Source organism: Spermophilus citellus (genome assembly GCF_964194105.1).
Source record: "Spermophilus citellus genome assembly, chromosome: 4".
Classification (NCBI taxonomy): Eukaryota; Metazoa; Chordata; class Mammalia; order Rodentia; family Sciuridae; genus Spermophilus; species Spermophilus citellus.
The window spans coordinates 72,932,075-73,074,522 of NC_138185.1; positions in this window are offsets into that span (position 1 = coordinate 72,932,075).

Here is a 142,448-nt window from a genome sequence, read left to right on the forward strand (position 1 = left end):
CGCAGGGTCTCCTCACTAGAGTGGGGGGTCCCCTCGACCCTGGGTGCAGTTGGAGCTCCCCCCACCACACAGTTTGAGGAGTCTCCCCATAGAGGGGTGTCCCCTCGACTTGGGTGAGGTGGGAGTTCTCCCTGACACCTTGGTTCGAGGGTCTCCCCCCTAGAGGGGGGATACCCTCGACACTGGGTGTGGTGGGAGCTCCCCCCACATTCCTGTTCGAGGTGTCTCCCACCTAGAGGGGGGATCTCAACACTGGGTGCGGTAAAAGCTTCCCCAGACACCCTGGTTCCAGGGGTCGTGATGGTATAGGAGCTCCCCCCAACACCCCAATTTGAGGGGTCTCCACCCTTAGAGAGGGTGTCCCCTCGACCCTGGGTGCAGTGGGAGCTCCCCCCAACACCCTGGTTTGCGTTGTCTCTGCCCTAGAGTTGTGTACTCTCAACACTGGGTGAGGAGTCTCCACACTATACCGGGGGTCCCCTCAATTCTGGGTGCAATGGGAGCTCTCACCGAAACCCCGGTTCGAGGGGTCTTTGCCCTAGAGGGGGTGTACCCTGTACTTGTGGTGCGGTGGGAGTTCTCCCAGACACTGTGGTTGGAGGGGGGTGTGATGGTGTATGAATTCTCCCCGACACCCGGGTTTGAGGGGTTTCCCACTAGAGGGGTGTGTCCACTCAACCCTGGTGCAATGGTATATGAGCTCTTCCCAATACCCCGGTTTGAAGGGCTCCCTCCTTAGAGCAGGGAGTCTTCTCAATCCTGGGTGTGATGAGAGGTCCCCCCACACCCTGGTTCAAAGGGACTCCCCCCCTAGGTTCAGAGGGAGGTTCCCCGGACACCCCTGTTTGGATGTTCTTTCCTCTAGAGGGGGGAGTCCCCTTGACCCTGGGTGCGATGGGATGTCGCCCGGACACCACGGTTCAAATGGTCTTCCCCTAAAGGGGGGAGTGACGTCAACACTCTGTGCGATGGTATATGAGCTCCCCCAGATACTCCGGTTTGAGGGGTCTCCCTCCTAAATGGGAAGTCCCCCTGACCCTGGGAGTAGTGGGTGTTCCCCCTGAACCCCAGTTTTAGGGGTCTCCACTCTTGACCCTGGGTGCGGTGGAGGGGGGTCCCCTGACACCCTGGTTCACAGTGTCACTGCCCAAGAGGGGTGTCTCCTCAACACTGGGTGGGGTGGGAGCTCCCCCAGACACCTCGGTTGGAGGAGTCTCCACCATATACTGGGGTCCCCTCGACGCTGGGTGGGATGGGAGCTCCCCTTGACACCTTGGTTTGAGGGTTTTACCCATTAGAGGGTGCGTCACCTCAACCCTGGGTGTGGTGAAACTACCCCCAACACCCCCATTTGAAGGGGGTGTAATGGTATAGCAGGGGTAGTCCCCTAGAACCTGGGTTCGGTAGGAGGTCCTCCAGACACCTCGGTTTGAGGGGTTTCCCCCTAGAGTGGTGAGACCCCTCAACCCTGAGTGCAATAGTATAGAGCTCCCCCCAACACCATGGTTCCAATGGTCTCCCCCCTAGAAGGCCATGTCCCCTTGACACTGGGTGCAGTGGGAACTCCCCAAGACACCCTGGTTTGGTAGGTCTCCCCTCTATCGGCCGGAGTATCTTCAAACCTGGGTGTGGTGGGAGTTCCCCCCAACATCCTGATTCGAGGGGTTCCCCCAAGGGGGGTGAGTCCCCTCAAACCTGGGTGCGATCGTATAAGAGCTCTCCCCAACACCCTGGTTCCAAGGGTCCCCTCGACCCTGGTGTGGTGGGAACTCCCCAGGAGACCCTGGTTCAGGAAGTCTCCCCACAACAGGCAGGAGTTCCCTCACTCTGGGAGCAGTGGGAGCTCCCCCTGACACCCCAGTTTGAGGGGTCTCTGCCCTAGATTGGAAGGTCTCCTTGACCCTGGGTGTGGTGAGAGCTCTCCGGGAGTACCCAGATCAAGGGATCTCTGCCTCAGAGTGGGTGTCCCCTCAAACGTGGGTGCGGTGAAAGCTCCCCCGACACCCTGGTTTGAGGGGTCTCTGCCCTAGAGGATGGTGTCCCATCAACTCTGGGTGCGGTGGGATCTTTCCCTGAAACCTGGTTTCAAGGGGTCTCCCCCCTAGAGGGGAGGGTCCCCTTGTCCCTGGTGTGGTGGAAGCTGTCCCCGCCACCCAGGTTCGAGGGTTCTCTGCCCTAGAGCAGGGTCTTCTCGATCCTTGGTGTGGTGGGAGCTCCCCCCGACAACCCAGTTTGAGGGGTCTCTGCCTAGAGAAGGGCCCCCTCCGCCCTGGTTGTAGTGGGACCTCCTCTTGACACCCAGGTTTGAGGGTTCTTAGCCCTAAATGTGGAGAAACCCTCGATGCTGGGTGCAGAGGGAGCTCCCCCCAACACCCCGGTTGGAGATGTCTCCGCCACAGAGGCATGGGTCCCCTCGACCCTGGTTGTGGTGAGAGCTCTACCCGATACCTTGGTTCGAGGGGTCTCTGCCCTAAAGTGTGGGGTCCCCTCAGCACTGGGTGTCGTAGGAGCTTCTCTGAACACGCCAAATCCAGGGGTCTCTGCCCTAGAGGTGGGTAACTTAGAACTTGGGGATGGTGGAAGCTCCCCCCAACACCCCAGTTCAAAGGGTCTCTGCCCTAGAGAAGGGGTTCATTTGACCCTGGGTTTGGTTGGAACTCCCCCTGACACCTTGGTTCGTGGGATCTCTTCCCTAGAGGGGGAGGACCCCTCGACCCTGGGTGTGGTGGGAGATCCCCCTGAGACCCTGGTTCACAAGGTCACCCCTCAGAGTGGGGGATACCCTCGACCCTGGGTGCGGTGGGAGCTCCCCCTCCCCGCCACACCAGTTGGAAGGGTTTCTCCCCTAGAAGTGGGTCCCTCGACCTTGGGTGTGGTGGGAGCTCTCCCTGACACTCCGGTTCAAGGGGTCTCCACCCTAGAGGAAAGTGTCCCCTTGACCCTGGGTGCGGGTGGGGGGATTCCCCCTGACACCCCGGTTCCAGGAATCTCCTTCCTAGAGGTGGGAGTCCCCTCCATCCTCGGTGTGGTGTTGGATCCCCCTGACATCTTGGTTCAAGGGGTCTGCATCCTACGGAGGGAGAGTCCCATTGACCCTGGGTGTGAAGGGTGGTCCACCTGACACCCTGATTTGAGGGGTCTCCCCCCTACAAAGAGCAGTCGACCCTGGGTGCAGTGGAGGGTCTCCCCAACATGCCTTTTTGAGGGGTTTTGCTCCTACGGGGGGAGTCCCCTGAAACATGGGTAGGGTGGGGGTCCCCCCAACACCCTGGTTTGAGGATTCTCTTCCCAAGAGGGGGGAGTACCTCCAACACGCGACCAGCACGCTGGTTTCATTTAAGAGGTTCGTAGCATAGAAGTTAACTAGTGAGATCAAAATAAACACACAGAGTCAATTACCTTTTTCTATGACCAGGTCCCAGACGACGGCTCTCCCCTCTGGCTCCTGCCTCAAGCCACCTGGTGGAGCAGCGAGGTTTACTCAGGTCTAGCAGGAGAGAGAGAGAGAGAGAGAGAGAGAGAGAGAGAGAGAGAGAGAGAGAGAGAGAGAGAGAGAGAGAGAGAGGAGAAGAAGAAGAAGAAGGAGAAGGCGAAGGCGAAGGCGAAGGCGAAGGCGAAGGAGAAGGAGAAGAGGAGGGGAGGGGAGGGGAGGGGAGGGGCGGAGAGGAGAGGAGAGGAGAGGAGAGGAGAGAGAACGCCAGAGAGTGGGCTTTTATTGGGGAACAAGAAATTCTGGGGAAAATTCCATTCAATGAAGGTCGAGGGGGGCAGCATTCCAAGGTCAGGATCAGTGATTGGCCTCAGGGTCAATGGTCAGTCACACCCCACACGGACAGGCTCTCGCACCTGGAGAGGGTGGGGATTATCTCTGACACAGTTTGGCCAGAACGCCTCACACCCAATCAGGGAGGTGCCCAATCACGTGCGAGAATGGCTTGCCACAAGTACCCCTGACCCTGTGTGCAGTGGTGGGGGCCCCCTTGACACCCTGTTTCAAGGGGTCTCCCCCCAAGGGATGGTCCCCTTGACCCTGGACGCAGAGGGGGCTCCTGCCGACACCCCAGTTCAAGGGTTCTTCCCCCTTGTGGGGGATGTCCCATAGACACTGGTTGCAGTGGGAGTTCCCCCGACACATCGGTTTGAGGGTTTTACCCCCTAGAGGGGGCATCCCCTCAACCCTGGGTGCAGCGGGAGCTCCCCTTGACACCCAAATTCGAGGGGTCTTTGCCCTAGAGTGGGTGTCCCCTCGAACCTGCGTGCGGTAGGAACTCCCCCCAACACCTTGGTTGGAGTTTTCCCCCTCTAGAGGGGGGGTCCCATCAACACTGCGTGCGGTGGGTGTTCCTCATTATACCCCTGTTCGAGGTGTCTCCCCCCTAGAGCAGAGGTCCCCTCAACCCTGGATGCAGTGATTGCTTCCCCCAACACCCCGGTTCCAGGTGGTGCGATGGTGTAGAGCTCTCCTGACACACCGATTCGAGGGTTGTCCCATCTAGAGAAGAAAGTCTCCTTGATCCTGGGTGCAGTGGGAACTCCCTGTGACACCCGGTTCGAGGGATTTCTGTCTTAGAGAGGGGTCCCCTTGACCCTGGGTGCAGTGGTAGCTCCTTCCGACAAACCGGTTTGAGGAGTCTCCGCCCTAGAGTGGGGTTTACCGCTACCCTGTGTGAGGTGTGAGCTCCCCTCAACACCTCGGTTCAAAGTGTCTCTGCCCTCGAGAGGGGGTCCCCTCAAACTGGGGGGTGCAGCTCCCCCTGACACCCTGGTTTGAGGAGTCTCCCTCCCATACTGGGATCCACTTGACCCTGGGTATGGTGGCATATCTCACGATACCCCAGTTTGATGGATCTTTGCCCTAGAGGGGAGGTCCCCTCTACCCAGGGTGCGATGGAGCTCTCCCTGACACCCCGGTTCGAGGGGTTGTGATGGTGTATGAACTACCCCCAAAAACCAGTTTGAGGGGTTTCCCACTAGAGGGGTGCATCCCCTCAACCTTGGGTGCAATGGTATATGAGCTCCTGCCTACACCCTGGTTCTAAGGGCCCCCCCAGAGGGGGGAGTCCCCTCGACCCTGGGAGTGTTGAGAGGTTCCCCTGACACCCTGGTTTGAAGGGGCTCCCCACTAGAGGAAGGAGTCCCATTGACCCTGGGTGTGGTGGGAGGTGCCCTTGACACCCTAGTTTGAAGTGGCTCCCCACCAAAGAGGGGAGTAACGTCGACACTGTATTTGATGGTATAAGAGTTCCCCCAGACAACCCAGTTGCAGGGGTATCCGGCCTAAAGGGGAAATCCCCCTGAACCTTGGTGCGGTGGGGTGTTCCCTCCAAAGCCTAGTTCGAGGGGTCTCCCCCTAGAGGGGGGGTCTTCTCGACCCTGTGGGTGATGGTATACGAGCTCCCTAAAGAACCCATTTTGAAGGGTCTCCCCCCTAGAGGGGATCCGCTGGACCCTGGATGCAATGGTATGACCACCCCCAACACCCCAGTTTAAGGGGTCTCCCTTCTAGAGGTGGGATCCCCTCAACTCTGTGAGCGATAGTATATGAGATCACCCTGACACCCCAGTTCGAGGGGTCTCTCCCATAGAGGGCTGGTCCCCTCGACTCTGGGTAAGGATGTATATGAACTTCCCTCAAACCACGGTTTGAAGGGTCTCCCCCATAGAGGGGATGTCCCCTCGACCTGGGTATTGTTGGAGCTACCCCCCGCATCCCAGTTTGAAGTGTCTCCCCTGAGAGCGGGGAGTCCCCTGGACCATGGGTACAGTGGAAGCGGGTCACCCTGACATTCCAGTTCCAGGCATCTCCCCCCAAGATGGGGGAGTTCCCTCCACACTGGGTGTGGTGGAGGGGATCCCCCAACACTCTGGTTCGAGGGGTTTCCTTCCTAGAGGGGGGAGTCCCCTTGAACTTGGGTGCAATGGGTTGGTCCCACCGACACCCTGGTTCGAGGGGTCTTTCCCCTAGATGGGGGAGTACCCTCGACCCTGGGTGCGGTGGGGGGGTCCTCCCAACACCTTGTCTCAAGGGGTCTCTTCCCTATATGGAGGAGACCCCTCAATCCTGGGTGCTGTGTGGGAGTCCCCTGAAACCCCGGTTTGAGAGGTCTTTCCCCTAGAGTGGGGAGTCCGTTCGACCCTGGGTGCAGAGGGGGATCCCCTGACACCCTGGTTCAAGAGATCTCTTCCCTAGATGGTGAGTCCCCTCGATCCTGGGTGCAGTATGGGGGTCCCCCCGACACCACAGTTCGAGGGGTCTTTCCCCTAGAGGGGGGAGTCACTTCGACCCTGGGTGCAGTGGTGGGTCCCCCTGACATTCTGGTTCGAGGGGTCTCTTCCCTAGAGGGGGGAGTCCCCTTGACCCTGGGTGCAGAGGGGGCGTCCCCTGACCCTCTGGTTCGAGGGGTGTCACCCCATAGAGGGGGCTTCCCCTCGAACTTAAGTGCAGTGGGAGCTCCCCCAACTCCCCCCTGTGCGAGGGGTCTCCCCCTTCAGAAGGGGGTCCCCTTGACCCTGGGTACGGTAGGTGCTCACCCCAACACCCCGGTTCCAGGCATCTCCCCCATAGAAGAAGAGGTCCCCTCGACCTTGGGTGTAGTGGGAGCTCCCCCCGACACCCCAGTTTGAGGAGTCTCTGCCATAGAGGTTTGGGTCCCCAACCCTCTATGGGATGCTGTGGGAGCTCCCCCGACACCTTATTTCGAGGGGTCTCTGCCCTACAGCGGGGAACACCTACGGCCCTGGGTGTGGTTTGGTGTCCTCCAACACCCCGGTTCAAGGGGTCTCCCCCCTACAGGGTGGAGTGCCCCAGACCCTGTTTATGGTAGGGGGTCCCCGACATCCTGGTTCATGGTGTCCCACACTACAGGGGGGAGTCCCCTCCACCCTGCGAGCAATGGTATAGGAGCTACCCCTAACACCCTGGTTTGAGGGGTCTCTCTCCTAGTGAGAGGGTGTTCTCAACTCTGGGTCGTGGTATACGAGCTCCCCCTGATACCCCGGTTTGAGGGGTACTCTACCTGGGGGGGGTGTCCCCTTGATCCTGGGTGTGATGGTATATGAGCTCCCCCGACACCCCGGTTTGAGGGGTTTCCCCCTAGAGGTGTTTGTACTCTCATCCCTGGGTGGGATGGTATACGTGCTTCTTGAGGGGTGTTGCCTTCGACCTTGGGTGCAGAGGGGTCTCCCCCCAGCACCCAATACAAGGGTTTCCCCCTTAGTATGGGGTATCCCCTCGACCCTGGGTGCAGAGGGAGATCCCCTCAAAACCCCAGTTCGAGGGTTCTTCCCCCTACTGGGGAGTATTCTCTCGACTTTGGGTACAGTAGGAGCTCCCCATTACACCGTGTTTGAGGGTTCTTCCCCCTAGAGAGTGTGTTCCCTCAACCCTGGCTGCAGTGGGAGTTCCCCACGAGACCTGGTTCGATGGGTCTCCACTCTAGAGAGGGGGATCCCCTCAACCTGGGTGCAGTGGGAGCTCACTCCAACACCCCAGTTCAATGGTTCTATCCTCTAGAGGGGGCATCCCCCTTGACCCTGAGTGTAGCGGGAGCTCCTTCCGACACCCCAATTAGAGGGGTCTTTTCCCTAGAGGGGGGGAGTGTGGTGGGAGCTCCCCCCAATACCCTGGTTCAAGCGGTCTCTGCCCTAGATGGGGGGGTCCCCTCGACCCTGGGTGTGGTGGGATTCCATGGTTCTAGGGGCCTCCACCCTAGAAGGGGGGGTCACCTCGACCCTGGATGCTATGGGAGCTCCCCACGACACCCTGGTTCGAGGGGACTTTGCCCTAGAGTGGGGTTCCCCTCAACCCTGCATGTTGTGGGAGCTCCCCAAGACACCTCGGTTGGAGGGGTCTCCACCCTAGGGGGGTCCCCTTGACCCTGGGTGCGGTGGGACCTCCCCCCATCACCCCCATTCGCGAGGTCTTGGCCCTATTGGGGGAGGTCCACATGATCATGAGTGCAGTGGGAAATCCCCCCACCACCGCAGATCAAGGTGTCTTCCCCCAGAGGAGTGGTCCTCTCGACCTTGGGTGTAGTGGGAGCTCCCCTAACACCCTGGTTTGAGGGGTATCTACCTAGAAGGGGGGGTACGCTTGACCTTAGATGTGGTGTGAACTCCTCCCAACACCCTGGCTCACAGTGTCTCTGCCCTAGACGGGGGTCCCCTTGACACTGTGTTTAGGAGCTCCCCCCAAAACCCCAGTTCGAGGAGTCTTCCCCCTATACTGGGGGTCCCCTTGACCCTGGGTGTGGTGGGAACTCTCACCAACACCCCAGTTTGAGGCGCCTTTGCCCTAGAGGGGGGTTCCTTCTACCCGGAGTGCAATGGGAGCTCTCCCCGACACACTGTTGGGGGGGTGCGATGGTGAACAAGCTCCCCCAGAAAACCCTGGTTCGAGGTGTTTCCCACTAGAGGGATGCATCCCCTCAACCTTGGGTGTGATGGTATAGGAGCTCCCCCGACATTCCGGTTCGAAGGGGCTCCCCCTAGAGGGGGGATTACCCTCCACCCTGGGTGTGGATAGAGCTCCCCCTGACACCCCAGTTCGAGGGTTCTCTTCCCTAGAGTTTGTTACCCTTGTCTCTAGTTGCAGAGGGGGCTTACCCCGACACCCCAATTTGAGGGTTATTTCCCCTAGTGGGAAGTGTACCATTGAACCTTATACAGTGGGAGCGCCCCATGACAACCCATTGGAGGGTTCTGCCCCCTAGAGGTTGCATGCCCTCAAACCTGGGTGCGGTGGGAGGTTCCCCCGACAACCATTTAGAGGGTTCTCCACTGTAGAGGGGGGATCCTCTTCACCCTGGATGCAGTGGGGCTTCCCCCCGACACTCCAGTTCAAGAGATCCCCCCTAGAAGGTGGGGGTCCCCTTGACACTGGGTGAGGTGGGAGCTCTCCCCGACACCCCCATTCCAGGGGTCTTCCTCCTAGAAGAGGGATCCCTTGGACCCTGGGTGTGGTGAAAGCTTCCCCTGACACCCTGATTCGAGGGGGGTGCGATGGTATATAAGTTTTCCCCAACAGCCTGGTTAGACGGTTTCCCCCTAGAGGTGTGAGTCCTCTCAACCCTGGCTGCAATGGTATACCAGCTACCCTCAAAACCCCGGTTCGAAGGCTCTCCCCACTAGAGTGGTGAGTCCCCTGGACCATGGGTGTGGTGGAAACTCCCCAGGACACAAATTTCAGGAGGTCTCCTTCCTACAGGCGGGAGTCCCCTCGAATCTGGGTGCAGTGGGAGTTCCCCCCAACACCCCGGTTCTAATGGTTTCCCCTAGAGAGGTGAGTCCCCTCAACCCTAGGTGCGATGGTATACAAGCTCCTGGCACCCCGTTTAGAAGGGTCTCCCCCTCGACCCTGGGTGCTGTGGGAACTCTCCAGGACACCCTGGTTTGGGAAGTCTGCCCCCTACAGGCCGGAGTCCCCTGGACCCTAGGTGTGGTGGGAGCTCCCTAAGAAACGTCGGTTGGAGGGGTCTCAGCCCTGGGGGGGTCCCCTCGACCCTGGGTGTGGTGGGAGCTACCGGTTAGAGGGAACTCCGCCCTAGTGGGGAGGTCCTCTTGACCCTGGGTGTGATGGGAGCTCCCCTAGACACCCCAGTTCGAAGGGTCTCCGCCTTAGAGTGAGGGGGGTCCCCTCGAACCTGGGTGCAGTGAAATCTCCCCCCGACATCCTGGTTTGAGGGGTCTCTGCCATAGAGGGGCTGGCCCATTGACCCTGGGTGCGCTGGGAGCTTCCCCTGACACCCTGGTTCAAGGGGTCTCCACCCTAGTGGGTCGGGTCCCGTCGTCTCTTGGTGCCATGGTAACTCTCCCCCGACATCGCTGTTGGAGGGGTGTTCACCCTAGGGGGGTCCCCTCAACCCTGGGTGTGGTAGGAGCTCCCACTGCACCCCATTTTGAGGTGTCTGCCCCCAGAGTGGGGAGTCCCCAGGACCCTGGGTGCGGTGTAGGGGGGTCACCCCGACAACCCGCTTTGAAGTGTCTCCCCCCAGAGAGGGCAGTCCCCTCGAACCAGGGTGCAGTGGGGGGTCCCCCCAACACCCCGAGGGGTCTACCCCCTAGAAGGTGTGTTTCCTCACCTGGGTATATGGTGGAAGTTCCCCCCGGCACCCAATTTGAGGGGTCTATCCCCTAGAGGAAGGGGTACCCTCTATACTGGGTGTGTTGGGAGCTCCCCCCACACCCCTATTTCGGGGGTCTCCCCCATAGAGGGGGGTTCCCATCAACTCTGGATCTGGTGAAAGCTTCCCCAACACCCCGGTTGGAAGAGGTTGCGATGGTATACGATTTCCCCCCCGACACCCTGGTTCGAGGGGTCTCCCCCTTTCCGACACTCCGACACTCAGGTTTGAGGGGGTTCCCCCTAGATGTGTGAGTCCCCTCAACCCTGAGTGCGATGATATACGAGCTACCCCCGACACACCGGTTCCAAGGGTCTTTGCCCTAGAGAAGAGAGTCACCTCGACCCTATTTGAGGTGGGAACTCCCCAGGACACACTGGTTCGGGAGGTCTCCTCCCTACAGGCGGGAGTCACCTTGATCCTGGGTGCGGTGGGAGGTCCCCCGATATCCTGGCTCAAAGGGTTTCCCCCTAGAGGGGTGAGTCCCCTCAACCCTAGGTACCATGGTATAGAGCTTCCCCCGACACCCTGGTTTGAAGGGTCTCCCCCTTAAAAGCGGGTGTTGCCTCGAATCTGTATTCAGTGGGAATTCCAAGGACATACCAGTTTGGGAGGTCTCCCCCTACAGGCAGGTGACTCCCTCCACCCTGGGTGTGGTGGGAGCTCCCCTCGGACACCCTGGTTCGAGGGGTCTTTGTCATAGAGAGGGGATCTCCTCAACCATGGGTGTGGTGGGAGCTCCCCCCAATACCCCAGTTTGTGGGGTCTCTGCCCTAAAGGGATGTCTGCTCGACCTTGGGTGCAGTGGGAACTCCCCCAGATATCCCTGATCGTGGGTCTCCACACTAGATTGTGGGGTCCCCTCAACCCTGGGTGCGATGGGAGCTCCCCCTGACACATTGGTCAAGTGGTCTCCACCCAAGACAGCAGGGTCCCCTGGAACCTGGGTGCAGTGGGAGCTCCACCTACACACCAGTTCAAGGGGTCTTGCCATAGAGTGGGGATCCCCTCAACCATGGGTGCAGTGGGAGCTCCCCCAACACCCCAGTTTGCAGGGTCTCCGCCCTAGACGGGGGGGGGGGTCCCCTTATCCCTGGGTGCAGTGGGAGCTCCCTCGGACACATGGGTTCTTGGGGTCTCTGCCCTAGAGGGCTGGTCCCCTTGACCCTGGGTGGGGTGCAAGTTCCTTCCAACACCCCAGTTAGCAGGGTCTCTGCTGTAGAGGTGCGGTGGGAGCTCCCCCCAACACCCCCATTCCTGGTGTCTCCCCCCTCAATGGGGAGATTCCCCGAACCTGGGTGTGTTTGTAGGTTGCCCCGACACCCCGGTTTGAGGGGGTACCCCTAGAGGGGTGAGTCTCATCAACCCTGGGTGCAATAGTATATGAGCTCCCCTTGACACCCTGGTTTGAAGGGTCTCTCCCCTAGTGGGGGTAGTCCCCTTGACCCTGGGTGCATTGGAAACTCCCCATGACACCTTGGATCGGGAGGTCTCCCCCCACAGACATTAGTTCCCTCTATCCTGGATGTGGTGGGAGCTCCCTGGGACACCCTGGTTTGAGAGGTCTCAGTCCTAGAGGGAGGATCCCCTCCACCCTAAGTGTGGTGGGATCTTGCCCCCCCCCACCTTGGTTCGAGGAGTCTTTGCCATAGAGGAGGGGTCCCCTCAATCATGGGTGCGGTGGGAGCTCCCAATGACACCCCGTTCAAGGAGTCTCCACCCTAGATTGGGGGTTCCTCGACCCTGGGTGAGGTGGGAGCTCCCCCCAATACCCCAGTTCACGGTGTCTCTTCCTTAGAGGGGTGTCCCCTCAACACTGGATGGGGTGGGAGCTTCCCTCGACACTCTGTTTCAAGGGTTTTACCCCCTAGAGGGGGCATCCCCTCAACCCTGGGTAAGGAGGGAGCTCCCCCAGACACCCCATACAGGGGGTGGTCCCCTAGACCCTGGATGCGGAAGGAGCTCCCCCACACATCCCAATTTGAGTTTTCGCCCTAGAGGGGGGTCCACTTGACCCTGCGTGTGGTGGGAGCTCCCCCTGACACCTTGGTTCGAGGGTCTCCCCCCAGAGGGGAGGTCCCCTGGACACTGGGTGCAGTGGAAGCTCATTCCTACACCCCTGTTCTAGGTGTCTTCCCCCTAGAGGGGGGTCCCCTCGATCCTAGGTAAGGTGGTAGTCTACCCCAACACTCTGGTTCCAGGGGGTTCGATGGTATAGAGTTCCTCTGACACCCTGATTCAAGGGTTGTGCCACCTAGAGAAGGGAGTCCCCTTGACCCTGGGTGCAGTGGGAGCTCCCCCGACACCCTGGTTTGAGGGTTCTACCCAAATATGGGAGGAGTTCCCTCAACCCTGGGTGTGGTGGGAGTTCCCGGCGACACCCTGTTCAAGGGTTCTCTCCCCTAGGGGGGGGTCTACTCGACCATGTGTGTGGTGGGAGCTCCCCCTGACACCCTGGGTTGAGGGGTTTCCCCCCTAGAGGAGGAGTCCCTTTGACTCTGGATGTGGTGGGAGCTCCCCCTTACTCCTTGGTTCAAGGGATCTTCCCCCTAGAGGGGGAGGTCTCCTCAACCCTGTGTGTGGTGGGAGCTCCCCTCTTTTCCCCGGTTGGAGGGTTCTCCTCTCTAGAGGGGACAGGCAATTACCCTGGGTGCAATGGGAGCTCCCCTCCATACCTTGGTTAGAGGGTTTTCTTCCCTAGAGTGGGGGTCAACTCAACCCTGGGTGTGGAGGCCGCTCCCCCTGACACCCTGGTTTGAGATTTCTCTCCCCTAGTGCGGAGTGTTCCCTTGACTATGGGTGCAGTGGAAGCTCCCCACGACACCCCATTCGAGGGATCTCCCTCCTAGAGTGTGTGCATCTCCTCAACCATAGGTGCGGTGGGAAATCACTCCGACAAATGGTTTGAGGGGTCTTTGCCCTAGGCAGGGGGTCCCCTCAAACATGGGTGTTGTGAAAGCTCTCCCCGACACCTCGGTTCAAGAGGTCTACGCCCTAGAGTGGGGGTCCCATCCACCCTAGGTGTGGTTTGAGCTTCCCCCAACATCCTGGTTCAAGGTGTCTCTGCCCTAGAGGGAGGGACCCCTTATCCCTGTGTGTGGTGGTAGCTCTCCCCGACATCCCCGTTCCTGAGGTCTTGGCCCTAGAGAGGGAAGGCTCTCAAACATTGGTGCAGTGGGAGCTTCCCCCGAAACCCCAATCAAGGGGTATTCCACCTAGAGGGGGGTACCCTTGACCCTCGGTGGCATTGGAGCTCCCCCTGAAACCCCAGTTTGAGGGGTCTCTGCCCTAAAGCAGGGGTCCCCTCGACCCTGGGTGTGGTGGGCGTTCCTCCGACACCCCGGTTCAAGGGGTCTCTACCCTAGAGAGGGGTGTCCCCTCAACCCTGGGTGCGATGGGAGTTCCCCCCAATATCCTGGTTTGAGGGGTCTCTGTCCTAGAGGGGTGTCCCCTCAACCCTGGTTGTGGTGAGATCTCCCCTGACACCCCAGTTTTCAGGGTCTCCGCACTAGAGTGGAGGGTCCTCTTGACAATGGGTGCAGTGGAAGCTTCCCCCACCACACGGTTCAAGGGTTCTCCCCATAGAGGGGTGGTCCCCTCAACCCTAGGTGCGGTAGGAGCTCCCCCTGACACCATGGTTTGAGGGGTCTGTGCCCTAGGGAGGGGTCCCCTCAACCCTTGGTGTGATGGGAGCTTCCCCCGACACCCTGGTTCACAGGGCCTCTGCACTAGAGGGGGGGTCCCCTCAACCCTGGGTGCAGTGGGATCTCCCCCCAACTCCCCAGTTCGCAGGGTTTCCTCACTAGAGTGGGGGTCCCCTCGACAATGGGTGCAGTGGGAGCTCCCCCCACAACACGTTTCGAGGGTTCTCCCCCTAGAGAGGGGGTCCTCTTGACCCTGGGTGCAGTGGGAGCTCCCTCTGACACCTTGGTTCGAGGGTCTCCCTCCTAGAGGGAGGGTCCCTTCGACACTGGGTGTGATGGGAGCTCCCCCTGACACCCCCTTCAAGGTGTCTCCCACCTAGAGAGAGGGGCTCTTGTCGCTGGGTGTGGTGAAAGCTTCCCCCAACACCCCAGATCCAGGGGCATGTGATGGTATACGAGCTCCCCCCGACATCCCGATTTGAGGGGTCTCCTCCCTTAGAGGGGGTGTCCCAATGACCCTGGATGCAGTGGGAGGTCTCCCAGACACCCTGGTACACCCTAGAGGGCTGAGTCCCCTCAACCCTGGGTACAATGGTATACGATCTCCCTACGACACTTTGGTTCAAAGAGTCTCCCCACTAGAGGGGGGATTCTCCTCGACCCTGTGTGCAGTGGGAGATCCCCAGGACACCCTGGTTCAGAAGGTCTCCCCCCTAGAGGCAGGAGTCCCTTGAACCTGAGTGTGTTGGGAGATCCCCTGATACTCCGGTTCGATGGCTCTCTGCCCTAGAGGGGGTGTCCCCCCAGCCCTGGGTGTGGTGGGAGCTCCCCCTGACACCCAGGTTTGAGGGGTCCCTGCCCATGAATGGGGGGTCCCCTCAACGCTGAGTGAAGTGGGACCTCCAACGATACCACGTTTTGAGGGGTCTCTGGATTAGAGTGGAAGGTACCCCCGACCTGGGGTGTGGTTGGAGCTCCCCCAACACCCCGGTTCGAGGGTTCTCTGCCCTAGAGAGGGGTTCCCCTAAAATGTAGGTGTGGTGGTAGCTGCCCCCGACACCTGGCTTGAGGGATCTTTGCCCTAGAGGGGCAGGTCTGCTAAAAACTGGGTGCAGTGGGTGTTTCTTCCAATACCCTGGGTGAAGAGGTCTCCACGGAAGGAGGGGTCCCCTCGACTTTGGGTGCAGTGGGAGCTCCCCCTTACAACTTGGTTTGAGGGGTCTTCACCCTAGATAGGGCAGCCCCTCGAACCTGGGTGCAGTGGGAGCTCCCCCTGACACCCTGGTTGGAGGGGTCTTTGTCATAAAGGAGTGGTCCCCTCAACCATGGGTACAGTGGGAGCTCTCCCAACACCCATATTTGAAGGGTCTCCACCCTAGAGAAGGGATCCCCTCAACTCTGGGTGCAGATGGAGCTCCTCAAGACACCCCGATTGAGGGGGTCTCTGCCCTAGTTGTGGGAGTCCTCTCGACCCTGGGAGCAGTGGGAGCTACCCTCGACACCCTGGTTCTGAGAGGTCTTCGCCCTAGAGGATTGGGTCCCCTCCACCCTGGGTGCAGTGGGAGCTCCCCAGGACACCCCGGTTTGAGGGGTCTCTGCCCTAGAGGTTGGGTCCCCTCGACACTGGGTGCAGTGGGAGCTCCCCCAACACCCTGTGTAGCGGGGTCTCTGCCTTAGAGGTGGGGTCACCTCAACCCTGTGTGCGGTGGGAGCTCCCCCCAACACCCTGTGGTCTCTGCCCTAGTGGGGGGATGCCCTTCTAGGTGCGGTGGAAGATCCACCCACCACCCCGCATTGTGCAGTCTCCACACTATTGGGGAAGGTCCCCTTGATTTTGGGTGCAGTGGGAGCTCCCCCAAACACCCGGGTTCACGGTGTCTACACCCTAGAGGGGTGTCCCCTCGACACTGGGTGGAATAGGAGCTCGCCCAGACACCCCTGTTTGAGGAGTCTCCACCCTCTACTAGGAGTCCCCTCGACCTTGGGTGCAGTGGGAGCTCCGCCTGACACTCTGGTTCAAGGGTTTTACCCCCTAGAGGGGGCGTTTCCTCAACCCTGGGTGCGGAGGGAGCTCCCCCAGACACCCCAGTTTGAGGGCTCACCTAGTAGAGGGGGTTGTCTCCTCAACCCAGGGTGCTGCAGGAGCTCCTCCCAACACCCCTGTTTGAGGTGTCTCCCCCATAGAGGGGGGGTCCCCTCGACCCTGGGTGCCGTGATAGCTTCCCAGACACATCGGTTCCAAGGGAGTGCATGGTATACAGCTCCCTTGACACCCCTATTTGAGGGTTGTCCCACCTAGAGAAGGGAGTCCCCTCGTCTCTGGGTGCGGTGGGACCTCCTCCCAACACCTCGGTTCACAGTGTCTCTGCCCTAGAGTGGTGTTCCCTTGACACTGGGTGGGTGGGAGCTCCCCAGACACCCCAGTTTGAGGAGTCTCCACCCTATACTGGGGATCCCCTTGACCCTGGGTGCAGTGGGAACTCTCATCGAAACCCCGGTTCAAGGGGTCTTTGTCCTAGACGGGGGTACGCTCTACTTGGGGGGCAGTGGGAGCTCTCCCTGACACCATGGTAGGAGGAGGGTGCGATGGTGTACAAGCTCCCCTGGACACCCCAATTCGAGGAGTTTTCCACTCAAGGGGTGCGTCCCCTCAACCCTGGTGCAATGGTATAAGAGCTCCCCCAAAATCCCGGTTTAAAGGGCTCCCTCTTGAGGTGGGGAGTCCCCTTGTACCTGGGAGTGGTGAGAGGACCCCAGACACCCCGGTTTGAAGGAGCTCACCCTTAGAATTGGGAGTCCCCTCCACCCTGGGTGTGGTGAGAGGTCCCCCCATCACCCGGTTTGAAGGGGTTCCCTAGACGGGGGAGTCTTCTTGACCCTGGGTTCAGAGGGAGATTCCCCTGACATCCCAGTTCAGATGTTCTCCCCTATAGAGAGGGAAGTCCCTTTGGCTTGGGTGCAGTGGGAGGACCCCCTGAAACCCGGTTCAAATGGTCTCCTCCTAAAGGGGGAAGTGACATTGACACTGTGTGCGATGGTATACAAGCTCCCCTGACACCCCATTTCGAGGGGTCTCCCTCCTAGAGGGGGGTTCCCCTCGACCCTGGGTGCGTTGGTATAGGAGCTCACATTGACACATCTGTTCTAGGGGTCTCCCCCCTAGAGGGGGGCGTCCCCTCGACTCTAGTGGGAATGTATACGAACTTCCCCAACATCCTGGTTCAAGTGGTCTCCTCTGTAGAGGAGGGACTCCCCTGAATTGGGTGCGCTGGGAGCTCCCCCCGCACCCCAGTTCAAGGTGTCTCCCCCAAGAGGGGGCATTCCCCTGGACCCTGGGTATGGTGGAGGGGGATCACCCTGACAACCGGTTCAAGGCATCTCCCCCCTAGAGGGGGGTGTCCCCTCCACACTGGGTGCGGTGAGGGGGGTCCATTGAAACTACGGTTTCCCCCATAGAGGGGGGAGTCCCCAGGCCCTGGGTGTGTTGGGGCTTCCCCCGACACCCCGGTTTGAGGGGTCTCTTCCCTAGAGGGGGCAGTCCCCTTAACCCTGAGTGCAGTGGAGAGGTCCCCTGACTCTCCAGTTCTAGGGGTCTCCTCCCTAGAGGAGGGAGGCCCCTCGGCCCTGGGTGTGGTGGGGGTGGTCTCATCACCTGTGGTTAGAGGGGTCTCCCTCCGTAGAGGGGGGTTCTCCTTGAACTTGGGTGCCGTGGGAACTCCCCCATACACCCCAGTGCCAGGGGTCTCCCACCTAAAGGGGAATTCCCCCTGAACATGAGTGCAGTGGTGGGTTCCCCCAAACCCTGGTTTGAGGGGTTTCCTCCCTAGAGTGGGGACTACCCCCTGACCCTGGGTTAGGTGGAGGAGGTCTCCCCGATACCACGGTAAGAGGGGACTCTTCCCTAAAGGGTGGAGTCCCCCCTACCCTGGGTGCGGTGGTGGGCCCCCTGATATCCAGTTCAAGAGATCTCCCCAGAAGATGGGGGAGTCCCCCCAACCTTGGGTGCCATTGAAGGGTCCCCCCAAAACCCCATTTTGAGGCATCCTCACTCTAGAAGTCCCCTTGACCCTGGGTGCGATTTTATGCGAACTCCTCCCGACACCCCAGTTGGAGAGGTCTGCCGCTTCGGGGGTCCCCTTGACCCTGGGTGTGATTGTATTTGAGCTCCCCCCGACACCCAGATTTGAGGGGTCTCCCGCCTAGGGTGGGTCCCTTCGAGCCTGGGTATGATTGTATACGAGCTCCCACCGATACCCTGTTTTGAGGGGTCTCTCCCCTAGATGGGGGGACCCCTTGACCTTGGGTGCAGTGATACCCTGGTTCCAGGGTGTGCAATGGTATAGAGCCCCCCTGACACCCCAATTCGAGAGTTGGCCCACTTAGAGAAGGGAGCCCCCTCGACCCTGGGTGCAGTGGGAGCTCCCCTCGACACCCGGTTTCGAGGGTTCTATCTGCTACGTTGGTGTTCCCTCAGTCCTGGGTGTGGTGGGAGCTGCCCCCAACACCCTGGATCGAGGGTTGTCCCCCCTAGAGGAGGTGGTCCTTCGACTCTGGATGCGGTGGGAGCTCCCCATGAAATCCCAGTTTGAGGGATCTTCCCCCTAGAGGGGGGGGTCCCCTTGACCCTGTGTGTGGTGGGAGCTCCCCCCATCATCCAGGTTCGAGGGTTCTCCTCTCTAGAGGGGATGGCCAATTACCGTGTGTGCAGTGGGAGCTCCCCCCATTACCCCGCTTCAAGGGTTCTCCTTTCTAAAAGGGACGGCCAATTACCCTAGGTGCAGTTGGAGCTCCCCGCGACACCTCGGTTAGAGGGTTCTCTTCCCTAGAGGGGGGGTCCTCTCAACACTGAGTGCGGTGCGGCTCCCCCCAACACCCCCGTTCGAGAATTCCCCCCCCCCGTGGGGAGTGATCCCTTGACTATGGGTGCAGTGGGGAGTTCCCCAAAACACCCTGTTCGAGGGATCTCCCTCCTAGAGGATGCGTCCCATTAACCCTGGGTGCCTTGGGAACTCCCCCCGACACCCGGTTTGAAGGATCTCTGCCCCAGAGAGGGGTCCCTTCAATCCTGGGTGTGGTGGGAGTTCACCCAACACTTGGTTTGAGGGGTGTCCGCCCTAGAGCGGGGGCTCCCTTCGAACCTGGGTGCAGTGGGAGCTCCACCTGACACTCTTGTTCCAGGGGTCTCCCCCCTAAATGAGGGATCTCCTGGAACCTGGGTGTGGTGGAAGGTTCCCCCAACACCCCGGTTCAAGGGGTTTCCCCCTAGAGGGGTGAGTCCCTTCAACCCTGGGTGTGATGGTATAAGAGCTTCCCCCAACACCTGGTTGGAAAAGTCTCCCTTCTAGAGGCAGGAGTCCCCTCAACACTAGGCACAGTGGGACAACCAGGACACCCCATTTGGGGAGGACTCCCCCCTACACATGGGAGTCTTCTTGACCCTGGGTGCCATGGGAGCTCCCCCGGACACCCTGGTTTGAGGGGTCTCCACCCTAGAGGGGGGTTCCCCTTGAACCTTGGCATAGTGGGAGTTCCAACAGAAACTCCGGTTCTCGGGGTCTCTGCCCAATAGGGGGTGTTCCCTCAAACCTGGGTGCGATGGGACCCCCCTACACCCCAGCTTGCAGGGTCTCTGCACTAGAGTGGGGGGTCCCTTCGACCCTGGGTACAGTGGGAGCTCCCCCCAACACCCCAGTTCACGGTGTCTCTGCCCTAGAGGGGTGTCCCCTTGACACTGGGTGGGGTGGGAGCTCCCCCAATCACCCCATTTTGAGGAGTCTCCACCATATGATGGGGCTCCTCTCAATCCTGGGTCTGGTGGGAGCTCTCACCAAAACCCCGGTTCGAGGGGTCTTTGCCCTGAGAGGGGTACTCTGTACTTGGGATGCGATGGGAGCTCTACCGGAGACCATGGTTGGAGGGGGATGTGATGATGTACGAGTCCCCCCCAACCCGATTCTAGGAGTTTTCCACTAAAGGGCTGCATCCCCTCAACCCTGGTGCAATGGTATGCGAGTTGCCCCTGACACCCCGGTTGGAAGGGCTCCCCCCTTGAAGGGGTTGTCCCCTTGACTCTGGGAGTGGCGACAGGTCCCCCAGACACCCGGGTTTGAAGGAGCTTCCCATGAGATTGGGGAGTCCCCTCGACCATGGGTGTGGTGAGAGGTCCCCCCAACACCCTGGTTCAAAGGGGCTCCCCCCTAGAGGGGGGAGTCCTCTCGACCCTGGGTTCGGAGGGAGGTTCCCCCCGACACCCCGGTTTGGATGTTCTCCCCTCTAGAGTGGGAGTCCCCTTGACCCTGGGTGCCATGGTAGGTCCCTCTGATACCACGGTTAAAATGGTCTCCCCCTAAAGGGGGGAGTGATGTTGACACTGTGTGCAATGGTATACGAGCTCCCCCAGACACCCTGGTTAGAGGGGTCTCCCACCTAAAGGGGAAGTCCCCCTGACCCTGGTGCAGTGGGAGTTACCCCCAAACTCCAGTTCGAGGGGTCTCCCCCCTGACCCTGGGTGCAGTGGGATAACCAGGACACCTCCATTATCAGAGCTGCCCCTGACACCCCAGTGGAAGGTATTGCCCTGACACTCCAGTTAGCGGTGTCTCTGCCCTAGAGGGGTTTCCCCTAGACACTGGGTGGGGTGGGAGCTCCCCCCATACCCTGGTTCGAGAGTTTTGTCCCCTAGAGAGGGCATCACCTCAATCCTGGGTGCAGTGAAACTTCCCCCAACACCCCGGTTTGAGTGGGATGTGATGGTACACGAGTTCCCCCTGACACCCCTGTTCGAAGGGTCTACCCCCTAGACAAGGGAGTCCCTTAGAACCTGGGTGTGGTAGGAGGTCCTCCTGACACCTCGGTTCAAGAGTTTTTTCCCTAGGTGGGTGAGTCCCCTCAACACTTGGTGCGATGGTATAGAGCTTCCCCGACGCCATGGTTTGAAGGGTCTCCCCCCTAGAGGGGGAAGTCCCCTCCACCCTAAGTGCAGTGGGAATTCCCCAAGACAACCTGATTCAGTAGGTCTCCCCTCTAACAGTGGGAGTCCCCTCAAACCTGGATGCGGTGGGAGGTCTCCCCGGCACCCTGGTTTGAGGGGTTCCCCCTAGAGGGATGAGTCCCCTCAACCCTGGTTGAGATGGTATACGAGCTCCCCCCAACACCCTGGTTCGAGGTGTCTCTCCCCTAGAGAAGCGGTTCCCTCGACCTTGGGTATAATGGTATACAAGCTGCCAGCGACAGCCCTGTTCCGAGGGGTCTCCCGCCTAAAGGAGAAGTTTCCATGACCCTGGGTGCGGTGGGGGGTTCTCCCCAAACTTTGGTTTGAGGGGTCTCCCCCCTAGAGTGGGGATGCCCCTCGACCCTCGGTGCAGTGGGAAGGACCCCAGGCATCCCTGTTCAAGGGGTCTCCCCCCTACAGCGGGAGTCCCATTGACCTTGGGTGCGATGTTATACGCGTTCCCCCTGACACCCTGGTTCGAGGGGTCTCCCGCCTAGGGGGGATCGTCTTGACCCGATGGTATACAAGCTCCCCACAACAACCAGGTTTGAGAGGTCTCCCCCCTAGAGGGGGTTCTCCTCGACCCTGTGGGTGATGATATATGAGCTCCCCTGACACCCCATTTGAGGGGTCTCCCCCCTAGAGGGGGGGGTCCCCTCGACTCTGAGTGCATTGGTATACGAGCTCACACTGACACACCTGTTCGAGGTGTCTCCCCCCTAGAGGGTGGGTCACAAGAATCTGGTAACGAACATATACTAATTCTCCTGACATCCTGGTTTGAGTGGTCTCCCCCGTAGAGGGGGGTCCCCCAACCATCGCACACAGTGTTGGAGGATCTCCCCTGCATCCCGGTTTGAGGTGTCTCTCCCCTGCACCCCGGTTTGAGGTGTCTCTCCCGAGAGGGGGTTGTCCCCTGGATCCTGGGTATGGTGGAGGGGGTTCACCCCGACAATCGGTTGGAGGCATCTCCCCATTAGACGGGGGAGACCCCTCGACACGGTTCGGTGGGAGCTCCATCCTGACACCCCCATTAGAGGTGTCTCACCTCTAGAGGAGGGGTTCCCTCTACCCTGGGTGCAGTGATAGCTTCCCCCAACACCCCATTTCCAGGGGGGTGCGATGGTATAGAGCTCCTCAACACCTGGATTCGAGGGTTGTCCCACCTAGAGACAGGAGTCTCCTTGACCCAGGGTCTAGTGGGAGCTCCCTCCGACACCCAGGTTCTAGGGTTCTACCCGCTGTGGGCATGTTCCCTCGACCCTGGGTGTGGTAGGATCTCCCCCCAACACCCCAGTTCGAGGGTTCTCCCCCCTAGAGTAGGGGCCCACTCAACCCTGGGTTCGGTGGGAGCTCCCCCTGACACCCTGGATTGACGGGTTTCCCCCCTAGAGGAGGTGTCCCTTTGATTCTGAATGCGGTGGGAGCTCCCTCCGAAACCCCGGTTCAAAGGATCTTCCCGCTAAAGGAGGGGGTCCCCTTGACCCTGTGTGTGGTGGGAGCTCCCCCCAACACCCCAGTTTGAGGGTTCTCCTCTCTAGAAGGGACAACCAATTACCCTGGGTGCGGTGGGAGCTCCCCCCAACCTCGGTTAGAGGGTTCTGTTCTGTTCCCTAGAGGGGGGTCCTCTCAACTTTGGGTGTGGAGGCAGCTCCCCGAACACCCGGGTTTGAGAGTTCTCCCTCCTAGTGGGAAGTGTTCCCTTGACTATGGGTGCGGTTGAAGCTCCCCCCTGACACCCCATTCAAGAGATCTCCCTCATAGAGGCTGCGTCCCCTAAACCCTGGGTGTGGTGGGAACTCCCTCCAACACCCAGTTCGAGGGGTTTCCACTCTAGACAGGGGTCCCTTCGAACCTGGGTGTGGTGAAAGCTCCCCCCGACACCCCGGTTCGAGGGGCCTCCACCCAAGAGGGGGATTCCATCAACTCTGGGTGTGGTGTGAGCTTTTCCCAACATCCTGGTTTCAGGTGTCTCTGCACTAGGGGGGATCCCCTTGACCCTGGGTGCAGTGGAAGCTCCCCCCAACATCCCCGTCCTGGGGTCTGAGCCCTAGATGGGGGAGTCTCCTCAAAATTCCGTGTGGTGAGAGCTCCTTCCGACACCCCGGTTAGAGGGATTTCCCCCTAGAGGGGTGAGTCCCGTCAACCGTGGGTGTGATTTAATATGAGCTCCCCCAACACCCCAGTTCCAAAGGTGTCCCCTTTAGTAGGGGGAGTCCCCTCGACCCTGGGTGCAATGGGAACTCCCCATGACACCCTGGTTCGGGAGATCTCCCCCCTACAAACGGGAGTCCCCTGGATCCTGGGTGCGGTGAGAGCTCCCCCAGACACCCTGGTTCGAGGGGTCTCCACCCTAGAAGGGAGGTCTCATTGACCATGGGTTCCATGGGAGCTCCCATTGACACCCTGGTTTGAGGGGTCTCCTACCTAAAGCAGGGGTTCCCTTGATCCTGGGTGTGGTGGGCATTCCCACCAATACCCCCATTCAAGGGGTCTCTGGCCTAGAGAGAGGTGTCCCCTCGACCCTGTGTGCGATTGGAGCTCCTTCTGACATCCTGTTTCGAGGGTTCTCTGTCCCCTTGACCCTAGGTGCAGTTGGCGCTCCCCCCACCACATAATTCTAGTGGTCTCCCTATAGAGGGAGGGTCCCCTGGACCCTTGGTGCTGTGGGAGCTCCCCTTGACACCTTGGTTCGAGGGTCTCCCTCCTAGAGGGGGATCCCATCGACCCTTGGTGTGGTGGGAGCTCCCCTGGACACCTCGGTTTGAGGGATGTCCACCCTAGAAGTGGGGGTCCCCTCGACCCTTGGTGCGGTGGGAGATCCCAATGACACCCTGGTTCGAGGGGGAGGTCACCACAAAACTGGGTTTGGTGGGAGCTCTCTCAAACACCTGGATTCATGGTGTCTCTGCCCTAGAGGGGTGTCCCCTTGACAGTGGGTGGGGTGGGAGCTCAACTGACACCCCGGTTTGAGGATCTCCACCCAATACTGGGAGTCCCCTCGACCTTGGGTGCAGTTGGAGCTCCCCCGACACCCCAATTTGAGGGTTTTACCTCCTAGAGAGGGTTCCCTTGACCCTAGGTACGATTGTATACGAACTCCCCCCAACACCCTGGTTTGAGGGCTCTTCTGCCTACGGGGTCTCCATTCGACCCTGGATGCGATGGTATACGAGCTCCCTCCGAAAGGTTCGAGGGGTCTCGCGCCTAGAGGGGGTCCCTGCAACACTGGGTGCGATGGAATATGAACTCCCTCCGGCCACCTCAGTTCAAGAGGTCTCCCCCCTAGATGGGGGGTCCCCTCGACCCTGGGTTCGATGGTATACAAGCTCCCACCAACACCCCAGTTTGAGGAGTCTCCCCCATAGAGGGGGTCCCCTGGACCCTGGGTGCAATGGTGTATGAGCTCACAGTGACACCCTTGTTTGAGAGGTCTCCCCCTTAGAGGTGGGGTCCCCTTGAATCTGGGGGCAATTGTATACAAACTCCTCCTGACACCTCGGTTTGAGGGGTCTCCCCCATAGATGGGGTTCTCCTCAACTTTGGGTGCAGTTGGAGCTCTCACGGCACCCTGGTTCGAGGTGTCTGCCCCCGAGAAGGGGGAGTCCCCTTGACCCTGGGTTCAGTGAGGGGGTTACCCCAACAACCCTGTTTGAGGTGTCTCCCAATTAGAGGGGGGGGTTCCCTCGACTTTGGGTGTGGTGGGGGTCCTCCTGACACCTCCTTTCAGTGGTCTCCCCTCTAGAGTGGGGATTCTCCTCATCCCTGGGTGTGGTGGGGATCCCTCGACACCCCGGTTCGAATGGTCTCCCCCTATAGGGGGGTAGTCCCATCGACACTGGGTGCAATTATATACCAGCTCCCCAAGGCACCCCAGTTTGAGGAGTATCCTCCCTAGAGGGGAAAGCACCCCGACCATGCTTGCGGTGGGGGGTCCCCCCGACTAGCCGGTTCAAGGGTTCTGCCCCTAGAGGGGGGAGTTCCCTGTCTCTGGGTGCAGTGAGGGAGGCGTTCCCCCAACACCCTGGTTCGAGATGTCTCCTTCCTAGAGCGGGGCATCCACTCGACACTGCTGCGGAGGGGGTCCCCATGACACCCCGGTTCTTGTAGTTTGCCCCCTAAATGGGGGAGACCCCTCAACCTGGGTGTGGGGGGGATTTCCTTGACTTCCCGGTTCAAGGGATCTCCCCTCTATGGGGGAAGAGTCCCATCGACCATGGTGCAGATGGGGGTTCCACGACACTCTGGTTTGTGAAGTCTCCCCCCTACCGAGGGGGGATTTGCCTCGACCCTGGGTGTGGTACGGGGTTCCCCCAACACCCCCATTCCAGTGGTCTCCCCCTAGTGGGGGGAGTCCTCTGGACCCTGGGTGCAGTGGGGGGTCCCCAGACACCCGGTTTGAGGGGTCTCTCCCCTAAGGGTGGGGAGTCCCCTCTACGCTGGGTGGGGTGGGTGCTGTTCCCCCGAAACCCCAGTTCGAGAAGACTCCCTCCTAAAGGGGAGTCCCCTAGACCCCTGAGTGTGGTGGAAACTCCACCCACCACCCCAGTTCTAGGGGTTGCCACTCTAGAGTGGGGGTAACCTCGATCCTGGGTGCAGTGGGAGCTCCCCCTGACAACACAGTTAGTGTGGTCTCCACCTTCGAGTGGGGGTTCCCCCTAACCAGGGTGTGATGAAAGCTCCCCTGACACCCCCTTCCATGGATCTTGGCCCTAGAGGGCAGGGTACCGTCGATTCTGGGTGCAGTGGGAGCTTCCCCCAACACCCTGGTTCTAGGGGACACCCCTCTAGAGGGGTGGGTCTCCTTGTCCCTGGGTGCGGTGGTAGCTCTCCCCAACACCACAGTGTGAGGTGTCTCCACCCTAGAGTGGGTGTCTTCTCTACTCTTGGTATGGTGGGAGCTCCCCTTAACACCCCAGCCCTATATGGGGGGTCCCCTCAACTCTGGGTGCATCGAGAGCTCCCCATGATACCCGGTTTGAGAGGTCTCTGTGCTAAAGGGGGGTCCCCACAACCATCAGTGCTGTGGGAGTTCCCCCTGGCACCCTGGTTTGAGGGGGCTCTGCCCTAGAGAGGAGGTTCCCCTTGACCCTGGGTGCGATGGTAGCTCCCCCCGACACCCCGGTTTGAGGGATCTCTGCCGTGGAGTGGTGGATCCCCTCCGCCCTGAGTGCTGTGGCAGCTCCTCTCTACACCCCCGTTCGAGTTGTCTCCCCCCTAGGGAAAATTCCTATCAACTCTGGGTGCCGTGATAGCTTCCCCCGACACCACGGTTCCGGGGGGGGGGGGTTGCAATGGTATAGAGCTCCCCCAACACCCCGATTCGAAGGTTGTCCCACCTAGAGAAGGGAGTCTCCTCAACCCTGGGTGCAGTGGGAGCTCCCCCTGACATCCCGGTTTGAGGGTTCTACCCGCTGCAGGGGGTTCCCTCGACCCTATGTTTGGTGAGAGCTCCCCCAGATACTCCAGTTCGAGGGGTCTCCCCTCAAGAGGGGGGTCCACTCGACACTGGGTGCGGTGGGAGCTCCCCCAACACCCCGGTTCGAGGCTTCTTCCCCCTAGAGGGGTGTTCCCTCGACCCTGGGTGTGGTGGGAGCTCCCCATATCAGCCTGGTTCGAGGGTTTTCCTCTCTAGTGGGGCGGCTAATTACCCTGGGTGTGGTGGGAGCTCCCCCTCAGATAGAGGGTTCTCTTGCCTAGTGGGGAGTGTTCCCTCGACTATGGGTCTGGTATGAGCTCCTCACGACACCCTGGTTGAAGGATCTTCCTCCTAGAGGGTGTGTCCCCTCAACCTTGGGTGCAGTGGGAACTCTCCCCGACACCCAGTTCGAGTGGTCTCTGCTCTATAAAGGGGGGTCCCCTTGATCATGGGTGTGGTGGGAGCTCTCCCTGACACCCAGTTCAAGGGGTCTCTGCCCTAGAGGAAGGGTCCCCTTGATCTGGGTGCAGTGGGAGTTCCCCCAGACACCCTTGTTCCAGGGATCTCCCCCTCTAGATGGGGGAGTCTCCTTGAACCTGGGTGCAGTGGGGAAAGTCCCCCTGACACCCCAGCTCAAGGGGTTTCCTCCTACAGGGGTGAGTCCCCTCAATGCTGGGTATGATGGTATATGAGCTCCCCCCAAACACCCCAGTTTGAAGGGTCTCCCCCCTAGAGGGGGGGAGTCCCTTCGATCTTGGATGTGGTTGGAACTCCCCAGGACACCCCGGTTTGGGAGATCTTTCCCCTACAGATGGGAGTCCCCTCTATCCTTGGTGCAGTGGGATCTCTAGGGGGAAAAAGCCTCCAACCGGGGTATCAGGGGGGAGCTCCCACCGCACCCAGAGTCAAAGGGACAACTTCTCTAGGGGGGAGACCCCTCAACCACGGGTGTCAGGGGGAGCTCCCACCACACCCAGGGTCGAAAGGACCTCCCCCCCTCTAGAGGGGAGAACCCTCAAACTGCGGTGCGAGGGGAGCTTTCACCACACATAGGGTCAAGAGGACCCCCGTAGTGGGTACAACCCTCGAACTGTGGTGTCAGGGGGAGCTCCCACTGCATCCAGGGTCGAGGGAACTCCCTTCTGTAGGTGGGACAACCCTAGAATCGGGGTATTGGAGGAGGTCTATACCATCGCACCCCTGGTGTGGGGGGAGCTATCACTGCACCCAGGGTTGAGAGGACCACCCCTCTAGGGGGGAGATAACTGGAACGGGGGTGTTGAGAGGAGCTCCCACCACACCCAGGTTTGAGGGGACCTCCCCTCTAGGAAGAGACCCTTGAACCAAGGTGTCAAGGGGAGCTCCCACATACCCAGGGTTGAGCGGACACTCTCTCTAGGGCAAAGACCCCTCAAATTGGGGTGTCATGGGAAACTCCCACCGCACCCAGGGTCGAGGGGACCACCCCCTCTATGGGGTGAACCCTCAAAATGGGGTGTTGGAGGAAGTCCTAATGCACCCAGTGTTGAGGGGGACACCCCCCACAAGGGGGAAAAACCCTTGAACGGGGGTATTGGGGGTAGCCCCCTCTGTACCCAGGGTCAAAGTGACCACCCCTCTGGGGGGAGACCACTCGAACCGGAGTGTCAAGGGGGCCACCACCACCAAACACAGGGTCAGGTGGACTCCCCCCTCTAGGGAAGAGACTCCTCAAACTGGCGTGTTGGGGGGACCCCCTCACTGCACCCAGGGTCGAGGCAACTCACCTTCATTGGAGGAGACCCTTCAAATTGGGGAGTCAGGGGGACCCCCTTCACACCCAGGGTCGATGGTACTCTCCCCCTGTAGGAAGAAGAGCCCTCAAACCAGGCTGTCAGGGGGACCCAACACCACACCCAAGTCGAGGGGTCTCCCCCACCAAGAACCGGTGTGTCGGAGGGACCTTCCCACCACACCCAGGGTCGAGGGGACTCCCACCTCTAGGAAGGGGATGACCAATTACCCTGGGAGCTGTGGGAGTGTCCCCCGACAACTCGTATAGAGGGTTTTCTTCCCTAGAGGGAGGGTCCACTCAATCCTGGGTGCGGAGGTGGCTCCCCCCGACACCCCAGTTTGAGAGTTCTCCCCCATAGTGGGGAGTGTTCCCTCGACTATAGGGGTGGTGGGAGCTCTCCATGACACTCCATTTGAGAGATCTCCCTCCTAGAGTGTGCGTCCCCTCAACCATAGGTGCGGAGGGAATTGCCCAGGACACTAGGTTCTAGAGGTCTCTGCCCTAGAGTGAGAATCCCCTCGACCTTGGGTGTGGTGGGAGCTCCCCCTGACACCCGGTTCAAGGGGTGTTTGCCATAGAGGGGTGTCCCCTCAACACAGGGTGCAGTGGGATCTCCCACCAACACCTCCGTTCCAGGGGTCTCCCCCCTAGATGGGGGAGTCTTCCCGGACCTGGGTGTGGTGGGAGGTCCCCCAGACACCCTGGTTCGAGTGGTTTCCCCCTAGAGGGGTGAGTCCCCTCAAACCTGGGTACGGTGGGGACTACCCAGGACACCCCAGTTTGGGACGTCTCCCCCTTAAAGACAGAAGTCCCCTCGACCCTGGGTGCGGTGGCAGCTCCCCCCCAATACCTTGGTTCAAGGGCCTCTGCCTACAGTGGAGGATCCCCTCGACAATGGGTGCAGTGGAAGTTCCCCCCTACAACCCAGTTTTAGGTGTCTTCACCTCAGAGTGGGGGGTTCCCTCAAACATGGGTGCAGTGAAAGCTCCCTCCAACACCCTGGATCGAGGGGTCTCGTATCTAGATGGGGGGGTCCCATTGGCCCTGGATGTGGTGTGAGCTTCCCCCAACACCTTGGGTCAAGGGGTCTCCGCCCTAGACAGGGGGGTCCCCTCATTCCTGGGTGCAGTGGTAGCTCTCCCCATCACCCCAGTTCGAGGGTCTCCACCCTAGAGCGGGGGTCTTCTCTACCTTTGGTGTGGTAGGAGCTCCCCACGACAGCCCAATTCGAGGAGTATCCACCCTAGAGGGGTTGTCTCCTTGACCCTGGATGCCATAGGAGCTCCCCTTGACACCCCAGTTTGAGGGGTATCCGCTCTAAAGTGGGAGTCCCCTCGACCCTGGAAGTGGTCGGTGTTCCCCCCAACACCCCAGTTCGAGGGTTCTCTGCCATAGAGAGGGGAGTCCCCTTGACCCTGGGTTCGATGGGAGCTCCCTGACACACCGGTTCGAGGGGTCTCCGCCCAATAGGGGGGTCTTCTCCATCCTGGGTGCAGGGAAGCTTCGCCCGACACCCCCGTTCAAGGGGTCTCTGCCCTAGAGTGGGCGATCCCCTCGGCCCTGGGTGCGGTGGGATCTCCTGCCGACACCCCAGATCGAGGTATCTCCACCCTAGAAATGGGGTCCCCTCTACCTTGGGTGCGGTGGGAGCTACCCCTGACACCTGGGTTTGAAGGGTCTCCGCCTTAGAGGGGGGTTCCCTCAACCCTTGGTGTGGTGGGAGCTCCCTCAAACACCCCAGTTTGCAGGGTGTCTGCCCTACACTGGGGGTCACCTTGACCCTGGGTGCGATGGGATCTCCCCCCGACACCCCAGTTCAGTGTATCTGCAATAGAGTGGGCGGTCCCCTCAACCCTGGGTGCAGTTGGAGCTCTCCCACCACACAGTTCAAGGGGTCTCCCCCTAGAGGGGGGTATCTTTGACACTGGGTGTGGTGGGAGCTTCCCCTGACACCTTGGTTCGAGGGTCTCCCTTCTAGAGGGAGATACCCCTCGACAGTGGGTGTAGTGGGATTTCCCCCGACACCCCAGTTTGCAGGGTCTCTGCACTAGAGTGGGGGGTCCCCCCGAACCTGGGTGCAGTTGGAGCTTCCCCTACCACATGGTTGGAGGTGTCTCCCCTTATAGGGGGGGTCCCTTGGACACTGGGTGTGTTGGGAGCTACCCGACAGCCCGGTTGGATGTGTTTCCCACCTAGATGGGGGCCCTCTACAATGTGTTCTCTGAAAGCTTCCCCTGACACCTCGGTTCCAGGGGGGTGCAATGGTACATAAGCTCCCCACAACACCCCAATTTGAGGGATTTCCTCTCTTAAAGGGGTTGTCCCCTCGACACTGGGTGCAGTGGGAGGTCTCCCCAACACCCCAGTTCGAGGAGTTTCCCCTTAGATGTGTGAGTCCCCTCAACCCTCGGTACAATGGTATAGGAGCTCCCCCCACACTCCAGTTTGAAGGGTCTCCCCCCTAGAGGGGGGAGTCTCCTCAACCCTGGGTGTGGTGGGAGCTCCCCAGGATACCCTGGTTCTGGAGGTTTCCCCTCTACAGGCAGGAGTGCCCTCCAAGCTAGGTGTGGTGGGAGATCCCCCAATACACTGCCTGGTTCGATGGGTCTCTGCCCTAGAGGGAGTATCCCCTCCACCCTGGGTGTGGTGGGAGCTCCCCTGGACACCACAGTTTGAGAGATCTCCACCCTAGAGTGGGGGTCCCCTCGAACCTAGGTGCAGTGGTAGATCCCCCCGACCCCCAGTTTGAGGGGTCTTTGCCCTAGAGCGGCAGGTCTGCTTGACCCTGTGTGCAGTGGGTGTTTCTTCCACAAACCCAGGTCGAGGGGTCTCCAACAAAAGGCAGGTCCCTTTGACCCTGGGTGCAGTGGTAGCTCCCTCTTACACCTTGGTTTGAGGGGTCTTCACCCTAGATGGATAGGACCTTTTGAACCGAAATGCAATGGAAGTTCCCCCCAACACCCCAGTTTGAGGGGTCTTTGCCATAGAGGAGGGGTCCCCTCAACCATGGGTGCACTGTGTTATACTCACAACACCCCTATTTGAGAGGTCTCTGCCCTAGAAGGGGGGTTCCCCTCGGCCCTTGGTGCAGTGGCAGCTCCCCGGACACCTCGGTTTGAGGTGTCTACACCCTAAATGTGGGGTCTCCTCGACCCTGCAAGCAGTGGGAGGCCCCCTGACTCTCTGGTTCAAGGGGTATCCTTCCTAGAGGGGGAGTCCCCTCAATCCTGGGTGTGGTGAGAGCTCCACCTGACACCCAGGTTCAAGGGGTCTCCACCAGAGAGGGGTAGGTCCCCTCGACTGGGGGGTGCTATGGGAGCTCCAACACCTCGGATGGAGGGGCCTGCGATGGTATACGAGCTCCCCCCAACACCCTGGTTCAACTGGTCTCCCCTCTAGAGGGGAGAGTTCCTTAAACCTTGGGTGCTGTGGGAGGTCCCACCAACACCTGGGTTCAAGGGGTTTCCCACTAGAAGGGTGAGTCCCTTCAACCCTGGGTGTGATGGTATACAAGCTCCCACTGACACCCCGGATCGAAGGAGCTCCCCCCTAGAGGGGCGAGTGCCCTCAACCCTGGGTTCAGTGGGAGATTTGCCAGACACCCTGGTTCAAGGGTTCTCCCCCCTAGAGACGGGAGTCCCCTTGACACTGGATTCAGAGGGAGGTCCCCCAGACACCCCGGTTCTGATGGTCTTCTCCTACAGGGGGGAGTCTTGTCGACACTGAGGGCGATGGTATAAGAGCTACCCCCGACACCCAAGTTCGAGGTGTCTCCCTGAGAGCGGGGAGTCCCCTGGACCCTGGGTACAGTGGAGGGGGATCATCCTGACATCCTGGTTCGAGGCGTCATCCCTTAGAAAATGGAGTCCCCTCGACCCTGGGTGTGGTGGAGGGGGATCTGTGACAGTACGGTTCGAGGGGTTTCCTTCCTAGGGGGGGAGTCCCCTCGACTCTGGGTGCATTGGGTGGTCCCCCCAACACCCCATTTCGAGGGGTCTTTCCCCTAGAGGGGTAGTCCCTTTAACCCTTGGTGAAGTGAGGGGGTCCTCCTGACACCCTCTTGGAGGGGTCTCTTCCCTAGTAGGGGGAGAACCCTCCACACTGTGTGCCGTGGGGGGGGTGTCCTTCTGACACCCATGTTTGAGAGGTCTTTCCCCTAGAGAGGGGAGTCCTTTCGACTCTGGGAGCAGTGGGGGGTCCCTGCGATACCCTGGTTCGAGTGGTCTCTTCCCTAGAGGGGGGAGTCCCCTTGACCCTGGGTGTGGTGGGGGTCCCCCAACACCCCAGTTTGAGGGGTCTTTTCCCTAGAGGGGGAGTCTCCTAGACTCTGGGTGCAGTGGGAGCTCACCCTGACGCTCCAGTTCGAGGGTCTCTGCCATAGAGGGATGGGTCCCCTCAACCCATGGTACTGTGGGAGCTCCCCCTGACACCTCGGATTGAGGGGCCTGCAATGGTATAGAGCTCCCCCAAACACCCAGGTTCGAGTGGTCACCTCCCAAAGGGGGAATCCCCTCAACCCTGGGTGCTGTGGGAGGTCCCACTGACACCCAGGTTCAAGTGGTTTCCCAGTAGAGGGGTGAGTCCCTTCCACCCTGAATGCGATGGTATACAAGCTCTCCCCAACACTTCAGTTCAAAGGGGTTCCCCCTAGAGGGGTGAGTGCCCTCTACTCTGGGTTTGGTGAGAGGCTATTCTGAAACCCTGGTTCAAGGAGTTTCCCCCCTATAGGCGGGAGTCCCCTTGACCCTGGATTCGGAGGGAGGTCCCCCCGACACCCCGGTTCAGATGGTCTCCCACTACTGCGGGGAGTCCCGTCGACACTGCGTGTGATGGTATAGGAGCTATCTTTGACACCCTGGTTTGAGGAGTCTCCCCCCTAGAGGGAAAATTCCCCCCAACCCTGGATGTGGTGGGGGGTTCCCCCCGACACCCTGGTCAAAGGGTCTCCACGCTAGATGGGGGGTCCCCTCGAATCTAAGTGCAGCGGGAGTTCCCCCCAATCCTAGGTGCGGTGGGACCTCCTCCCAAATTTCTGGTTTGCGGGGTCTACACCCTTTTTGGGGAGGTCCCCTCCATCCTGGGTGCCATGGGAACTCCCCCCACATCCCTGGTTCGAGGGGTCTCCCCACTTGCAGGGGGGGTAACCTCGATCCTGGCTGCAGTGGGAGTTCCTAAAGACCCCCTGGTTCGAGGGGTGTCAGCACTAGAGGGGATTCCCCTCGACCGTGCATGTGTTGGGTGCTCCCCTGGCATCCTGGTTTGATGGGTCTCTGCCTTAGAGGGGGGTTCACCATGAACCTGGGTGTGGTGGGAGCTCCCCCCATCGCTTGGTTCACAGTGTCTCTTTCCTAGAGGGAGGGTCCCCTCGACACTGGGTGGGGTGGGAGCTTCCCCCGACATCCGGGTTCGAGGAGTCTACCCCCTAGACTGGGGATTCCCTCGAGCCTGGTTGTGGTGGGAGCTCCGCCCGACACCCAGTTTGAGGGGTCTCCACCCTAGAAGAGAGGTCCACTTGACCCTAGGTGCAGTAGGTGCTTCCCCCACAACCCCAGGTCAAGGAATTTTCTCCCTGGGGGGTCCCCTCTACCCGGGATGCTGTGGGAGCTCTCCCTGACACCCCAGTTCGAGGGGGATGTGATGGTTTATAAGCTCCCCCGACACGCCAGTTTAAGGAGTTTCACACTAGAAAGGTGCATCCCCTTCACCCTGGGTACAATGGTATATGAGCTCTCTCCGACGCCCCAGTTCAAAGGGGCTCCCCCCTAGAGGGGGGAGTACCTTTGACCCTGGGTTAAGAGGGATGTTCCCCCACCACCCCGGTTTGTATGTTCTCCCCTCTAGAGGGGGGCATCCTCTTGACCCTGGGTGCAGTGCGAGGTTCCCCCAAGACCATGGTTCAAATGGTCTCCCCCTAAAGAGGGGAGCCACGTAGACACTATTTTTGAAGGTATATGAGCTCTCCGAGACACCCGGGTTCAAGGGGTCTCCACCCCAGAGTCGGGAGACCCACCGACACTGGCTGTGGAGGAGGGTCCCCCGACATCATAGTTAGAGGGGACTTTTTCCTAGAAGGGTGAGTCCGCCCAATCCTGGGTTAGGTTTGGGGGGCCTCCAACACCCCTCTTCAAGGGATGTTTCCACTAGAGGGGGGAGTCCCCCCAACCCTGGGTGTGGTGGTTAGCCCCCCCCCAACACCCAGTTTCGAGGCATCTCCCCTCTAGAGTAGGGAGGGCCCTCAACCCTGGGTGAAGTGGGAGCTCCCCCTGACACCCTGGTTAGAGGGTTCTACCCACTAGATTGGGGGGTCCCCTCAAACCTGGGTGTGGTGGGAGCTCCCCCTGACACCCCAGTTTGAGGGTTCTCCCCACTAGAGGTTGTGTCCCCTCACCTGGGTGCAGTGAGAGTTTCCCTCGACACCCAGTTCAAGGGGTCTCTGCCCTAGAGTCAGTGTCCCCTTGACCCTAGTTGTTGAGGGAGCTCCCCCGACACATCAGTTCGAGGATTCTCCCCCCAGAGGGTGCATCCCCTCAATCCTGTACATATTAGGAACTCCCCCCAACATTCGGTTCGAGGGGTCTCTCCCCTAGAGGGAGGGGTCCCATTAAAACGGGATCGGGGGGAGCTTCCCCGTCATCCCTGTTCCAGGCTTCTCCCCGCTAGAGGAAGGGGTCCCTTCGTCCCTGTGTGTGGTGGGAGCTCCCTCCGACACACCAGTTTGAGGGGTCTCCCGCCTTGAGGGAGGGGTACCCTGAAACTGGATTCGGAGGGAGCTCCCCTGACACCTCCATTCCAGGGGTCTTCCCTGTAGAGTGGGGGTCCCCTCTACACTGGGTTTGGTGAAAGCTTCCCCTGATACCCTGGTTCGAGGGGGGAGTGCGATGGTATATGTGTTCCCTCTGATACCCCTGTTCCAGGGGACTCTTCCCCCTAGAGGTGGGAGTCCCCTTGAACCTGGGTGCGGTGGGAGGTCCCCCTGACACACTGGTTCTAGGGGCTTCCCCCTAGAGGTTAGAGTCCCCTCAACTCTGGGTGCGATGATATACAAGCTACCCCTGACACCCCAGTTCGAAGGATCTCTCCCCTAGAGGGGGGAGTTCCCTCGACCCGGGTGCAGAGGGAACTTTCGATGACTCGCTGGTTCAAGAGGTCCTCCCCCCTACAGGCGGGAGTCCCCTCAAACATGGGTGAGTTGGGAAGTTCTCCCGACACAACGGTTCAAGGGGTTTCCCTCTGGAGGGGTGAGTCCCCTCAACCCTTGGTGCAATGATACACGAGCTCCATCCGACATCCTGGTTCAAAGGCTCTCCCCCCTAGAAGGGGGTGTCCCCTCGACCCTGGGTGTGGTGGGAATTCCCCAGGACATCCCATTTCAGGAGGTCCCCCCTACAGTCGGGAGTTCTCTCAACCCTGGGTGCTGTAGGACCTCCCCAAGAAACCCAGTTTGAGGGGTCTCAGCCCTAGAGGGGGGTCCTCTGACCCTGGGTGCGGTGAAAGCTCCCCCTGACACACTGGTTTGAGGGGAATCCACTCTAGTGGGGGTGTCCCATTGACCTTGGGTGTGGTGGGAGCTCCCCCATACCTCGGTTCGAGGGGTCTCCACCCTAGAGTGGGGGGACCCCTTGACCCTGGATCCGCTGAAAGTTCCCTCCAACACCCTGATTCGAGGGTTCTCAGCCTTAGAGTGGGGCATCCCTTCGAACCTGGGTGTTATGAAATCTCCCCCCAACACCCTGGTTCGAGGGGTCTCCACCGTAGAGGGGGACCCATCAACCCTGGGTGAACAGAGAGCTCCCCCAACACCTCGGTTGGAGGTGTCTCTGCCTGAGTGAGGGCGTCTCCTCGTCCCTGGGTGTGGTGGTAGCTTTCTCTGACACCCCGGTTGGAGGGGTCTCTGCTCTAATGTGGGGATCTTCTAGACCCTTGGTGCTGTAGGTGTTCCCCCAACACCTCAGTTCCAGGGGCCTCAGCCCGAGAGGGGTTTCCCCTTGACCCTGGGTGCAGTGTGAGCTCTCCCTGACACTCCCGTTTGAGGGGTCTCCATCCTAGTGGGGGGATAGCCACGACCCTTGGTGTGGTGGGAGCTGTACTCGACACCATGGTTCAATGGGTCTCCGCCTTAATGGGGTGGTCCCCAATACCCTGGGTGCGGTGGAAGCTCCCCCCGTCTTACAGGTTTGAGGGGTCTCTGTCCTAGTTTGTAGTGTTCCCTCAACTATGGGTGCGGTGGGAGCTCCCCATGACACTCTGTTCGAGGGATCTCCCTCCTAAAGTGTGTGTCTCCTCAACTCTGGGTGCAGTGGGAACTCCTCCTGACACCGGGTTTGAGAGGTCTCCACCCTAGAGTGGGAGTCCCTTCGACCCTGGGTGTGGTGAAAGCTCCCCAGGATACCCGGTTCGAGGGGTCTCACCCTAGAGGAGGGGTCCCCTTCACCCTGGGTGCAGTGGGAGCTCCCCCCAACACCCTCATTTCAGGGTCTCCTCCCTAGATAGGGAGTCTCCTCGAACCTGGGTACAGTGGGAGGTCCCTCCAGCTCCCCGGTTTGAGGGGTTTCCCCCTAGAGGGGTGAGTTCCCTCAACCCTGGGTGTGATGGTATATGAGCTCCCCCGACACATTTCGAAAATTCTCACCCCGGAGAAGGGGCAAGATGGCGGCTTGAATGCAGCGGGAAGCAGCGGAAAGCTTAGATCAGCCTTTCCACAGCTCCTGTAGCAGCATCTGCCCCAATTTCAGCTGAAGACTGAGGGTCCCCAGGGACTGGAAGAAATCACAGTGCCTGCTTGGAAAGAAGAAGAGGAGCCGCAGCCGCCGCCGCCGGCCATGCCGCCGCGCTGCCCTGTGCGCCACCGGTCCCTCCCCGCCGCCTGGTGACAGGCCGCCCCGCGCCTCCACGCTCCCACCACCGCCGACACAGGCCCGCCGGAGCCGGAGCCGGAGGCGGAGGGAGCGGAGCGGCCCCGCGTCCCGAACGCTGCCGCCGGCGCCTCGGACTGGTCCGCGCCAAAGCTGCGACCCGCCGTGCGCGAGGAGGAGGGCGCCTCGCTGGCGTGGGACCTGGACCTGCCGGGACGCGCCGCCGCCCACCCGTCCGCGCCACCCTCGTCGGGAGCCCAGTCCGCAGCGCCGGCGCTGAGCGGGCCCCACCGCTCGAGCGCCCCCGAGGTCCCTGGGTGGCCGAGTGCGCTTTCGCCGCTGCCAGGCCCGCACCGCCGGAGCCCCGCGGAGCTGCCGCCGGGGACGGAGCCCAGGCCTGTGATTCAAAACATCAAGTCATGAACCAAGGTGGAGGGAGTCCATCACAACTTCAGTGCGAGCAGTAAGGCTGCAGCCCCAGCTGCACGGCTCTATCGGCCCCATCTCCTTCTCCTCTCCACCTCTCCGCCTTGCTTCTCCCCAGCTGTCTCTCCTCCCAAGCTCAGTCTCTAAATCTAGATCTCAATTTCTTTCCCCCACCCTGCCCGCTCTCCCATGTCCGGTACCCGGCCCCCATGGCCCCAGGCGCCGGCTCCCCTCCCCCAACCCGCACCCCCTCCCCGGGGGTCCCGAAGGCCGCCGCCGCTGCCACTGCCGCCGCCGCCTCCCGCGGAGCACCATAGAGCAGACTCTTCACCGCGCGAATGAGCTGTCGAATTAAATGAAACAGCTGATAAGATGAGTGACAATTTAAAATCCAAGTGATCCGAGAACACGCACTGAGCCCTGATCCGCTGAATTCAAACTCCCGGTCACCTGCTTTCCGCAGACAAACAGGTATGACTCGGCATTAATCCATCCGGCTGAAACAACTGGTCAGCCCTTCTCATCATACGAAGGTAAGTGCCTACCGAGTCTTCATAAGTAGTGGCCGCAGGTTTGAAACGGGGCTTGGGAGAGAAGGACCCACCCGTTGCATTGGTCGCCCGGCAAAGGGAAACAACGTCATCAGACTGCTGCAGAGGAGATAACTTCATTGAAACCTGCAGCTACAGGTGTGTGATCCCACAGCCTTCCCTCTCCACACATCGGGAAAACCTTAAGGGCCCCTCCCAGCTCTCCCGTAAGGGCCCCTCCCAGCTCTCCCGTGAGTGCTACAGACAGCCCGAGGGAATCAGAGGTGGTGCGGAACCTGCGGCGCTGAACTACCGCTCCCACCAGGGCTGACTGCTGAGGTCTCTTGCACCAGCTACGGGGAAGTGGATACCGGAGGGCAAGTAAAATCCGCTGAGGATTCTCAGCCCCAAGCTCTACAAACTTAGGTTCTGAGGGAATGGCAAACTGGAAGAGTGTGCCCAGTCGTTCATGAAAACAGGGCTCCCGGGAGCAGCAGACCTGGCATGTAGCCAGTATTGTGGTGAGAGGGGCCTGGCTAGAGAAAAAGTGGGAAGTGACTAGACACAAGAGGAGGCCCTAGACACTCAGGATTGGAGACTCGCCCAGTCTGGGAGGAGCTGCTGCACACTGATTGGTTCCCGCGTATTGACAGGAGAAACTTGACCTGGTGGGCACAGCGCCATCTACTGGAAGAGAAGTTAATCAAACTCTAAGACGGCATTTATTAGTTTTTTTTTCTCTTTTTCTTTTCTCTTTTTTTTTGATTTGGGTTTTTCTTTCATTTTCATTTTTTTCTTTCTTGTTGTTTAATTAATTTTTTTTACAAAATATTTTTTATATTTTTTTCTACTAATTTTAATTTAAATTTTTTCTAATTATTAGTATTATTATTTTAATTTTTTTCTTTTTTAGTTCCTATTTTTTTCTTCTTTAGTCTTTTCATTTATCTTATCCCCCCTTTCCTTGAATTCTACCAGCCTACTCTCATTCTCTTTAGTGACTTCATCCCTTCCCTTCAAATACCTTTCCTCCCAAGCATCAAATTAATTTATAGGAGTAAACAGTAACCCAGCAGTCAAACAGAACAAGAAGCAACATGAACAGCTTCAAAAAACAAGGAAGGAAAGGAGTACAAACAATGCAGGACAGCCTAAATATTCAGGAGGACCTAGAGTCATCAGAAAAATGGTCATATAAAGAACTCAAGGAGCACCTTAGACAGATGGAATGAAACCTCAAAGAGGATACAAGACAGCAAATTCAAGCAGCTAAAGAACACATTGAGAATGAATTTCATAAACAGATAAAAGAAGAAGTTAAGCATCTCTATCAGGAGATAGAGATTATAAAAAATAATCAAACAATAATTCTAGAAATGAAGGAAACGATAAACCAAATTACAAACTCAATTGAGAGTATCACTAACAGAGTGGAGCAAGTAGAAACCAGAACGTCAGATAATGAAAACAAAATATACCATCTTGAAAGGGTCTAGCCAACTCAGAAAGGCTGGTAAAAAATCACGAGAAAAATATCCAAGAGTTATGGGATAACATGAAGAAACCAAACTTACGAGTCATCGGGATAGAAGAAGGTACAGAGATTCAAACCAAGGGAATGAGAAACCTGCTGAATGAAATAATTACAGAAAACTTTCCAGAAATAAAAAAGGAAACAGATATACAAATTGAAGATGCATACAGGACACCGAGCACACAAAATCACAGTAGACAAATGCCAAGACACATTGTTATGAAGATATCCAATATACAGAACAAAGAGAAAATATTAAAAGCTACAAGAGAAAGGAGACAGATTACATTTAGGGGTAAACCAATACAGTTAACAACGGATTTTTCATCACAGACACTGAAAGCAAGAAGGTCATGGAACAATGTATTTCAAACACTGAAAGACAATGGATGCCAACCAAGAATTTTGTATCCAGCAAAATTAAGCTTCAGGTATGACAACGAAATAAAAATCTTTCATGATAAGCAAAAGTTAAAAGAATTTGCAGCCAGAAAACCAGCATTGCAAAGCATTTTGAGCAAAACACTACACGAAGAAGAAATGAAAAACAATAACCAAAACCATCAGTGGGAAGTGCCTCAGTAAAGACAGAGGGCGAGGGGAAAGACAATCATGGAGAAACAAACTAAAATTTTTTTAAAAAAAGGATAAACAATCAAACTTGGATGGAAGTTCAAACCATATATCAATAGTAACTCTGAATGTTAATGGCTTAAACTCTCCAATAAAGCGACATAGGCTGGTATCATGGATTAAAAAAACAAATCCAACAATATGCTGCCTCCAGGAGACACATCTGATTGGAAAAGACATACACAGGCTCAAGGTGAAAGGATGGGAAAAAATATACCACGCACACAGTCCTCACAAGCAAGCAGGGGTGGCCATCCTCATATCGAATAAAATCGACTTCAAGACTAAGTTAATCCAAAGGGATAAAGAAGGTCATTATATAGTGTTAAAAGGAACCATTCACCAACAAGACATAACAATTATCAATATTTACGCACCAAATAATGGTGCTGCGACATTCATAAAACAAATTCTCCTCAAATTCAAGAATCAAATAGACCACAACACAATAATTATGGGAGACTTCAACACACCTCTCTCACCATTGGACAGATCCTCCAAACAAAAGTTGAATAAAGAAACAATGGAACTCAATACCACAATCAATAACATAGACTTAACTGACTTATATAGAATATATCAAACATCATCAAATGGCTATACTTTTTTCTCAGCAGCACATGGATCCTTCTCAAAAATAGACCATATATTATGCCATAGGGCAACCCTCAGTAAATATAAAGGGGTGGAGATAATACCATGCATTTTATCTCATCATAATGGAATGAAACTTGAAATCAATGATAAAAGAAGGAAGGAAAAATCCTACATCACATGGAAAATGAACAATATATTACTGAATGATCAATGGGTTACAGAAGACATAAAGGAGGAAATCAAAAAATTCTTAGAGATAAACGAAAATACAGACACAACATATCAGAATCTATGGGACACAATGAAAGCAGTTTTAAGAGGAAAATTCATCGCCTGGTGGTCATTCCTCAAAAAAAGAAGAAACCAACAAATAAATGAGCTCACACTCCAACTCAAAGCCATAGAAAAGGAAGAGCAAAACAACAGCAAATGTAGCAGAAGGCAAGAAATAATTAAAATCAGAGCAGAAATCAATGAAATTGAAACAAAAGAAACTATTGAAAAAATTAACAAAACTAAAAGTTGGTTCTTCGAAAAAATAAATAAGATCGACAGACCTTTAGCCATGCTAACGAAGAGAAGAAGAGAGAGAACTCAAATTACTAACATACGGGATGAAAAAGGCAATATCACAACAGATACTACAGAAATACAGAAGACAATTAGAAATTATTTTGAAAACCTATATTCCAATAAAATAGAGGATAGTGAAGACATCGATAAATTTCTTAAGTCATATGATTTGCCCAGACTGAGTCAGGAGGATACACACAATCTGAACAGACCAATATCAATGGATGAAATTGAAGAAGCCATCAAAAGACTACCAACCAAGAAAAGCCCAGGACCGGATGGGTATACAGCAGAGTTTTACAAAACCTTTAAAGAAGAATTAATACCAACACTTTTCAAGTTATTTCAGGAAATAGAAAAAGAGGGAGCTCTTCCAAATTCGTTCTATGAGGCCAACATCACCCTGATTCCGAAACCAGACAAAGACACCTCAAAGAAAGAAAACTACAGACCAATATCTCTAATGAACCTAGATGCAAAAATCCTCAATAAAATTCTGGCGAATCGAATACAAAAACACATCAAAAAAATAGTGCACCATGATCAAGTAGGATTCATCCCTGGGATGCAAGGATGGTTCAACATACGGAAATCAATAAATGTTATTCACCACATCAATAGGCTTAAAGATAAGAACCATATGATCATCTTGATAGATGCAGAGAAAGCATTCAACAAAGTACAGCATCCCTTTATGTTCAAAACATTAGAAAAACTAGGGATAACAGGAACTTACCTTGACATTGTAAAAGCTATCTATGCTAAGCCTCAGGCTAGCATCATTCTCAATGGACAAAAGTTGAAGGCCTTCCCTCTAAAATCCGGAACAAGACAGGGATGCCCTCTATCTCCACTTCTATTCAATATAATTCTCGAAACACTGGCCAGAGCAATTAGACAGACGAAAGAAATTAAAGGCATAAAAATTGGAAAAGAAGAACTTAAATTATCACTATTTGCAGATGACATGATTCTATACCTAGAAGACCCAAAAGGGTCTACAAAGAAACTACTAGAACTAATAAATGAATTCAGCAAAGTGGCAGGATATAAAATCAACACGCATAAATCAAAGGCATTTCTGTATATCAGCGACAAAACTTCTCAAATGGAAATGAGGAAAAACACTCCATTCACAATATTCTCAAAAAAAAATAAAATACTTGGGAATCAACCTAACAAAAGACGTGAAAGATTTATACAATGAAAACTACAGAACCCTAAAGAGAGAAGTAGAAGAAGATCTTAGGGGGCTGGGGATGTGGCTCAAGCGGTAGCGCGCTCGCCTGGCATGCGTGTGGCCCGGGTTCGATCCTCAGCACCACATACAAACAAAGGTGTTGTGTCCGCCGAGAACTAAAAAATAAATATTAAAAATTCTCTCTCTCTCTCTTACTCTCTCTCCTCTCTCACTCTCTCTATTAAAAAAAAAAAAGAAGGTCTTAGAAGATGGAAAAATATACCCTGTTCATGGATAGGCAGAACTAACATCATCAAAATGGCGATATTACCAGAAGCTCTCTATAGATTTAATGCAATGCCAATCAAAATCCCAACAGCATTTCTTGTAGAAATAGATAAAGCAATCATGAAATTCATATGGAAAAATAAAAGACCCAGAATAGTAAAAGCAATTCTAAGCAGAAAGTGTGAATCAGGCGGTATAGCGATACCAGATTTCAAACTATATTACAGAGCAATAGTGACAAAAACAGCATGGTACTGGTACCAAAACAGGCGGGTGGACCAATGGTATAAAATAGAGGACACAGAGACTAATCCACAAAGTTACATCTATCTTATATTTGATAAAGGGGCTATAAGCATGCAATGGAGGAAGGATAGCATCTTCAACAAATGGTGTTGGGAAAACTGGAAATCCATATGCAACAAAATGAAACTGAATCCCTTTCTCTCGCCATGCACAAAAATTAACTCAAAATGGATCAAGGAACTTGATATCAAATCAGAAACTCTGCGTCTGATAGAAGAAAAAGTTGGCTCCGATCTACAGATTGTGGGGTCGGGCTCCAAATTCCTTAATAGGACACCCATAGCACAAGAGTTAACAACTAGAATCAACAAATGGGACTTAATTAAACTTAAAAGTTTTTTTCTCAGCAAAAGAAACAATAAGAGAGGTAAATAGGGAGCCTACATCATGGGAACAAATTTTTACTCCTCACACTTCAGATAGAGCCCTAATATCCAGAGTATACAAAGAACTCAAAAAATTAGACAATAAGATAACAAATAACCGAATCAACAAATGGGCCAAGGACCTGAACAGACACTTCTCAGAGGAGGATATACAATCAATCAACAAGTACATGAATAAATGCTCTCCATCTCTACCAGTCAGAGAAATGCAAATCAAAACCACCCTAAGATACCATCTCACTCCAGTAAGATTGGCAGCCACTATGAAGGCAAACAACAATAAGTGCTGGCGAGGATGTGGAGAAAAGGGTACACTTGTACATTGCTGGTGGGACTGCAAATTGGTGCGGCCAATTTGGAAAGCAGTTTGGAGATTCCTGGGAAAGCTGGGAATGGAACCACCATTTGACCCAGCTATTGCCCTTCTCGGACTATTCCCTGAAGACTTTAAAAGAGCATGCTAGAGGGATACTGCCACATCGATGTTCATAGCAGCACAATTCACAATAGCTAGACTGTGGAACCAACCCAGATGCCCTTCAATAGATGAATGGATAAAAAAAATGTGGCATCTATACACAATGGAGTACTATGCAGCAATAAAAAATGACAAAATCATAGAATTTGCAGGGAAATGGATGGCACTAGAGCAGATTATGCTTAGTGAAGCTAGCCAATCCCTAAAAAACAAATACCAAATGTCGTCTTTGATATAATAAGAGCAACTATGAACAGAGTAGGGAGGAAGAGCAGGAAGAAAAGATTAACTTTAAACAGAGACATGAGGTGGGAGGGAAAGGGAGAGAAAAGGGAAATTGCATGGAAATGGAGGGAGACCCTCATTGCTATACAAAATTACATATAAGAGTTTGTGAGGGGAATGGGAAAATAAACAAGGAGAGAAATGAATTACAGTAGATGGGGTAGAGAGAGAAGTTGGGAGTGGAGGGGAGGGGGGATAGTAGGGGATAGAAAAGGTAGCAGAATACAACAATTACTAATAGGGCATTATGTAAAATTTTGGATGTGTAACCGACGTGATTCTGCAATCTGCATTTGGGGTAAAATTGGGGGTTCATAACCCACTTCAATCTAAGATATGAAATATGATATGTCAAGAGCTTTGTAATGTTGTGAACAACCAATAAAAAATTAAAAAAAAAAAGAAAAGTCTCACCCCTAGAGATGGGAGTTTCCTCGACCCTGGGTGCAGAAGGAACTCCCCAGGACACCCTGGATTGGGAGTTCTTCCCCTACACATGGGAGTCCCCTTGACCCTAAGTGCAGTGGGAGCTCCCCCTGATACCCCAGTTTGAAGGGTCTCCGCCCTAGTGGGGGGGTCCTCTGATCCTGGGTGCAGTGGGAGCTCCTCCCAACAACCCGGTTTTAGTTGTCTCTGCCGCAGATTTGGGGGTCCCCTCGAACCTGGGTGCACTGAAAGCACCCTCCGACACCCTATTAGAGGGGTCTCCACCCTAGGTGGTGGTCACATCGACCCTGGGTGTGGCTTGAGCTTCCTCCAACACCCTGGTTTAAGGGGTCTCCGCCCTAGAGCAGGGGTCTTCTCGACCATTGGTGCAGTGGGAGCTTCTCCTACACTCCAGTTCGAGGGGTCTCCACCCTAGAGGGGTGTCCCCTCGACCTTGAGTGCCATGGGAACTCCCCCCAACACCCTGGTTCGAAGGGTCTGTGCCCTAGAGAGGGTTGTCTCTTCGGCCCTGGGTGAGATGGGAGCTGCGCCCAACACCCCAGTTTGAAGGATCTCTGCCCTAGAGTGGGGGGTCCCCTTGGCCCTGGGTGCAGTGGGAGCTCCCCCTCGTCACCTCGGATTGAGGTACCTCTGCCCTAGAAGTGCAGTCCCCTCAACCCTGGGTACGGTGGGAGCTCCCATTGACACCCCAGTTCAGGGGGGTCTTTGCCCTAGATGGGGGGTCCCCTCGACCCTTGGTTTGGTTTGAGCTCCCTCCGACACCCTAGTTTGTGGGGTCTCTGCCATAGAGGGGGGTTCCTCAACCCTGGGTGTGGTGGGATCTCCCCCCGACACCCCTGTTCGCTGGATATCCTCAGTAGGATGGAGGTCCCCTTGACCCTGGATTAAGTTGTAGCTCCCCTCACCATACAGTTTGAGGGGTCTCCCCCTAGTGGGGGGATCCCCTCAAATGTGGGTTCAGTGGGAGCTCCCCTGATACTTTGGTTCAAGGGTCTCCCCCCTAGAGAGGGGGTCCCCTTGATACTGGGTGTGGTGGGAGCTTTCCCCAACACCACAGTTAAAGGTGTCTCCCACCTATGGGGGGAACCTTGATGCTGGGTGCAGTGAAACCTTCCCCCAACACCCCAGTTCCAGGGAGGTGCAATGGTATTTGAGATCCCCCGACACCCCATTTCGAGGGTCTTCTCCCTTAGAGGGGGTGTCTCTTGACCCTGGTTGCAGTGGGAGTTTTCCCAGACACCCCAGTTCGAGAGTGATGAGTCCCCTCAACCCTGGGTACAATGGTGTATGATCTCCCCCCAATACCCCAGTTAGAGGGGTTTCTGCCCTAGAGAGGGGGGTCCCTACAACCCTGGGTGCAATGGGAGCTTCCCCTGACACCCCTGTTCGAGGGGTCTCCGCCCTAGAGGGGGGTTCTCTCAACTCTGGGTGCAGTGGGAGCTCCCCCTGACATGCCGGTTTGAGGGGTCTCTGCCATAGAGGGGTTCCCCTAGACCCTTGGTGTGATGGGAGCTCCCTGCAACACCCTGATTTGTGGGATCTCCACACTAGAATGGGTGGCCCACTGGACCCTGGGTGAAGTTGGAGCTCCCCCACCACATGATTTGAGGAGTCTCCCCCTAGAGGGGGATCCCCTCGACTTTGGGTGCAATGGTACACGAGCTCCCACCTACACCCCGGTTGGAGAGGTCTCCTCCATAGAGGGGATTCCCCTAGACCCTGTATACGAGCTTACACTGACACCATTGTTCAATAGGTCTCCCCCCTAGAGGTGGGATCCTCTCCATTCTGGGTGCAAATGTATACCAATTCCTCCTGACACCCTGGTTTGAGGGGTCTCCTCCATAAAGGGGGGGTATCCTCAACCCCAGGTGCGGTGAGAGCTCTCCTCGCACCCCAGTTTGAGGTGTCTGCACCCGAGAGGGCAAAGAGCCCTGGACCCTGGGTGTAGTGGAGGGGGGTCACCCCAACAACTCAGTTTGAGGCATCTCCCACCTAGAGGGGGGAGTCCTCTCAACTTTGGGAGTGGTGGGGGGTCCTCCTGACACCTTGTTTCAATGATCTCCCCTCTATTGTGGGGAGTCCCCTCGTCCCTGGGTGCAGTGGGGATACCCTCAACACCCCAGTTCAAATGGTCTCCCCCTACAGTGGGGAGTCCTGTTGACACTGGGTGCGATTGTAAATGAGCTCCCCCGCCCCGACACCCTGGTTTGAGGAGTCTCCCCCTAGAGGGGAAAGCTCCCCGACCCTGGGTGCTGTGGGAGGGGGTTCTCCCAACAAGACGGTTCAAGGTTTCTCCCCCAGAGGGAGAAAGAGGAGGGAGTCCTCTCGACCCTGGGTGCAGTGTGAGAGGCGTCCCTCCAACACCCCAGTTTGAGATGTCTCCCCCCTAGAGGGGGAGTCCCCTCAACACTGGTGTGGAGAGGTGTCCCCATGACACCATGGTTCTTGGAGTCTCTGCCCTAAATGGGGTGTGGTGGGGGTTCCCATGACTCCCTAGTTTGAGGGGTTCCCCCTCGGGGGGAGAGTCCCATCAACCATGGTGCGGAGAGGGATCCCATGACACCCAGGTTGGAGAAGTCTCCCCTTATGGAGGGGGAGTTGCCTCGACTCTGGGTGTGATGTGGGGTTCCTCCCAACACCCGGTTTGATGGTCTCCCTCCTACGGGTGGGGAGTCCCCTTGAAGGTGGGTGTGGTGGGTGGTACCCCTGACACCCCAGTTTGAGAAGACTCTCCCCTAAAGGGTGGAGTCCCCTCGACCCCTGGGTACGGTGGGAGGTCTCCGACACCCCGGTTTGATAGGTATCCTCCTAGAGACTTGAGGCCCTGGACCCTGGGTGTGGTGGTATAAGAGCTCCCCACAACACCCCAGTTCGAGGGGTCTCCCCCGAAGTGGGGGTGCCACCTCAACCCTTGGTGTGGTTGAGGTTACCCCGACACTCTGGTTAGAGGTTTCTCCTACTAGAGAGGTGAGTCCCCTCGACACTGAGTGTGATGTTATACGAGCTTCCCCCCAACACCCCAATTCAAGGGGTCTCCACCCAAGATGGGGTAGTGCCCTGGAATCTAGTGGCAGGGTTTTTTTTATCCGACACCCAGATCAGAGGGGTCTCTCCCCTAGAGGGGAGAGTACCCCAACACTAGGTGTGGTGGGGGGGTCCCCCAACATCCCTGTTCAAGTGGTCTCCGTCCTATATGGGGGAGTGCCCCCGACTCTTGGTGCCTTAGGTGGTTCCTGATACCCCAGTTCGAGGGGCCTCCATCCTACAGGGGAAAGCACCCATGACCCTGGGTGCAGTGGGGAGTTCACCCGACACCCGGGTTCGATGGGTCTTCCCCCTACAGGGGGGAGTTCCCCGGACCCTGCAAACGGTGGGGGGTCCCCTCGACACTCAGGTTCAAGGGGTCTCCCCACTACAGGGGGAATCCCCCTCTACCTGGGTGCGATGGTATATAAGCCTACCCCGACACTCCTGTTCCAGCGGTCTCTCCCCTAGTGAGTGGGTCCTCTCGACCCTGGGTAGATGGTATATGAGGTTCCCCAACACCCCGGTTCTAGGGGTCTTCCACCTAGTGGGGTTCCTCTTGACACTGGGGGTGATGGTACACAAGCTCCCCCAACATATTGGTTCCAGGGGCCTCCCTCCTAGAGGGGGGTCCCCTCGACCCTGTGTGCAATGGTATCTAGCTCCCCTGACACTATGGTTCGAGGAGTTTCCCCCTTGGGGGGTCCCCTCGACCCTGGGTGCAATGGTACATGAGATCCTTCCAACAGCTTGGTTTGAGGGTTCCCTGGAAGTAGTGGGGGGTCCCCCTAACACCCCCGTTTGAGGGCTGTCCATTACAGGGGGGAGTGCCCTTGACCCTGGTTGCAGTGGCCATTCCCACAACACCCTGGTTGGAGGGTTCTCCCGCATACATGGGGGAGAGCCCTCGACCATGGGTGCAGTGGAAGGTCCCCCCGACACCCCGGTTCAAGGGATCTCCCCCTACAGCGGGGAGACCCTTGACCTTTGGTGTGATGTTATATGAGTTCCCTCTGACATCCCGGTTTGAGGGGTCTACCCCTTAATGGGGGGAGTCCCCTCAACCTTGGGTGCAATTGTATTCAATCTCCCTCAGACACCCCGATTGAGGGGTCTCCCCCTACAGGAAAAAAAATCCCCTTGACCATGGTGTGGAGGTATACAAGCTCCCCATGACACACCAGTTCGAGGGGTCTCCCCGCTACAGTGGGGAGTCCCCTCGACCCTGGGTGTAATGGTATACGAGCTCCTTCCTAAACCCCTGTTTGAGGGTTCTCCCCCCTAGATGGGGGATCCCTTCAACCCTGGGTGCTGTGTGTGGGGGTCCCCACAACAAGCCATTTCAAGGATTCTCCCACTAGAGGGGGGTCCCCGCGACCCTGGGTGCAGTAGGAGCTCCCCCTGACACCTAGGTTTGAGGGTTCTTCCTCCTAGTGGGGGTCCCCTTTACCCTAGGTGTGGTGGGAGCTCCCACCACCATTCTGGTTCGAGGGTTCTCTCCCCTAGAGGATGGGGCAATTGACCCTAGATTCAGTGGGAGCTCCCCCGACACCCTGGGTTGAGAGTTCTCCACCCTAGAGGAGGGGTCCCCTCGACCTTGGATGCAGTGGGAGCTCCTGCTGACACCCAAGTTTGAGGGTTCTCTTCCCTAGAGGGGGGTCCTCTCGACCCTGGGTGCAGAGAGCGTTTCCCTAGTCACCCCAGTTTGAGGGTTCTCCCCCCTAGTGGGGAGTGTTTCCTCGACTCTGATTGAGGTAGAGGCTCCCCAGACAACCCATTCGAGTATTCTTCCCCCTAGAAGGTGATTCCCCTCAATCCTGAGTGCAGTGGGAGCTTCCACTGACACCCGGTTCGAAGGGTCTCTGCCCTAGAAGAGGGTGCCCCCTTGACCCTGGGTGCAATGGGAGCTCCCCCCGACACCCTGGTTTGAGGGGTCTCCCCCTAGTGGGAGTGGTCCCCTCGACACTGGGTGCAGTGGGAGCTCCCACCTACAGCCCCATTCCAGGGGTTTCCACCATAGAGGGGGATCCTCTTGACCCTGGGTGTGGTGAAACTTCCCCCGACACCCCTGTTTGAGGGGGGTGTGATTGTATACAAGTTCCCCACGAAACCCCAGTTTGAGGGGTCTACCCCCTAGAGTGGGGAGTTCGCTGGACCCTGGGTGCGATGGTATACAGCTCACCCCAACACCCCAGAACAATGGTCTCCCCGCTAGATGGGGAAGTCCCCTCGACCCTGGGGGTGGTGGGATCTCCCCAAGACACCCTGGTTTGGTAGGTCTACCCACTACTGGCAGGAGTACCCTCGAACTTGAGTGCGGTAGGAGGTTCCCTCGACACTCTAAGTTGAGGGGTTTCCCTATAGAGGGGTGAGTCCCCTCAACACTGGGTAGGGTGGTATCCGAGCTCCTCTCAACATCTGGTTTGAGGGGACTACCCTCTAGAGGGGGTTTCCCTTGATCCTGGGTATGATGGTATACAAGCTTTCCCCAACACCCCATTTCGAGGGATCTCCTGCATAGGGAGGTCCTGTCATCTCTGGGTCCGATGGCATACAAACTCAACCCGACACCCCAGTTCGAGGCGTCTCCAATCTACAGGGGTAGTCAACTCAGCCCTGGGTGCGATGGTATAGGATCTCCCCTGACACCAAGTTTCAAATGGTCTCCCCTGTAGAAAAGGGTTACCCTCGACGCTGGGTGTGATGGTATACAGCTCCCCCCATACCTCAGTTTAAGGGGTCTCCCCCCTAGAGGAGGGTCCCTTGACCCTGTGTGTGATGGTATACAAACACCCCCGACTCCCCTGTTTGAGGGGTCTCCCCCATAGAGGGGATTCCCTCCACCCTGGGTAAGATGGTATATGAGCTCTCTCCGATACCCTGGTTCAAAGGGCTCCCCTCTAGAGGGGGAGCCCCCTCGAACCTGGGTGTGGTGAGAAGTTTCCCCAATTCCCTGGTTCAAAGGGTCTCCACCCTAGGGGGGGTACCTTCGACCCTGGGTTCGGAGGGAGGTTCCCCCGACACCCCGGTTTGGATGTTCTCGCCTATAAAGGGGGGCATCCCCTTGACCCCAGGTGCAGTGCAAAGTCTCCCAGACACCATGGTTCAAATGGTTTCCCCCTAAAGAGGGAAGTCGGGTCGACACTGTTTTCGAAGATACGAGCTCCCCCAGACACCCCTGTTTGAGGGGTCTCCCGCCTAAATGGGAAGTCCCCCTGACCCTGGGTACAGTGTGGGGGGTTCACCCCCAAACACTGGTTTGAAGGGTCTCCCCATTAGAATGGGGAGTCCCGCCAACACTGGCTATGGTGGGTAGGGTCCCACCAACATCCCATTTCAAGGCAACTCCTCCTTAGAGTGGTGAGCCACCTCGACCCTGAGTGCAGTGTGGGGTCCCTCAGACACCCCACTTCAGGGGGTCTCCCCCCTACAAGGAGGAATCCCCTTGACCCTGGGTGCTATGGTATAGAGTTCCCCCCATACCCCAGATCAAGGGGTATCCTCCCTAGAAGTGGGATTCCCTCGACCCTGGGTACGATGGTATATGAGCTCCCCCCATACCCCAGTTCGAGGGTTCTCCCGCCTAGTCGGTGTCTGTTCAAACCTGGTTCTGATTGAATATGAGCTCGCCCAAACATCCCGTTTCAAGGGGGGATCCCCTCAACCCTGGGTGCAATGGTATACGAGCTCCCTCAACACCCCGTTTCGAGGGTCTCCTCCCTTGAGGGGTGTCCCCTCGACCCTGGGTGCGATGGTATGTGAGCTGACACTGACACCCCTGTTCGAGGTTTCTCCACACTAGAGGGTGGGTCCCCTTGACTCTGGGTGCGAATGTATAGGAACTGTCCCTGACATCCTGGTTCGAGTGGTCTTCCCTGTAGAGGGGGGTTCCCCTTGACCTGAAGGCGCTGGGAGCTCCACCTGAACCCTGGTTCGAGGTGTCTCCCCTGAGAAGGGGTAGTCCCCTGGACCCTGGGTATGTTTAGGAGGTCACCCCGACAACGCAATTTGAGGCATCTCTCCCCTAGAGGAGGGAATCCCCTCAAAACTGCGTGTGTTATGGGGTGTCCACCGACATCCCAGTTGGTGGGGTCACCTTCCTAGAGTGGGGTGTCCTTTTGACCTTGGGTGTGGTGGGGGGTTCCCATGACACCTGGCTTTGAGGGGACTCCCCCAGTCCCTTGACCCTTGGTGCGGTGTGGGGGGGTCCCCCCCGACTCCCCGGTTCAAGGGGCATCTTCCCTAGAGTGGGGAGTCACCTCGATCCTGTGTGTGGTGGAGGGGTCCCTCAGACACTCTTGTTCCAATGGTCTCCCCCCTAGAGGAGGGAGGCTCCTCGACCCAGGGTGTGGTGGGAGTGGTACCCTCACCTCTGGTTAGAGGGCTCTCCCCGTATAGAGGGGGGTTCCCCTCAAACTTGGGTACCATGGGAGCTCCCCCAGACACCCCAGTGGGAGGGGTCTCCCATCTAAAGGGGAATTCCCCCTGAATTGAGTGTGGTGGGGGGTTCCTCCCAAATTCTGGTTCGAGGGGTCTCCCCCCTAGAGGAGGGAGTCCCCCTGATCCTGGGTTAGGTAGAGGGGGTCTCCCCAATTCTACAGTTAGAGGGGACTCCTCTCTAGAGGGTGGAGTCCCCTTGACACTGGGTGTGGTGAGGGGGCCCCCTCAACATCCTGGTTCGAGGGATCTCCTCAGTAGATGGGGGAGTCCCCCCAACCCTGGGAGCTGTGGTGGGGGTCCCCCCAACACTCCATTTCTAGGTATCTCCCACCTTAAGGAATGAGTCCCCTCGATCTTGGGTGCGGTGGGGTGGTCCCACAGATACCCCTGTTCAAGGGGTATCCCCCTTACAGGGGGGCTCCCCTTGACCCTGTGTGCAGTTTTATACAAACACCCCCTACACCCCAGTTCCAGCGGTCTCTCGATTGGGGGGGACCCATCGACCCTGGGTGTGATGGTATACGTGCTACCCCTGACACCCAGGTTCAAGGGTGTCCGCCCTAGAAGGGAGTGCCTCGACCCTGGTTGCGGTGGGAGCTCCCCTGGACTCCCCCTTTCTAGGGATCTCTGCCCTCAAGGGGGAGTCACCACGACCCTGGGTGTTGTGGGTGCTCCCCTGAATATCTGGTTTGTGGTGTCTCTATCCTAGGGGGGGTCCCGTCGACACTAGGTCAGGTGGGAGCTCCCCCCACACTCCAGTTCGAGGAGTTTCCCACCTATACTGGGGGTCACCTCCACCCTGGGTGCAGTGGAATCTCTCACCAACACCCCGGTTTGGGGGGGATTTGCCCTAGAGGGGGGTACCCACTACCCTAGGTGCAGTGGGAGCTCTCCCCAACATCCCAGTTTGAGGTGGGTGCGATGGTGTATGACCTCCCACCGACACCCTGGTTCAATGGGTTTCTCACTAGAAGGGTGTGTCCCCTCAACCCTTGGTGCAATGGTATATGAGCTCCCCTCCATACCCCGGGTCAAAGGGGCTTCCCCCTAAAGTGGGGAGTCCCCTCGACCCTGGGAGTGGTGGGAGTCCCCCTGACACCCTGGTTCGAGAATTCTCCCCTCTAAGATGGGGAGGGTCCCTCGACCCTGGGTGCAGTGGGGAGGATCCCCTGACTCTCCGGTTCGAGAGGTCTCCGCCACAGAGAAGGGTTCCCCTCACACTTGGGTGTGGTGGGAGCTCTCCCTGACTCCCTGGTTCAAGGGGTCTCCTTCTTTAGAAGGGGGTCCTCTTGACCCTGGGTGCAGTGGGTGCTCACCTCGACACCCTGGTTCCAGACATCTCCCCCCTAGAGGAGGGGTCCCCTCGACCCTGGGTGCAGTGGGAGCTCCCCCGAAACCCCAGTTCGAGTGTTCTCCTCCATAGAGGGATGGGTCCCCTCAACACAGGGTGCTGTGGTATCTCCCCCCCCATCACCTCAGATCAAGCGGGCTGCGATGGTATATGAGCTTTCCACGAGACCCGAGTTCGAGTTGTCTCCCCACTCTAGGGGGGAGTCCCCTCAACTCTTGGTGCGGTGGGAGGTCCCACCGACACTCTGGTTCAAGAAGTTTCCCACTAGATGGGTGAGTCCCTTCAACCCTGGATGCGATGGTATACAGGCTCCCCCTGACACACTAGTTGAAGGGGCTCCCCTCTAGAGGGATGAGTGCCCTCGACCCTGGGTTCGGTGGTAGGTGTGCCTGACACCCCGGTTCGAGGGGTCTCCCCCCTAGAGGTGGGAGTCCCCTCGATCCTGGATTCAAAGAGAGTTCACCCCAACACCCCAGTTCGGATGGTCTCCCCCTACAGGGGGGAGTCCTGTCGACACTGAGTGCGATGGTAGGAGCTACTGGCGACACCAGGGTTGGAGGAGTATTCCCTCTAGAGGGGAAATTACCCCTGACCCTGGGTACAGTGAGGGGGTCCACCCGACACCATGGTTTGAGGGGCCTCTGCCCTAGATGGAGGTTCCCTTCGACCCTGGGTGTGGTGGGAGCTCCCCCGACCCTAGATGTGGTGGGAGCTCCCCCCGATGCCCCAGTTCTCAGGGTGTCCACTCTTTTGGAGGAGGTCCCCCCAATCCTGGGTGTTGTGAGAACTTCCCCCGCCACCCTGGTTGGAGGGGTCTCCCCACTCGCAGGGGGGTAACCTCAATCCTGGGGGTTGTGGGAGCTCCCAAAGACACCCCGGTTTGAGGGGTGTCTGCACTAGAGGGGGATCCCCTCGACCCTGGGTGCAGTGGGAGCTTCCCTTGCCACCCTGGTTCAAGGGGTCTCTGCCATAGAGAGGAGTTCACCATGACACTGGGAGCAGTGAGAGCTCCCCCCAACACCCCAGTTAATGGTGTCTCTGTCCTAGAGGGGGGATCTCCTCAACACTGTGTTCGATGGTTAAGAGATCCCCAAACACCTCAGTTCAAGAGGTCTCCCCCTTAGGGGGGTCCACTCCACCCTGGGTGCTATGGTATATGAGCTCTCCTCGACACCCCGGTTTGAGGGGGTCTCCCACCTAAAGGGGAAGTCCTCATGACCCTGGGTGCGGTTGTGGGTTTCCCCTGAACCCCGGTGCGAGGGGACTCCCTCCTAGAGTGGAGATGCCCTTCCACCCTGGGTGCAGTGTGGGGAGTCCCCCAGACACCCTGGTTAAAAGGGTCTCCCCAGTACAGGGGGAGTCCCCTCGACTCTGGTTGCAATGTTATATGTTATATGAGTTCCCTCCTACACCCTGGTTTTAGGGGTCTCCCGCCCAGGGGAGATTGTCTTGACCCTGGGTGCGATTGTATACAAGCTCCCCTCCACACCCCAGTTCGAGGGGCCTGCCCCTAGACTGGGGGTCCCCTCGACCCTGGGGGTGATATTATACAAGCACCCCCAACATAACATTTTGAGAAGTCTCCTTCCTAGGGGGGGTCCCCTTGATCCTGGTTGTGTTGGTATACCAGCGCACACTGACACACCAGTTGGAGGGGTCTCCCCCTAGAGGAGGGGTCACCTGGACTCGGGGTGTGAATGTTTACAAACTCCTCCAGACATCCTGGTTTGAGTGGTCTTCCATGTAAAGGGGAGGTCCTCCGACCTGTGTGCTCTGGGAGCTCGCCCCACACCCTGGTTCCAGGTGTCTCCCCTGAGAGGGGGTAGTCCCCTGGACCCTGGTATGGTGGAGAGCGGTCACTACGACAACCTGGTTCGAGGCATCTCCCGCCTAGAGGGGGGTGTCCCCTCGACATTAGGTGCAGTGAGGGGGTTCAAACAACACCACGGTTGGAGCGGTCTCCTTCCTAGAGGGGAGAGTCCCCTTGAACACTGGGTGTGGTGGGATAGTCCCCCCAACATCCCAGTTTGAGGGGTCTCCCCATAGACGGAGACACTGGGTGTGTTGGGGGGTCCCCCAACACCCCAGTTCGAGGGGGGTCTGTTCCCTATAGGGGAGAGTCCCCTTGACCCTGGGTGTAGTGGAGGGGTCTCCCACCTAGAGGAGGGAGGCCCCTTGACACTGGGTGCGGTGGGGGTGGTCCCCTCACCTCTGGTTAAATGGGTCTCCCCCCATAGAGAGGGGTTCCCCTCAAACTTTGAATCTGAATGCATTGGAGAGTTCCCCCCAGCCCTGGTTTGAGGGGTCTCCCCTTTAGAGGGGGGAATCCCCCGACCCTAGGTTAGGTGGAGGGGGTCTCCTCGATACCACGGTTAGAGGGGACTCTTCCCTAGAGGGTGGAGTCCTCCCGACCCTGGGTGCTGTGTGTGTGGGGTGACTTCCCAGTTCGATGAATCTCCCCAGTAGATTGGGGAGTCCCCCCACTCTGGGTGTGGTGGTGAGGGTCCCCCCAACACCCCGTTTCTAGGCATCTCCCCCATAGAGGAATGAGTCCTCTTGATCCTGTGTGCAGTGGGGGGGTCCCACCGACACCCCTGTTCAAGGGGTCTCCTGCCTACATCGGGGAGTTCTGTCAACAGAGTTTGATGGTATAGGAGCTACTCGTGACACCCCCGTTAGAGGCGTCTCAACAATAGAGGGGAAATTCCCCCTGATCCTGGTTGTGGTGTAGGGGGGTCCCCTGACACCGTGGTTCGAGGGTACTCTACCCTAGATGGGGGTTTCCCTTGACCCTGGCTGCCGTGGGAGCTCCCCACGACCCTAGGTGTGGTGGCAGCACCACTCGACACCCTGGTTCTCGGGGTCTCCACACTTTTGGGTGATTTCCCCTCGATTCTGGGTTCTGTGGCAACTCCCCTCGCCCCCCAGTTCGAGGGGTCTGCCCCCTAGCAGGGGGGTAACCTCAACCCTGGGTGAAGTGGGAGTTCCCAAAGACACCCCAGTTCGAGAGGTGTCCACACTAGAGAGGGGGTAACCTCTACCCTGGGTGTGGTGGGGCTCCCCCTGCCACCCTGCTTCGAGGGAGCTCTTCCCTACAGGGGAGTTTGCCATGACCCTGGATGAGGTGGGAGCTACCCGCAACACCCCGGTTCATGGTGTCTCTGTCCTAGAGGGGGGATTTCCGCAACACTGTGTTCGATGTTATAAGAGCTCACCCGACACCCAATTCAAGAGGTCTCTCATTAGGGGGGGTACCCTCGACCATGGGTGCAATGGTATACGAGCTCCCCCCGACAGCCTGGTTCTAGGGGTCTCCCAACTAAAGGGGAAGTTCCCCTGACTCTGGGTGCGGTGGGGGGTTCCTCATGAACCCCGGTGGGAGGGGTCTCTCTCCTAGAGTGGAAATGCCTCTCGACCCTGGGTGCATTGGGAGTTCCCTCAGACACCTCGGTTGAAGGGGCCTCCCCCCTACAGGGGGGAGTCACCTTGACCCTGGGTGAAATGTTATACGAGTTCCCCCAATCCCCTGATTCGAGGGGTCGCCCGCCTAGAGGGGATCGTCTGGACCCTGGGTGCAATGGTATATGAGCTCCCACCAACACCCGGTTCGAGGGATTTCCCCCCTAGAAGGGGGTTCCCTGGACACTGGGTATGATAGTATACCAGCTCCCCCCAACACCCCAATCCAAGGGGTCTTCCACCTAGTCGGGGTCCACTCAACCATGGATGTGATTGTATAGGAGCTCCCTGCAAGACCCGGATTTGAGGGGTCTCCTCCCTAGAGGGGGGTCCCCGTGACCCTGGGGGTGATGGTATACAACCTCCCTCGACACCCCATTTTGAGGGGTCTCCTTCCTAGAGGGGGATCCCCTAGACCCTGGGTGCGTTGGTATACGAGCTCACACTGACACACCTGTTTGAGAGGTCTCCGCCTACAGGGGGTTCCCCTTGACTCTGGGTGCTAATGTATATGAACTCCCCCCAACATCCTGGTTCGAGTGGTCTCCCCCCATAGAGGGGGGTCCTCCGACCTGTGTGCTCTGGGAGATCCCCCTCACCCCAGTTTGGGGTGTCTCCCCTGAGAGGGGGTAGTTCCCTGGACCCTGGGTATGGTGGGCGGGGGGTCATACTGACAACCTGATTTGAGACATCTCCCCCTTAGAAGGGGATGTCCCCTCAACACTGGGTGCGGTGAGGGGGGTCCACAGACACCACGGTTGAAGGAGTCTCCTTCATTGAGGGGGAATTCCCCTTGATCCTGAGTGTGGTGGGAGGGTCCCTCTGACACCCTGGCTGGAGGGGTCTCCCCATGGAGTGGGGAGTCACCTGACCCTGGGTGCTTTGGGGGGTTCCCCCTGACACCCCAGTTCAAGGGGTCTCTTCCCTAAAGAGGGAGTCCCCTCGACCCTGGGTGCAGTGGAGGGGTCCGAAGGACTCCCCAGTTCCAGGGTCTCCTCCCAGAGGAGTGAGGCCCCTTGATCCTGGGTGCGGTCAGGGTGGTCCCCTCACCTCTGGTTAGAGGGTCTCCCCCCATAGAGAGTGGTTCTCCTCGAACATGGATGCATTGGGAGCTCACCCCAACTCCCTGGTCTGAGGGGAATCCTGTCTAAAGGGGATTTCCCCCTGAACCTGAGTGCGATGGGGGGTTCCCCCCAACCCTAGGTTAGGTGGAGGGGGGTCTTCCCAATACCACACTTAGAGGGACTCTTCCCTAGAAAGTGGATTCCCCCTGACCCTGGGCCTGGTGGGGGGGCCCGACATCCCAGTTTGAGGGATCTCCCCAGTAAATGGGGGAGTCCCCCCGACTCTGGGTGTGGTGGTTAGAGTTCCCCCAACACCCTATTTCTATGCATCTCCTCCCTGGAGGGATGAGTTCCCTCAATCCCTGGTGTGGTGTGGGGGGGGTACCACCGATACCCTAGTTCAAGGGGTCTCCCCCCTACACGGGGGAGTCCCCTTGACCCTGGGTGGGATTTTATACAAACTCCCCCCAAAACCCCAGTTGGAGGGGTCTCCCACTTAGGGGGTCCCATCGACCCTGGGTGTGATGGTATCGAGCTACCCCTGACACCCTGGGTCGAGGGGTCTCCCCCATAGAGGGGGGTTCCCTCTACCCTGGGTATGATTGTATACGAGCTCCCCCCGACACCCCAGATCGAGGTGGGTGAAATGGTGTATGAGCTCCCCCCAACACCCCTGTTTGAGGGGTTTCCCACTAGAGGGGTGCATCACCTCAACCCTGGGTGTGATGATATGAGCTCCCCCCTACTCCCCGGTTCAATGGGACTCCCCCTCCACACTGGGAGTGGTAAGAGGTCTCCAAAACCCCGGTTCAAAGAGGCTCCCCCTAGAAGGGGAGTCCCCTCGACCCTGAGTGTGGTGGGTGCTCACCCCAACACCCGGGTTCCACTCGTCTCTCCCCTAGAGGAGGGGGTCTCCTTGACCCTTAGTGCAGTGGGATCTCCCCCTGACACCCGAGTTCGAGGGTTTTCCACCATAGAGGAGTGGGTCCCCTCGACTTGGGGTGCTGTGGGAGCTACCCAAGTCACCTCAGATCAAAGGGGCTGTGATGGTTTAGGAGCTCCCCCCCTCACACTCTGGTTCAAGGGGTCTCTCCCCTAGAGGGGGGAGTCCTCTCAACACTGTGTGCGTTGGGAGGTTCCACTGACACCCTGGTTCAAGGGGGTTCCCACTAGAGGAGTGAATCCTTTCAACCCTGAATGCAATTGTATACAAGCTCCCCCCGACATCCCGGTTAGATGGGCTCCCCCATAGAGGGGTGAATGCCCTCGACCCTGGGTTTGGTGGGAGGTATGCCTGACACCATGTTTGAGGAGTCACCTCGTTAGAGCGGTGGGTCTCCTCAACCCGGGGTGCTATGGGAGCTCCCCCCATCAACTTGGATTGAAGGGGCTGCAATGGTATATGAGCTTTCCCCGACACCCCAGTTTGAGTGGTCTTTCCCCTAGAAGGGGAGTCCTCTCAACCCTGGGTGCGGTGGGAAGTAACACCGACTCCGAGGTTCAAGGGGTTTCCCACTATACGGGTGTCTCTTCAACCCTGGGTGCGATGGTATACAAGCTCCCCTGACACCCCGGTTCGAAGGGGCTCCCCCCCAGAGGGATTCAGTGCACTCGACACTGGTTTCCATAGTAGGTTTGCCCAACACCCCAGTTCGAGTGATCTCCCACCTAGAAGCGGGAGTCCTCTCCACCCTGAATTCAGAGGCAGGTGCCCTGACACCCCGGTTTGGATGGTCTCCCCTTCCAGTGGGGAGTCACGTCGACACTGAGTTCGATGGTATACGAGCTACCCCCCAAACCCCAGTTCGAGGAGTCTCCCCCCAGAGGGGAAATTCCCCCTAACCCTGGGTGTGGTGGGAAAGTACCCCCCGACATCGTGGTTCAAGGGGTCTCCACCCTAGATGGGGTTTCCCCTCTACCCTGGGTGTGGTGGGAGCTCCCCTCAACCCTAGGTGCAGTGGGAGCTCCCCCTGATGCCCCGCTTCATGGGGTCTCCACGCTTTAGGAGGAGGTATCCTAGATCCTGGGTGTGATGGGAACTCCCCCCGCCACCCTGGTTACAGGGGTCTCACCCCTAGCGGGGGGTAACCTCAACCCTGGGTGCAGTGGGAGCTTCCAAAAACAACCCGGTTTGAGGGGTGTTCACACTGGGGGGGTCCCCTAAACCAGGGTGCAGTGGGAGCTCCCCCTGACAATAGTTTGAGGGTTCCAAGCCCTAGAGGGGGGTTCACCAGGACCCTGGGTGTGGTGGGAGCTCCCCAAACACCCCGGTTCATGGTGCCTCTGTCCTTGAGGGGGGGTCCCCTTGACTCTGTGTTCTATGGTATATGAGCTCCCCCGACACCACAATTCACGGGGTCTCCTGCCTAGTCGAGGTCCACTTGACCATGAGTGCAATTGTATACAAGCTCTCACTGACACCCCGGTTCAAGGGGTCTCCCCGCTAGAGAGGGTGTCCCCTCGACCCTGGGGGTCATGGTATAGGAGCTCCCCTAACACGCTATTTCGAGGGATCTCTCCCCTAGAGGGGGATCCTCTCAACCCTGGGTGCGTTGGTATACGAGCTCACACTGACACACCTGTTTGAGGGGACCCCCCTAGAGGGGGGGTCCCCTCGACTCTAGTTGAGAATGTATAGGAACTCCCCCAGATATCCTGGTCTGGTTCGAATGGTCTTCACCATAGAGGAGGTTCCCATACCTGGGTGCGCTGGGAGCTCCCTCTGCACCCCAGTTCGAGGTGTCTCCTCTAAGAGCAGGTAGTCCCCAGTACTCTGGGTATTTTGGGGGGTCACCCCAATAACCTAGAGGGTGGAGTCTCCTCGACACTGGGTGTGGTGAGGGGGTCCAACGACACCACGGTTGAAGGGGTCTCCTTTCTAGAGGGGGAGTCACCTTGACCCTGGGTGTGGTGTGGGGGTCCCCCAGACACCCCAGTTTGAGGGTTCACCCCCAGAGCGGGGGAGTGCCCTGACCTGTGTGTGTTGGGGTGGTCCCTCGGACACCCCGTTTTGAGGGGTCTCTTCCCTAGAGGGTGGCATCCCCTCGATGTTGGGTGCGATGGAGGTGTCCCCCCACTCCTCAGTTCAAGGGGTCTCCCCCCTAGAGGAGGGAGGCCCCTTGAACCTGGGTGCGGTGGGTGTGGTCCCCTTACCTTTGGTTAGAGGTGTCTTCACCCATAGAAGGGGGTTCCCCTCGAAATTGGGTGCGGTGGGATTTCCCTCCAACACCCCGGTGCAAGGGTTCTCCCGCCTAAATGGGAATTCACCCTGAACCTCTGGGCAGTGGGGTGTTTCCCCTGAACCCTGGTTCAAGGGGTCTCCCCCCTATAGTGGGGAGTCACCCCACCCTTGCTTAGGTGGAGGGGAGTCTCCTGGATACCACGATTAGAGGGGACTCTTCCCTAGAAAGTGGAGTCCCCCAGACCCTGGTTGCGGTGTTGGGTCCCCCAACATCCTGGTTCAAGGGATCTCCCCAGTAGATGGGGGAGTCTCCCTGACCCTGGGTGCAGTGAGGAGGATCCCCCAACACCCTGTTTCAAGGTCCCCTCGATCCTGGGTGCAGTGTGTGTGGGGGTCTCACCGACACCCCAGTTCAAGGGGTCTCCCCGCTACAGGGTGGAGTCCCCTTGACCCTGGTTGCAATTTTATACAATTCCCCCAGACACCCCAGTTCGAGGGGTCTCTTGCTTAGGTGGGGTTCCCTCGACCCTGCCCACAATGGTATAGGAGCTCCCCACCGACACCTCAGTTCGAGGGGTTTCACTCCTAGATTGGGGATTCCCTTGACCCTGGGTACAATGATATACAAGCTCCCCCTGACACCCCAGTTCAAGGGATCTCTCGCATATGGTGGGGTCCCCTCTTCCCTGGGTCCAATTGTATACAACCTCAACCCGAGACCCCAGTTTGAGGGTCCTCCACACTAGAGGGATGGTCAACTTGACCCTGGGTGCGATGGTTAGGAGCTCCCCTGACACAACGTTTTAAATGGTCTCCCCCCTAGAGGGGGGTTCCCCTCAACTCTGGGTGTGATGGTATACAAGCTCCTCCCAACTCCACGGTTTGAGGTGTCTCCCCCATAGAGAGGGGGTCCCCTTGACCATGGGTGCGATGATACACGAGCTCACACTGACACCCCTGTTCAAGGGTCTACCCCCTAGATTGGAGGTCCCCTTAACTCTGGGTGTGGTAAGAGCTCCTCCACTCCCAGTTTTGAGGTGTCTTCCCCTTAGAGTGGGAAGTCCCTTTAACCCTGAGTGCTCTGTATAGGGGTCACCCCGACAACCTGGTTTGAGGCATCTTCCCCTTAGAGGGGTGAGTTCCCTCGACCCTGGGTGCGGTGGGGGTGTCCCCACTATACCCTGTTTCTAGGGGTCTCCCACCTAGAAAGGGGAGTCCCCGCAACACTGTGTGTGATGTTATGCGAGCTCCCCTCGACACCCTGGTTCAGGGGTGTTCCATATAGATGGGGGGTCCCCTCTATCCTGGGTGCAATGGTATATGAGCTCCCCAACACCTTGGTTCAAGGGGGCTCCTCCTGACCTTGTGTGCGAAGGTATGAGCTCCCCCGACAGCCCAGTTATAGTGGTTTCCCCCTAGGGGTTGTCTCTTGGAACCTGGGTGTGATGGTACATGAGATTCTTCCGACAGCCCGGTTCAAGTGGTCTTCCCCCTACAGGAGGGAGCACCATTGACTCTGGGAGCAGTGGGAGGTCCTTCCAACACCCCCGTTCAAAGGGTCTCCCCCCTATATGGGGGAGTGTCTTGACCCTGTGTGCGGTGGCGGTTCCCTTGACACCCTGCTTCAAGGGGTCTCCCCCTGCCGCAGTCCGGCTGCAGCAAAATAACTGGGGGGTGACGAGCAACTTGTGTACATTGATACAGCAGGAGTTGGAGCCGTTTATTGTAGGACAGGAGCGGTATATACACATTCCACACAGCTTATCTTAATTAACATAAACTAGATACAGCAGTCAACCAATAAGGCATCTCCACACTTAATGGCTAGCTGGCGTTACTTCACAAACCACTCCCTCTGGCAAAATGCTAGGCGCCATCCCGACTTGTTTACAGACCCTAACATCCCCCTACAAAGGGGAGTGCCCTACACCCTGGGTACAGTGGAAGGTCCCCTCAAGACCCCGGTTTGGGTGATTTCCACTCTAGGGCGGTGTCCCCTCTATCCTTGGTGCGATGGTACAGGAGTTCCCTCCCACACCCCAGTTCGAGGGGTCTCCCCGCCAAGAAAGGGGGTCTACTTGACCCTGGGTGTGGTGGGAGCTATCCTCGACACCCCAGTAAGAGGCTTCTACCCTCTAGAGTGGGGGGTCCCCTCAAACCTGGGTGCAGAGGGAGATCCCATGGACACCCCAGTTCAAAAGTTATCCCCCCTTGAGGGTGCATCCCCTCACTTGGGTGTCGTGGGAGTTCCCCCACACACACACACCCAGTTCGAGGGTTCTCCACCCTGGAGAGGAGGTCTCCTCAACCCTGGGTGTGGTAGGAACTCCCCCAACACCCTGGTTTGAGGGGTCTTCCCCCTAGATGGAGGGGTTCCCTCAACACTGGATGCGGTGGGAGTTCTCCCCGACACACCTGTTTCAGCAGTCTCCCCCCAGAGGGGTTTTCCCTTGACCCTGGATGTGGTGAAAGCTTCCCCCGACACCCCGGTTCGAGGGGTTGTGATGGTATACGAGTTACCCCCAACACCCTGGTTTGAAGGGTGCCCCCCCTAAAAGGGGGATTTGACTCTACCCTGTGTTAAACGGGAACTCCAAGGACACCCAGTTCAGAAGGTCTCCACCCTACAGGCGGTTGTCCCCTCAACCCTGGGTGTGGTGGGAGCTCCCCTTGACACCCTGGTTCGAGGAGTCTTTGTCATTGAGGTGGGGTCCTCTCAACCATGGGTGTGATGGGAGCTCCCCCCGACACACTGGTATGAGGGGTCTTTGCCCTCTAAGGGGGTCCCCTCACCCCTGGGTGTGTTGGGAGCTCCCCACAATACCCAAGTTCTTGGGGTCTCTGCTCTAAAGGGGGGTCCACTCAATGCTGGGTGCAGTGGGAGCTCCCCTTGACACCCCAGATCGCAGGGTCTCTGCCCTAGATTGTGAGGTCCCCATGACCATGGGTGCAGTGGGAGCTACCCCTGCCACTCAGTTAGAGGGGTCTCTGCCCTATAGGGGGGCTCCCCCACACCCAGTTTGAGGGATCTCTGCCATAGAGGTGGGGTCCCATTGATGCTGGGTGCAGTGGGATCTCCCCCCAAAACCCCATTCCAGGGGTCTCCCCCCTAGATGGGGGAGTCTCCTCAAACCTGTTTATGGTGGGAGGTCCCCCGACACCTCGGTAAGAGGGGTTTCCCCCTAGAGGAGTGAGTCCCCTCTATGCTGGGTGCTATGGTATATGAGCTCCCCATGACACCCCAGTTCAAAGGGTCTCCCCCTCTAGAGGGGGGAGTCCCCCTGACTCTGGGTGTAGTGGGAACTCCCCAGGATACCCTAGTTCAGGAGATCTCCCCCATACAGACGGGAGTCCCCTCAACCCTGGGTGCAGTGAAAGCTCCCTAGGACACCCAGTTTCGAGGGGTCTCAGTCCTAGAGGGGTAGTCCCCTTGGCCCCGGTGCCGCGGGAGCTCCCCCTGACACCCCAGTTTGAATGTTTTTTGCCATAGAGGTGGGGTCCCCTAACTATGGGTATGGTGGGAGCTCCCCACACATCCTGGTTCGAGGGGTCTCTGCACCAGATCGGGGGTCCTGTCGACCTTTGTTGCCGTGGGAGCTTCCCTGTAGAGGGATGGTCCCCTCGACCTGGTGTGCTGGAGCTCCCCCCGCACCCGGTTTGAGGTGTCAGCCGAGAGGGGATAGTCCCCTGGACCCTGAGTATGGTGGAGGGGGCTCATCCCAACAACCATTTCGAGGCATCTCCCCCATAGAGGGAGGAGTCTCCTCAACACTGGGTGCGTGGGGGGGGTCCAGCAACACTACAGTTGGCGGGTCTCTTTCCTAGACGGGGGAGTCCCCTTGACCCTGGGTGTGGTGGGGGGTCTCCCCAACACCCCGGTTCAAGGGGTTTCACCCCTAGTGAATGGAGACCCCTGGCCCCTTGGTGCGTAGGGGTTGGTCCACTCAACTCTGGTTAGAGGGTTCTCCCCCCATAGAGGGGAGGGGTTCTCCTTGAACTTGGGTACAGTGGGAGCTACCCCGACACCCCGGTGTGAGGGGTCTCCAACTTCAGAGGGGGGTCCCCTAAACTCTTGGTTCAGTGGGAGGTCCTCCTGACATTCCGGTTTGAGGGATATCCCACCTAGAGTGGAAATTCCTCTGACCCTGGTTGCGGATGGGGGTCCCCCAATACCCCAGTTTGAGGGGACTCTCCCCCTTAGAGGGGGGAGCCCCCTCAACCCTGGGTTTGGTGGGAGGTTCCCCCCAACACCCTGGTTTGTGGTGGGGAAGACACCTCGACCTGGATGTGGTGTTGGGTCCCACTGACAGCCCGGTTCGAGGGGTCTTCTTCCTATGGGGGGAGAGTCCCATTGACCCTGGGTGCAAAGGGGATCCCCCTGACACCCCAGTTTGAGGGGTGTCCCCTAAAAAGGGCAGTCTCCTCGACCCTGGGTGCAGTGGGGGGGTCCCCTCAACACTCCGGTTCAAGAGGTCTTGCCCCTATGGAAGGGAGTCCCCTTAAATCTTGGTACGTTTGGGGTTCCCCTGACACCTCGGTTAGAGGAGTCTCTTCCATAGAGGGGGAGTCCCTGACCCTTGTGCAGTGGTGGGGGCCCCCTTGACACCCAGGTTCAAGGGGTCTCCACCAGAGGGGTGGTCACCTCAACCTTGGGTGCCGAGCGGGCTTCCCACGACACCCCGGTTCAAGGATTTGCAGTGAAAGTTCCCTCCAACACCCCGGTTCAAGAGTTCACCCCATAGAGGGGGTGGTCCCCTCGACCCTGGTTGTCATGGGAGCTCCCCCCAACACATTGGTTCGAGGGTCTCCCCTGTAGATCGGGGGTCCTCTTGAACCTGGGTGCGGTGATAGCTTCTCCCCACACCCTGGTTCCAGGGGGGCGCAATGGTATAGAGCTCCCCCAACACCCCGATTTGAGGGTTGTCCCACCTAGAGAAGGGAGTCCTCTCAAACCTGGGTGCAGTGGGAGCTCCCCCTGACACCCAGGTTCGAGCATTCTACAGCTATGGGAGGGCTTCCCTCGACCCTATGTGGTGAGAGCTCCCACTGACACCCCAGTTCAAGGGTTCTCCCCTCGAGAGGGTTTGTCCATTTGACCCTGTGTGCGATGGGAGCTCCCACTGATACCCCAAGTTGAGGGGTCTCCTCTCTACAGGAGGTGTCCCTTCGACTCTGGGTGTGGTGGAAGCTCCCCCCTACACCTCGGTGTGAGTGTTCTTCCCCCTGGAAGGGGGGTTATCCATAACCTTAGGTGTGTTGGGAGCTCCCCCCATCACCCCGGCTTGAGAGTTCTCTTCTCTAAAGTGGAGGCCAATTACCCAGAGTATGATGGGAGCTCCTCCCAACACCTCAGTTACAGGGTTCTCTTCCTTAGAGGGGAGTGTTCCCTCGACAATGGGTGCGGTGGGAGCTCCCCATGATACCCTGTTAGAGGGATCTCCCTCCTAGTGGGTTCATCCCCTCAACCCTGGGTGTGGTGGGAACTCTCCCTGACACTGAGTTCGAGGGTTCTCTGCACTAGAGCTGGGGTCCCCTCCACCCTGGGTGTGGTGGTAGCTCCCACCAACACCCAGTTTGAGGGGGTCTCTGCCCTAGAGTGAGGGTTACCCTCAATACTGAGTGCAGTGGGATCTCTCCCCACACCCCCATTCCAGGGGTCTCCCTCAGAGATGGAGGAGTCTCCTCGAACCTGGGTGCGTATGGAGGTCCCGCCATCACCCCAGTTCGAGGGGTTTTGCCCTAGAGTGGTGAGTCCCCTCAACCCTGGGTGTGATGGTATAGGAGCTCTCCCCGATACCCCGGTTTGAAGGATCTTCCCCCTCTAGGGTGGAGTCCCCTTGACCCTGGGGGCTGTGGGAACTCCCCAGGACACCCCAGTTCTGGAGGTCTCCCCCCTACAGACGGAATTCCCCTCGACCCTGGGTGTGGTGGGAATCCCCCCCCCAGAAACCCTGGTTAGAGGGGTCTCAGCCCTTTAAGGGGGGTCCCCTCGACCCTGGGTGTGGTGGGAGCTCCCCTGGACACCCCAGTTGGAAAGGTCTCCTCCCTAGTGGGGGAGTCACCCGACAGTGAGTGCAGTGGGTGTTGCTCCCCTCCACAACCCAGTTTTAGATGTCTCTGCCTCAGAGTGGGAGGTCCCCTCGAACTTGGGTGCAATGAAAGCTCCCAATGACACCCCTTTCAAGGGGTCTCTGCCCTAAATGGGGGGTCCCATCAACCCTGGGTGTGGTGTGAGCTTCCCCCAACACGCTGGTTCTAGGGGTTTCCACCCTAGACTGGGGTCCCCACATCTCTGGGTGCGGTGGTAGCTCTTCCCGACACAATGGTTCGAGGGTTCTCTGCCCTAGAGCGTGGGTCTTCTTGACCCTTGGTGAGGTGGGAGCTCCACCTGACACCCCAGTTGGAGGGGTCTCCACCCTAGAGGGGGTGTCCCCTCGACCCTGTGTTCCATAGGTGTTCCCACCGACACCCCGGTTTGAGGGGTCTCCACCTTAAAGCTAGGGTCCCCTTGACCCTAGGTGATGTGGGCTTTCTCCCTGACACTCTGTTTCCACGGGTCTCTGCCCTGGAGGGGGATCCCCTCGACCCTGAGTGCGGTGGGATCTCCCCCAACATCCCGTTCGCAGGGTCTCTGCACTAGAGTGGGGGGTTCCCTCAACCCTGGGTGCAGTTGGAGCTTCCCCCACCACACTGTTCGAACGGTGTCCCCTTAGAGGTGGGCACCCCTCGACATTGGGTGTGGTGGAAACTTTCCCCGACACCCTGGTTCGCAGGGTCTCCGCACTAGAGTGGGGGTCCCCTCAACCCTGGGTACAGTTGAGGGCAGTCCCCTCAACACTGGGTGTGGTGGCAGCTCCCCTGACACCCCCGTTAGAAGTCTCTCCCACCTAGATGGGGGCCCTCGATGCTGGGTGCGGTGAAAGCTTCCCCTAACACCCTGATTCATGGGGGGTGCGGTGGTATATAAGCTTCCCACAACACCCCAATTTGAGTGGTCTCCTCCCTTAGAGGAGGTGTCCCCTCGAACCTGGGTGCAGTGGAAGGTCTCCCCAATACCCCGGTTCTAGGGGTTTTCTCTAGAGGGGTGAATCCCCTCAACACTGGGTACGATGGTATATGAGCTCCCCCCGACACTCTGGTTCGAAGGGTCTCCCCACTAGAGGGGGGAATCTCCTCGACCCTGGGTGTGGTGGGAGCTCCCCAGGACACACCAGTTCAGGAGGTCTCTCCCTTACAGGCAGGAGTCCCCTAGAACCTGGGTGTGGTGGGAGATCCCCCGATACCCTAGTTTGATGGGTCTCAGACCTAGAGGGGGTGTCCCCTGGACCCTGGGTGTGGTGGGAGTTCCCCCTGACACTCCAGTTCAAGCAGTCTTTGCCCATGAAGGGGGGGTCTCTTCGACTCTGGTTGCGGTGGGGCCTCCCCCTTACACCATGGTTCGAGGGGTCTCTGCCTTAGAGTGGAAGGTACCCTTGAACTTGGGTGAGGTTGGAGCTCCCCACAACACCCCCAGTTCGAGGGGTCTCCTCCCTAGAGTTAGGGGTTCCCTTGAACCTAGGTGCAATAGGAGCTCCCCCTGAGACCTGGTCAAGGGGTCTTTGCCCTAGAGGGGTGGATCCTCTTGTCCCTGGGTGCAGTGGGTGCTTCTTCCTCAACTCCTTGTCGAGGGGTCTCCACTGAAGGGGGTGTCCCCTTGACTCTGGGTGCAATGGGAGCTCCCCTTCATACATTGGTTTGAGGGATCTTCACCCAAGATGGGGCAGTCCCCTCGAACAGGGGTGCAGGGGGAGCTCCCCTGACACCTGGTTTGAGGGGTCATTGCCATAGAGGAGAGTCCCCTCAACCATGGGTGTGGTGGGAACTCCCCCTAACACCCTGGTTTGAGTGGGTCTTTGCCATATAGGAAGGGTCCCCTAAACTATGGGTACAGTGGGAGCTCCCGCAAAACCCTGGTTCAAGGGCTCTCCGCCCTAGAGGTGGGAGTCCTCTAGACCCTGGGTGCGGTGGAAGCTACCCCTGACAACCCTGTTCAAGAGGTCTTCGCCTTAGTGGGGGGATCCTCTCGACACTGGGTGAAGTGGGAGCTCCCCCGGTCACCTCAGTTATAGGGGTCTCCACCCTAGAGGTAGGGTCCCCTCGACCCTAGGTGCTGAGGGAGCTCCACCCGACGCCCTGGTTCATGGGTTCTCCGCCTGACTGGGAAAGGTCCCCTCGATTTTGAGTGTGTTGGGAACTCCCCCTGCCACCCCGGTTCGAGGGGAGTTTCCCTAGAGGGGGAAGGACCCTCGAACCTTGGTGCAGTAGGGGTGTCCCCTGACTCTCCAGTTCGAGGGGTCTCCCCAAATAGAGGGGGGTTCCCCTGGAACTTGAGTGTGGTGGGAACTCCCCCTGACATTCAGGTTTGAGGTGTTTCCCCACTAGTAAGGTGTCCCCCTTGACACTGGGTGCAATGGTATACGAGCTCTTCCAGACACCCCAGTTCGAGGGGACTCCCCCCTAGAGGGGGGATTCCCTTGACCCTGGGTAAGTTGGTGTAAGAGCTTTCCCTGACACCCCTGTACGAGGGGTCTCCAGCCTAGGATGGGGACCCCTCGTCTCTGGGTCCCATGGTATACAAGCTCCCCTGACACCCCAGTTCGAGGGGTTTCCACCCTAGAGGGGTGGTCGCCTCTACCCTGGGTGCAATGGTATACGAGCTCCCCTGACACCCCGTTCTGAGTAGTCTCCTTCTGGGGGCGTCACCTTGACCCTGGGTGCAATGGTATATAAGCTCCTCCTGACACCCCAGTTTAAGGGGTTTCCCCCCTAGAGGGGGGTCCCCTTCACCCTGCATGCAATGGTATACAAGCTCCCCCTGACACCCCAGTTTGAGGGGTCTCCCCTCTAGAGGGGGCAGACCCTCGACCCTGGGTGCGATGGTATACCATCTCACACTGATACCCCAGTTTGAAGGTTCTACCCCATAGAGTGGAGGTCCCCTCGACCCTGGGTGCCGTAGGAGCTCTCCCCTAACCCCAATTTGAGGTGTCTTACCCAGAGAATGGGGAGTCCATGGACACTGGGTGCAGAGTCACCCCAACAACCTTGTTCGAGGCATCTCCCCCCTATACGGGGGAGAACCTCGACCCAGGGTGTGGTAGAGGGGTCCTCCAAACACCCCGTTTTGAGGGGTTTACCCCCTAGAGGGGGGAGTCCCCTTGACCTTGTGCAATGGTATACAAGCTCCCCCTATACCCCAGTTATAGGGGTTCCCCCACCCAGGGATTGATCCCTCAAACCTGGGTGCAATGGTAGATGAGATCCTTCCGACAGCCCAGTTCAAGTGGTCTCCTCCCTATAGGGGGGGAGCACCATTGACCCTGGGAGCAGTGGGAGGTCTCGTCTAGACCTCCATTCCAGAGAACTCCCCCCTACATGGGGGAGTGCCTTGACCCTGTGTGCGGTGGCAGTTCCCCCGACACCTTTGTTCTAGGGGTCTCCCCCTACACGGGGGGAGTGCCCTCAACCCTGGGTGCAGTGGAAGGTCTCCTCCACACCCTGGTTCAAGGGACCTCACCCCTAGAGGAGGAGTCCCCTTTACCCTGGGTGCGAAGGTATATAAGCTCCCTCCGACACACCAGTTCGAGGTGTCTCCCCCCGAGAAAGGGGGTCCACTCGACCCTGGGTGCGGTGGGACATACATCCGGTTTAGAGGGTTCTACCCGCTAGAGCTAGATTGGGGGATCCCCTCAACCCTGAGTGCGATGGGAGCTCCCCATGACACCCTGGTTCGAGGGTTCCCCGGCTAGAGGGTGCGTCCCCTCACCTAGGTGAGGTGGGAGATTTCCCCAACACCCAGTTCGAGGAGTCCCTGCCCTAGAGGCAGAGTCCTCTCGACCCTGGGTGCGGTAAGAGTTCCCCCTGATACCCCAGTTTGAGGGGTCTCCCCCCTAGAGGGAGGGGTGCCCTTGACACTGGGTGCAGTGGTAGCTCCCCCCCCCACATCCCTGTTTCAGGGGTCTTTCCCCTAGAGGGGTGTTTCCCTCGGCCCTGGATGCGGAGAAAGCTTTCCCCGAAACCCTGGTTCAAGGGGGGTGCAATGGTATACGAGTTCCACCCGGGAACCCGGTTCAAAGGGTCTCCCTCCTAAAACGGGGAGTCCCCTCAAACCTGGATGCAGTGGGAGGTCCCCAGGACACCCTGGTTTGGGAGGTATCCCCCCTATAGGCAGGAGTCCCCTCGAACCTGAGTGCGGTGGGAGGTTCCCCCGACACCCTGGTTCGGGGTGTTTCTCCCTAGAGGGATGAGTCCCCTCAAACCTGGGTGCAATGTTATAGGAGCTTCCCCTGACACCCTGGTTCGAGGGGTCTGTGCCCTAGAGGGGGGTCCCCTAGGCCCGGGGTGCTGTAGGAGCCTCCCTGACACCTCTGATCGAGGAGGCTGCGATGGTATACGAACTCCCCCAACACCCCGGTTTGATTGGTCTCTGCCATATAGGGGAGGACCCCTCTACCCTGGGTGCAGTGGGAGCTCCTCCTGGCACCATGGTTCGAGGGGTCTCTGCCCTAGAAGGGGGTTCCCTCGACCCTGAGTGTGGAGGGACCACCCCCAACACCCCATTTCAAGGGTTCTCTGCCCTAGAGTGGAAGGTTCCCTCCACGCTGGGTGCATTGGGAGCTCCCACTGACACCCCGGTTTGAGGTGTCTCCACACTAGAAGAGTGTCTCCTCGAGCCTGGATGCAGTGGTAGTTCCCCCTGACACTCGGTTTGAGGGTTCTCCGCCCTAGAAGGGGAGGTGTTCTTGACCCTGGGTGCTATGGGAGCTCCCCCCAACACCCTGGTTCGAGGGGTCTTTGCCATAGAAGGGGGGTCCTCTCAACAATGGGTGCAGTAGGAGCTCCCTCCAACATCCTGGTTTTCAGGGGTCTCTGCCCTACATGGGGGGGTCCCCTTGACACTGGGTGAGGTGGGAGCTCCTTCCAGTTAGCAGGGTCTCATCCCTAATAGGGTGATCCCTTTGACCCTGGGAGCAGTGGGAACTCCCTGCAACACTCCAGTTTGAGGGGTTTATGCCCTAGAGGGTGGGTCCCCTCAACCCTGGATGTGGTGGTAGCTCCTTCTGACACCCAGGTTAGAGGGATCTCTGCCCTAGAGTGGGGTTTACCATGACCCTGGGTGGGGTATGAGCCCCTCCCTACACCTAGGTTCGCAGTGTCTCTGCCCTAGAGAGGAGTTCCCCCCAAACTGGGTGCCATGAAACTCCCCCCAACACTCCAGTTTGAGGAGTCTCTCCCCTATCCTGGGGGTCTCTCTACCCGGGGTGCATTGGGAGATCTCCCAGACACCCTGGTTTGAGGGGGTGCGATGGTGTATGAGCTACCCACAAATCCCAGTTCAAAGGGTTTCCCACTAGAGGGGGGAGTCCCTTTGACCCTGGGGGTGTTGAGAGGTTCCCTGACACCCAGGTTCAAAGGGCCTCCTCCCTAGAGGAAGAAGTCCCATTGATCCTGGGTGAGAAGGGAGTTTCTCCCGACATCCCAGTTCTAAGGGGCTCCCCCCTAAAGAGGGGAGTCACGTCTACACTGTTTTCGATGGTATAAGAGCTCCCCTAGACACCCCGGTGCGGGAGGTCTCCCGCCTAAAGGGGAAATCCCCCTGAACCTGGGTGCGGTGGGGTGTTCCCCCCAAACCGTGGTTTAAGGGGTCTCCCCCCTAGAGGAGGGAGTCCCTGTGACTCTGGGTTAGGTGGAGGGCGTCTCCCAGATACCATGGGTTAGAAGGGACTCTTCCTTAGAGGGGGGATTCCCCCGACCCTGGGTGCGGTGGTGTGGACCCCGACATTCCAGTTCAAGGATCTCCTCAATAGATGGGGTAGTCCCCCTGACTCTGGGTGCAGTGGGGATAGTCCCCCCAACACCCCATTTCAAGGCATCTCCCCACTAGAGGGATGAATTCTCTTGATCTTGGGTGTGGTGGGGGTCCCACTGACACCCGGATTAAGGGGTCTCCCCCCTACAGGAGGGAGTCCCCTTGAACTTGTGTGTGATTTTTATATGAACTGCTCCCAACACCCAAGTTCGAGGGGGCTCCTGCCTAGGAGGGGTCCCCTCGAACCTGGGTGCGATGGTATATGAGTTCCCCCTGACACCCCAGTTCAAGGGGTCTCCCACCTAGGGTGGGTCACCGTGAGCCTGGGTGTGATTGTATACGAGCTCCAGCTGACACCCCGGTTCAAGGGATCTCCCTCCTAGAGGGGGGTCTTCTCGACCCTGGGGGCGATGGTATATGAGCTCCCCTGAGACCCCTTTTTGAAGGGTCTCCCCCCTAGAGGGGGTCCCCTAGACCCTGGGTACGATGGTATATGAGATTCTCCCGACACTCCGATTTAAGGGGTCTCCCCTCTAGAGGTGGGGTCCCCTCAACCCTGAGTGCAATGGTATATGAGATCATTCTAACACCCCAGTTTGAGGGGTCTCCCCCCTTGAGGGGGGGTCCCCTGGACCCGGGATTCAATGGTATATGAGCTTACAGTGACACTACTGTTTGAGGGGTCTCCTCCCTAGAGGGGGGTACCCTCGACTCTGGGTGCGAATGTAAACAAATTGCCCCCAATACCACAGTTTGAGGGGTCTACCCCATAGAGGGGGGATCCGCTTGACCTGGGTGTGGAGGGAGCTCCCCCGCACCCCGGTTTGATGTGTCTCCCCCGAGAGCAGGGAGTCCTCTATACCCTGAGTACACTGGAAGAGGGTCACCACAACCTTCCGGTTGGAGGCATCTCCCCCCTAGAGAAGGGAGTCTCCTTGACCATGGGTGCGGTGGGAGGTCCCTGAACACCCAGTTCGAGGAGTCTCCCCCCTAGAGGGGGGGTCCCCTCGAGCCTGGGTGTAGTGGGAACTCCTCCCAACACCCTGGTTCGAGGGGCCTCCACCCTAAAGGGGGGTCCCCTCAACCCTGGTGCTGTTGGAGTTCCCCCCAACACCTCGGTTCGAGGGGTCTTTTCCCTAGAGTGGGGAGTCCCCACAACCCTGGATGCAGTGGGAGCTCCCCCCGACACCCTGGTTCAAGGGGTCTTGCCCCTAGCTGGGCAAACGCCCCGACTGTGGTGCAGTGAGGGGTCCTGCCAACACTCCGTTTCAAGGGATCTTTGATGTAAGGGGTAGCGTCCCTACTCTGAGTGCAGGGGGGTCCCCCAACACCCCTGTTTGAGGGGTCTCCACCATACATGGGGGAGTGCCCTCGAACCTTGGTTTGGTGGGGGGTCCCCCCACACCCGGGTTCGAGTGGTCTTTGCCATAGAGGGGGTGTGCCCCCAACCCTGGTTTCAGTGGGGATTCCTCCACACCCCAATTTGAGGAGTCATCACCCTACAGGGGGGCGCATCCTTGACCCTGGGTGTGGTGGGTGTCTCCCCAATACCTTGGTTAGAGGGGTCACTGCTCTCAAGGGGGGAGCACCCAGGACCTGGGTGTGGTGGGGTTCCCCCAAACACCCCAGTTAAAGGGGTCTCCCTCATATGGGGGGAGTGCCCCTGACCCTGTTTATGTTAGGGAGTTTGCCCGACACACCGGTTCAAGGTGACCCCCACTACAGGGGGAGTCCCCTCCACTGGTGTGGGATGGTATATGAGCTCCCCCCGACACCCCAGTTCGAAGGGTCTCACACCTTGATGGTTGTCCCCTCGATCCTGGGTGCGATGGTATATGAGTTCCCCCAACACCCCGGTTTGAGTGGTTTCCTCTTAGAGGTGTGAGTACCCTCAACCCTGGGTAGGATGGTGCCGCAGTCTGGCTGGGCACAAATCAGGAGCCACTGAAGCAGGAACAAACTTTATTTAGGAACTCCACCAGTACACTCCACACACGCTCCCGGGAACTCCCCCGAACGCCATGCGGCTCCTCCAGGAACCACACACCAACGGCAAATCCCTCCTCCGGCATTTCGCCAACCAATGGGAACTCTCTGGGAATCTCCGTGAGAGCTCAAGCAGAACTCAACGGGAACTCCTCCAGAACTCAAAAGTCATCATCTTAATGGCTCACTAGCATCACCTCTCAACCGCTACTTCTGGCAAAAATGCCATGCGTCATCCCGACTCGGCTGTGGCCCTCAACATCTCCCCCCTTCTGTTTAATTGAACAACAAGCAATGTGGCTTAGGGACCATGCCTGTTAGGCTGTCCAATACTACATATGGTTCTTACCCATCATCAGATGAGCTGACCTCAAGGCATCAGCCTCCTGTGTTAGCTTGGTACCACTGAAATTGGATCATACCCATCACTGACTACCGGTCCAGCATGCTATACTTGTGGATAGGCCTTTGCATCAGTTGGGGGGTGAGGTTCTTTGCTTCACCTCTGTTGGCCTCCACATTTGGCCTTTGCACCACTGTGGGGGGGATGAGGTTCTTTGCCTCACCTGTGTTGGTCCCCAAATTTGGCCTTGGTGCCAGTGGGGTGGTGAGGTTCTTTGCCCCCAAATTTTAGACCATCACTAGCAGAAGGGTGGAGGATACAGAAATGCCTAGACACCAAGCCAATTGACAGCTCCTTTGGAAAAATTGTACCACCGGTGACACCATCTGCAAAGATACGCCAGCACTACCACAATTCGCTGCATCAACAGATAGTTCACAATGCATACAAGTGATACATAGTCCAGGCAAGTTCTGCAAGCAGTTTAAAGTGCAGGAATCCATATATGTCCATTTCCTCCCAAAGTAAATCAACTCCTCGATTGAGCATTACTTGTTGAGTTATTATTCATTGATGCATCAGTTTATACAGTTTGTTGTGATAACTACCGAAGAAGCTGCAATTTGGTTTTATCTTTGTCTTCACCAGCACTGGGATGAAGATAGGAATTCTGGCAATGATGGCTAAAAAAAAAAAAATTATGTAACATTCCAACAGGTACTAAGAAAACAATTTTCTGAACAATTTACATTATCCTGAACCGAATTATTAAATATAATGAAAAGGAAAGGTGAAAGTAAACAAAAAGATCTGTTAACCTCCTTTTTTGTTCACATATTAAAAAAATCCTCAACAGCTGTTTACCCAATTTCAATTAAACCATTTAAATCACGTGAATAAAAAAATATTTGGATCCATTTTTTTCATGAGCGCTCCTCATATATGATATATGGACATACGCACATACAGACATACAACACAAAACACAAGTGTGCACACATAACATACAACACATAAGACAATATTAAAGGCCTTGTAGCTTTACACAGGTGAAATCTCCATTGCAATGTTAAAAACTCCACAGTCAAAAAATAAAACTGATCAGAAAAACATTAACCTAGGTCTGTATGAGCTCAAAAAATAAAATAGAACTTTATGATGTGGGAAAGGGCAATAATAAAATAGATATTGAAAAAAGCATCCTGGTTAATCACTGTTCCAGATGTAAGAATAGCCAAGCTGGAGCTCTGGATATCAGCTGTTATGGATTTGAGTCAAATCATCTTCTTTTTGGTCTGTAGAAATCACTTTGGTTAGTCTCTCTGGATTCCAAATTGGCTTCTGTTCTCCCTGTGGAAACACACAAACGGAACCCGACTCCAGACAATCACTGGGTCAGGACCTTTCCATTGTCCTGTTAGAATATCCTTCCAAAGTACCTTAGGCTTATGTACATTTATTGGATACATATGCCTTTCCACAGCACTAAGCCCTGATGAATCCAAATTTAAAAAGTTTAGAGTAAAAAGTGTTATTTTAAGTTTATCTTTGGGGAATATATACCCCTTTCCAATTCCCTGTTTTTGCTATAATAAGTACATTTTAACAGTTTGATGAGCTCTTTCAACTATGCCTTGTCCCTGTGGATTGTATGGGATTCCTGTTATATGAGTAATGCCAAATGATGAGCAAAATAGTTTAAAAGAGGTAGAAGTATAACCAGCACCATTATTCGTTTTTAATTGTTTTGGGACACCCACAGTGGCAAAATTTTGTAAGCAATGAGCTATAATATCTTTAGTTTTTTTTTTTCTCCAGCGTGAAGGGAGCCCATCAAAATTCGGAAGAAGTATCAACTGTAACATGCAAATATTTTAATTTTCCAAATTCTGGCAAGTGTATTAAGTCCATCTGCCAAATATGATTAGGTATCAGTCCTCTAGGATTGACTCCAAGATTAACTTGTGGTAAAAAGGTCACACAATTTTGACATTGTTTTATTATTCGTCTAGCTTGTTCCTTAGTTATTTTAAAATGCTTTTGTAAAGTATTAGCATTGACATGGAACCTTTTATGAAAATTTGTAGCTTCTTCTAGTGTAGAGAAAATATGCATGTCATGGGTTGTTTTATCTGCTAAACCATTGCCCAAACTAAGGGCTTCAGGCAATCCTGTATGTGCTCTAATATGTCCTATAAAGAATGGATCTTTTCTGTCCCAGATTATACTTTGTATAGTGGAAAGCAAAGAGAAAACAGTAGAGGAAGGGGAAATCCTACCACCATCTTCAAGGGATACTATAGCATTAACTATATACTGACTATCAGAAAGTAAATTAAATACAGAATCTTTAAACATCACAAAAGCTTGTAATATTGCATTAAGCTCTACCTTTTGAGCTGGTTGTTTGGGTACTAAAAATGTAAAAGTTTGATCAAGGGTAACTATTGCTGCTGTACCATTATTTGACCCATCAGTGAATATATTTGGAGCATTCATGATAGGTGTTTTTCTTGTCATTTTTGGAAAAACTACAGGATGAGAAGACCAAAAAGACAGCAAAGAATTAGATGGTAAGTGATTATCAAATGAAATATTAGATTTGCACATGATTATTGCCCAAGTATTTAACTCATTAGCTAACCCATAATTTGATCCATAGTATATGGAATAATAATTTTACTGGGAGAAATTCCAAACACTCCCTTTGCTGCTTTCATTCCTTTGAGTATTAATTGTCCTACAGCCTCAGGATACCTAGTAAGAATAGTGTTAGGAGAATAAGACAAATGTATTCACAATAATGGACCTTTTCACCAAAATACCCCTGTAGGAATATTTTTTGTTGGTAGTACAATAAATAATAAAGGCAAACTGATATCAATTCTATCCAAATGCATATTTTCCATATATATTTTAAAGATTTTTAATGTCTTTCTTGCTTCAGGTGTTAACATGCGGGGTGAATTTGGATCTTATGGTCCTTTTAGGATATCAAATAAAGGTCCCAACTCTCCTGTTGGTATACCTAGATAAGGCCTTATCCAATTTTATTTATCCCCGTGTAGTGGAGAGAACCCTTGAACCAGGTTGTGGGGGACCCCCGACCGTATTCAGGGTCAGGACAGTGCCCCCTGTAGTGGGGAGACCCATCAAACTGGGGTGTCCAGGTACCCCCATGGCACCCAGGGTCATGGTGCTCCCCCCTGTAGGGAGGAGATCCCTCAAATGGGGGTATCAGGGGGACCCCCAACTGCACCAACAGTAGGGGGCTTTCCCTCATGTAGGGCAGAGACATTTCCAACAGCGGTTTCGGGGGACCCCCCCACTGCACCCAGGGTCGGGGGTGATCCCAATAAGAAGGGTCCCCTTGTCCCTGGGTGCAGTGATAGCTTCCCCAAACATCCCAATTCAAGGGTCGCGCAATGGTATACAAGTTATCCCCAACACCCGGGTTCAAGAGGACTCTCCTCCTTAGAGGGGGGATTCCCCTCAAACCTGGGTGCAGTGGGAGGTCTCCCTGACACCCCGGTTAAAGGGGTTTCCTTCTAGAGGTGTGAGTCCCCTCAACCCTTGGCATGATGGTACACGAGCTACTCCTGAAACCCCAGTACCAGGGGTCTCCCCCCTAGAGACCCTGAGACCCCCGACCCTGGGTGTGGTGAAAACACCCCAGGACACCCCGGTTCAGGAGGTCTCCCCCCTACAGGCGGGATTTCTCTCAAACCTGGGTGTAGTGAGAAGTCCCCCCAAAATCCCTGTCTGAGGGATTTCCCCCTAGAGGGGTGAGTCCCCTCAACCATGGGTGCGATGTTATACCAGCTCCTCCCGGACCCTTTTTTGAAGGGTCTCCCCCATAGAAGGAGGAGTTTCCTCGACCCTGGGTGATGTGGGAACTCCCCAGGACACCCTGGTTTGGGAAGTCCCCCCCACCCTACAAGCATGAGTCCCCTGGACCCTAGGTGTGGTGGGAGCTCCCCAAAAAACTAGGATTAGCACTAGGGTTAGTGTTAGGTTTAGGCCTAGGTTTAGGGTTGAGTTAGGGTTAGCATTGGGTTAGGGTAAGGTATGATGTTACAGCTAGGTTTAGGGCTAGGGCTAGGGATAAAATTAGGGTTAGGGCTAGGGTTACAGTTAGGGTTAGGATTAAGGCTAGGCTTAGGGCTATGATTAGGGCTAGGCTTTGTGTTAGTGTTACGGGTAGGATTAGGGATAGGGCTAATGTCAGGTCTAGGGTTATGGTTAGGGATAGTTTTAGAGTTAGGTTTATGGCCATGTCTCTTGTAAGGGTTAGGTTGAGGTTTAGGGTCAGGATAGATCTAGGTGTATTATTAGGGTCAAGTCAGAATTAGGGTATAATTAAAGTTAAGGTTTAGGGTTAGGGATCAAATTATCATTAGGGTTAGGTTTAGGTTTAGGGTAAAGGATAGTGTTAGGGTTATGGTTAGGGTTAAGGTTAGGCCTATGGATAGAATTCGGGTATGGTTATGGTTAGGTTAATAGATAGGATTAGAGCTATGGTTATGGCTAGGGTTATGGTTAATTTAGTGCTATGGTTAGGGTTAGGCCTAGGGTTAGATTTTGGTTATGGTTATTATTAGAGTAATGGATAAGATTCGATCTAGGGTTAGGGCTAATGTTATGGTTAGGATTAGGGCTATGATTTGGGTTAGGTTTCGGGTTAGGACAAGGTTTAGTTTTAGGGTTAGGTTTAGGTTACTTGTTAGGGTTAGTGTTAGGGTTAAAGCTAGGGTTAGGGCTCATATTAGGGCTAGGTTTTGGATTAGGTTAGGGCTAGTGTAGGTCTACGGCTAAAGTAAGAACTAGGGTTATGTTTAGGGCTTGTTTTAGGGTTACCATTAGGTCTAGGTCCAGTGTTAGGGCTAGGTTTAGGTTTAGGGTGATGATTAGAGATAGTGTTAGTGTTAGGGTCAGAGTCAGGATCAGTGTTACTTTTAGGATTAGGAATAGGTCTCAAATTAGGGCTAGGGTTAAGGCTAGGTGTAGGGTTAGGTTTTGTGTTAGGGTTAGTGTAACAATTAGGAATAGGGTTAATGTCAGATCTAGGGTTATGGTTAGGTTACGGTTAGGGTTAGGGCTATGGCTCAGTTTTGGTTTAGAGCTAGGTCAATGTTTAAGGCTAGTTTTAGGATTAGTGATAGTTTTAAAACTAGTGGTAGGGTGAAGTTTAGGCTTAGATTTATTGTATGGTTAGTTCTAGGTTTAGGGCTAGGGCTAGGGTTAGGGCTAAGGTTAGGGCTAGTGTTAGGATTACAGTAACAGATAGGGTTAGAACAAGAAATAGGGATAGGACAAGAGTTTGTGTTAGTCTTAGGGCTTGGGGTAGGGTTAGGTTTAGGGTTAGGGCTAAATTAGGGCTAGGATTAGCGCTAGGGTTAGTGTTAGTGTTAGGCCTAATGTTAGGGCTAGGGTTAGGTTTAGAAGAAGGGATGGGGTTATAGCTAGATTTAGAGCTAGGGATGGGGTTAGGGTTCAGGTTAGGATTAAGCCTCAGTTTAGGGAAAGGATGAGGGTTTGTTTTAGGGCTAGGACTAGGAATAGGTCTAGGGCTAATATCAGGTCTAGGTTTATGGTTATGGTTAGTTTTAGAATTAGATTATGGCTAGGTAGTAAGTGTTAGGTTTAGGGTAAGGTGTAAGTGTTAGGTTTAGGGTAAGGTTCAGGTTTAGAGCTAGGTGTATTATTAGTGTCCGGGTCCAGGTAGGGTTTGGTTTAGGTTAAGGTTTAGGGTTAAGGCTTCAGTTAGCATTAGGGTGAGGGTTAGGGTTAGGGATAGGGTTTGTGTTAGAGATAGGGCTAAGATTAGGGCTAGGGCTAATGTCAGGTCTACCATTATGCTTAGGGATAGTTTTAGGGTTAGGTTCTGGCTAGGTCTAGCATAAGGTTTAGGTTGAGGGTAAGGGTCAGGTTTAGAGCTAGGTGTATTATTAGGTTCAGGGTCCAGTTAGGGTTTGGTTTAGGTTAAGGTTTAGGGTTAGGGTTAGGGTTAGGGTTAGAATAATGGATAGGGTTAGATTTAGGTTTCAGGTTAGGTTTAGAGTAATGGATAGTGTTAGTGTGTTAGCGGTAGGGTTAGCATTAGGCCTAGGGTTGGCATTTGGATAGGCTTATCTTTAGGGTAATGGATAGGGTTAGAGCTAAAATTAGGGCTAGGATTAAGGTTAGGATAGGGCTAGAGTTAGGATAAGGCCTAAAGTTAGTGTTAGGATTAGGTTTAGGGTAAGTGTTAGCATTTGAGCTAGGGTTAGGTCTAAGGTGAGGATTAGGTTTAGAGTCAGGGCTACGGTTAGGGTTAGGGTTAGGGTTAGGGTTATGTTTAGGGTAAGGGTTAGAATTTGAGCTAGGGTTAGGGCTACAAAGAGGGTTAGGGTTAGGTTTAGGTCTCGATTTATGGTAGGGTCATGATTAAGGCTAGGTTTAGGGCTAGGAAATGGGCTAGGTTTTGTGTGAGGTTTATGGCTAGATTTAGGGCTCTGGGTAACACAAGAGCTAGGGTTATGTTTATGGCTGCATTTAGGTTTAGGGTTATGGATAAGTCTAGTGGTTAGTGTTAGGTTTGGGGTTAGGATAAGGTTTAGAACTAAGGTTTGTGTTAGGGTAAGGGTCATTGTTCGGGTTAGGGTTAGGTGTAGGGTTAGGGCCAGAATTAGGACTAGCCTTGGGTCTAGGGATAAGGTTAGTCTTTGCGTTAGGTTAAGGGTTATTGTTAGGGCTAGGGCTAGGTTTTCATTTAGAGCTAGGCTAGATTTATGACTATATTTAGGATTAGGTATAGTCTAGTGCTAGTGCTACTATTAGGTTTAGGTATAGGTTTACCGATAGGGGTAAGGGTAGGGTTCAAATTAGGGTTAGTGTCAGGTTTAGACCTAGGGCTAGTGTTATGGTCAGAATAGAGATCAAGGTTAGTGTTAGCGATTGAGATAGGGTTGGAGCTAGAATGAGGGCTAGGGTTAGGACTAATAATAAAGATAGGGTTTGGGGTAGGCTAGGGATTAGGATTAGGACTAGGGTAGCATTTGGTTGAGGATTTGGCTTAGGGTAAGGGGTTGGGTTAGAGGTAGGGTTAGGATTAGTGTTAGGGTTAGGACTAGGTTAAGTTTAGGGATTGGTTTAAACCTATGGTTAGGTCTTGAATTAGGGCTAGGATTTGTGTTAGCCTGAGGGCTATAGCTAATGTAAAAACTAGGTTTCCAATAAACGCTCCTTCTAGGGTTAGACTTATAGCGATGTTTAGAGCTAGGGTTAGTGTTAGGGTCTGAGTCAGGGTCAGAGCTATTTCTAGGGTCAGGTTTAGGACTCAAATTAGGGCTAGGTTTTGGGCTAGGTATAGGGTTAGGGTTTCATTTAGGTTGAGGCTTAGGGTTATGGTTATGGCTTGGTTTTGTTTTAGAACTAGGGTAGGGTTAGAGCTAGTTTTCCAATTAGCATTAGGGTTAGGGCTAGTGTTAGGGTGATGTTGAGGCTTAAGGTTAGGATTAGATCCAGGTTTAAGTCTAGGGTGAAGGGTTAGGTTTAGATCCATATTTATGGCTAGGGTTGGGGCTAGGGATAGGGTTAGAATTTGTGTTTTGTTAAGGGATAGGTTTAGAAGTAGGGATAGGGTTATTGTGAGAATTAGAGTTAGTCTTACAACTAGAGATAGGTTTAGGGTTAGGGTTAGGGCTAAATTAGGGCTAGGATAATTGTGAGGGTTAGTGTTAGGTTTAGGCCTAGGTTTAGGGTTGGATTAGGTTTAGCGTTAGGGTTAGGGTAAGGTATGATGTTACAGCTAGATTTACGGCTAGGGCAAGGGATATAATTAGGGTTAGGGCTAGGGTTAATGTTAGGGTTAGTATTAAGGCTAGGCTTAGGGCTAGGGTTTGTGTTCTGGATAGGGCTAGGATTAGGGCTATGGCCAATGTCAGGACTACAGTTATGGTTAGGGATAGTTTTAGGTTAGGTTATAGCTAGGTCTAGTGTAAGGTTTAGATTTAGGGTAAAGGTCAGGTTTAGACCTAGGTGTATTATTAGGGTCAGAGTCTGGGTAGGATTTGGTTAAGGTTAAGGTTTAGGGTTAAGGCTTGAATTAGCGTTAGGGTTAGGGTTAGTATAATAAATAGGGTTAGCTTAGGGTTCAGGTTAGGTTTAGAGTAATAGATAGGGTAAGTGTTAGCGTTAGGGTTAGCGTCAGACCCAGGGTTAGCATTTGGTTTAGGCTTATCTTTAGGGTCATGGATAGGGTTGAAGCTAACGTTAGGGCTAGGGTTAAAGTTAGGATTAGGGCTAGGGTTAGGTTTAGGCCTAGGGTTAGTGTTATGGTTAGGTTTAAGGTTAGTGTTAGCGTCTGAGCTAGGGTTAGGGTTAGGGCTAGGGCGAGGGTTAGGGTTAGAATCAGGGCTAATTTTAGTGTTAGGGATAGAGTTATGTATAGGGTAAAGTTTATAATTTGACCTAGGGTTAGGGTTAGTGTGAGGGTTAGGGTTAGTGTTAGGTCTAGGGTTACAGTAGGATTACAATTAGGACTATGTTTAGGGCTAGGATAAGGGCTAGGTTTTGTGTGAGATTTATGGCTAGTGTTAGGGCTCTGGGTAATGTAAGAACTCTAGATTATGGTTACGGCTAGTTTTAGGGTTAGGGTTATGGATAAGTCTAGTGTTAGGGTTTGGTTTGAGTTAGGATAAGGTTTAGAGCAAGGGTTTTTGTTAGGGTAAGTGTCATTGTTCGTGTTAGCGTTAGGTCCAGAATTATTGCTATTGTTGGATCTAGGGATAGGGTTAGACTTTGCGTTAGGTTATGAGTTATTGTTAGGCCTAGTTCTAGTTTATTATTTAGGGCTAGGGCTAGATTTATGACTCTATTCAGGATTAGGTTTGGTCTCGTGCTAGTGTTACTGTTAGGTTTAGTTATAGGTTTACCAGTAGGGGTAGGGGTAGGGTTTGGTTTAGGGTTAGGGTCATATTTAGACCTAGGGTTAGTGTTAGGGTCAGAATAAGGGTCAGGGTTAGGGTTAGGGTTAGAGCTAGAATGAGGGATAGGGTTAGGATTAGTAATAGAGTTTGGGGAAGGCTAAAGATAAGAGTTAGTACTGGGTAGCATCAGGGTGATGGTTTGGCTTAGGGTAACGGATAGGGTTAGAGGTAGGTTAGGGTTAGTGTTAGGTTTAGGGTTAAGGTTAAGATTAGGATTATGTGTAAACCTAGGGTTAGGGCTCGGATTAGGGCTAGGATTTGTGTTAGCATTAGCGCTATGGCTAATGTAAGAACTAGGTTTCCAATTAGGGCTAATTCTAGTGTTAGGGACATGTTTAGAGCTAGGTTTAGTGTTAGGGTCCAAGTCAGGATCAGGGTTATTTCTAGGGTATGGGTTATGACTCAAATTAAGGATAGGTTTAGGACTAGGTGTAGGATTGGGGTTTGGTTTAGGTTAAAGTTTAGGCTTAGGGTTATGGCTCAGTTTTGTTTTAGAGTTAGGGTAGAGTTAGGGCTAGTTTTTCCAATTAAAATTAGGGTTAGGGCTAGGGTTAGGGTTAGTTGTAGGCTTAAGGTTAGGATTAGATCCAGGTTTAGGGCTTCGGCGAAGGTTAGGGTCAGGGTTGGGGCTGGGGATAAGGATAGGTTTTGGGTTATGTTAAGGGATAGGTTTAGAAATAGGGATAGGGTTAGGGCAAGAGTTAGAGTTAGTCTTAGGGCTAGGGATAGGTTTAGGGTTGGGGTTAGGGCTAAATTAAGGCTAGGATAAGTGGTAGATTTAGAGTTAGGTTTAGGCCTAGGTTTAAGGTTGGGTTATGGTTAGTGATAGGGTTAGTGTAAGGTATGATGTTACAGCTAGGTTTAGGGCTAGAGAAAGGGATAAAATAAGGGTTAGGGCTAGGGTTGAGGTTAGGGTTAGGATTAAGGCTAGGCATAGGGTTAGGATTAGGTCTAGCGTTATGTTAGGGATACATTTAGTGTTAGGTTTAAGGCTAGGATAAGGGCTACGTTTTGTGTGAGATTTTTGGCTAGTGTTAGGGCTCTGGGTAATGTAAGAGCTAAGGTTATGTTTATGGATAGTTTTAGGGTTAGGGTTATATATAAGTCTAGTGTTAAGGTTTGGTTTTGGGTTAGGTTAAGGTTTAGATCTAAGGTTTGTGTTAGGGTAAAGGTCATTGTTTGGGTTAGGGTTAGGTTTAGGTTTAGGTCCAGAATTAGGACTGGCATTGGATCTAGGGATAGGTTTAGTCTTTGTGTTAGGTTACAGGTTATTGTTAGGGCTAGTGCTAGGATTTGGGGGGGCTAGGGCTTCACTTGTGACTATATTTAGGATTAGGTTTGGTCTAGTGCTAGTGTTACTGTTCAGTTCAGGTATAGGTTTACCAGTAGGGGCAGGGTGTTCAGTTTAGGGTTAGGATCAGGTTTAGACCTAGGGTTAGTGTTAGGATCCTAATAAGGGTCAGGGTTAGGGTTAGGGTTTGCCTTATGGTTAGAGCTAGAATGAGGGCTAGGGTTAGGACTAGTTATAAAGTTAGAATTGGGGTAGGTTAAGGATTAGGGTTAGGACTAGGGTAGCATTAAGGTGATGGTTTGACTTAGGGTAAGGGATAGGGTTAGAGGTAGGGTTAGGGTTAATATTAGGTTTGGGGTTATGGTTAAGGTTAGGATTAGGTGTAAAGCTACGGTTAGGGCTAGGATTTGTGTTAGCATTAGGGCTGCGGCTAATGTAGGAACTAGGTTTCCAATTAGGGCTAATTCTAGTGTTAACATTAGGGCGAAGTTTAGAGCTAGGTTTAGTGTTAGAGTCCAATTCAGGGTCAGGGTTATTTCTAGGGTTAGGCTTAGGACTCAAATTAGGGCTAGGTTTAGGGCTAGGTGTAGGGTTAGGGTTTGGTTTACATTAAGGGTTAGGGTTAGGGTTATGGCTTGGTTTTGTATTAGAGCTAGGGTAGGGTTAGGGCTAGTTTTGCAATTAGCATTAGGGTTAGGGCTAGTGTTAGGGTGAGGTTTAGGCTTAAATTTAGGGTTAGATCCAGGGTTAGGGCTAGTGCGAAGGTTAGGGCTAAATTAGGACTAGGATTAGTGCTAGGGTTAGTGTTAGGTTTAGGCCTAGTTTTAGGGTTGGGTTAGGGTTAGTGTTAGGGTTATGGTAAGGTATGATGTTACTGTGAGGTTTAGGGCTAGGGCAAGGGATAAAATTAGTGTTATGGCTAAGGTTAAGTTTAGGGTTAGGATTAAAGCTAGGCTTAGGGTTTGGTTTAGGGCTATGGTTTGTGTTAGGTTTAGGGCTAGGATTAGGGCTAGGGCTAATGTCAGGTCTAGGGTTATGGTTAGGGATAGTTTTAAGTTTAGGTTATGGCTGTCTAGTGCAAAGTTTAGGTTTAGGGTAAGGGTCAGGTTTAGAGCTAGGTATATTTTTAGGGTCAAGGTCTGAGTAGGGTTTGGTTTAGGTTAAGGTTTAGGGTTAAAGTATGCATTAGCATTTGGGTTAGGGTTAAAGTAATGGATAAGGTTAGGTTTAGGGTTCAAGTTAGGTTTAGAATAATGGATAGGGTAAGTGTTAGTGTTAGGGTTAGTGTCAGGCCTAGGGTTAGCATTTGGGTTAGGCTTATCTTTAGGGTTATGGATAGAGTTAAAGCTAAGTTTAGGGCTAGGGTTAAATTTAGGATTAGTGTTAGGCCTAGGGTTAGTGTTAGGGTTAGGGTTAGGGTAAGTGTTAGTGTTTGAGCTATGGTTAGGGTTAGGGCAAGGGTTAGGTTTAGAATCATGGCTAGAGTTAAGGTTAGGTTTATGTTTAGGATAAGGGTTAGAATTTAGCTAGGATTAGGGTTAGGGCAAGGGTTAGGGTTAAGGTTATGTCTAGGGTTACATTATGATTACAATTAGGGCTAGGTTTAGAGCTAGGATAAGGGCCAGGTTTTGTGTGAGATTTATGGCTAGCGTTAGGGCTCTGTGTAATGTAAGAGCTAAGGTTATGTTTATGGATAGTTTTATGGTTAAGGTTATAGATAAGTCTAGTGTTAGGGTTTGGTTTTGGGTTAGGATAAGGTATAGAGCTAGGATTTTTGATAGGGTAAGTGTCATTTTTTGGGTTAGGGTTAGCTTTAGAGTTAGGTCCAGATTATGGACTAGCATTGGATCTCAGGATAGGTTTAGTCTTTGCGTTAGGTTAAGGGTTATTGTTAGGGATAGTGCTAGGTTTTTGTTTAGGGCTAGGTCTAGATTTATGACTCTATTTAGGATTAGGTTTGGTCTAGTGCTAGTGTTACTGTTAGTTTTAGGTATAGGTTTACTGGTAGGAGTGGGTTATGGTTAGGTTTAGGGTTAACATCAGGTTTAGACCTAGGGTTAGTGTTAGGGTCAGAATAAGAGTCAGGGTTAGGGTTAGGGTTAGAGCTATAATGAGGAATAGGTTTAGGACTAGTAATAACGTTAGGGTTTGGGGTAGGCTAAGGATTAGGTTTAGGATTAGGGTAGCATTAGTTTGATGGTTTGGCTTAGGGTAAGGGATAGGGTTAGAGGTAGGTTTAGGGTTAGTCTTAGGTTTAGGGTTAGGGTTAAGGTTGGGAGTAGGTGTAGACCTAGGGTTAGGGCTTGGATTAGGGCTAGGATTTGTGTTAGCATTATGGCTATGGCTAATGTAAGAACTCGGTTTTCAATTAGAGCTAATTCTACTGTTAGCATTAGGGCGATGTTTAGAGCTAGGTTTAGTGTTATGGTCCAAGCCAGGATCAGGATTATTTCTAGAGTTAGTGTTAGGACTCAAGTTAGGGCTAGGTTTAAGGCTAGTGTAGAGTTATGATTTTGTTTAGGTTAAGGGTTAGGGTTAGAGTTATGGCTCAGTTTTGTTTTAGAACTAGGGTAGGGTTAGGGCTAGTTTTCTAATTATCTTTAGGGTTAGGGCTAGTGTTAGGTTAAGGTTTAGGCTTAAGTTTAGGGTTAGATCCAGGTTTAGGACTAGGGAGAAGATTAGGGTTAGGGTTGGGCCTAGGGATAGGGCTAGGATTTGGGTTATGTTAAGGGATAGGTTTAGAACTAGGGATAGGTTTAGGGAGAGATTTAGTTACTTGTAGGGCTAGGAATAGGTTTAAGGTTAGGGTTAGGGCAATATTAGTGCTAGGATTAGTGCTAGGGTTAGTGTTAGGTTTAGCTAGGTTTAGGTTTGGGTTAGGGTTAACGTTAGGGTTAGGGTAAGGTATGATATTACAGCTAGGTTTAGGGTTAGGGCAAGACATAAAATTAGAGTTAGGGCTAGGGTTAAGGTTAGGTCTAGGATTAAGGCTAGGCTTAGGGCTAGGATTAGGGCTAGGTTTCATATTATGGTTAGGGCTAGGATTAGGGCTAGGGCTAATGTCAGGTCTAGGATTATGGTTAGGGATATGGCTAGGTCTAGTGTAGGCGTAAGGTTTAGGGTAAGGGTCAGGTTTACAACTAGGTGTATTATTAGGGTCAGGATCCGGGTAGGTTTGGTTTAGGTTAAGGTTTAGAATTAAGGCTTGAATTAGCATCAGGGTTAGGGTTAGGGTTAGAGTAATTGATAGGGTAGGTTTAGGATTCAGGTTAGGTTAAGAGTAATGGATAGGGTAAGTGTCAGCGATAGGTTTAGCGTGAGACCTATATTTAACATTTAGGTTAGGCTTATCTTTAGGGTTAGAGCTAAGGTTAGGGCTAGGGTTAAAGTTAGGATTAGGGCTAGGGTTAGTGTTAGGCCTAAGGTTAGTGTTAGGGTTAGTTTTAGGGTAAGTGTTAGCATTTGAGCTAGGTTTAGAACTAAGGCAAGGTTTAGTGTTAGACTCAGGGCTAGGGTTAGGAGTAGAGTTATGTTTAGGGTAAGGGTTAGAATTTGAGCTAGGTTTAGGGTTAAGGCGAGGGTTAGGGTTAGGATTAGGTCTAGCATTATGTTAGGGATACATTTAGTGTTAGGTTTAAGGCTAGGATAAGGGCTAGGTTTTGTGTGAGATTTTTGGCTAGTGTTACGGCTCTGGGTAATGTAAGAGCTAAAGTTATGTTTATGGATAGTTTTAGGGTTAGGGTTATATATAAGTCTAGTGTTAAGGTTTGGTTTTGGGTTAGGTTAAGGTTTAGATCTAAGGTTTGTGTTAGGGTAAAGGTCATTGTTTGGGTTAGGGTTAGGTTTAGGTTTAGGTGCAGAACTAGGACTAGTGTTGGATCTAGGGATAGGGTTAGACTTTGTGTTAGGTTAAAGGGTATTGTCAGGACTATTGCTAGGTTTTTACTTAGGGCTAGGACTAGATTTATGACTATATGTAGAATTAGGTCTGGTCTAGTTCTAGTGTTACTGTTAGGTTTAGGTATAGGTTTACTGGTAGGGGTAGGGTTAGGGTTCGGTTTAGGGTTAGGGTTAGTTTTAGGCCTAGGGTCAGGGTTAGGGTTAGGTTTTGGGTTAGGGTTAGAGCTAGAATGAGGGATAGGGTTAGGACTAATAATAAAGTTAGGGTATGGGGTAGGCTAAGGATTAGGGTTAGGACTAGGTTAGCATTAGGGTGACGATTTGGCTTAGGGTAAGGGATAGGTTTAGAGGTAGGGTTAGGGTTAGTGTTAGGTTTAGGGTTTATGTTAAGATTAGGCTTAGGTGTAAACCTAGGGTTAGGGCTCGGATTAGGGCTAGGATTTAGCATTAGGGCTATGCCTAATGTAAGAACTAGGTTTCCGATTAGAGCTAATTCTAGTTAGCATTAGGGTGATGTTTAGAGCTAGGTTTAGTGTTAGGGTCCAAATCAGGGTCAGGGTCATTTCGAGGGTTAGTGTTAGGACTCAAATTTGGGCTAGGTTTAGGGCTAGATGTAGGGTTAGGGTTTGGTTTAGGTTAAGGTTTAGAGTTAGGGTTATGGCTTGGTTTTGTATTAGAGCTAGGGTAGGGTTAGGGCTAGTTTTGCAATTAGCATAAGGGTTAGGGTTAGTGTTAGGCTTAGGTTTAGGCTTAAGCTTAGGGTTAGCTCCAGGTTTAGGTCTCGGCTTAATGTTGGCCTGGGGTTGGGCCTCGGGATAGGGCTAGGATTTGTGTTGTGTTAAGGAATAGGTTTAGAACTAGGGATAGGTTAGGGTGAGAGTTAGAGTTAGTCTTAGGGCTAGGGATAGGTTTAGGGTTATGGTTAGGGCTAATATAGGGCTAGGATTTGTGCTAGGGTTAGTGTTAGGTTTAGGCCTATGTTTAGGGTTGTGTTAGGTTTAGCTTTAAGGTTAGGCTAAGGTATAATGTTATAGCTAGGTTAAAGGCTTAGGCAAGGGATAAAATTACAGTTAGGGCTAGGGTTAAGGTTAGGGTTAGGAATAAGGCTAGGCTTAGAGCTAGGATTAGGGTTAGGAATGTGTTATGTTTAGGGATAGTATTAGTGCTAGGGCTAATGTCAGGTCTAGGGCTATGGTTAAGGATAGTTTTAGGGTTAGGTTATGGCTAGGTCTAGTGTAAGGGTTAGGTTTAGGGTAAGGGTCGGGTTTAGAGCTTTGTGTATTATTAGGGTCAGGGTCAGGGTCTGGGTAGGATTTGGTTTAGGTTAAGGTTTAGGGTTAAGGCTTGAATTAGCGTTAGGGTTAGGATTAATGTTAGAGGGCTTAGGGTTCAGGTTAGGTTAAAGGTAATGGATAGGGTAAGTGTCAGTGATAGGGTTAACGTCAGGTCTAGGGTTAGCATTTGGGTTAGGCTTATCTTTAGGGTAATGGATAGGGTTAGAGCTAAGGTTAGGGCTATGGTTAAGGTTAGGATTATGGCTAGGGTTAGTGTTAGGCCTTAGGTTAGTGTTAGGGTTAGGTTTAGAGTAAGTGTAAGAGTTTGAGCTAAGATTAGGGATAGGGAGATGGTTAGGGTTAGAGTCAGGGCTAGGGTTAGGGTTAGGGTTATGTTTAGGGTAAGGATTAGAGTTTGAGCTAGGGTTAGGGTTAGGGTTAGTTCTATGGTTATGGTAGGGTTACGATTAGGGATAGGTTTAGGGCTAGGATAACAGCTAGGTTTTGTGTGAGTTTTATGGCTAGCATTCGGGCTCTGGGTATTGTTAGAGATAGAGTTATGTTTATGGCTAGATTTAGGGTTAGGGTTATGGATAAGTCTAGTGTTAGCATTAGGTTTTGGATTAGGATAAGGTTTAGATCTTGGGTTTGTGTTAGGGTGCTATTGTTTGGGTTAGGGTTAGGTTTAAGGTTAGGGCCAGAATTAGGACAAGTGTTGGGTCTAGGTATAGGGTTAGTCTTTGCATTAGGTTAAGGGTTTTTGTTAGGGCTAGTGCTGTTTTTGTTTAGGGCTAGGGCTAGATTTATGAACATATTTATGATTAGGTTTGGTCTAGTGCTAGTGTTACTGTTAGGTTTAGGTATAGGGTTACCAGTAGGGGTAAGTTCAGAATTCAGTTTAGGTTAGGGTTAAGGTTATGGTTAGGATTAAGCCTAGGCTTAGGGCTAGAAGTAGGGCTAGGGTTTGTGTTAGAGTTAGGGCTAGGATTCAGGCTAGAGCTAATGTCAGGTCTAGGGTTATGGTTAGGGATAGTTTTAGGGTTAGGTTATGGCTAGGTCTAGTGTAAGGGTTAGGTTTAGTGTAGGAGCCAGGTTTAGAGCTAAGTGTATTATTAGAGTCAGGGTCTGGGTAGGATTTGGTTTAGGTTATGGTTTAGGGTTAAGGCTTGAATCAGCTTTAGGTTTAGGGTTATGGTTAGAGTAATGATAGGGCTAGGTTTAGCATTCATGTTAGGTTAAGAGTAATGGATAGGGTAAGTGTCAGCAGTAGGGTTAGCATCAGGCCTAGGGTGAGCATTTGGTTTAGGCTTATCTTTAGGGTAATGGATAGTTTTAGAGCTAAGGTTAGGGCTAGGGTTAAAGTTAGGATTAGGGTAGGGTTAGTGTTAGGCCTAAGGTTAGTGTTAGGGTAGGTTTAGGGTAAGTCTTAGTATTTGAACTAGTGTTAGGGCTAGGGCGAGGGTTGAGGTTAGAGTCAGGGCTAGGGTTATGATTAGGGTTATGTTTAGGGTAAAGGTTATAGTTTGAGCTAGGGTTAGGACTAGGGCGAGGGTTAGGGTTAGATTTAGGTATAGGGTTATTTTAGGGTTACAATTAGGGCTAGGTTTAGGACTAGAATAAGGACTAGGTTGTGTGAGTTTTATGGCTATCTTTAGGGCTCTGGGTAATTTTAGAGCTAGGATTATGTTTATGGCTAGTTTTAGAGTTAGTGTTATGGAAAAGTCTAATGTTAGGGTTAGGTTTTGTATTACAATAAGGTTTAGAGCCATGTTTTGTGTTAAGGGTAAGTGTTATTGTTCAGGTCAGGGTTAGGTTTAAGGTTAGGGCCAGAATTAGGACAAATGCTGGTCTGGGTTTAGGGTTAGTCTTTGTGTTAGGTTAAAGGTTTTTGTTAGGGCTATTGCTATGTTTTTGTTTAGGGCTAGGGCTAGATTTATGACTATATTTATGATTAGGTTTGGTCTAGTTCTAGTGTTACTGTTAGGCTTAGGTATATATTTACCGTTAGGGATAGAGTTAGAATTTGGTTTAGGGTTAGGGTCAGGTTTAGACCTAGGGTTAGTGTTAGGGTCAGAATAAGGTTCAGGGTTAGGTTTAGGGTTTTGGTTAGGGTTAGAGCTAGAATGAGGGCTAGGATTAGGGCTCATAATAAAGTTAGGGTTTGGGTAGGCTAAGGATTAGTGTTAGGAATAGGGGGCATTAGGTTGAGGGTTGGCTTAGGGTAAGGGATAGTTTTAGAGGTATGGTTAAGGTTAGGGCTAGGTTTATGGTTAGCATTAGGTTTAAACCTATTTTTTAGGTTAGGGTTAAGGGTAGGGTTAGGTTTAAACCTAGTGTTAGGGCTCAGATTAGGGCTAGGACTTATGTTAGCATTAGGGCTATGGCTAATGTAAGAACTAGGTTTCTGCTTAGGGCTAATTCTAGGGTTAGCGATAGGATGATGTTTAGAGCTAGGGTTAGTGTTAGGGTCTGGGTCAGGGTCAGGGTTATTTCTAGGGTTAGGGTTAGGACTCAAATTAGGGCTAGGTTTAGTGCTAGGTATAGGGTTAGTGTTTGGTTTAGGTTAAGGGTTAGGGTTAGGGTTATGGCTCGGTTTTGTTTTAGAACTAGGATAGGGTTAGGGCTAGTTTTTCAATTAGCATTAGGGTTAGGGCTAGTGTTAGAGTGAAGTTTAGGCTTCAGATTAGGGTTAGATCCAGGTTTGTGGCTAGGCCACAGGTTAGGGCTATATTTGGGGCTAAGGATAGGACTAGGTTTGGGCTCATGGTAAGAGATAAGTTTAGAACTAGGGATAGGTTTAGGGTGAGAGTTAGAGTTAGTCTTAGGGCTAGGCATAGGGTTAGGTTTAAGGTTAGGGCTAAATTAGAACTAGGATTAGTGCTAGGGTTAGTGTTAGGTTTAGGCCTAGGTTTAGAGCTAGGGTTAGGGTTAGGTATGATGTTACAGCTAGGTTTAGGGCTAGGGCAAGGGAAAAAATTAGGGTTAGGGCTAGGGTTAAGGTTAGGGTTAGGATTAAGGCTAGGCTTAGGCTATGATTAGGGATAGGGTTTGTGTTAGGGTAGGGTTGGATTAGGGCTAGGGCCAATGTCAGGTCTAGGGTTATGGTTAGCGATTGTTTTAGGTATAGGTTTAGGGCCAGGTCTATTTTAAAGTGAGGTTGAGGGTAAGATTCAGGTTACAGCTAGGGGTATTATTAGGTTCATAGTCACAGTTAGGGTATGGGTTAGGTTAATGTTTAGGATTAGGACTCTAAATAGCATTAGGGTTAGGGTTAGAGTAATGGATTTGGATAAGTTTAGGGGTCAGGTTAAGTTTTGGGTAATGGATAGGGTTATGGTTAGGGATAGGTTTAGTGTTAGGCCTAGGAATAGAATTCGGTAAGGGTTATGGTTAGGATAATGGCTAGGATTAGAGCTACGGTTAGGGTTAGGGTTATGGTTAGGTTAGGGCTATGGTTAGGGTTAGGCCTGGAGTTTGAATTCGGTTATGGTTATGGTTAGGGTAATGGATAAGATTTGAGCTAGCGTTAGGGCTAAGTTTATGGTTAGGATTAGGGCTATGGTTTGGGTTAGGTTTAAGGTTAAGTTTAGAATTAGGTTAAGGCTAGGGCGAGGGTACAAATTAGGGGTAGGGCTAGGGTTAGGGTTCAGGTTAGGATTTAGGCTAGGTTTAGGGCTAGGATGAGGGTTTGTGTTAGGGCTAGGGCTAGGATTAGGGCTAGGGCTAATTTCAGGTTAAGTTTTAGGGCTAGGGTTAGGGTTAACGTTAGGGTAAAAGCTAGGGTGAGGGCTTAGATTAGGCTATATTTGGGTTAGGTTAGGGCTAGGGTATGTCTATGGCTAATGTATGTCTATGGCTAGGTCTAGCTCTAGTGTTAGGCTTAGGTTTAGGTTTGGGGTGATGATTAGAGATAGGGTTAGTATTAGGGTCAGAGTCAGGATCAGTGTTACTTCTAGGGTTAGGAATAGGACTTCAAATAGGGCTAAGGTTAAGGCTAGGTGTATGGTTAGAGTTTGTGTTAGGGTTATGGTAAGAATTAGGCATAGGGTTAATGTCAGGTATAGGGTTACAATTAGGTTAGGGTTAGGGTTAGGTTTAAGGCTCAGTTTTGTTTTAGAGCTAGGGCTAGGGTTAGGGCTAGTTTTAGGATTAGTGATAGTGTTAGGGCTAGTGGTAGGGTGAGGTTTAGTCTTAGATTGGTAGTTAGTGTTAGATCTAGGCTTAGGGTTAAGGCTAGGGATAGTGCTAAGTTTAGGGGTTTTTAGGATTATGGTATTGGATGGGGTTAGAACTAGAAATAGGGCTAGGATGAGAGTTAGAGTTAGTCTTAGGACTAGGGTTAGGGGTAGGTTTAGGATTAGGGCTAAATTGTGTCTACGTTTAGGACTAGGGTTAATGATAGTGTTAGGCCTAAATTTAGGGCTAGGGGTAGGGTTAGTGTTAGTGTTAGGGTTAGGGTTAGATTTAGAAGAAGGGATGGGGTTACAGCTACATTTAAGGCTAGGGCGAGGGTACAAATTAGGGTTAGGGCTAGGGTTAGGGTTCAGGTTAGGATTTAGGCTAGGTTTAGGGCTAGGATGAGGGTTTGTGTTAGGGCTAGGGCTAGGATTAGGGCTAGGGCTAATTTCAGGTCTAGGTTTATGGTTAGGGTTAGTTTTAGGGTTAGGTGATGGCTAGGTCTAGTGTAAGGGTTAGGTTTAGGTTAAGGGTCAGGGTCTGGGTAGGGTTTGGTTTAGATTAAGGTTTAGGGTTAAGGCTTGAATTAGCATTAGGGTTAGGGATAGGGTGTGGATAATGTATAGGGTTAGGTTTAGGGTTCAGGTTAGTTTTAGAGTAATGGATAGGGTTAGTGTTAGCGATAGGTTAAGCATTAGTCCTAGGGTTAGCACATGGCTTAGGCTTAGCTTTACAGTAATGGATAGGGTAGAGCTATGGTTAAGGCTAGGATTAAGGTTATGTTTAGGGTTAGGATTAGGTTTAGGCCTAGAGTTACTATTAGGGTTAGGTTTATGGTAAGGGTTAGAGTTTGAGCTAAGTTTAGGTCTAGGGCGAGGGTTAGGGTTAGGGTTAGGTCTAGGGTTACAGTTAGGGTTTTGAATATGACTAGGTTTAGGGCTAGGATAAGGGCTAGGTTTCATGTGAGATTTATGACTAATGTTAGGGCTATGGGTAATGTAAGAGCTAGGGTTATGGTTATGGCTAGTTTTAGGGTTAGGTTTTGGGTTATGATAAAGTTTAGAGCTAGGGTTTGTGTTAGGATAGGGACATTGTTCAAGTTAGGATTAGGTTTAGGGTTAAGGCCAGAGTTAGGACTAACGTTGGGTCTAGGGATAGGGTTAGTCTTTGTGTTAGGTTAATGTGGTGAGCCGTTTCTGCGGACTGTGGTCGCCATTACAAGATGGCGCTGGCTCCGCTGTGGTCTGTAACAAACAACTCCTTATTTGGGAGAGTTGGCGCATGGTTTTTTAACACCCTATGAGAAAGCTCCACGTGGCAGCTTCGCATTGGGGCTTGAGATGCTTTATTAAGGCTGGGAGAGGCATCCGAGAAGAAGAAGAAGAAATATCAAGGACCTGAATAAAGGCTGAAAGAAGATTCCTGTTGTTGCGTCTTCCTTGGGGGCAAGGGGGTCGCGACAGGTTAAGGGTTATCATTAGGGCTAGGGCTATGTTTTTGTTTAGGGCTAGATTTATGACTCTATTTAGGATTAGGTGTGGTCTAGCACTAGTATTACTGTTAGGTTTAGGTATAGGTTTACCAGTATGGGTAAGTTTATAGTTTGTGTAGCGTTGGTGTCAGGTTTAGACCTAGGGTTAGTGTTAGGGTCAGAATAAGGGTCAGGGTTAGGGTTAGAGTTTGGATTAGGGTTAGAGCTAGAATGAGGGCTAGGGTTAGGACTAGTAATAAAGTTAAGGTTGGGGGGTATGCTAAGGATTAGGGTTAGGATTAAGGTAGCAGTAGGGTGTGGGTTTGGCTTAGGGTAAGGGATAGTTTTGGAGTTAGGGTTATGGTTAGGGTTAGGGCTAAGGTTAGGATTAGGGTTAGGGTTAAACCTAGGGTTTGGACTCGGAATAGGGCTAATATTTGTGTTAGTTAGACCTACGGCTAATGTAAGAAGTAGGTTTCCGATTAGGGCTAGTTTAGGGTTAGCATTAGGGCCATGTTTATTGCTAGGTTTAGTGCTAGGGTCAGAGTAAGGGTCATTATTATTTCTAGGGTTAGGTTTGGGACTCAAATTAGGGCTAGGTTTAGAGCTAGGTGTAGGATTAGGGTTTGGTTTAGGTTAAGGTTTAGTGTTAGTATTATAGCTCAGTTTTGTTTTAGGGCTAGTGTAGGGTTAGGGCTAGTTTTCCAATTAACATTAGGGTTAGGGCTAGTGTTATGGTTTAATGGATAGGGTGAGGTTTAGGCTTAAGGTTAGGGTTAGATCCAGATTTGTGGCTTGGGAGAAGTTAGGCCGAGAGTTGGGGCTAGGGATGGGACTAGAATTTGGTGTATGGTAAGGAATATTTTTAGAACTAGGGATAGGTTTAGGGCGAGAGTTTGAGTTAGTCTTAGGGCTAGGGATAGGGTTAGGTTTAGGGTTAGGGCTAAATTAGGGCTAGGATTAGTGCTAGTATGAGTGTTAGGTTTAGGCCTAGGTCTAATTCTATGTTAGAGTTAGCATTAGGGTTAGTGTTAGAAATGATGTTACAGCTAGATTTTGGTCTAGGACAAGTGATTAAATTAGGGTTATGGTTAGGATTAAGCTTAGGGTTAGGATTAAGGCTAAATTTAGGAATAAGATTAGGGCTAGAGTTTGTGTCAGGGTTAGGGCTAGGTTTAGGGATAGAGCTAATGTCAGGTCTAGGGTTATGGTTAGGGATAGTTGTAGGGTTAAGTTTATGGCCAGGTCTATTGTAAGGGTTAGGTTGAGGGTTAGGATCAAGTTTACAGCTAGGGGTATTATTAGGGTCAAAGTCAGGGTTAGGGCATGGCTTGGGTTAAGTTTTAGGGTTAGGGCTCAAATTACCATTAGGATTAGTTTTAGGGTTAGGGTAATAAATATGGTTAGGTTTAGGGTTCAGGTTAGGTTTAGGGTAATGGATAGGATTAGGGTTAGGGACAGGGTTAGGGTTAGGCCTAGGGATAGAATTCATTTATGGTCATGGCTATGGTAATGGATAGGATTAGAGCTATGGTTATTGCTAGTGTTATGGTTAGGATTAGGGCTATGTTTGGGTTAGGTTTCAGGTTAGGACAACTTTTAGATTTATGGTTAGGTTTATGTTAAGTGTTAGGGCTAGGGTTAGGTTATGGTTAGGGTTAAAGCTAGGGCTCGGATTAGGGCTAGGTTCTGGCTAGGGTAAGTCTACAACAAATGTAAGAACTAGGGTTATGATTAGGGCTAGTTTTAGGGTTAGCATTAGGTCTAGGTCTAGTGTTAGGGTTAGGGTTTAGGTTTCGGGTGATTATTAGAGATAGGATTAGTGTTAGCGTCAGAGTCAGGATCAGTTTTTCTTTTAGGTTTAGGGATAAGACTCGAATTAGAGCTAGGGTTAAGGTTAGGTGTAGGGTTAGGGTTTGTGTTAGGTTTAGGGTAAGAATTAGGGACAGGGCTAATGTCAGGTCTACGTTTAGGTTAGGTTAGTGTTAGGGTTAGGGCTATGGCTCAGTTTTGTTTTAGAGCTACGGCTAGGGTTAGGGCTAGTTTTAGGATTAGTGATAGTGTTAGGGCTAGTGGTAGGGTGAGGTTTAGGCTTAGATTCATTGTTATTGTTAGATCTAGGTTTAGTGCTAGGGCTAGGGTTAGAATTAATATTAGGGCTTGTGTTATAGTTACGGTAATGGATAGGGTTAGACATAGAAATAGGGCTAAGTTGAGAGTTAGAGTTAGTCTTAGGGCTAGGGTTGGGGGTAGGTTTAGGGATAGGGCTAAATTAGGGCAAATATTAGCACCAGGGTTAGTGTTAAAGTTAGGCCTAGGGTTAGCGTTTGGGTTAGGGTTAGTGTTAGCTTTAGGGTTAGGGTTAGGTTAAAGGGAATGGATGGGGTTATAGCTAGGTTTAGGGCTAGGGCGAGGGTTAGAATTAGGGTTAGTGCTAGGGTTAGGGTTTGAGTTAGGATTAAGGCTAGGTTTGGGGCGAGGATGAGGGCTAGGGTTTGTGTTAGGTTTAGGGCAAGAATTAGGTAGAGGGCTAATGTCAGGTCTAGGTTTATGGTTAGGGTTACTTTTAGGGTTACTTTTATGGCTAAGTCTAGTGTAAGGGTTAGGTTTAAGTAAGAGTCAGGTTTAGAGCTAGGTATATTATTAGGGTCAGGGTCGGGTTTGATTTAGGTTAAGGTTTAAGGTTAAGGTTTGAATTAGCATCAGGGTTAGGGTTAGGGTTAGGGTAATGGATAGGCTTAGGTTTAGGGTTCAGGATAGGTTTAGAGTAATGGATAGAGTTAGTGTTAGTGATAGGGTTAGTATTAGGCCTAGGGTTAGCATTTGGGTTAGGCTTATGTTTAGGGAAATGGATAGGGTTAGAGCTAAGGTTAGGACCAGGGTTAAGGTTAGGTTTAGGGCTAGGGTTAGGGTTAAACCTAGAGTTACTGTTAATGTTAGGTTTAAGGTAACTGTTAGCATTTTAGCTAGGGTTAGGGCTAGGGCGAGGGTTAGGATTAGATTTTGGGCTAGTGTTAGTGTTAGGGTTATGTTTAGGGTAAGGGTTAGAGTTTGAGCTAGTTTTAGAGCTAGGGTGAGTGTTAGGGTTAGGGTTGGGTGTAGGGTTAGAGTGGGGTTATGATTAGGGCTAGGTTTAGGGCTAGGATATCTAGGTTTTGTGTGTGGTTTATGGCTAGCGTTAGGGCTATGTGTAATGGAAGAGCTAGGGTTATGCCTATGGCTAATTTTAGGGTTAGGGTTATGGATAAGTCTAGTGTTAGGGTTAGGTTTTGGGTTAGAATAAGTTTTAGAGCTAGAGTTTGTGTTAGGGTAAGTGTCATTGTTCGGGTTAGGATTAGGTTTAAGGTTAGGGCCAGAATTAGGACTAGCATTGGGTCTAGGGATAGGGTTAGTCTTTGTGTTAGGTTAAGGGTTATTGTTAGGGCTAGTGCTAGGTTTTTGTTGGGCTAGGGCTAAATTTATGACTCTATTTAGGATTAGGTTTGGGTAGTGCTAGGTTATAGTTAGGTTTAGGTATAGGTTTACCGGTAGGGCTAGAGTTAGAGTTTGGTTTAGGGTTAGGGTCAGGTTTAGACCTAGGGTTAGTGTTAGGGTCAGAATAAGGGTCAGAGTTAGGTTTTGGGTTTGGTTAGGGTTAGAGCTAGAATGAGGGCTAGGTTTAGGACTAGTAATAGAGTTAAAATTTGGGGTAGGCTAAGGATTGGTGTTAGGACTAGGGTAGCATTAGGGTGAGAGTTTGGCTTAGGGTAAGGGATAGGGTTAGAGGTAGAGTTAGTGATAGTGTTAGGGTTAGGGCTAGGGTTAAGATTAGGGTTTGGGTTAAATCTAGGGTTAGGTTTCAGATTAGAGCTAGGATTTGTGTTAGCATTAGGGCTACAGCTAATGTAAAATCTAGGTTTCTGATTAGGGCGAGTTCTATGGTTAGCATTAGGGCGATGTTTAAAGCTAGGTTTGAGTCAGGGTCAGGGGTATTTCTAGGGTTAGGTTTAGGACTCAAGTTAGGGCTAGGTAGAGGACTAGGTGTAGGGTTACAGTTTGGTTTAGGTTAGGGGTTAGTATTAGGGTTATGTCTCGGTTTTGTATTACAGCTAGGGTAGGGTTAGGGTAGTTTTCCAATTAGCATTAGGGTTAGGGCTAGTGTTAGGGTTGTAAGGGATAGGGTGAGGTTTGGCTTAAGGTTAGGTTTAAATCCAAGGCTAGGTTAAAGATTAGGACCATGGTTGGGGCTAGGTATAGGGCTAGGGTTTGAGTTATGCTAAGGGATAGGTTTAGCATTAGGGATAGGTTTAGAGTGAGAGTTAGAGTTAGTCTTAGGTCTAGGGATAGAGTTAGGGTTAGGGTTGAAGCTAAATTAGGGCTAGGATTAGAGCTAGGGTTAGTGTTAGTATTAGGCCTAGATTTAGGGCTAGGATTAGGGTTACTATTAGGGTTAGGGTAATGTTTGATGGTATACCTAGGTTTAGGGCTAGGATAATGGATAAAATTAGTGTTAGGGCTAGGATTAAGTTTAGGGTTAGGATTAAGGCTAGTTTTAGGGATAGGACTAGGGCTAGGGTTTGTGTTAGGATTAGTGCTAGGATTAATGCTAGGGCTAATGTCAGGTCTATGGTTATGGTTCAGGAGAGTTTTAGGGTTAGGTTTATGGTCAGGTCTATTGTAAGGCTTAGGTTGAGGATTAGGGTCAGATTTACAGATAGGGGTATTATTAGGGTCAGAATCAGGGTTATGGTATGGGTTAGGTTAAGATTTAGAATTAAGGATCAAATTAGCATTATGGTTAAGGTTAGGGTTAGGGTAATGGACAGGGTTAGGGTTAGGGATAGGAATAGGGTTAGGCCTAGGGATAGAATTCGGTTGTGGTTATGGTTAGTGTAATGGATAGGATTAGAGCTATGGTTATGGCTAGGGTTATGGTTAGGTTAGTGCTATGGTTAGGATTAGGCCTAGGGTTAGAATTCAGTTATGGTTATGGTTAGGGTAATGGATAAGATTCGAGCTAGGATTAGGGCTATGGTTATTGTTAGGATCAGGACTATCGTTTGGGTTAGGTTTTGGGTTAGGACAAATTTAGGTTTAGGGTTAAGTTTAGGTTAAGTGTTAAGGTTAGGGTTAGGGTTAGGGTTAGGGTTAAAGCTAGGGTTAGGGCTCGGATTAGGGCTAGGTTTTGGGTTAGGTTAGGGCTAGAATAGGTCTACGGCTACTGTAAGAACTAGCGTTATGATTAGGGCTAGTTTTAGGGTTAGCGTTAAGTTTAGGTGTAGTGCTAGAGTTAGGTTTAGGTTTAGAATGATGATTAAAGATAGGGTTATTGTTAGGGTCAGAGTCCGGATCAGTATTACTTTTAGGGTTAGGGATAAGACTCGAATTAGGTCTAGGGTTAAGGCTAGGTGTAGGGATAGGGTTTGTGTTAGGGTTAGGGTAAGAATTAGGGACAGGGCTAATGTCAGGTCTAGGTTTAGGTTAGGTTAGTGTTAGGGTTAGGGCTATAGCTCAGTTTTGTTTTAGAGCTACGGCTAGGGTTAGGGCTAGTTTTAGGATTAGCAATAGTGTTAGGGCTAGTGGTAGGGTGAGATTTAGGCTTAGATTCATTGTTATTTTAGATCTAGGGCTAGGGTTAAGGCTAAGGTTAGGGCTAGTGTTAGAATTACTCTAATGAATAAGGTTAGAACTAGAAATAAGGCTAAGGTGAGAGTTAGAGTTAGTCTTAGGGCTAGGGTTAGTGATAGGTTTAGGGTTAATGCTAAATTAGAGCTAGGAGTAGTGCTAGGGTTTGTGTTAGTTGAGGTGAATCCCCACTGTAGGGGGGAGACCCATCAAACCGGGGTGTCGGAGGGAGCTCATATACCATTGCACCAATGGTCAAGGGAACTCCTCCTCTAGGATGTTTAGGGGACCTTGCACTGCACCCAGGGGTGTCAATGGGACCTTCCACTGCACCCAGGGTCGAGGGCACTACCCCATGTAGGGGGAGACACCTCGAACCATGGTGTCAGGGAAACTGCCACTGCACACAGAGTGAAGGCACTCCCCCATGTAAGGGGGAGACCCTTCAAATGGGGTTCTCGGGGGGACCTCTCACTGCTCCCAGGGTCAATGGCACTCCCCCTGTAAGGCAGAGACCCCTTGAACCAGGCTGTCAGTAGGATTTCATGTACAATCGCACCCAGGTTCGAGGGGACAACCCCTAAGGGGAAACCGCAATAACCAGGGTGTCAGAGGGAGCTCCTATGTCATCGCACACAAGGTTGAGGGGAACCCAGTAGGGGGGAGCTCCCTTGAACGAAGGCGTCAGGGGAGCTCATATAGCATCACACCCAGTATAGAGGGGACCCCACCTCTAGGTGGGAGAGCCCTCGAACCGGGCTGTCAGGGGGAGCTCATATACCATCACATCCAGGGTCGAGTGGACTCCCCACTTCCAGGGGGTAGACTCCTCAAAACGGGGTGTCGGGGGAACCCCCCATCACACCCAGGGTCAAGGGGACTCCCTCCTTGAGGGGGGAGATGTCTCAAACCATGTTGTTGGGGGGACTACCCTACACCACACCCAGAGTCCAGAGGACTCCACACTCTTGGGAGAAGACACCTCGAAATGGCTGCAGGGAGAGCTCCTACTGCACCCAGGGTCAGGGTGACCCCCACTCTATGGAGGAGAACCCTCGAACTAGGGTGTCAGTGTGAGCTTGTATACCATTGCACCCAGGGTCAATGTTACCCCCTCTAGGGAGGAGACCCCTCAAACCAGGGTGTCAGTGGGAGCTCATATATCATCAAACTCTGGGTCTAGGGGATCCCCCTTTAGGGGGAAGACCACTCAAAACGGAGTGTCAGGGGAGCTCGAATACCATCGCACTCAGAGTTGAGGGGACCACCCATCCACAGTGGAGACCCCTCGAACTAGGGTGTTGGGCAAACCTCCCACCAAATCCAGGGTCAAGAGGGAGCCCCTTTGAACCAGGTTTTTGGGGAAGCTTGTATACCATCGCACCCAGGGATAAAAGGACTCACCTCTTTAGTGGGAAACCCCTTGAACTGGGGTGTCAATGGGACCTCACACAGCACCCAGGGTTGAGGGGAATCCCCCCTAGGGGAGAGATGACTCACACCGGGGTGTTGGGGGGAACTTGTATACCATCACAGCCCCCTCGATATAAGGTGTCGGGGGAACACCCACAGCACCTTGGGTTGAGGGGACATACCTCTCTATGGTGGAGACCCCTAGAATCGGGGTGTTGGGAGGAGCTCCCACCACACCCAGGGTCGAGGGGACCTCCCCCTTTATGGGGAAGATGCCTAAAACCGGGGTGTTGGGGTGAGCACCCACCATACCCAGGATCAAGGGGACACCCTTCTGAAGGGGGACATGCTTGCACCAGGTTCTTGGGGGGAGCTTCCACTGCACCCAAGTTCAAGGGGAACCTCATCTATGGGGGAGATCCTTGAACCAGAGATTCAAGGGACACCCCCACTGCACCCAGAATTTAGGGACCTACCCCCTCTAGGGTGGAGATTTCTCAAACTGGGGTGTCAGTGGGACCCCCACCACACCCAGGGTCGAGAGGACTCCCCCCTCTAGGGAAAAGATCCCTCAAACCAGGGTGTTGGGGACCACTCCACCACACCCAGGGTCAAAGGGACTCCACCATCTAGGGGAAAGATGCCTCAAACTGGGGTGTTGTGGGGAAACCCCACCACAACCAGGGTCAAGGGGTGTCTAACCACTAGGGAGGAGAACCCTTGAACCAGGGTGTCGGGGACCCCCCACTGCACCCAGGGTCAAAGGGACTCCCCCCCAGGGGAAAGACCCCTCTAACCAGGGTGTCGGGGGACCACCTCACCTAACCCATTGTTGAGGGAACTCCCCGCAATAGGAAGGAAATCCCTCAAACCAGGGTGTTGGGGGGAGCTCGTGTACCATCACAGCCCCCACTATCTGAGGTTCGGGGAAGCTCCCACAGCACCCCCGGTCTAGGGGTCCCCCCTTCTATAGTGCAGACCCCTCGAACCAGGGTGTTGGGGGGAGCTCCCGACACACCCAGTGTCGAGGAAACCACCCTTCTCGGGATGAGACCCCTCAAACCTGGGTGGCAGGGGGAGCTCCTATGGCACCCAGGGTTGAAGGGACCCCACAATCTAGGGTGGAGACCCCAAAATCCGGGGTGTTGGTGGGAGCTCCCACCACACCCAGGGTTGATTGGACCTCCCTTTAGGGTGGGGACCCCGTGACTGGTGTATCTGGGGGAGCTCCCAGCACACCCAGGGCAGAGGGAACCGCCCCGCAATGGGTGGAGACCCTTCAATCCGTGCTGTCGTGGGGAGCTCCCACCACACCAGGGTCGAGGGAACCCCCCCTCTAGGACTGAGACCCCTTGAACCTGTTGTACAGGGGAGCTCCCACTGCACCCAGGATCGAGGGGACTCCAATCTGTGGGGGGAGACCTCCCAAACCAGGGTGTCCTGGGGAGTTTCCACCACACCCAGCATCGAGGGGACTCCCCCATATAGGGAGGAGACCCTTCAAACCAGGGTGTCTGGGGGATCTCATATACCATTTCATGCAGGGTTAAGGGGACTCACCCATTTAGGGGGCAAACCCTTGAACCAGGGTGTCAGAAGGACCTCCCACCGTACCCAGGTTCGAGGAGACTCCCCACTTAGGTGGGAGACCCCTGGAATGAAGATATGAGGGAAGCTCCCACTGCACCCAGGGTCAAGGGGACCCTCCCTAGGGCAGAGACCCCTCGAACTGGGTGTTGGGGGGAGTTCCCACTGCACCCAGGTTGGAGGGGATGCACCCTCTAGGAGAGAGAACCCTTGAATGGGGTGTCATGGGGAGCTCCCACCACACCCATAGTCGAGGGAACACTCCCCACTAGGAACGAGAACCCTCTAACTGAGGTGTCAGGGGGAGCTCCCACCACACCCAGGGTAATTGGCCGCCCCTCTAGAGAGAAGAACCCTCTAACCGGGGTGATGGAGGGAGCTCCCACCGCACCCAGGGTCGAGGGGACCCCCCCTGTATGTGGAAGAATCCTTGAACCAGGGTGTCGGGAGGAGATCCCACTGTACCCAGAGTCGAAGGGACAGCTCCTCTAGGAGAGAGACCCCTCAACCTGGGGTGTCAGGGGGAGCTCCCACTGCACCCAGGATCGAGTGGTCCCCGCCTGTAGAGGGGAGACCCCTCGAACCCGGGTGTCGGGGGGGAGCTCTCACCACACCCAGTGTCGAGGTAACACCCCCATAGTGGGTAGAACCCTCGAACAGGGTTGTCTGGGGGAGGTCCCACCCTACAACTAGGGTCAAGGGTACTCCTCCCTCTAAGGGGGAGACCCCTCCAACCGGGGTGTCAGGGGGACACCACACTGCACCCAGGGTCAGGGGGAATTTCCACTCTAGGGGGAAGATTTTCAAATCGGGGTGCCGGGGGAGCTCAAATAACATAGCACCCAGGGTTGAAGGGACTACCCCCTTTAGGGGCAAACCCTTTGATCCGAGGTTTCAATGGGACCTCCCACCACACCCAGGTTTGAGGGAATTCCCCCTCTAAGGAATTCCCCCTCGAACCTGGGTGTCAGGGGGAGCTGTATACCATTGTAACCCCCTTGAACCGAGATGTCATGGAGAGCTCCCACTGCACCCAGAGTCGAGGGGACCCCCTTCTGAAGAGGGAGACCCCTCGCACCGGGGTATTGGGGGGAGCTCCCACTGCACCCAAGTTCAAGGGGAACCCCCTTCTATGGAGGGAGACCCCTCTAAACAGAGGTGAGAGAACCACCCAAACCACACCCAGGGTCATGGGGCCTACCTCCTCTGGGGGGAGACCCCTCGAACCAGGGTGTCAGGGGACCCCTCCACCATATCCAGGGTCGAGGGGACTCCCCCCTCTAGGGAAGAGACCCCTTGAACCAGGGTGTCGTGGGGACCCCCGCCACTGCACCCAGGGTCAGGAGACTCCTCTCTCTACAGGGGAGACCCCTCAAACTGGGGTGTTGGGGGAACCCCCCACCGCACCCCGGGTCAAGGAGACTCTCCCCTCTAAAAGGAGACCCCACAAACCGGGGTGTCAGTGGACCCACCCCACTGCACCCAGGGTCTAGGGGCCTCTCTAATCTAGGAGGGAGATGCCTCAAAATGGGGTGTCAGTGGGACCCTACCCTCCATACCCAGGGTCAGGTGGAATCCCCACTCTAATGGGAAGATCCCTTGAACCCGGGTGTTGGTGGTCCCCCACACCAAACCCAAGGTCATGGGGAGACTCCCCCCTGTAGGAAAGAGTCCCCTCTAATTCTGGTGTCAGAGGGACCTCCTTCCAATGCATCCAGTGTCAGTGGGACTCCCCACTCTAGTGGGGAGACCCCACAAACAAGGGTTTGGGGGGAACCCCTCACAGCGCCCAGGGTCAGGGGGACTTCCAATTTAGGGGGGAGACCCCTCAAACCCGGGTGGCTGGGGGAGCTCACATACCTTTGAAAACAGTGTTGATGTGACTGCCCTCTTTAGGGGGAGACCATTTGAATCGTGGTATGGCGGGGGGGACCTCGCACTGAACCCGGGATCAAGGGGACAATCCCTCTAGAGGGGAGAACATTCAAACCAGGGTGTCGGGTGAACCTCCCTCAGAACCCAGGGTCCAGGGTACTCCCCCTCTAGGGGGGAGCCCCTTTGAACTAAGGTGTCGGTGGGAGCTCATATACCATCATACCCAGGATTGAGGGGATGCACCCCTCTAGTGGGAAACCCCTGAACTGGTGTGTTGGGTGAAGCTTGTACACCATTGCACCCCACTCAAACCGGGGTGTCAGGGAGAGCTTCCACCGCACCCCAGGTAGAGGGGAACCCCACTAGGGAGGAAATCCCTTGACCTGGGGTTGTGGGGGAAGCACCCATCACACCCAGTGCCAAGTGGACGACCCCTTCTAGAACGAACACCCCTCGAACAGTGTGTGGGGGAAGCTCCCACCTCACCCAGGCTCGAGGGGAACCCCTCTAGTGGGGAGACTCCTCGAATCAGTGTGTCAGGGGGAGCTCCAACCCCACCCAGTGTCAAAGGGACACCTTTCTAGGACAGAGACACCCTGAACTGGGGTGTTGGGGGGAGCTCCCACCGCACCCAGGGTCATGGTGAACCCCCGTCTAGGGCAGAGACCCATGGAACGGAGGTGTCAGGGGGAGCTTCCACCCACACAGGATGGAGGGGACCCTCCTCTAGTGCAGATACCCCTCAAACTGGGGTGTCCTTGGAACTCCCACTGCACCCAGGGTCGAGGTTACCACCCAGCTGAGGAGAGAACCCCAAACTGGGATGGCAGAGGGAGTTCCCACCACACCCAAGATCGAGGGGACCTACCCCAGAAGGGCGGAGACCCCATGAACCGTGGCGTCGGGAATAGCTCCCACTGCACCTAGGATCATGGGGAGCCCCACCACACCCAGGGTCGAGGGACCCTCCATCTAGGGCAGAGACCCCTCGTACCAGGGTTTTTGGGGAACCTCCCCACCTCACCCATGGTCAGGGGGAATTTCCCCTCTAGTGGGGAGATTCCTTGAACCGGTGTGTCGGGGGGGATAGCATATACACCATCGCACTCAGTGTCGACGGGACTCCCCTGTAGGGGGAGACCATCCAAATCGGGGTGTTGGGGGGACCTCCCTCCAAATCCAGGATCGAGGGGACTCCCGCTTCTAGGGGAAACCCCTTCAAAACAGAGTGCCAGGGGGAGCTTGTATACCATCGCACCCAGGGTTGAAGGGACTCACCTCTCTAGAGGGAATCCCTTGAACCGGGGTGTCCGTGGGACGTCCCAACACACACAGGGTTGAGGGGAATTCCTCATTTGGGTAGGGACCCCTCCAAACGGGGTGTCATGGGGAGCTTGTATACCATCGCAGCCCCCTCCATCTGAAGTGATGGGGGAGCTCCCACAGCACCCCGATTCAAGGGGACCCACCCCTCTATGATGGAGACCCCTCTAACTGGGGTGTCGGGAGAGCTCACCAGGGTCGAGGGGTCGAGGGGAACCCTCTTCATGTAGGGGGAGACATCCTACATGATGGAGACCCCTCTAACTGGGGTGTCGGGAGAGCTCACCAGGTCGAGGGGTCGAGGGGAACCCTCTTCATGTAGGGGGAGACATCTGGACCTGGGGTGTTGGGGTGAGCACTCACTGAACCCATGATCAAGGGGAGCCCCTTCTGAAGGGGGAGAACCCTCAAACCAGGAAGTCAGGGGGAGCTCCCACCACACCCAAGTTAGAGGGGAACAACCCTCTAGGTGGGAGACCCCTCGAACCAGATACACAAGGGACCCCCCCCCCACCGCACCAGGGTTGAAGGGCCTCTCCCCTCTAGGGAGGAGACTTCTCGAACCAGAGTACCGGGGGACTCCCACTGCACCCAGGGTCGAAGGGACTCCCCCCTTGAGGGGGAGCGCTTTGAACAGGGTTGTTGGGGGGACCTCTCACAACTCCCAGGGTTGAGGGGACACCCCCTCTAGGGCAGAGACCCCTCGAAATAGGGTGTAGGGGGGAATTGCCACCGCACCCATCTAGGGTGGAGACCCCTAGATCCAGATTGTCAGAGTTAGCTCCCAGAGCACCCAGAGCCAAGCTGACCCCCCACTCCAGGGCAGATACCCCTCAAACAGGGGTGTCAGTGAGGCTCCCACCACACCCAAATTTGAGGAGACCCCACATATAGGGTGGAGACAACTCGATCACCGGTATTGGGTGGAGCTCCCACCACACCCAGGGTCAAGGGGACCCCACCCTCTAGGATGGAGCCCCCCCAAACCAGGGTGTCAGTGGGAATATTCACTGCACTCATGGTTGAGGGTACCCCCCATTTAGGGCAGAGACTCCTTGAACCGAGATGTTAGAGGGAGCTCTTGGCCCACCCAGGGTCGAGGGACCCCCCTCTAGGGCAGAGATCCATTAAACTGGGGTGTTGGGGGAAGCTCTCACTGAACTAAGTGTCCAGTAGACACCTGCTCTAGGGTGGAGACTCATCAAACTGGGATGTCCGGAGAACTCCCAATGCACCAAGAGTCAATAGTACCCTGCCCTCTAGGACAGAGATCCCTGGAACCAGAGTGTCGGAAGGAGCTTTCACCGTACTCTGGTTTGAGGGGACCCCCCACCCAAAGGTGGGGACCACATGAACCAGGTTGTTGAGGGGAGCTCCCACAACATTCAGGTCTCCACTCTAGAGTGGAGACCCCTCGAACCGAGGTTGTGGGGGGACACCCCCAACACACCTAGGGTCGAAGGGACTCCCTCCTCTAGGGGAAAGACCCCTCAAACCGGGGTGTCGGAGGGACCCCCACACCACACCCCCAGTCTAGGGGTCTCCCCACTCTAGGAAGGAAAATCTTCAAACTGGGGTGTCGGGGGACCCCTCCACCGCACCCAGGGTGGAGGAGACTGCCCCCTCTATGGGGGAGATGCCTCAAACCGGAATGTCGGGGTGGCCCCCCTCCATTGTACCCAGGGTCCAGGAGACTTCCTGCTCTCAGGATAGACACATTGACCCGGGGTGCGGGGGAGCTACCACCACACCCAGGTAGAGGGTACCCCTCCACTACGGAGGAGACCCCTCCAACTGGGATGTCAGGTTGAGTTTGTATACATTCGCACTTAGAGTCGAAAGGACCTCCCCCCAGGGGGAAGACTCCTGAATAGGGGCGTCAGTGTGAGCTCGGGGGAGACAACTCGAACCAGGGTTCGGGGGAAACAACCTACTGCACCCAGGTTCAGGGGCAATTCTCCTTTAGGCAGGCGACCCCTTGCACCGAGGTGTCAGGGGGAACTTCCACCCCACCCAAGTTGGAGGGGAACTCCCCTTAATTGGGGGAGACCCCTCTAACCAGGGGTGAGGGGACCACCCCCACACCCAGGGTCGAGGAGCCTCGCCCTCTAGGGGAAAGACCCCTTGAACCAAGGTGTCGGGGGGAGCTCCCACCACACTCAGGGTTGAGGGCACCCCACTTCTAGGGCAAAGACACCTTAAATTGGGGTGTTGTGGGGTGCTCCCGGCACAAGAAGTGTTGAGAGGATGCCCCCTCTAGGGGGTAGAAAATTTGAACCAGGTTATTGCGGGGAGCTCCCACTGAACCCAGGGTTGAGGGCACCCCTCCTCTAGGGGAGAGACCCCTAAAACTGGGTTTCAAGGGGAGCTCCCACTGCACCCAGGGTTGAGGGGAAGCACCGTCTAGGGGGGAGAACCCTCAAATGGGGTGTCGTGGGGAGCTCCCACAACACACAGAATGGAGGCAACACTCCCCTTAGGGGTGTCGGTGGAGCACCCTCTGACACAGGGTTGAAGGGATGCCCCCTCTAGGGGCTAGAACCGGAATGTTGGAGATAACTCCCACTGCACCTAGGGTTGAGGGGACAACCCCCACTAGGGAGAGAACTCTCAAACCGGGGTGTCGGGGGGAGTCCCCTCGGATCCAGGGTCGAGGGGACCACCCCTCTATTGGGGAGACCCCTGGAACCTGGGTGTCAGGGGGGCCCCAGTACCGCAAACAGGGTCAAGGGGGTTCCCCACTCTAGTGGGGAGATGCCTCAAAACGGGGTGTCTGAGAGAACCTCCCCACCGCACCCAGGGTTGGGGGGACTCCACTTTTAAGTGGAAAGATCCCTCAAACAGGGGTGTTGGGGGGCCCCACACCTAACCCAGTGTCGGGGGACTCTCCCTCTAAGGAAGAATCCCCTCCAACTGTTGTGTCGGTGGACCCCCCCCTCCATCGCACCCAGTGTCAGCGGGATTCCCCACTCTAGGGGAAATACCCCTTGAACCGGGATTGGGGGGACCCCCCACTGCACCAAGGGTCAGGGGAAATTCCCCTTAAGGCGGGAGACTCCTCGAACTGGAATGTCTGGGAGAGCTCATATACCTTTGAAAACTGTCGATGTGACTCCTCTCTGCCGCAGTCTGGCTGGGCACAAAATAACCAAGCCAAGCCGCCAGGAGGCACTTGTAGGTTCACACAGGAACTCCTTTATTGCCCGAACTCGCCACCCACGCGGCCCTTCCAGGAACACCACTCCAACCGGAACTCCCTCCACTGGAACTTCACCCACCAACCCAAACTCCCCAGGAATCCCCGCAAGAACTCCAATGTAGTGGGCACCCCAGTGGAACAGCAGGGGTCTATATACAATTGAATACACAGCTTAACTTAACCATCATCATGTCAATGGCTCGCTGGCTTCACCTCTCAACCACTCCCTCTGGCAAAATGCCAGGTGTCACCCCAAATGGGCTGTGGCCCTCAACATCTCCCCCCTTCTGTTTAATTAAAGAACAAGCATGTAGCTTAGGGACCGTGCCTATCTTAGGTTGTCCAATACTACATATGGTCCTTACCCGTCATTGGATGAGCTGACCTCAAGGCGTCAGCCTCCTGCCTTAGGTTGGTACCATTGCAATTGGATCTTACCCATCATTGACTACTGGTCCAGCACACAGCCATACTTGTGGATAGGCCTTTGCACCAGTAGGGGGGTGAGGTTCTTTGCCTCACCTCTGTTGCCCCCAAATACCAGTGGGGGGACGAGGTTCTTTGCCTCACCTCTGTTGCCCCCAAATACCAGTTGGGGGGTGAGGTTCTTTGCCTCACCTCTGTTGGCCCCCAAATTCCAGTGGGCGGGTGAGGTTCTTTGCCTCAGATCATTTGAACCGTGGTGTCCTGGGACCTCGCACCGCACCCAGGGTCAAGAAGACCCCCACTCTAGAGGGGAGAACTTCCAAACTGGGGTGTCCGGGGAACCATCCTTCAAACCCAAGGTCGAGGGTACTCCCCCCTCTATGGTGGAGCCCCTTCAAACCAGGGAGTTGGGGGAACCTCTCACCACACTCAGGGTCAAGGGGACTCCCCATTTAGGGGGGCGCCCCTTTGAACTGGGGTGTCAGGGGAGCTCATATACCATCGTACCCATGGTGGAGGGGATGCACTCTTCTAGTGGGAAACCCCTAGAACTGGCATGTCAGGGGGAGCTCATACACCACCGCACCCCAGGTAGAGGGGACCACCACCAGAGAGGAAACCCTGAAACCTGGGGTTTTGGGGGAAGCACCACTGCACCCAGGGTCAAGTGGACCCCTCTTCTAGGGCAGGGACCCCAGGAACCAGGTGTCAGGGGGAGCTTCCACCGCACCCAGGCTTGAGGGAACCCCCAGTCTAGTGGGGAGACTCCTTAAACCAAGGTGTCAGGGGGAGCTCCCAACCAACCCATGTTGAGGGAATTCCCCCTCTAGGAAAGAGACACCATGAACCGGGGTGTTGAGGGGAGCTCACACTGCACACAGTGTCATGGTGAACCCCCCTCTAAGGCAGAGACCCCTCAAACCGTGGTGTCAGGGGGAGCTCCCACTGCATTCAGTGTCGAGGGTACCCCCCCTCTAATGCTGACAACCCTCAAACTGGGGTGTCTTTGGGATCTCCCACTGAACCCAGGGTTGAGGTTACACCCCCCGCTAGTGGGGAGACCCCTGGAACCGGGATGGTGGGTAGAGTTCCCACCTCAGCCAGGATCGAGAGGACGTCCCCCAAAAGAGCATAGACTCCACTAACCGAGAATTCGGGGGAGCTCCCACCACACCCAGAGTGGAGAGGACCCCCCATCTAGGGCAAAGACCCCTCAAACCAGGGTGTCAGGGGGAACCCCCCCACACCCAGGGTCAGGGGAAATTTCCCCTCTAGGGGGGGGATTCGTTGAACTGGGGTGTCAGTGGTAGCTCGTATACCATCGCACTCAGTATCGACGGGACTCCCAAGTGTAGGGGGAGACCATCTGAACCAGGGTGTCAAGGGGACCTCCCTCCAAATCCAGGGTCGAGGAGACTCCCGCCTCTAGGTGGGAGAACCCTTGAACTGAGGTGTTGGTGAAACTCCCAACGAACCCAGTGTCGAGGACACTCACCCCTCTATGGGATAGCCCCTTCAAACCAGGGTGTCGAGGGAGCTCCCACCGCACCCAAGTTCGAGGGTATTCCCCCTCTAGGGGGGAGACCCCTCAAATCAGAGAGTCAGGGGATCCCCACCACCACACCCAGGGTCAAGGGGTCTCCCCCCTCTAGGTGGGAGACTTCTTGAACCAAGGTGTTGGGGAGAGCCCTATACCATCACACCCAGGGTTGAGGGGACTCACTCTTCTAGGGGGAAACTCCTCGAACCAGGGTGTCAGGGGGACCTCCCACCAAACCAGGTTTGAGGAGACTCCCCCATCTATGGGAGAGACTCCTGGAACAAGGGTGTCGGGTGGAGCTCTCACTGCACCCAGGGTCAAAGGGACACCCCCCTCTAGGGCAGAGACCCCTCGAACAGGGTGTTGGGGGAAGTTCCCACTGCACCCAGGGTTGAGGGGTCTCACCCTCTTGGAGGGAGATCCCGCAAATGGGGTGTCATGGGGAGCTCGCACCCCACCCGTAGTCGAGGGAACACTCCCCACTGGGACCCCCCATCTAGGGAAGAGAACCCTCTAAACAAGGTGTCAGGGGGAGCTGCCACTGCACCCAGGGTAATTGGCCGTCCCCTCTAGAGAGGAGACCCCTCAACCCAGGTTGTCAGGGAGAGCTCCAACCTCACCCAGGGTCAAGTGGACCCCCACTCTAGGGGGGACAACCCTCGATCTGGGGTGTCAGGGGGAGCTCCCACTATACTCATGGTCAAGGGATCCCCTGTAGCAGATAGAACCCTCAAAATGGGGTTTTGGTGGGAGCTTCCACCACACCCAGGGTCGAGGGAAACCCTACATAGCAGATAGAACCCTCAAACTGGGGTGTCAGGAATAGTTCCTACTGCACCCAGGGTCAAGGGGACTTCCTTCTGTAGGTGGGACAACCCTGAAATTAGGGTGTCGGGGGAGCTCTATACCATTGCATTCCCCTGGAACCGGGGTGTCAACACTGGGTGAAGTGTTAGTTCCCCTAGCCATCCTGGTTCGAGAGGTCTCCACCCTATACTGGGGGTCCCCTTTGCCGCAGTCTGGCTGGGCACAATTCAGGAGCCACTTGTCAAAGGAAATGAACTTTATTTTTAGAATACACACACCGCACCACACAGCTCTTCAGGAAAACCCTCAGAGCCCAACTGCCACCACCGGCTTCCCACAAGCCTCTCAACCTCCCCACTCCTCCTGCTCTTGAGGCCAATTGACTGGGTCGCGTGGGCAGAGCCAAAAAAAAGTCCCCCAATGAGCAGCTCCGTGGTCTGAAAGGGCGGGGAAACAGCCCAATGAGCATCACCACAGAGGAGCCAATCAGTTGGCAGATAGAAGTTTGCTGGGGCCGCTGTGAGCCAACCATCAGCTGGCAGCTGGAAGTTTGCTGGGGCCCTTTTGGTTGTGGCTCTCCACATCTCCCCCTCTCTGTTTAAACAACAAGCATGTGGCTTAGGGACCATGCCTGCCTTAGGTTGTCCAATACTACATATGGTCCTTACCCATCATCAGATGATCTGACCTCAAGGCGTCAGCCCCCTGTCTTAGCTTGGTACCATTGCAATTGGATCTTACCCGTCATTGACTACTGGTCCAGCATACAGCCACACCTGTGGATAGGTCTTTATACCTGCGGGGGGGGGGTTCTTTGCCTAACCTCTGTTGGCCCCCAAATTTTAGCTGAACGACCATCACAAGCAGAAGGGAGGAAGATACAGCAAGCCAATTGATGGCTCCTTTTGGAAAAATTGTACCACCGATGACATCATCAGCAAAAATACCCCAACACTACCACAAGTCGCTGCACCAACAGATATCTCACAATGCATACAAGTGAGTTCACAATGCATACAAGTGATACATAGTCCAGGCAAGTTCTGCAAGCAGTGCAGTGATAGCTATTGCAGAAGCTGTAGATTGGTTTTATCTTTGTCTTCACCGGCACTGGGATGAAGATAGGAATTCTGGCAATAATGGCTAAAGAAAAAATTATGTAACATTCCAGAAGGCACTAAAAGAAAACAATTTTCTGAACAATTTACATTATCTTGGACAGAATTATTAAATATAATGGAAACAAAAGGTGAAAGTAAACAAACAGATCTGTTAACCTCCTTTTTTGTTAACATATTAAAACAATCCTCAACAGCTGTTTACCCAATTTAAATTAAACCATTTAAATCACGTGAATAAAAAAAATATTTGGATCCATTTTTCATGAGTGCTCATCATATATGATATATGGACATACGTACATACAAACATACAACATAAAACACAAGTGCGCACACATAGTATAATACATACAACACATAACATAATAGTAAAGGTCTTATAACATTTTATAGGTGTAATCTCCATTGCAATGTTTAAAAACTCTATAGTCAAAAATTGGAACTGATCAGCAAAACATTAACCTAGGTCTGTATGAGCTCAAAAAACAAAATAGAACTTCATGATGTGGGAAAGGGTAATAATAAAATAAATATTGAAAAAAGCATCCTGGTTCTGTCGCAGATGTAAGGATAGCTAAACTGGAGTTTTGGGTATCAGCTGTTATGGATTTAAGCCAAATCATCTTCTTTTTGGTCTGTAGAAATCGCTTTATTTAATCTCTCTGGAATCCAAATTGGCTGCTGTTCTCCCTGTGGAAACACACAAACAGACCTCCGACTCCAGACAATTACTGTGTCAGGACCTTTCTATTGTCCTGTTAGAATATCCTTCCAAAGTACCTTAGGCTTATGTACATTTTTTGGACACATATGCCTTTCCACAGCACTAAGCCCTGATGAATCCAAATTTAAAAAGTTTAGAGTAAAAAGTGTTATTTTAAGTTTATCTTTGGGGAATATATACCCCTTTCCAATTCCCTCATTGTGCTTTAATAAGTACATTTTAATAGTTTGATGAGCTCTTTCAACTATGCCTGTCCCTGTGGATTGTATGGGATTCCTGTTATATGAGTAATGCCAAATAATGAGCAAAATTGTTTAAAAGAGGTAAAGTATAACCAGGACCATTATCTGTTTTTAACTGTTTTGGAACGCCCACAGTGGCAAAATTTTGTAAGCAATGAGCTATAATATCTTTAGTTTTTTCTCCAGCATGAAGGGAGCCCATCAAAAATCCAGAAGAAGTATCAACTGTAACATGCAAATATTTTAATTTTCCAAATTCTGGCAAGTGTGTGACGTCCATCTGCCAAATATGATTAGGTATCAGTCCTCTAGGATTGACTCCAAGATTAACTTGTGGTAAAAAGGTCACACAATTTTGACATTGTTTTATTATTCATCTAGCTTGTTCCTTAGATATTTTGAAATGCTTTTGTAAAGTATTAGCATTGACATGGAACCTTTTATGAAAATTTGTAGCTTCTTCTAGTGTAGAGAAAATATGCATGTCATGGGTTGTTTTATCTGCTAAATCATTGCCCAAACCAAGGGCTTCAGGCAATCCTGTATGTGCTCTAATATGTCCTATAAAGAATGGATCTTTTCTGTCCCAGATTATACTTTGTATAGTGGAAAGCAAAGAGAAAACAGTAGAGGAAGGGGAAATCCTACCAGCATCTTCAAGGGATACTATAGCATTAACTATATACTGACTATCGGAAAATAAATTAAATATAGAATCTTTAAACATCACAAAAGCTTGTAATACTGCATTAAGGTCTACCTTTTGAACTGATTGTTTGGGTACTAAAAATGTGAAAGTTTGATCAAAGGTAACAATTGCTGCTGTACCATTATTTGAACCATCAGTGAATATATTTGGAGCATTCATGATAGGTCTTTTTCTTGTCATTTTTGGAAAAATTACAGGATGCCATGACCAAAAAGACAATAAAGGATTAGATGGTAATTGGTTATAAATGAAACATTAGATTTGCACATGATTATTGCCCAAGTATTTAACTCATTAGCTAATTCATCAATTTGATCCATAGTATATGGAGTAATAATTTTATTGGGAGAAATTCCAAACACTCCCTTTGCTGCTTTTATTCCTTTGAGTAGTAATTGTCCTACAGCCTCAGGATACCCAGTAAGAATAGTGTTAGGAGAATAAGATAAATGTATCCATAATAATGTACCTTCTTGCAAAAATACTCCTGTAGGAATATTTTTTGTTGGTAGTACAATAAATAATAAAGGCAAACTGATATCAATTCTATCCAAATGCATATTTTCCATATATATTTCAAAGATTTTTAATGTCTTTCTTGCTTCAGGTGTTAACATTAGAGGTGAATTTGGATATTATGGTCCTTTTAGGATATCAAATAAAGTCCCAACTCTCCTATTGGTATACCTAGATAAGGCCTTATCCAATTTATGTCTCCTAATAACTTTTGAAAGTCGTTAAGTGATTTGAGTTGATCTACACGTATTTGAATTTTTGGTGGACAGACCATGGTTGAGGATAATAGAACTCCTAAATAACTAATTGGAAAATGTAATTGTACTTTATCTATTGCTATCTCTAGATTATAATTTTTTAAATGAATTTGTAAGTGTGGCATAACATTCTAGCAATGTGTTTTTATCTTTATGTGCTGATAATACATCATCCATATAGTGAAATATTTGTAGTTCAGGATTTTGATTTCTAAGTGGATGGATTGCTTTGTTAACATAAATTTGACACATAGTTTGGCTGTTAGCCATCCCTTGAGGGAGTACTTTGCATTCATATCTCTGATCAGGACCTTCATGATTCATTGCAGGGATAGTAAATGCAAAACGTGGACTATCCTCAGGATGAATTGGAATTGAAAAATAAACAATCTTTAATATCTATAGCTAAAATGTACCAGGTTTTTGGCAATGTAGACAATTGAGGAATCCCTGATTGAGCAGGTCCCATAATAACCATCTCATTTTTAATGGCTCTTAAATCTTGCAATAATCTCCATTTACCAGATTTCTTTTTAATGACAAAAATGGGAGTATTATAGGGAGATACGGAATGTTGTATATATCCTTCCGCTAATTGTTGTTTGACCAGGTCATGGGCTGCTTGTAACTTTTCTTTAGTCAGGGGCCAATAAGGAAACCATACTGGTCTTTCTGATTTTCAAATAATTTTTATTGTCTCAGTAACTCCTTCTGAAAATCCAACCCATGTCTGTCCATTCCTTGATCTATTTGTATTGGTGCTGCTATACCTTGTTCTTGTGATTGTAATCTTTTTCCTTTCCTAAAACCTTGTCTAGCCATAATAGTGGGCTCATTTGGATTGATGTTATTTGGTAATGTTAGTCCTAATTGATCTAGGACATCTCGTCCTCATAAATTCATGGGAAGATGATCCAATACATATGGTTGTATAGTTCCATCACATCCTTCAGGATCTTTCCAATCTAATACCGTTGCAATTCTATGGGGATTAGCCACCACTCCTAGGCCTCGAAGTGTTTGAGTGACTTGTTGTGATGGCCAATGTTTTGGCCATTCTTGACGAGAGATGATGCTAAGTTCTGCACCTGTATCCAGTAGCCCATTAAATTCATGTCCTTGAATATTTAGTTTTAGCATGGGATGAGAATCTAAATTTAAAGAAAGCATAGCCCAATCTACACCTGTGTAGCCTAATCCCCTGGAAACTCTTTCTACAGTACGACTGGAAAATTTATCATGTAGGCTGGGTATTATTAGTAACTGTGCTATTCTATTTCCTGGTGAAATTACTGATATAATTACTGACTATAATTTTTATTTCACCTTCATTATTGGGATCAATTACCCCAGGACTTATCAAAAGTCCTTTTAGAGTAGAAGAGCTGTGTCCCAATAATAAGCCTTCTGTTCCTTTGGGAAGAGGTCCTTTTACTCCTGTGGGAATGATTTGAACTCCCATCTCTGGATTTAGCACTGTTCTGGTGGAGGCACAGATGCCCAATCCTGTGCTTCCTCTGGTTTGTCTAGTGAGGCATTTAATGGACAATGTGTCCTGGGCACTACCCTAATGGGGTTGCTGTGTTCCTCCAGTGCTCCATATATATTGTGGTCTTGGGCCCTGGAGCATTGGGCCCCCTGTCTATTTTTTGGCAATGGAGCCCGATGCCTTTATCCATGATATCGGGGATATACACCTGGTCCTTGTTCATTTTTTTACAATGGAGTACCCTCTATGGTGGTTTGAGAACGGCATTCATTAGCCCAATATCTCCCTCTACGGCATTGTGGGCAAATACCTGGTATTCTACTCCTTTGATACCTAGTTTTGTTAAACCCTCCTCCTATGGGGCAATTTCTTTTAAAATGTCCTTTTTGTTCACAATTGTAGCACGTTTTTGGCCTGGCATCTAAAACCTGTTGTACTACAGCTGCCACGACTTGCTGTTGTTCATTAATGTCTCTACATAATTTAATATATGTGTTTAAATCTTCATGTTTCCATGATCTAATGACTTCTCTGCACCAACGATTCACTTGCTCATAAGCCAGTTGTTTTATTAATGGCATTGCTTGTTCTGTATTCCCAAAAACTGTGGTAGCTGTTTGAATAAGTATATATACAAATTCAGCATAAGGTTCATTAGCTCCTTGTATTACCTTAGATAATTGACCTTGTAAACCTCCATGTCCTTATAAAGTCTTCCATGCTCTAACTGCATCAACAGCAATTTGTAAGTATACACCAGGATCATATGCAATTTGTTGCTGCTGATCCTCATATGGTCCCTTTCCTAACAACATATCTAGATTTCTCTGAGGATAACCAGCTGCTGCATTTTGCCTAGCCATCTCCTTGCAAAATTCCTCATTGGCAACCTCCCATAACAGGTATTGTCCTCCATTTAGCACAGCTTTACACATATTAGCCCAATCTGCTGGTGTCATGTTAAAGTTAGTAATGGATTCTACACAGTGAAGGGTGCTTGAGGACTATAGGTTGTTATAGCCTCTATTAGCTGCTTCACTGTTTTGAAATTTAAAGCATGGTGAATCCGCTGCCCTCCTGCCTGCTCAAACACAGGGCATGTTAATATTTGAGGATCCCATCTATCAACTATGGGGGTTGGGGGCCTCCCAGCATATGGAGGTGGCACTCTTGGTTGGACACTTATGCCTTCTGGTGATAGAAAGGTGTTAGTAGCAGTCTCCTGTAGAGGTGGCACTGTTGGTTGGACCCTTACACCCTCTGGTGATAGAAAGGTGTTAGTAGCAGTCTCCTGTTGTAACTTTTCCCCTGATGGCTTTTTCTGCTCTAAACTTTCTTCCTTTGTCTGACTAGCTCGAGAGACCTTCTTTTTTACTTGAATTTTCTCCTCTGTCTGACTAGTTTGAGAGACCTTCTCTTTTACTTGAATCAATATGTCTTCTCCTTCCTCTACCATTGTCTGAACCGAAGGCTTTGGGCTAAGCAAACAAGATACAAACATCCACAATGGCAATGTGCCAACTGACTGAGTCCCTGGGCTTTTCTTTTCTATTCTTTTTAAATCTTTACCATGATAGTTCCATTGTGATATATTTAACAACTCCTCCTTAAAAAGCCATAGGCTACATTTTTGTATTGTATCAACGTATGCCCTGACTGCTCTTGATTTTACTGGGATGCCTCCTTCCTCTAACAATTTACTTAACACTCTTTTGGTTTGCTTTTTACTAATTTCTGATCCCATATTTCTACTATAACTATAATACAACCCAACAAGATAACGCCAAACAAAACCGAAACAGAATGAAACAAAAATGGAACAACAAAAAAATCATTATGATAGCCTTTCTATTCTCCTGAAATATACATCCATCCTTTCTTTCTATCTGTTCCTCAAACTCAAATAGTTTTTCCTCAGATGTGAGCGGTTTTTCTTCCATCTTACACATCTACAGGGACAGGCAACTTAAAACAGAAGTGAAACAAAACAAAAGAAGAATCTTGAAATGGCTACCCATCCTCTCGCCCTGCCCTCAGGGGCAAGCAGTTTACCTTATCACTTACCCTCAGTCGTTCCCCTTGAAGGCCACTAAATGCCGCTGATAATGCCAAGGTCGAGGGTTCGATCCCTGTACGGGCCACCAAATGCCGCAGTCTGGCTGGGCACAATTCAGAAGCCGCTTGTCAAAGGAAACGAACTTTACTTTTAGAACACACACACCGCACCACACAGCTCTTCAGGAAAACCCTCAGAGCCCAACTGCCACCACCGGCTTCCCACAAGCCTCTCAACCTCCCCCACTCCTCCTGCTCTTGAGGCCGATTGGCTGGGTCTCATGGGCGGAGCCAAAAAAAAGTCCCCCAATGAGCAGCTCCGTGGTCTGAAAGGGCGGGGAAACAGCCCAATGAGCATCACCACAGAGGAGCCAATCAGTTGGCAGCTAGAAGTTTGCTGGAAGCTGCAATTTTGCTGGGGCCCCTTCAGCTGTGGCTCTCAACACCCTTGACCCTGGGTGTGGTGGGAGCTCCCCCAGACACCCCATTTTGAGGGGTCTCCCCCATAGTTGGGGTTCCCCTCGACCCTGTGTGCGATGGTATACGAGCTCACACTGTCACCCATGTTCAAGAGGTCTCCCCGCTAGAGGTGGGGTCCCCTCGACTCTGGGTGAAAATGTATATGAACTCCTCCTGACACCCCAGTCAAGGGGTCTCCCCCATAGAGGGGGAGTCTCCTCAACACTGGGAGCAGTGGGAGCTCTCTGCACCCTGAGTTTATATGTCTACCCCCGAGAGGAGGGATTCCTCTGGACCCTGGGTGCAGTGGAGGGGGGTCACCCCAAAACATTTCGAGGCAACTCCCACCTAGAGTGGGGAGTCCCCTCAACTTTGGGTGCAGTGGGGAGGTCCTCCCAACACCTCGTTTCAGGGGTCTCCCCTCTAGAGTGGGGAGTCCCCTCATCCCTGGGTGCAGTGTGGGTCCCCAACACCCCAGTTCAGATGGTCTCCCCGTACAGTGGTGTGTCCCATCGGTACTGGGTGTGATTGTATACCAGGTCCCCCCGAAAACCCAGATTGAGGAGTGAGTCTCCCCCTTAGAAGGGAAAGGCCCCCAATCCTTGGTGCTGTGGATGGGTCCCCTCAACAAGCTGGTTCAAGGGTTCTCCCACTAGAGAGGGGAGTCACCTTGACCCTGGGTGCGGTGGGGGAGGCATGCCCCCAACACCCCGGATCAAGATGTATGCCCCCTAGGGGTGGAGGCTACTCAATCCTCATGTGGAGGAAGGTCCCTATGACTCCCCAGTTCTTGGAATCTCCCCCCTAAATGGGGAGCCCCCTCGTCCTGGATGTGCTGGTGGGGTTCCCCCAACTCCCCAGTTCGAGGGGTCTCTCCCTTATGGGGAAAGGGTCCCATGAACCATGGTGCAGAGGGGAGTCCCATGACACCCCTGTTCGAGAAGTCTCTCCCCTACAGAGGGGTGTCGTTTCGACCCTGGGTGCAGTGTGGGATTCCCCCCGACATTCCCATTTGAGTGGTCTCCCCCCTTGGGGGGAGTCCCATCGACCTGGGTGTGGTGGTATAAGAGCTCCCCACAACACCCCAGTGAGACGGGTCTCCCCCAAGAGGGGGAGACCCTCTGAACCTTGGTGCGGTGGGAGGTTCCTCCCAACACCCCAGTTCGAGGGTTCTCCTCCTAGAGAGGTGAGTCCCCTCGACTCTGAGTGCGATGGTATACGAGCTTCCCCTGACATCCAGTTCGAGGGGTCTCCACCAAAGATAAAGGAACACCCCCAAACCTGGTGGCAGGGGTGTTCCCCCAATCCCAGGGCAGAGGGCTCTCTGCCCTAGAGGGGGTAGTACCCCCGAAACCCCAGTTCAAGGGGTCTACCCCCTAGAAGGGGGAGTATTCCCGACCCTGGTGTAGTGTGGTGTCCCCCTAGACCCTCATATGAGGGGTCTTCACCATACAGTGGGAAGTGCCCCCAACCCTGGGTGTGGTAGGAGGTCCCCCCAACATCCCTGTTCGAGGGGTCTCCGTCCTACACAAGGGTGCACACCTGATTCTTGGTGTGGTGGGTGGTACACCTGATACCCGGTTGGAGGGGCCTCCACCCTACAGGCGGGAGTACACATGACCCTCGGTGAGGTGGTGGGTCCCCCCAACACCCTGGTTAGATGGGTCTCCCCCATAAAGGGGGGAGCACCTCAGACCATGCATATGGTGGGGTGTTGCCTCAACACCCCAGTTCAAGGGGTCTTCCCACTACAAGCAGGAGTCCCCTCTACTCTGGATGTGATGGTATACAAGCCCAGCCTGGCATCCTGGTTTGAGGGGTCTCTCCCCTAAAGAGTGGGTCCCCTCGACCCTGGGTCGATGGTATACGAGCTCCCCCAACACCCCAGTTCGAGGGCTCTCCCACCTAGAGGCGGTCCCCTCGACCCTGTGTATGATGGTATCTGAGCTCCCCTGACACTGTGGGGTTCGAGGAGTTTCCCCCTTGGGGAGTCCCCTAAAAACTGGGTGTGATGGCACATGAGATCCATCCAACAGCCCAGTTCAATTGGTGTCCCCCTACAAGAAAAAGTCCCTTTGACTATGGGTCAGGGGGAATTTCCCCTCTATGGAGGATACTCCTCGAACCAGCTGTCAGGGGTACCTCGTATACCATCGCACTCTGTCAACGGAACTCCCTGCTCTAGGGGGAGATCATCCAATCTGGGCTGTCGGGGAACCTCCCTCCAAATCCAGGGTCGAGGGGACTCCTGCCTGTATGGGGAGACCCCTCAAACCAGGGTGTCGGGCAAACCTCTCATCGAACCCAGGGTTGAGAGTACTAACACCTTTAGAGGGGAGCCCCTTTGAACCTGGGTGTCGGGGGGAGCTTGTATACCATTGCACCCAGGGTTGAAGGGACTCACCCCTCTAGTGGAAAATACCTTGAACCGGGGTGTCGATGGGACCTCCCACTGCACCCAGTATTGAGGGGACAACCTCTCTATGGGGGAGACCCCTCCAACCGGTGTGTCGGGGGGAGCCTATATACCATCGCAACCCCCTCAATCCAAAGTTTTGGGGGTAGCTCTCACAGCACCCCGGGTCGAAGATACCCACCCCTTTATGGCAGAAAACCCTCAAACTGGGGTTTCAGGGGGAGCTCCCACCACATGCAGGTTTGAGGGTACCCTTTTATCTAGGGGGGAGATGATTGGATCCTGGATGTCAGGGTGAGCACCCACCACACCCAGGGTCAAGGGGACCCCCTTCTGAAAGGGGAGACCCCTCACACTGGGGTGTCGGGGGGAGCTCCCACCGCACCCAAGTTCGAGGGGAACCCTCCTCTAGTGGGGAGACCCCTCAAACCAGAGAGGCAGGGGACCCCACCACACCCAGGGTGGAGGGCCCTTCCTCTTCTAGGGGATACTTCTTGAACAGGGGTCTTGGGGGACCCCCACGGCACCCAGGGTCAAGGGGACTCTCCCCTCTAGGGAAGGGACCCTTCAAACCAGGGTATCAGGGGGACCCTCCCACCACACTCAGGGTCAAGATGACTCCCCCCTCTATGGGAGAGACCCCTCAAACCAGGGTGTCTGGGTGACTTCCCCACTGCACCCAGGGTCGAAGAACTCTCCCCTCTAGGGGAAAGTCTCCTGGAAACGGGAATTTGGGGGGACCACCCCACCATACCCAGGCTTGAGGGGACTCTCCCCTCTAGGAAGGAAACCCCTCGAACCATGGTGTCGGGGGTCACCTTCCACAGCACCCAGCATCGAGGGAACACCCCCCTCTAGGGGGGAGATGCCTCGATCCGGAATATCAAGGTGAACCCCTCCGCTGTACCTGGGTCCAGGGGACTCCCCACTCTCGGGGGAGACACCTTGAACCGAGGTGCGGGGGGAGCTCCCACCACAACCAGGTGGAAGGGACCCCCCTTTATGGGGAGACCACTCAAACCTGGGGAGTTTGTATATATTCACACCCAGAGTCAAGGGGACTCCCCCTCTATGGGGAGACCCCTTGAACCCAGGTGTCGGGGGAGCTCATATACCATCACACCCAGGGTTGAGGGGACACTCCCACTAGGTGGGAGACCCCTCAAGCCAGGGTGTCAGGGGGAGCTTGTACATCATAGACCCAGGTGGAGAGGACCCCCTCACTAAGGAAGAGACTTCTTGAACCGGGGTATCTAGGTGTTCTTGTATACCATTGCACTCAGGGTCGAGGGGACTCCCCGTGTAGTGGAGAGAACCCTTGAACCGGGTTGTGGGGGACCCCCGACCGTATTCAGGGTCAAGACACTCCCCCCTGTAGTGGGGAGACCCATCAAACTGGGGTGTCCAGGTACCCCCATGGCACCCAGGGTCATGGTGCTCCCCCCCTGTAGGGAGGAGATCCCTCAAATGGGGGTATCAGGGGGACCCCCAACTGCACGAACAGTAGGGGGCTTTCTCTCATGTAGGACAGAGACATTTCCAACAGCGGTTTTGGGGGACCCCCCCACTGCACCCAGGGTCGGGGGTGATCCCCCCTCTAGTGGGTAGACCCCTCGAACTGGGGCATCTGGAGGAGCTCATATACAATCGCACCCAGGGTTGAGGAAACCTTGACTAGGCGAGAGACCCCTCGAACTGGGGTGTCATGGGGAGCTCCTATACCATCATACCCAGGGTCAAAGGACCCCCCCTTCTAAGGGGGGCGATGCCTCAAACCAGGGAGTTGGGGGGAGCTTGTATAGCATCGCACCCAGCGACGAGACAATCCCCTCTAGACGGGAAACCCCTTAAATGGAGTGTCAGGGGGAGCTCCTATAACATAGCACCCAGGGTCAAGGGGAATCCCCTCTGTAGGGGGGAGACCCCTTGAACCGGGGTGTCTGGGGGACCCTCCCCCCTGCACCCAGGGTGGAGGGGCCTCCCCACTCTAGGAGGGAGATGACTCAAAATGGGGTGTCAGGGGTACCCAGGTTTGGGAGGACTCCCCTCTCTAGTGGGGAGATCCCTAGAAACAGGCAGTTGGGGGGAGCTCCCACCATACCCAAGTTAGAGGGGAACCCCCTCTATGGGATGAGACCATTCAAACAAGAGTCAGAGGACACCCCCACAGGAGACACCCCCACAGCACCCAGGGTCGAGGGGCCTAAGCTGCCCCAGCAAACTTCCAGCTGATTTGCTCCTCTGCGGTTACCCTCATTGGGATGTTTCCCCGCCCTTTCAGACCACGGAGCTGCTCATTGGGGGATTCTTTTGTCTCCGCCCACATGACTCAGCCAATCAGCCTCAAGGGCGAGAAGAGTGCTGTTGAGATGCTCACTGGAAGAGCTGGTGGTGGCTGTTTGGCTCTGAAGGAATTCCTGAAGAGCTCCAGTGGTGCCCTGTCAAAAGAATCCCCCAATGAGTAGCTCCATGGTCTGAAAGGGTGAGGAAACAGCCCAATGAGCCTCATTGCAGAGGAGCCAATCAGCGGGAAGTTTGCTGGGGCCTAGGTGAGCCAATCAACTGGAAGTTTGCTGGGGCAACTTCGACTGTGGCTCTCAACAGGGCTTCCCCCTTCTATAGGGGGAAGACTTCTCCAACAGGGTGTCAGTGGAACCCCCATGGCACCCAGGGTCGAGAGGACTCCCCCTTCTAGGGAAGAGACCCCCTCAAACTGGGGTTGTGGGGGCCCCCACACCACACCCAGGGTTGAGGGCCCCCCCCCTCTAGGGGAAAGCCTCCTTGAACCGGGGTGCCAGGGGACCACCCTACGGGACCCAGGTTCGTGGTCTCCCCCCTCTAGGAAGAAAACACCTCCAACCCAGGTATTGATGACCCCCTCCACTGCTCCCAGGGTCAAGAAGACTCCCTTTCTAGGAAGGAAACCCCTTGAACTGGGGTGTCAGGGGACCCCCTCCACTGCACCCATGTTCTAGGGGACTCCCCCCTGTAGGGGGGAGATGCTTCAAATCGGAATGTTGGGGTGACCCCTCTCCACTGTACCCAGGGTCCACGGGAATTACCTTTCTTGGAGGACACACATTGAACCGGGGTGCAGGAGGAGCTCCCACTACACCCAAGTCAAGGGGACCCCCAATTTAGGATGAGACCCCTTGATCTGGTTGTCAGGGGGAGCTCCCACCGCACCCAGGGCCGAGGAAACCCACACTCTAGGGTGGAGATCCCTCGAACCGGGGTGACAGGGGGAGCTCCCACTGCACCCATGGTAGAGGTGACCTCCCCTCCATGACAAAAACCCCTCAATCCGTGGTGTCGAGGGCAACTCCCCACACCCTGGGTTGAGGGGACTCCTGCCTGTAGGGGGAGACCTCCCAATTTGAGTGTCCTTGGAGTTCCCACCAAAAACAGGGTTGAGGCGACTCTCCCTTCTAGAGGGGACACTCTTCAAACCAGGGGATGTGGAGGGAAGCTCCTATACCATCGCACCCAGGGTTAAGGGGTCCCACCCCTCTAGGGGAAACCCCTCGAACCAGGGTTTCGGGGGAACCTCCCATGGCACCCAGGTCCGAGGGGACTCCAGCCTCTAGGGGGGAGACCTACCAAAAAAGGGTGTCCTGAGGAGTTCCCACTGCACCCAGGGTCGAGGGGACTCACCCCTCTAGGGGAAAGACCCTTTGAACCAGGATGTTGAGGGTAGCTTGTATACTATCGCACCCATGGTTGAGGTGACTTGCACCTCTAGGGGGTACCCACCTAAACCGGGGTGTTGGGGGAAACTCATATGCCATCGGACCCCCCTCAATCCAGGGTGTCAGGGGAAGCTTTCACCACATCAAGGGTCAAAGGGAACTCCCCTCTAGGGAGGAGACCCCTGAAACAGGGGTGTCAGGGGAAGCTTCCACTGCACCCGGTGTCGAGTTGACCCTCCCTCTGGGGGGAGACCCCTCGAACCGGAGAGTTGGGGGGAGCTCCCACCGAACCCAGGATTGAGGGGACTCCCCCCTCTAAGGGGGATATGCCTCAAACCTGGGTGTCAGGGGGACCCTTTTCACTGCAACCAGGGTCTGGAACCCCCACTCTGGGGAAGAGACCCCTCAAACCAGGGTGTCTGTTATAGCTCCCACCACACTCAGGATCGTGTGGACCTCCCTCTACTAGGGTGGAGACCCCTCCAACCATGATGTTGGTTGGAGCTCCCACCACACCAAGGGTCAAGGGGACCCCCCACTAGGGTAGAGATCCCTCAAATCTTTGTGTCGGGTGGAGCTCCCACTTCACCCAGGGTCAAGGGGAGCCCCCTACTGAGAAGACCCCTCGACCTGGGGTTGTGGGGGAAGAACCCACCACAATCATGGTCAAGAAGACTCCCCTTCTAGGGCAGAGACCATTCGAACTGGGTGTCACCACAGAAGCTCCCACTGCACCCAGGGTCAAGGAAACCCCTCCTCTAGGGCAGAGACCCCTCGAACCAGGGTGACAGGGAAGCTTCCACCACACCCAGGGTCGAGGGGACCCAACAATCTAGGGTGGAGACCCTGAGATTTGGGGTGTCAGAGGGAGCTCCCACCGCAACCAGGATTGAGTGGACCCCCCCCTTTAGGGCAGAGACCCCGTGAACTGGGGTATCGGGGGAACCTACCACCACACCCAGGGTCAAGGGGACCCCCATCTATGGCGGAGACCCCTCAATCTGTGGTGTTTGGGGGAGCTTCCACTACACCAAGAGTCAAGGAAACCCCCCTCTAGGTTGGAGACGCATGGAATGGGATGCCAGCAGGAGCTCCCTCTGTACCCAGGGTCGAGGGGACCTCACCATCTAGGGTGGAGACCCCACAATCTGGGGTGTCGGGGGAAGCTCCCACCACACCCAGGGTTGAGTGGACCCCCGCTTTATAGTGGAGACCCTGCGAACTGGGGTATGGGGGGAGCTCCCACCACACCCAGGGTCAATGGGATCCCCACTAGGGCAGAGACCCCTCAATCCAGGGTGTCAGGGGGAGCTCCCTCCACACCCATGGTTGAGGGGACCCCCTTCTATAACAAGACCCCTCAAACCAGCGTGTAGAGGGGAGCTCCCATCACACCTAGAGTTGAGGGGACTCCCGCCTGTAGCAGGAGACCTCCCATGTCCATGGGTGTCCATGGAGTTCCCACCAAACACAGGGTTGAGGCGACTCCCCCTTCTAGGGTATAGACTCTTGGAACCAGGGTTTCGAGGGAAGCTTGAATACCATGGAACCCAGGGTTGAGGATACTCACCCCTCTAGGGAGAAACCTCTCAAACCAGGGTGTGGGGGGGACATTCCACCGCACCCAGGTTGGAGGGGACTCCCTCCTGTATGGGGGAGACCTCCCAAACCAGGGTGTACTGGGGAGTTCCCACCACACTCAGGTTCGAGGGGCCTCTCCACTCCAGGGGAAAGACCCTTGGAACCGGGTGATAGAGGTAGCTCGTATTCCATCGCACCCAGGGTTGAGGGGACTCAAACCTCTAGGGGGAAGCCCCTCAAACTGGGGTGTCAGGTGGACTTCCCACTGCACCCAAGCTTGAGGGGACTCCCCCCTATAGGATGGAGATGCATTGAACAGGGTGCATCCTCCCGAACCAGGGTGTCAGGGGGAACTCGTATACCATGGCACCTCCCTCAAACCGGGGTGTTGTGGGAAGCTTTCACCACATCCAGGGTCGAGGGGAACCCCCCTCTAGAGAGGAGACTCCTGAAACAGGGGTGTTGAGGGGAGTTCCTATTGCACCCAGTGTCGAGGAGACATCTCCCTCTAGGGGGGAGACTCCTGAAACCAGGGTGTTGGGGGGAGATCCCACCGCACCCAAGGTCGAGAGGACTCCCCCGCTAGGATGGAGACCCCTCAAACTGGGTGTCGGAGGGAACTCCCACCACACCCAGGTGAGAGGACACACCCTCTAGGGGGGAGAACCCTCGAACTGAGATGTCAGGGGAAGCTCCCACTGCACCAAGGATCGAGAAGACATCCGCATTAGAGCAGAGACCCCTCCAACCGGGGTGTCAAGGAGAGTTACCATGGCACCCAGCGTTGAGGGGACCAGCCCCACTAGGGCAGAGACCTCTCGATCCAGGGTGTCGAGGAGAGATTTCACCAAACCCAGGTTTGAGGGGACCCCCCACTCTAAGATGGAGACCTGTCAAACCAGGATGTAGGGGTAGCTCTCACCGCATCCAGGGTTGAGGGGACCCCCCACTCGAGGGCAGAGACCACTCAAACTGGGATATATGGGGAGCTCCCATCACACCGAAGGTGGAGGGGAACCCCCACTAGGGCGGAGATGCCTCAAACTGGTGTGTAGGGGGGAGCTTCCACTGCACCCAGGGTCGAGGGGACCCCCCCAGAGCTGAGACCCCTCCAAGTGGGGTTTCTTGGGGAGCTCCCACAACACCTAGGGTCCAGAGGACTCATGCCTGTAGGGTGGGGGGGACTTCCCAAACCAGGATGTCCTGGGGAGTTCCCACATCACCCAGGGTTGAGGAAACTCCTCCTTCTATGGGGAGACCCTTCAAAAAAGGGTCCGGGAGGAGCTGTTATAACATCGCACACATGGTTGAGGGGACTCACCCCTCTAGGGGGAAATCCCTCAGACAGGGGTTTTGGGGGGACTTCTCACTACACCCAGGTTTGAGAGAAATCCCGCCTGTAGGGGGGAGACCTCCTGAACTGGGGTGTCCTGGGGTGTTTTCACCACACCCAGGGTCGAGGGTCTCAGGGTCTCTAGGGGGGAGACCCCTGGTACTGGGGTTTCAGGAGTAGCTCGTGTACCATCACGCCAAGGGTTGAGGGGACTCACACCTCTAGAAGGAAACCCCTCTAACCGGGGTGTCAGGGAGACCTCCCGCTGCACCCAGGTTTGAGGGGAATCCCCCCTCTAAGGAGGAGAGTCCTCTTGAACCCGGGTGTTGGGGATAACTTGTATACCATTGCGCGACCCATGAATTGGGATGTTTGGGGAAGCTATCACTGCACCCAGGGACAAGGGGACCCTTCTTATAGGGGGAAGACCCCTTGTATGGGGATGTTGAGGGGACCCCACACATTAGGAGGACCTCTCAAACTGGAGTGTCAGGGGAGCTAACACTGCACCCAGGGTTGAGGGGACGCCCTCTTCTATGGCGGAGAACTCTCAAAACAGATGTCGGGGGAAGCTCCTACCATACCCAGGGTTGAGGGGACACTCTCTAAGGAGGAGCACCTTCGAATGGGGTGTCCTAAGAAGCTTCCACCACAACCAGTATTGAGGGAACACTCCCCACTAGGGGAGAGAACCCTTGAACTGGGGTATCTGGGGGAGCCCCCTCTGCACCCAGAGACAAGGGAACCACCCTCTAGGGAAGAGAACCCTCGAACTGGGGTTTTGGGGGGAGCTCCCACCACACACAGGGTCAAGGGGACTCCCCCATCTAGGGGGAGCATCTTCGAATTGAGGTGTTGGGGAGACTTCTCACCACTCCCAGGGTCTAGAGGACTCCCCCCACTAGGGGAAAGCACCATTGAGCCAGGGTGTCAGAGGAGCTGTATATACCATCACATCCAGGTTAAGGGGACACACCCCTCTAGTGGGAAACCCCTCTGACCGGGGTGTTGGGGAGAGCTCCCACTGCATTCCGGGTAGAGGGGACCCCCACTCTAGGCCAAAGACCCCTCAACTGGGATGTCGGTGAGAGCTCTACCGCACCCAGGAAAGAGGGGACTCCCAGTATAGGGGGGAGACTCCTCTAACAGGGGTGTCAGGGGGAGCTCCCCCTCAGTGTTGAGGGGATCCCCCCTCTAGGGCAGAGATAATGTGAACCAGGGTGTTGTGGGAAACTCACACCTCCACTCTAGGAAGGACACCATGGAACCAGGGTGTCATGGGGAGCTCCCACTACACCCAGAGTCAAGAGGACCACCCCTCTATGGGGAAACCCCTTGAACCGGGGTGTCAGGAGGACCTCCCAGTGCACCCAGGTTTGAGGAGACTCCCCCTGGAATGGGACTGTTGGGGATAGCTCCCACTGGACCCAGGGTCAAGGGGACCCCCTTCTGAAGGAGACCCCTCACAACAGGTTGTCAGCGGGAGCTCCCATCACACCCAAGTTCGAGGGAAACCCCCCTCTGGGGGGAGACCCCTCAAACCGAAGAGTCAGGGGACCCCCCACCACACCCAGGGTCGAGGGGCCTACCCCTTCTAGGGAGGAGACTTCTGGAACCAGGGTGGCGGGGGAACCCCCACCGCACCCAAGGTTGGGGGACTCCCCTGAAGGGAAGAGACCACTTGAACTGGGGTGTTGGGGGACCTTGACACTGTACCCAGGAATGAAGGGACTCCCTCTCTATGGGAAAGACCCCTCAAAACGGGGCATCGGGGGGACAACCCTACCACACTCAGGGTCCAGGGGACTCCCCACTCTAGGAATGAAACCCCTCGAACCGTGATGTTGGAGGTCCCCCTCCACCACACCCAGGGTCGAGGGGACTCCCCTTCTAAGGAGGAGATACCTCAAACCAGAATGTAAGGGTGACCCCCCTCCGCTGTACCCAGAGTCCACGGGACTCCCCACTGTCAGGGGAGACACTTTGAACCGGGTTGTAGGGAGTAGCTCGTATACATCACACTCAGTGTCGACGGAACTCCCCCATGTAGGGGGAGACCATCCGAACTGGGGTGTCGGGGGGACCTTTCTCCTGCTGAGGGCCATTACCAAGTAGAAATGATGCATCAAAATTTCCTTGCTAGCATACCCCATGTTAATGATTTCGCTGTTGACATTGCATGTAAGGTGACCTTGCTCAAAGACCAAGGCAGATCCGGGTTTAGAGCTGATCAGGTTTGAGGAAGTATCCCGGTCCTTGGGTTAAGGGCGTTCCCAGTTTAAGACCTTGGATTTTAGGGAAGTTCAATGTTGAGGATTATTGCTGCTGGAATTAGGGCGTTCCTGCTGCCTGAACTCCCATTGAGCTCTCGTGAGATTCAGAGAGCATTTTGGGAAAGAAAGCCTCGTGTAGTAAGTGAATTGGGTTGCAGCAGAACTGGGATTACCCCAGTACGTGTGTGGAGGCCGGTGTGAGTTCGGGAATAAAGATTTGCTGTTTGAATCTACAAAGCTGTGTGGTGGCTCGTGATTCTGTGCCCAGCCAAGACTGCGGCATTTGGTGGCCCGTACGCGGAGCGTCTGAAACTTGGAGGTAAGTGAAATTCCTCGCCCCTGAGGGAAGGTGAGAGAATGGGTGACTATTTTAAAAAGCAATGTGTTCTTGTTTTGATTTATTTCGTTTTTGTTTCAAGCTGCCTGTCCCTAGAAATTTCTCAGGCAAACTGGGAAAAATGGATGGCTCAAGGTTTGAAGTTTGTCCGCCCTGAGGAAGAGAAATTTGATACAACGATTTTTTATTTAGTTTTTGTTTCATTCACTTGTGGTTTTGTTTTGTGTTATCTTATTGGGTTGCGTTATCTTTATAGAAGATTAGAAATTAGTAAAAAAGAAACTGAAAAGGTGTTAAGTAAATTGTTAGAGATTCAGACCATGGTGCCGCGTCCGGCGAATGGGACCGAGTCCGGCGGGAGACGTCGGGATTAAAAGAATTCACAGGCACCAAGGTCCTTCATTCAGGGGGAATCTGACTTTATTATCTCAGCTCATACTTATATATTTCTTTCAGACAGAATGGAAAGTTACTGGTAGGCGGAAGCAAGGACGGAGGGGGGCAGGTGGTCCTTGTCGACTCATACTAAGCCTTCAACCAGGAACCTTATCAGACCCAAGTAGGTCAGGACATTCCCACATGACTGTTATAGGCTGAATATGAAAACAGAAACCACAAATCTTTCAAGGCCTTGGGAGCTGGCCTCTTTGGCGTGCACACAAGAAACCAGGGCCGGTACCAAGCCCCGGGGTCAGGGGGAATCCGAGCCAGCAGTTCCCCCTCTTTTGTTTGTTGCACGCCAAAGGGAATCAAGTAGCCCCTGTCTTAGGTCGTTCACTGTCCTTACACTGCTTACCCGTCTTTGGGGAGGCCCCATTCCCCTGTCTTAGGTTGCAGTGCAAGCGTGAAAGTTGCCCGTCTCTGGGTACTACAAGATCAGCTTGTTGTTGTCAAGGCGTTCAGTGGTATCTATTCAGCCAGTCATTATTGGGTTTTTAATTGGTTCCGGTTCGACAAGGCATAGAGTCAGAGGAGAAGAATAATAAGGAAGAAAAAGGGGGGCAAAAGGAGAAAGGCATGAAGCAGGGATCATTGTAGAAAAATCATCTTCGAATTGGTCGGAGACAAACTTCAGCAAGATCATCCTTGGTTTGTAGGCGTTGATAATGGACCTGTATTGGCTTAGAAATCAGAATGTTAATTTGGTCTTTAATAAATTGTGTCATTCTCTTGACAAGGCAGGGGCCTACAGCAACTATAAGGAGGAGACCGAAAAGCGGTCCCATATTGTGAGTGGCGGCATCTGCTTTAGCATTGCCTTCTGCCAGAGGCCCAGGAAGCTCTGAATGTCCTCGGATATGTCCAATGAATAAAGGATCTCGTCTAGCCCAAACAAGAAGCTGAACCGTTTGTAATTGTTCCATGATAGTAGATTGCCTGCCAATATAAGGGGCTGTTTCAATAACTAAGGCTAAATTGGCAACATAGAGACTATCAGTATACATATTAAGTGGGGTGGAATTGTAAAGTATAAGGGCCATAATTAGAGCCTCAACTTCTGATCTTTGGGCAGACAGTTTAGGAACAGGGTGTCGAATTACTTGAGATCCATCAAAAACAACAGCAAATCCCCCTTTTGCTCCGTCTGTATAAACAGTCTGAGCTCCTGGGATAGGTTCCCCTTTAATAATTTTAGGAAAAATAATAGGACATTTTTTAAGGCCTTCTAGAAGTTTATGTCGGGGAAAGTGATTATCAATTTTACCTTTGAAATTACAAAGAAAAAGACACCAAAGATCATGTTCTTGTTGTAATTTTAAAGTCATATCCTGGGTATAAGGCTGAATGAGAATTTCAAAAGTTTTTCCAAACAGTGCATCACCCAAATATTTGGCTTTCCAGATCAGATTTATCACTAGTTCATAAAAGGGAGTTATCACCCGAGAGTTAGAAGCGGGTAGATGGACCCAATAGATGGGACCTGTTTGCCAAAACACTCCAGTAGGAGTTAATTTTGATGGCAGGATTATAAATGATAGGGGTATAGAATAATCTATCTGGGTAACCTGTATCTTTTGTGGGGCTGTTTTTATTAACCTGAGTGCCTTCAAGGCTTTTGGAGTAGGTTTTTACAGGGAGGTGGGTGAGGGGTCTCCTCTCAAAAGGTAATACAGGGATTTAAGTTAGTAGTTCAATATACTTAATGTTTAATCAACAATGTGAATTTATTTACCAAAATTAATCTTTATCTTAAACAGTAAGAATTATTAGGCAATAAGGATCTTTCTTTAAAGAAATAAACTTACATTTTAATAGGTGTTTATCATATCAGAATATGGACAAAATTTTTGCTCACATTAGTATAGTTAAATTAGGAAAATAACCTGAAATACCCTTAAATTAATTATAGTCAGTTTAGTATATATAAATCTCTTTTTTAATTGTTCTAACTTTTTACATCATCTGTTTAGATAACAATATAAACCCCCCCTTTTTTTTTTTTTAGGAAAATGAATATAAAGACCTTGTTTTACCCAAAGATGATTTCTTTCTTCTTTTTAGGATCCATGTGTGCTTTTTCTTTGTTGAAGTACCTTTTTCTTAAAAAAAAATATACTTTGGAACAATTTCTGAAAACCTTAGGATCTATAAACAAATTATTATACTTTAATAAGAAATATCAATGAAAATATAGTTAAAACCCTTAGATATTTTGTAGAAATAATTATAACAATTTATCATCTTGTAAGTTTAAACAGTAACCTTGAGAATTAGAAACTACTTGATTGTATTTTCACTTAAAAGCAAATTTATAGTAAACACACTTATCTCAAATATCTGTAACTGAAAAGGCAGAGTATCTTGATAAATGTAAATATAAAACATAAATTATGGGTTTCCTGTTGAAGAAAAACAATTAGGCAAATATATATTAACTAATCAATTAGGCATGTGTTAATTAATTTATAGATTAACAAATATAGGTTATTTAAATATCTAAAAAATATATATTAAGAATAAGAACTTAACTTATAATTGTATTAACTTTATGTAACCACATGGTCTTAAAATATTTGGATCCATTTTAATTTATTTTTAATTAGGAGTGCACTCTTTTATGTGAAGTCACTTGATGTAACTGAAAAAAGATCCTTGAGTATACATTTTTATTTTTATAGTTAGCAATGAAAATAAGGATTTTTTGGTCATCACAGGAACTTTGCCGGCTTGTTCCTGTGGCGAGCAAATGCATCCTCATGACCTCTAAAATTAAAAGTAAAATATAAAGAAGCATATTTGATATCTCTCATCAATAGAACATTATTTAGTAACACAACTATAAAGAAAAAGGTTATTTAACTTAGAACTAGCTTAAATTTAGGACTGTAACATAGAAACTTGTAGAATTAAATTTTGTCTGAAAAAGATATCTTTCGTTAGCATTTAGAGGTAGGCATCTTTTAAAAATACAGGCTCTGAGCAGCTCCGGTAGAAATCTGAAACACAGCAGTACAGGTTAGTGGCTGGAAGGCGGGACTAGAAGTCCTGTCTGAGTGACTGTGGAAGAACCAATCAGTAGCCCCAAAAGTGTGGAAGGTGGGACCAGGAAGCCGCTCTTCCGGCCAGGCACCCCATGGTTACCATGGTGATGCAAACAACATGGAGTCCGCTGCCCATTTTCAGGGCAAAAGTTCCCCAAGTTTTCTTAGCCGATTGCATTTTGTTTGATTTTGTCTGCATTTTTCCCTGCCTGGCCAAGATCTTACTGCGGTAGCAGCTTGTTTTGTCTCTGTATCGCCCCGTACACTCTGGCTTCTGAGGTTGTCCTCGTCCCAATCGGGGTTATAAGCAGGGAGCACAACAGCGATCGGGGCCGTAGGTGCTTTAAATCTTGGCTTCTTCATTCGACCCTCCAGTTCCTCTATCTCCCTTTCCAGTTCATCCTCTTGCCAGCTGTTACCAAGGAGCCCAGTTAGTAACTCCCTTATCTTAGAAATGTACTCAGCACTGTGAAGCCCAGCTCAAGGCCAGAGGCCTTGTTTACATATTTTTGTGAAAAACTAGTAAGGGAGTGTCTAGCACCTGGAGTGCTGATTTTTTTTTCAGACAGTAGCCAAATAAAACAGGGCAACATGAAAATAGGAAAATTATCTACATTGAACCATTTTGTAGAGATTCTTTTGCTGAAAATCCTAAAATAAGCCATGGTGAATATTCTGGAGAAGGTCAGTTAAGACTTTTCTGTGGGCCTGGTAGGGAGGGGGAAGATGAGAAGGCAGGGTTGAGAGCAGCTAGGGTGGATTTAAGAATGAAGAAGGAGATGTGAAAGAATAATGGGAAAGGGGTAAGGACTCTGCCATTTGCTCTTCCTGGACCTGATTAAGGGCCTGTTCGCATTCAGCAAGCTGCTCCTTAATCTTTATTTTGTCTGTTAACAAAGCATCTTTAACCAGTCTCCATAAAGAGAAAGTGGCGATTGGAATACTTTCCGGACCTTGATCCCTCAACAATCTTTGTAAATCACATCTGACCTGATCCCAATCATTGTTATTAAGAAATCCCCCTGTCAGAAACCAAGGACATGCCTGGGCAATAACTTCAACGAATTCTGTTGCAATTTTTGTTTTTGTTCCTGTTCCTTGTGTGTTCAACAGCTCTCTGAGTTCGTTGGCCAGACGAACTTTAGCTGCTGAATTACCCATGGTGCGCACTTCTTTTCCCCTTCTCTTATGGAAGGTCTCTTTTCCCCTTCTCTTATGGAAGGTCTCCAATTCTCCCCCTTCTCTTATGGAAGGTGAGTCCCGTAGTCCCGTCCGCTTACCTCCGCTTTCCGGTCTCGGTGTGGACCTCCAAATGCCGCGTCCGGCAAAATGGGACCGAGTCCGGCGGGAGATGTCGAGATTAAAAAAGACACAGGAGTCCAAGGTCCTTCATCCAGGGGGAATCTCTGACTTTATTATCTCAGCTCATACTTATATATTTCTTTCAGACAGAATGGAAAGTTACTGGTAGGCGGAAGCAAGGACGGAGGGGGGCAGGTGGTCCTTGTCGACTCATACTAAGCCTTCAACCAGGAACCTTATCAGACCCAAGTAGGTCAGGACGTTCCCACATGACTTTTATAGGCTGAATATGAAAACAGAAACCACAAATCTTTCAAGGCCTTGGGAGCTGGCCTCTTTGGCATGCACACAAGAAACCAGGGCCGGTACCAAGCCCCGGGGGCCAGGGGGAATCCGAGCCAGCACATGGAGAAAGGCATTTTTGATCAAGCAAAAGAGAAGATCTCTCGAGCTAGTCAGAGAGAGGAAGAAAATTTAAAGGAAAAGGGGTTATTAGGAAAAAGGCCACAACAAGAGGCTGTTACTAACTCCGTTTTATTACCAGAGGGTGTAATTCAACCACCAGCCCCACCGATGGAAACAGCTGAGTGGCCCTCAAACCCCGTAGTTGATAAGTGGGATCCTGAGACAGGACCTCAAAGATTAGCATGCCCTGTACTTGAACAGGTAGGAGGGCAGCGAATTCACCGTGCTTTAGATTTTAAAACAGTGAAGCAGTTAAAGGAGGCTGTAACAACCTACGGTCCCCAAGCTCCCTTCATGGTAAGCATGGTCGAATCCATTACTAACTTGGACATGACGCCAGCAGATTGGGCTAGCATGTGTAAATCTGTGCTAAATGGAGGACAATATTTGTTATGGAAAGTTGCCAATGAGGAATTTTGCATGGAGACAGCTAGGCGAAATGCAGCAGCCAGTTACCCTCAAAGAAATCTAGATATGCTTTTAGGAAAAGGACCTTATGAGGGTCAACGGCAACAAATTGAATATGATCCTGCTATATATGCACAAATTGCTGCAGACGCACTTAGGGCATGGAAGACTTTACAAGGACATGGAGATTCACAAGGCCAGCTATCTAAGGTAATACAGAGACCTAATGAAGCTTACGCTGACTTTGTAGATAGGCTTATTCAAACAGCCGCCAAAATTTTGGGGGATACAGATCAAGCAATGCCATTAATAAAACAACTTGCTTATGACCAAGCGAATCATTGCTGCAGAGAGGTTATTAGACCATGGAGACATGAAGACTTAAATACATATATTAAACTATGTAGAGATATTAATGAACAAGGGCAAGTCTTGGCAGCTGCAGTACAACAGGCTTTAGATGCCAGGCCAGAAACATGCTATAATTGTGAACAAACAGGACATTTTAAAAGGAGTTTCCCTATAAGAGGAGGTTTCAACAAAACTAGAAATCAAAGGAATAGAATACTGGGTATTTGCCCACGATGCCGTAGAGGGAGACATTGGGCTAATGAATGCCGTTCTCAAACCACGATAGAAGGTACTCCGTTATCAAAAAAGGGACAAGGATCAGGTATTTACCCACGATATCATGGAGAAAGGCATCAGGCTTCATTGCCAAAAAAAGGACTGAGGGGCCCAATGCTCCGGGGCCCACAACCACAAATATACGGGGCAGTGGAGGAACCCAGCAACACCATCAGGGTGGTGCCCAGGACACATTGTCCATTAAATCCCTTATCAGACAAAATAGAGGGAGCGCAGGGTTGGACATCTGCGCCTCTGCCAGAGCAGTATTAACTCCAGAGATGGGAGTTCAAATCATTCGTACAGGAGTAAAAGGACCTCTTCCCCAAGGAACAGTAGGTTTATTATTGGGACGTAGTTCATCTACATTAAAAGGACTTATGATAAGTCCTGGGGTAATTGATCCCGATTGTGTAGGTGAAATAAAAATTATAGCTAGTTCTCCAGGAGGTATATCAGTAATTTCACCTGGAGATAGAATAGCACAGTTGTTAATAATGCCCAGCCTACATAATAAGTTCTCTAGTCATAATGTAGAAAGAGGTTCTAAGGGATTAGGCTCCACAGGTGTAGATTGGGCTATGTTGTCTTTAAATTTAGATTCTCGCCCGATGCTAAAACTAAATATTCAAGGTCACGAGTTTAATGGGCTACTGGACACAGGTGCTGACCTTAGCATCATATCTCGTCGAGAATGGCCAAAACATTGGCCATTACAACAAGCCACTCAAACGCTTAGAGGCCTAGGAGTGGCGACTAATCCCCATAGAAGTTCTATGGTATTAGATTGGAAGGATCCTGAAGGATGTGAAGGAACTATACAACCATATGTTTTGGATCACCTTCCTATTAATCTATGGGGACGAGATGTCCTGGATCAACTAGGTTTGATGTTAACAAATAACATCAATTCTAATGCGCCCACTACTAGGGCTAGACAAGGTGTTAAGAAAGAAAAAAGATTAGGAAAACAAGAACAAGGTTTAGCAGCACCAGTCCAATTAGATCTAGGAACAGACAGACATGGGTCAGATTTTCAGAAAGGGCCACTGAGACAATCAAAATTACTTGGAAATCAGAAAGACCAGTGTGGGTTCCTCAGTGGCCCTTGACTAAAGAAAAGATACAAGTAGCCCATGATCTGGTCAAACAACAATTAGCGGAAGGACATTTACAACCTTCCATATCTCCCCATAATACTCCCATTTTTGTCATCAAAAAGAAATCGGGTAAATGGAGATTATTACAAGATTTAAGAGCCATTAATAATGAAATGGTTATTATGGGACCTGCTCAATCAGGGATTCCTCAATTGTCTGCTTTACCAAAAACGTGGCATGTCTTATCTATAGATATTAAAGATTGTTTTTTTTTCTATTCCAATTCATCCCGAGGATAGTCCACGTTTTGCATTTACTATCCCTGCATTAAATCATGAAGGTCCTGATGAGAGATATGAGTGGAAAGTACTCCCTCAAGGTATGGCTAACAGTCCAACTATGTGTCAAATCTATGTAAATAAAGCAATCCAGCCACTTAGAAATCAAAATCCTGAACTACAAATATTTCACTATATGGATGATGTATTATTAGCACATAAAGATAAAAACATATTGCTGGAATGTTATGCCACACTTCCGAACTTATTAAAAAATTATAATCTAGAGATAGGAATAGATAAAATACAATAAATTTTCCAATTAATTATTTAGGAGTTCTATTATCCTCAACCATGGTCCGTCCACCGAAAATTCAAATACGAGTAGATCAACTCAAATCACTCAACGATTTTCAAAAGTTATTGGGAGACATAAATTGGATAAGGCCTTATCTAGGCATACCAACAGGAGAGTTGGGACCTTTATTTGATATTCTAAAGGGTCCATCAGATCCAAATTCACCCCGAATGTTAACTCCTAAAGCTAGAAAGGCATTAAAAATTATTGAAACATATATGGAAAATATGCATCTAGATAGAATTGATATAAGTTTGCCTTTATTATTTATTGTACTACCAACAAAAAATATTCCTACAGGAGTATTTTGGCAAGAAGGTCCATTATTGTGGATACATTTATCTTATTCTCCTAACACTATTCTTACTAGGTATCCTGAGGCTGTAGGACAATTAATACTCAAAGGAATAAGAGCAGCAAAGGGAGTGTTTGGAATTTCTCCCAATAAAATTATTACTCCATATACTATGGATCAAATTGATGAGTTAGCTAATGAGATAAATACTTGGGCAATAATCATGTGTAAATCTAATGTTTCATTTGATAATCATTTGCCATCGAATCCTTTGTTGTCTTTTTGGTCTAAGCATCCTGTAGTTTTTCCTAAAATGACAAGGAAAACACCTATCATGAATTCTCCAAATATATTCACTGATGGGTCTAATAATGGTACAGCAGCTGTAGTTACCCCTGATCAAACTTTTACATTTTTAGTACCCAAACAATCAGCTCAAAAGGTAGAGCTTAATGCAGTTTTACAAGCCAAGCTTTTGTGATGTTCAAAGATTCTGTATTTAATTTATTTTCTGATAGTCAATATATAGTTAATGCTATTAATTCCCTTGAAGATGCTGGTAGGATTTCCCCTTCTTCTACTGTTTTTTCTTTGTTTTCCACTATACAAAGTCTAATATGGGACAGAAAAGATCCATTCTTTATAGGACATATCAGGGCACATACAGGATTTCCTGGAGCCCTTAGTTTGGGCAATGATTTAGCAGATATATATTTTCTTTGAGGATATTGTGAATGGAGTGGTTTTCCTCATTTCCATTTCAGAAGTTTTGTTGCTGATATACAGGAATGCCTTTGATTTATGCGTGTTGATTTTTTATCCTGCCACTTTGCTGAATTCATTTATTAACTCTAGCAGTCTCTTTGTAGACCCTTTTGGGTCTGTTAAATATATTATCATGTCATCCGCAAAAG